We start from the raw sequence: 144,179 nt of genomic DNA, 5'->3' as shown, positions 1-144,179 counted from the left end.
GAGGTTAGAGCATTGATTTGCTGTGTCATGGAGAGGGAGGGGTCCAGGATGATGCCAAGGTTGCGTGCGTCGTTTGCGGGGTGGGTGCTGGGCCTAGGGCGGTGGGCCACCAGGGGTCATCCCATGTGGTTTTGTTGGGCCCAAAGATGATGATCTCGGTTTTGTTTGAGTTGAGCTTGAGGTGGTTAGTGGTCATCCAGTTGGCGGTGTCGAGGAGAGCACTGTGTAGGTTGGTTTTGGTGGTGGTGGGGTTGCGGGTGAGGGAGAGGATGAGTTGGGTGTCATCTGCATAGGAGAGGTCCTCGCGGTCTCCATATTGAGTTCCCCTTATATATCACAATGATCAGTTCTTTGTATCAACTTATTTCTTAAATTTCCTTAAATGTATTTGAACTCAGCCAGTCTTCATACTCAATAATACTATGCTTAATTTCTCACTAATGATACTTCATTACAAATTATTTTGGCACATCTTTAACATCACTCGTAAATCCATCTAAACAAAACAACATAACAATATGGATAGTCATAAAAATATTCAGATTATTTCCATCACAATTACAATGAATACAAATTACTAAAGCTTAGATAAATAGTACACCCTATATATCCTGAATAATAAATAATTTCTAGGGTTCATTGATTCATGCATGATATTACTAATATAGGTGGTCATTCTAACCCTGGCGGTAAAAACCGCCAGGGCGAATGACCGCGGTAGCACCGCCAACAGGCTGGCGGTGCACCGCTGGGCATTCTGACCGCGGCGGTTCAGCCGCGGCCAGAAACGGAAAGTCGGCGGTGTACCGCCGACTTCCCGCTGCCCTTGAGAATCCTCCATGGCGGCGGAGCGCGCTCCGCCGCCATGGGGATTCTGACACCCCCTACCGCCATCCTGTTCCTGGCGGGTCTCCCGCCAGGAACAGGATGGCGGTAGGGGGTGCCGCGGGGCCCCCGTAAGAGGGCCCCAAAAAGAATTTCAGTGTCTGCCTAGCAGACACTGAAATTCGCGACGGGTGCTACTGCACCCGTCGCACTCCAGCAACTCCGCCGGCTCCATTCGGAGCCGGCTTCATCGTTGCTGGGTCTTTCCCGCTGTGCTGGCGGGCGGCCTTTTGGCGGTCACCCGCGAGCACAGCGGGAAAGCCAGAATGGCCGCCGCGGTCTTGTGACCGCGGTGCGGTCATTTGGCGGTAACCGCATGGTGGGCGGCGACCGCCGCCCGCCGCGGTTAGAATCACCGCCATAATCTTATGATTTTAATATCCACAATAAACTATCCATTATAAATTTACATAATTATGAGTGCCCATAACTGCCCAATTCATTTTCTTGTAATCTTAAACTAAATTACCTGAATTTAACTATTTAGCTATTTGGAGACATGACATGCAACCAGTACTAGATAACCTGCATTTATTATCTTCACTCTATAACTCAATATACTTGTCACCTACTTAGTGCTCCTAAACACTAAATATTATTGTAAATGTATGAACATTTCCTCACTACTGTTTAATCCATTAGGTTCTTTGGTATCCAACATAATTATATACCTCGATTCCAATGTTCTTAATTTCCACTCCCTATTTCCACCTCTAATATCTTTGACTATTCCATCAACCACACTATATTTTATTTCATCCACTTTTCCATTATGTATTTCATGAATATGGCATGCAACAGGATACGTATCATCCTTGTTTTGTATGGCTCTCAAATATTGTAAAATCTGTTTATGTACCTGTAATTTGATCATGTGATATATAAGGGGAACCCAATAGGTTGACAAAGGCATAAACGCCGAAACGCGCTCCTTTGCGTGTCAATAAATTATTTTTTAGCAACTGTGGAGTGCCGTACCCTTTTTTTTTTTTTTTTTTTTTTTTTTTTTTTTTTTTTTTTTTTTTGTCCTCATATTCATCCCCCGTGCTTTGGTTAAGTAAAAAAAAGGCAATGACACAACAAACGACAACATGCCACCAAACCTCAGTAGATCATCCCCTCTAATCTACTGATTGTACTTTCTCGTACGGGAGTCATTGATCAAAAGTTATCACTTTCAATCGTAGCCAAAGCAGCACCTCCAGAGAACGAGGGGGAGATCTTAATCATTGGACTTTAAATTATTATTATTTTTTTTTTTTTTTAAAGTATACGAAGTTTATATGACACAAAAAAAAATAATATGTTATTGATACACATTTTCCCAATATAACCAAAAATTATCTTTTCTAGACAAGGGGCCCCATTGTTCCAATGTACAGATTCGATTTACAGCTGTCTGCCAATCCAACACCCGAGGAGGCAGAGGATCAATCCATTTACGACAAATTTCTCGCCTAGCTAGAAGAATTAATATGAACAGCAAATGCTCTTGCTGAACTGACAGTTTCTGATAATTTGTATCCTGGTCCCACACCCCAAACACCACCAATGCTGGATTTACAACTAAGTTTACATTAAAAATTACTTTAAAAATACTCTCTATGTCCCCCCAATAATTCAACAACTTAGTGCAATGCCAAAACATATGAATATCATCCGCCTTATCATCCCCGCACCTTGGACAATTTTTCTGAGATTTCCCAATAGCTGTTAATTTGGCCGGAGTCCAGTAAACCCTATGGAGTGTGAACAAATGATTTTTCTTCAGCCCTGCAGGACTAGTAGTAAGCCACAGTATTGAACAAGACTTTTGCCACAGTGTTTTAACATCTAGAGTTGGGAAAGTTGCTCCCCACTTCGACAAGGGGAGGGAAGCGCTATCATCTGATGATTCTAACAAAGCGTGGTACCACAATGCAACCTCTTTGTTGATAGCTCCCTGATTTAGCTTCCCTTCCCATATACTCCTCCCTATTTCCCCAATTCGACGAGACTTTACCCAACTAGATATTTGAAGATACTTAAATCTAGAAACTGTCCTGCCAGTACCTTCCTGGAATGCGCCCCAGCTTAACACTTCGTCTCCTTCCATCAATTGGCCCCATCTTTCCACCCCACTTGTTCTCAAAGGAGTTGATAGTTTGTCTATGAGGCATTCCGGAGTGCCAGGCGAATCCCAAATGGGAGCTGAGCTACAAAAATAAGGTATCTCTAACGCCCTCCGAAAATGCATCCAAACTTTACATGCATGTCTGGGGAGTTTCAAGCGAACTTTCTTGAAGTAACTGGGGTGTCCAAATTTATATAAAAAGTGATCTGCTCCTTCTTCAAGGTGAGCCGTTAATGCTCCCCAGACTGAATCGTGCTCAGTCCTTTTATTCAATAAAACTCTAATATTTTTTAGGTGAAAAGCCAAATAGTACTTAAAAAGGTCTGGAGACGCAATACCTCCCCATTCCCCTTTTCTACTCAACTTCTTCCAAGCAATCCTAACTCCCTTGGAAGCCCATACAAATGAGGATAACTCCCCTTGTAGTTTTTTAAACCAACTCTTCTCAAACTCTAATGGGATAGTGTTGAACAAAAAAGTAAATTTTGGAAGGATACACATCTTCAAAATATTAGATCTCCCAATTATCGTAAGAGGAAGAGCAACCCACGCTTTTAACAGTTTTTTGGTTTCCCTATATACTATATCAAAGTTCAATTTAGCTACCTCGTTAAAAGCAGCTGTTAACCGAATACCCAAATATCTGATCTCTTGTTTAACTAAAGGGGAAGCGTACATCAAATTCCAACACATTATTTCTGTCTTTTCTGCATTTATGCTGTACCCAGAAAGTCTTCCAAATTGTTCCATCAAAGCAGTGACCTTAGGTAGAGTAGAGCTAACATCACTCGTATATATCATCAAATCATCTGCGTATAAAGCCAGTTTTTTTTCCCATCCCCCAGTTCTAAATGGGATAATCTCCTTAGAAGACCGGAGTAAAGTTGCCAAGGGTTCAATGTATAAATTAAAAAGCAAAGGAGATAGGGGGCATCCCTGTCTCGTACCTCGCCAAATCCTAAATTCTTGTGTTAAATGGCCATTTACCAGAATTCTCGCTAGAGGACATCTATACAGTTCTCCTATTGCCCTGATAAAAGGGATTCCCAAGCCCGCTTTTTCCAGAACCACCTTTAGAAACAACCAATTAACACGGTCAAAGGCCTTGGCCGCATCAAAAGACAAGATCGCCAGAGGCGCCTTCTCGTGAACCGCCAAATCAATTACAGCAAATAACTCGTGAGTTATCTCGTGAAGCTGCCTCCCCTTCATAAAGCCCTTTTGGTCCGAATGGATTAGATTGCCAGCAACTCTCCCCAGTCTCTTGGCTAAAAGTCCTGAATACAGTTTATAGTCTACGTTCAGCAAAGAGATGGGCCTATAGGAGGAACATGATGTGGAATCCTTACCCGGCTTTAGCAATAAGCAAATTGTCGCCTCTCTCCAGGAATTGGGAATTTGGGTCCCTTCTATCAACATAGAGTTGAATAATCTCTAATAAAAAAGGGATAAGTTCCTCCCCCAAAGCCCTATATAATTCGTTAGGGAGACTATCTGGCCCCGCTGCCTTACCTTTTTTTAGTGCCTTTAGACCTTCCGCCAACTCAGCCTCATTTAACTTATCATTCAGTAGGAGCCTCTTTGACTCCTCTAAAACTGGAAGATCTACATTATCTAAGAATTCTCTTACCGGCTCTTCTAAGTTAACCGAACTTTCTGAATATATCTCCTGAAAGAAAGATACGAATGCCCCCTCAATCTCCTCTTGCTCCGTACAGACCTGATTCGCAGGCTCTAATTTGACTGATAAAATGTGCCTTTTGGAAAAGTCTGACTTAACCTTCCACGCTAACAGTTTACTGCAGCCTTCTCCATAATCAAAATGAGCATATTGACTACTTTCCCATTTTAACCTGCAGCGGTTTTCCAAAAAAGCATCTAGATTAGACCGGACCTTTTCCTCTTGACAAGACAGCTCCATTACTAAATCCGTTTTCCCTTCTAACTGCGCATTATACCTTGCAACCTGCAAGGTTTTCAATGACAACTCCATGTTTCCCAACTTTTCCCTCTCTTTCTCGATACTTATAAGCTGCAAGGTTAACTAGCCTCCCTCTTATAAAAGCCTTCACGCATCCCAAACACACCCCAAACTTGCTGTTCCTTGATTCAACTGAAAAAATTCTCTAGTATCTTTTTTTAACACTTCTACTAATGCGTTGTCTAAAAATAGAGCACGATTGATTATGCTCCTAATTGTCCTGTTACTCACCCTAATATCTAAATGTAGTATTACTGCAGAATGGTCTGACAAGTGTGCTGTGTTGTGAGCTACCCTTCTTACCTCCGTACCCTTTTTGAAGAAGAAAGGGAGAGTGTGATATATATATATATATATATATATATATATATATAGAGAGAGAGAGAGAGAGATACACACATATATACATGCATATATATATAAATTTATTTATATACATTACATGTATATGTTATTTAGAGCAATTGCACTAATAAAACCACATTCACACATTTATTACTATAGTGCAAAGGTCAAATTTTAGTACAGCAAATGAACAAAGCACATTATGCATGTAACAATCATTTTACCAAGGCAAACACCCTGCTAATAGTCACTATATCGCTGGTTTTGATTAAGTGTATATATTTTAAATATGTGCACATACAACATGTAGATGTGCAGAGTATAAACTGCTGTTTATTATCATTATTGAGCATGGGAAGTAAATTGTCAACCAATTAGTTGGCTCAATTGATCACTTACATCACCATGCAGTTCCTATCTCATATGACTGGCACCAAGCACCATCAGCCCTACTAGTGCACCCACTGGGAGGTGTGACAATGGTGTACAGATCCTTGTGGAAACAGTAAGTACTGTGAAACATTTAAAGGGACACTACTCGTGCTTTAGTTGATTTTCTTAAGAGTTGCCTGATTGGATGCTGAATGATGTGTTGAGAGAGGTGAATGGCTAGGTGGACAATGGGGAGCCTTTGAAGCAAAATGAAGGAAGGATTAAATAACTTCCAGAAAGGGGATCTTGAGGGCTGGAGCTTCACTAAGTAATGCAAAAGTTGGGACAAGGATGGATGCTCGCCAAGGTATACTGGATGTTGTTGGAAATGGCCCTTTTTGCAGGGTCATCCCCAGTCTTTTTGCATCTTCCTCCTATTTTTTCTGACTTGTTTTTGTTGGCTTTAGGACTCTGGGCACTTTACCACTGCTAACCAGTGCTAACGTGCATATGCTATCGGTGTAAAGTGTACTGTTGGTTGGTTTATTCATGATTGGCAAATTTGATTTGCTGGTAAGTCCCTAGTAAAGTGCACTAGAGGTGGCCAGGGCCTTTAAATCAAATTCTACTAGTGGGCCTGCAGCACTGGTTGTGCCACCCACATTAGTGGCTCAGACCTGCCACTGCAGTGTCTGTGTGTGCAGTTTTAAACTGCCAATTAGACTTGGCAAGTGTACCCACTTGCCAGGCCTAAACCTTCCCTTTTACTACATGTAAGGCACCCCTAAGTTAGGCCCTAGGTAGCCCCATGGGCAGGGTGCACTGTACTTTTGAGTAAATCTTGCAGAATTCATATTTTTATTACTGTATGTTGGATTTTTATCGTATTTGGTCTTATTGTATATAGATAAATATTTGTTATTTTTCTAAAACTGGTGTGGTGTCCGTTTGTAGTGTTTTCACTTATTACTGTGTGTTATGTGCAAATGCTTTACACATTGCTTCTGAGATAAGCCAGACTGCTTGTGCCAAGCTACCAAGGGGGTGAGCAAGGGTTATCGGAGAGGGTATCTCCCTTATCCTGACTAGAGCGAGGGTCCCTATTTGGACAGGGTGCAAACCGACTACCAACTAGAGACCCCATTTCTAACAGAGGTTATAACCACTTGACCTCATGTTCCCAGAATGCCTAACCAGTTCTGGGATCTCCGTTTACAAGCTTTGGTGTGCTACCAGTTTGGTCTGATTAGCTCAAGTGACTGGGGATCTGAAGAGTTCAAACTGGACTAAAATAGTGTATATTTCAACAAGGGAGATGCTCCATACTTCCACTGCGATGTGGGTGTGCGCTAGATTCCCTGCTGTGTGTGGGGGGGAGCAGGACATGATGGATCTAATCTGTGATATGCAACTTCCATGTGGGTTTTGAGTTGCTGAGAGCCCTAAACAAACAAGAAGGTTTGTGGTATTCTTCTGCATTCCTCATTGTAGCTTAAAATGACCGAACCTAAATAAACATTATGCCGCTTTTGACTGCAGATAGCCAAGTCTATGTGTTAGGAGAGCTCTGCTCAGTGCCCTAAACCTTTACACCCAGTTTGTGTCTTCCTAGTTGCATCCTCAGTGCCTTATATAATATCAATTGCAGTGACGTCAAAGAGTTTGAAGGCCATATCTAAGATCTCAGCCCAGCAGGACATCTGGAGCTGGCTTCTGTGGAAGCTCTGTACAACCTTTAAGGATAGATACATACAGGGTTACCCCCAAATGGGGCCACACTACCCTTCATGTGTCCAAGCACATTGCCACATCCATCTCTTACTCTCAGGGTGAAGTGAGCCATAACAGGCTATGTTGATGTACACAAAGAGAGCCAGTAGGAAGTCTTCCACTGGGGTGCAGATGAAACTGAAAATCCATTTAACGTACAACTCCACCTCAGTTGACACCAGTAGTTAACTATCTCATGTCATAGGAATGGTAGTCTCACATGACAAAAGTTACACAACTTTGAGCGTACCTCTTATTGGAGGAAAATCTATCATAAAAATAAGACAGAACAATGTTCCACAATAATGTGGTTTGAATCAATTGGGTACATCAGCCAGTCTCAAAAAGAGACCAAAGTCTGAAGTCCAAAGTGGTGGATTACAAGCAGTGGTACATATACTGTAAAAGCCACAAAAAAACATGAGTTACAAAGTCCTATACGACATAAATAGCAAGCTGGGCAGATAGGATAATGTCAATATAAGTACGCTTACAAGAATTGTGTATGTGTCTATGTAGAGCAGAAGCCCCCTCTTGTGTTTTTTTTTGTAGTTCTCAGAATAAGGGCAAGATGAGTGCTTATCTCTTGTTGACGTCATTGGGTTCAGCCCAGCCTATCTGACTTTAACATATTCGCAACTGTCTTGCGCTAAGTCAGAATCCACCCTTGCTTACACCCTGTGCTCAATGACGATTGAAAACCATTTTCTTCTGTCAACCTCTCAGTGTATTTCTTAAAACTAATGTGTATTATGGCATATATTTCTGCAGAGGTCCACTATTTACATAGGTTTTAAAACTATCCCTCACCTGAAATATTTGTATAGGGGTGTGGGATTTTATATTTGCATATATGTCTATAAAACATATTCCTATTATTCCCCTACATCAGTTTCCACCTTCCCATCTAAAAGGGCGATCACCTTATGCTCACTATTCTATCCCTCAACATTCTTATTGCTTTTCCTAACCAAAAAGGCTCCTCACATTTTAGCTGTCATCTTTTTACAAAATGTTATTATTACCTGAAAAATAAGACATGCCAAGAGCAATATCATTATAAAAAGCAACAAGTCCTTAAACAACCCCGACATCCAGGGGTACCCCCACCCCTTGACCATTTTCTTGTGTAGGTCATGCAATGCTTGAATGGCCTTAGTCAATGTCCCATTGTCCACATCATTGGCCGGCACGTAAGTACAGCAGGCTGACCCAATCTTCTTACATACCCCTCCTTCTGTCGTGTAGGCTCTCATTATCCTAATGAGACTACTGGATTTTGAGCGGCAAGATCGTTCACAGTGTGGGGGACTAAGTCTGACCAACGGTGGAGGACCCTTGTCACTCTAAATCCGGGTTTTGCCCCGGCTAACTAGCAGTGCCTCATCTCTCCCAAATGGGAGAGACAATTGGGCAGCCGAGCGCATGACATCTTAGCACTTCCCAGGGAAGTCGTGGTCACTCAGGTCACAACCGGTTCTCTCATACACAGTACGGTCTCATATATAAATGACAAAGGCAGTTTAAGTTTTAAAGATTGGTGTAATAAAACGACTGCATTTTAGATAGCAAAGCGTGAGCTGCAATAACCAGAACTCCACAACACAGTAGGATTAAAATAGTAACGATGAGAGTGAAGCACAAGAATAATGCTATCATAGTGCCTCTAGATTATTTTCTCTCTAAGTTATATTTGGAGCACAGCATGTGAAGCTCTAAGCCTGCCTTTCAGGTTCCCCCACGAGGACATCAACCCTCATACCTGAGCAAAGGCCTGTAATCTGCATCAGCATCTGCAACGGGGCATTCAGCATCTAGTTGTAGGTTCCTGGCCGGAATCGCCCTCTTGACGTGTACTAGGACTAGGAAGTGTTTTTATAACTAACACGCAGATGTTCTAAGAAAATGTCCCTACATAAGGATGTGTATTTTCTACGAATACTGGAGACTAAACTTCTACCACGTTTACCGGCAATGTACCAGACTGTAGCCTGACTGAAGCACAGGGCGATCAAGAATGCATTATTTGAGAACACAGTGCTGAACTAAGCTAAACAGTGTGATAGAAGAAATTAAAACAAGACCGTAAAACTGGTTATTGTAAAATAACAGTGAGAAGTTGAATGAAATATATCTAGGGCAAAGTGCACAGCGGCCTGGTATGCTAAACTGACGTGCATGAAGCTATATTAAAAATGGCTACACTACACCCTCCCCTTGTCGGTAGAAAGTAGTTTAAGCCTAAGCTAAAATGCCCTAAGCTAAAATATATGTAAAACCCTACTTAATTTTAACAAGTTAAGAGGACACACAAGCATACTATTTGGCAATTTTAAAATGAGCATGCGGCCAAAAGCCGAATTCAAAGGAAAATGACAATTTAGGGCACTTCCAAATCAAGCATCAGTCATGGAAAGCAGGAGATTCTCCACCTCGGCAGATGACAAAACTGGTAAATCCACGCCAAAAACTACCAAGGAGCAGGTGTGTTCCAGAGCCCCAGAGTCAACCAAGGCGGCATCCCGTGCAGTGCCTATGAACGAGTTAATGGTAACTTTCTCCAGGAAGGGTAGCTCGTAATCAGCTTCTCTGAGCAAACGCAGCCGCAGCGCGATTGTCTGGGAATGAACCCTCAACGAGAACATCAACAGATCAGCATCAATCACTGAGGGGCGTTGCTGTGAGAGACAAACTTCCAGTGCATGTTCAAAAGAGCACCAACGGCACCGAAACACGGTCTGCACACAATCCAAAACCGGTCTGAATGACAGAGACCAGTCACACCCCAAATGTTCCAGAAGTGTTGCTCCAAAATGCTGCTTCACGCGTTCACGACACAGCTGCGCTGATGGGAGCACCCTCATTTGTCCTTGTTGCAGCGGGACAGCCATTGCGGAAAAACAACAGCAAAAGCAAAATGCCGGCTAATAAAGCCAAAGGTATCAGAAATCCCCCAAAAATGCTTCCGAAAATTGAATGAATAGCCGAAGGTATTAAACCGAATATGGAGGAAAAGGTGTGAACAAAACCAATACCAACAGCTTTGAAAAAATGTGCTAATCCAGCCGTGCTGGACACATTAAATATACGTCCCACGAGTTCACCAAAAGTCTCTGAAAGTTTGTATTTAACAGGGACTGTATTTCCGCCGATGACCTTGCCACCTGAAGTGCGTAGGTCGTGGGTGCAGATGAAATGCCACATGCTTCTGAAACAACAAAGCCTTCAGTCGATTTAACTTGTCAAATTTCACCTTGGAAGTAGCAATGTGAGGCCAAATATCTGCTACCTCCCTAATTTTAGTGGGGGGAAACAACACGTTCCCGCAGCATGTAACGACCTTAGTGACCGAACTAACGTAAACTGTTCCGGCCCGCATGCCACAACAGTCTTCACTATTGAGGAGGACGTAGCTGCCGTTTGAAAGAACCTGGAACGTGCATTTAATCAAGGGGACCGGAACTCCTTTCAGATAGCAAGCCAGGTTTGCAACTGAGGCATTACACGCCCCATGCAAGGACAGCTGCTTACAAATCATCGAAAGGCTGACTGAAGTCTCACATTCACTGTCTCTAAGAAAGACCTCTTTCATACCATTGAGGCATTTGTATGAGAAGGGAAGCTCCCACACCTCATGGATGTAACAACTTTTCATATCTGCCTACCGGAACATGTTTCAAACAAGAAGTGAATTGCAATGTAGAAATAGGGAGATTAATAACCCGTGTATCAACCACTCTGCTGAGGGAATCTCGGCCACGGTAAAACACAATCTTTCTATCTTTTCAATGTTGAGCATGACGTAAGTCACCTCCTTTTTAGCCATTAGTTGTTGTTGTCGTGTTAAATTAAAGGAAAAAAATATTTCCCTGGCACTGATGTGCTGCCACTGAACGCGACCCGCCTTCAATGTCTGAAGCGTCCAACCCAACTGCATAATGGACCTGGTCTGACTCTGTCCATGATATAAAGAAGACTTATCAGATCGTATAATGTCTATAGCAGAAGAAACAATGTTGTTAATTGTATATATCCGGTCGGACAAGGTGTGAATCCCATTATCCACAACAGCTAATGCCTTTTTCAGATTTTCCTGATCTATCTGCCTTAACCGGGCTGCAGCCTCTTGTTGGGAAAGTTTCCATATTTCATTGTATACCTCATACAAGAAACGCTTCCTACGTGGTATCTTTGGGCCTGACAAAAAATCTTGTAAGTCAGTGTCATTAGACAGGAGACTGAGGTGTGTCTTAACCACATCTAGTGAGGATAATTTTAGCCACTGTTGGCACAATTTTCCTACACTGTATGTTGTAATTATTTCAGCATGTTCTGGTGATATATAGCGAGGGTCTGACCTACTCGTTCAAAAACCCCCCAAAGGAGGTGACAAAACATTGATGCAAAGGAGACCGAATATATAAATTTTGTTTTGGTCAACAACATTTGTTTATCTCTAGTCGGAGTTATCTTAAAATAAAATGACTCAGCATTTTTTTGATGATGCCCAGAAAAATACGCACATTTTTCAAAATAAGTTTTTGAACTCCCTTGCGGGGGAGTTGGACAATGTTCCCATTGTGTATAATCAAATATCGTTTTTGGACTGCTCGCTTTATGTATGAAGTGGTGCCTATAATAGTTATAGCAAAAGATGTCACCATAATTGCCTTTAAACTGGTAAACATCTTTATTTTCATAGACAGTATAATATTGCAATTCTGCCATCATTGAATCAACCGTTTTCACATCCCAGTCATCAGATACAATGCCTGGTATAACGAAATCGTTCATGGATAACTTTAACACATATGGTATTTGAATTATTTCAGTGGGACCATATATATCAAACATTACTTTATCCCACACAATCCCATCTGGAATTGGCACTGCAGAAATGTTCACAAAGGACAAGTCTCTTCGAACCTTATGTGATGAAAAATGTGGTTTCAATACCTCCTCCACCTGTTCAACCGCTGATCTCTCAGGAAGAAAATGACCATGTATTAACAGAAAAAAGGTAATGTCAAACCCAATCAAAACAAAAAAGGCTAGGACAGTCAAGGAAAGCCACACATAGTTCCATGGAAAAATGAAATATGTATCTTTAAGCCAATGTATCAGCTTAGGTGCACCTGACAGGTCAGCAGTCGAAGAGGCAAACGAGTCAGATAGACCGTTGTTGTAGTCGGCAAAATAACCAGAGGCACTTCGTGCAAAAGGCGTTGCCGTAGTCAATGGAGGAGTTGGTGTTTCCTGTGGTGGTACACAGTAGAAAGCACCATCCGTCTCTTTTGTAGTCATAGTGACTTGGTCAAATGTTTCTAAGTTGCTTGTTGTTAGTGGAACCAATGCAAGATCATCATCATCCACCGTCCCCAACCTCGGAGAGTCATCAGTGTTGGTATAGACAACTTGAAGCGGAACTTCTTCTCCAGTAGTGACAGGGATTCAGGAACTACTGGACGTTCCTCTTGGTCGGCTGTGTAGGATCGGCCACATGTTGTAACTTGACATTGTCAATAGAAACAAAGCGGTTTTCTTTGCCACCTGGCAACGGTGGTAAAATAACAGTTCTGGTACCGTGTATCCCCAACAGCAATAATTATAAGGGGATTCCCTGAATTAAATAAGCGTAGCTCAAACAGGGAAATGACCAATGTAGAGAAAAACTACTATGAGAGCTACTGGAATAGCCATGAAGATACAATCGTCTTCACGTACCAACACTATGGTCTAGAATGATGCTAACTATATATAGCTGACCAGTTATGTGTTTATAATACCAGGCTGCTACAATTAGGTACTCAGTTACAAATAAAATGATCCTATTGCATAATTAGTACAAACTTATTTTACAAATATAAATGTTTTATTATTCCATAATGATACAATCATAAAAAATATAAACATTAAATCAAAAAGATAAGAAGAACATACATACAAAGCACCTAAGACAAACATACCACATAAACACTGGATTATATAGATAAGAAAACGTGTCTTATTTACAAGTGAAACACCACATCAAGGAACTAATCCAAATAATAAGATTGAGACAATTTAGAATAATAAAAATATACAAATATAAATTATTCTAATATATTAGTATTGATAATCTAATACATAGCTAAAGAGACAATATGAACATAGTTCTATCCAAGTGGTACCGTAGGGACCGAAGGCCTACGCGCGTTTCGGTATTATAAGGTATAGTGAACAACCTTCCTCAGGGCCGTTCCCAGTGGTACTAGTATATGATACTCGAATCTTTAGCAGCCAAATCTTCTGGTCAGACTGATTATGGGTTTGTAGTGTTCTTTTTGATGATGTAGTCAAGAATATCTGATAAAAAAATATATTTTAATTTATATAGACATTTTGTATGAATTCTCGTGCTAGTTGTGTAGTAGTCACCTCACTAGGCGTGAGTTGTATGTCACAACCAAAAATGGCATATTATCTTGTCAAAAGTATGTGCCCAAAAGAGTAAAGTGGATTTTATATAGTGTAGTTAGTAGAAAAATATAAAAATAAAGTATAGAGCATAAAGTATACACATGTACAACTAATACATGCAGTATTAATTACTGTAATGCATGCCAGGTGCCCCTAAAAGTTCCGATGATTAGTATGTCATTGGTGAATATCTTACATTCATCTATCCATATGTCTTGGTTCCCTTTTGGTGAGAACATGCAGCTTTATATGTGCCAGGTAATAAAAGTGATAAGTTTTAATACAGGCAAACCTTACTTGAAGAGTCTTGTCTAGCGTTTTTATGGGATATTAATTCTTCTGACCATAGCTGCTTCACTGTGGGGCATAATGCTACCTATTATAATACAGAAAGATGGACTAGATAAATACCTGGAGCCACATAATGGATAAATGAATAAATAAATAGATAATAATGGTAGATTGACAATATAGTCAATATATATTATTATTGTAATTTATATAATCTACAATTCACCTAAGAGTTGGCTGATGTCTGTTACTGAATTCGGCTCCGAATGGGCCCCTGTATGTAAATACGAGTCCTCAGAATCTTGCCAATACACCGAACGAATTCGGGAAGTGGAAACTTGGATGCAATAATTTAAGCTGTTGCAAATAACAATAAGCAAAAAGAAAGGAAAAAGGAAGAACTAGATTATTAAACCATTTACTGGTTATAGTTCATACTGAGCTTAATTACAAGAGTGAAATAGATAAAGCGCAAATGCTATAAAGAAAAAAAGAGAAAAAACTACGGACTCGGATAAAGAAATACCGGTCTCTGTGTTTACTCTTCCCGCGTATGCTGACGAAGTCAGCTGTCGCCGATCATGAACGTTTTAACGTGGCCGTGCAGAGATGTTGTCTCTGCTACTGGGCCGCGCGGAGGTAAATAAATAAGCAGACTAATACGGCGGCCATATTGGGAATGTGCTGAGAGTATCAGAACGGTACAAACCGGATGGTAAATATGCTCCGTTCGATGCCTCTCGAACCAAAATTTAGTGTCTATGCAGATGATTTTTGAGGAACCTAATTATATATACACCATTCATTAATCCGAAATATAGATGTAGAATAAAGTCCTATCATAGACTGAATATAAGGACTAGCTCTAAGGGGGTAATTCAAGCCAAAATTGACTCTATTAAATCTATAGGGTATACTCTGAGATGTAGTAAGGTAAGTATTGAAGACTGACAGACTCGCTTTCAGGCAAAATCTCCTTCTATTAGCATGAAACTGGTTATGCTAGAATAGTACCCTGGTCAAAATGGAGATAGGGATGGAAATTATGATGAAGAATAAGCTTAAATACTAGCATTTTCCCATGGAGTAAATTCATTCAATCCCTTTTCACAGCTATTTAATGTAAAAATCCAGAAGACTTCTCTCTTTTACCGAATTTTATGGTCTTCTTTCTGTCCTGGGTTCTTAATCTTTTCTAGGACAGTCCAAGAGAGGTCCTCGATTTTATGTCCATGCTGTGTCCAATGTGTGACCAACGGGGCACTTTCTTTGCTGTTTCGAATGTTGGAAATATGCTCCAAAATTCGGATTTTGACTTCTCTTCCAGTTTCTCCTACATAGAGGAGAGGGCAGGGACATCTAATTACATAGATACAATTGACTGTTTTACAATTGGTCATATCTGATAATTGGAAGTCGGTACGATTCCAGGAAAATATGTTGCCAACAATAGCTCTCGGACAGGCTTTACAGTTGCCACATCTATGATTGCCTGTAATGGGTCGATTACCATATATCGACTTTTGACAGAAGGTCTCGTTCTTAGGTACAATAGCTCTGACTAGTTTGTTCGCAATATTTTGGTTTCTCTTAAAGGATAGGAGAGGGCGCTCTAATGATGCTTGACTAGAATCGCTATTTAGAATGTGCCAGTTGGCAAAAATTATTTTCCTGATTTTATCATTAAGATTGGAGTGTTGAATGACACACGCTATGGAAGAAGTAGATTTTTTGTTTTGTTTCTCAAACATGCTTGCTCTATTGTAGTATTTGGCTCTTTTATATGAATCTCTAATCAGTTTTTTGGGATATCCTCGTAGCAGAAATTTCTGCTGTAGGATATTAGCATGGTATTCATAATCTCCCATGTTAGAGCAGTTTCTACGAACCCGTAGGAATTGGCTAAAGGGTATCCCTTGTTTCTGACTAGTAGGATGAAAACTATCATAATGTAATAGGGTATTCCTAGCTGTCGGTTTTGTAAACAATGACATCTCGAGTTTGAAGTTATTATGGCCAATCCAAATATCCAAGAATTCAACTTTATTTCTACTGGTGTGGATGGTGAACTTGAAGTTGGGATCACATACGTTGATCCACTGACTAAATTCTGTCAAAGCGTCTTCTTCACCTTTCCATATGAAAAAAATGTTGTCTATGAACCGTGACCAGCAGTGAACATTTTCATAAAATGGTGCCATCTCATTATAAATATGGGTTTCCTCAAAGGAGCCAACATAAATGTTGGCCACACTTGGGGCGCAGGCAGCTCCCATACTGACCCCTTTCTTCTGCTGATATATTTGGCCATCGAATTCAAAAAAGTTTTCTTGTAGGACAATATTGAGGCACTGTAAAATGAAGGAAGAATGTTCTGTATTGCCTTCTGTTTCGAAGAGGCGTGCAACTGCTAGCCATGCTTCTTTCTGCGGGATGTTAGTATACAGTGCTTCAATGTCCATAGTTACTAGTAGTTGATTGATCGGATTGAACGGAAGACCTTCTAATTTGGCAATAATGTGGCTAGTGTCACAAATGAATGCTGGAAGTAATGCTACTCGCGGATTTAAAAATTTCTCAACATATTTGGAAAGAGGTTCTGTCAGTGCCCCTACAGTGGAGACAAGAGGTCTCATAGGGGGGTCTGTCTCATTTTTATGTATTTTCGGGACCCCATAGAATACAGGGGTCCTGGTTTTCACTGGGTTGAGGTATTGGAACTTTTGTTGGCAAATACTCCCATTTTCTAAAGCTTCAGTACTTATGTTGGTTATCTCCCTCTTAACTCGTTCATGCCAGTTCTTCCCTGTCTTCTGGTAGTAGTCTGGTTGATTAAGCATAGTTTGAATTTTGGATTTATAGATTTCAGTTTCCAACAAAACTATACCTCCTCCCTTGTCACATGGTTTGACTGTAATAAGTTTGTCTTTTTGTAATCTTTGTAAGGCTTGATGTTCCCCTTGATTCAAATTAAAATATGGCTTTGGAACAAATTTCAACAGTGATTGGATCTTATTCATCACTATATTCTCGAAGATTTTAATTTCAGGTCCTACCATATCAAGGTGGGGAGTAAAAGTAGAAGCAGGTTTCAACCCAGAAAGGTTGGATTCCCTAAAATCTGTTTTACCTTCAAAGTATCTAGAAAGCCTGATTCTCCGAAAGAAGGCATGCAAGTCTGAAAGCAGACCAAATTTATTAATGGGAGTAGTGGGGATAAATGACAACCCTTTCTTCAATAATGACTCAGTGTCTATATCCATAGGTAAAGTGCTTAGATTGAAGACTGGTACTGTCTTTAATCCCGCCCATATTGTTGTCTCCTGGTTTGAAGGGTATGTGGTGGATTGTCCACATTCTGAAACCTGCCCCTCTGATAGTTTCTGTATCTCATTCGAGGTCTCCCTCCTCTGGATAAAAAATGGTTCGAGCGACTTGGGCCTTCATGGGGGCCTACCCTTACATTGTATTGTTCAGACTGGTTAAGAGTTCCTTCTCCCTCAGATTCTGAGGTATCGGAGAAGGTGACGATTTTCTTCGTCGTCCAAAATTGTCGATCTTGTTCTGAGGCGTTTCGTTGTTGATTCGCATAATATCCATCTGATAAATACGGGTATGCTCGTTCTTTAGTGAACCATCTAATGTCCTTTCTTAGTTTGTCTGTTTTTCTCTTAACTAGATATAGGTTAAACGATTCAAGTTCTTGTTCGATGGTCTCTAACTGTTTCCTCGCTTCCTGTACTGAGTCATGTGTTTTAAATTCTTCTTCAAGTGACTGGATTTCTTTCATAAGGGTTTCCATTAATTCTCTAGCGGTCTCTATTATAAGGATCATCCAGTCTCGAGAACAACGATTGGAGATCAGGGACCATTTTTCCAGGAATTGTCTAATCTCTACAAAGAGACCTGGGATGTTTCTCACCCTTAATCCTGCAGGAATAATCCCGGCTCTAAAATATTCTAGTATATAGTCTGCATGTAATTCTGTGCGTTTTGTTTTTTTCTTTAATTCCAATAATTTGAACCACCCTTCTTTGGGTTGGTTCGAGGAAATGGATGTTCCTGGTCCTGATCTAGGTTGTTCCAATAATTTAGCTAGGTCTTCCTCGCTAAATCCAAATGTCTTAATAGACTCCATGATAGGGTCTAACCAAATACCGAGGGAAATTATTTTTCTTTTTTCCCTTTTTAAACTAGTTTTAGCTCAGTCTCTAGATCAAATAAGTAGAAAAAATGTCCAAAACTAAGTGTGTTAGACAGTATATGTGTCATACATGTAATATTCAAGGAAAGATAAAAGGTGAAAATAACCAAGGTGACTACTAGGGCTAGCACGTGAGAAACTAATTATAGATATACATAATGTAGGATATATGATATAGAATAACTACAAAAACAAACAACTAAGAACCAAACCAGTACAGAACAAATAAGAAAAACAAACAAGCCCCAACGACAAAGTGTCGTAACTAAACAGCAATAATTATAAGGGGATTCCCTGAATTAAATAAGCGTAGCTCAAACAGGGAAATGACCAATGTAGAGAAAAACTACTATGAGAGCTACTAGAATAGCCATGAAGATACAATCGTCTTCACGTAGCAACACTATGGTCTAGAATGATGCTAACTATATATAGCTGATCAGTTATGTGTTTATAATACCAGGCTGCTACAATTAGGTACTCAGTTACAAATAAAATGATCCTATTGCATAATTAGTACAAACTTATTTTACAAATATAAATGTTTTATTATTCCATAATGATACAATCATAAAAAATATAAACATTAAATCAAAAAGATAAGAAGAACATACATACAAAGCACCTAAGACAAACATACCACATAAACACTGGATTATATAGATAAGAAAACGTGTCTTATTTACAAGTGAAACACCACATCAAGGAACTAATCCAAATAATGAGATTGAGACAATTTAGAATAATAAAAATATACAAATATAAATTATTCTAATATATTAGTATTGATAATCTAATACATAGCTAAAGAGACAATATGAACATAGTTCTATCCAAGTGGTACCGTAGGGACCAAAGGCCTACGCGCGTTTCGGTATTATAAGGTATAGTGAACAACCTTCCTCAGGGCCGTTCCCAGTGGTACTAGTATATGATACTCGAATCTTTAGCAGCCAAATCTTCTGGTCAGACTGATTATAGGTTTGTAGTGTTCTTTTTTATGATGTAGTCAAGAATATCTGATAAAAAAATATATTTTAATTTATATAGACATTTTGTATGAATTCTCGTGCTAGTTGTGTAGTAGTCACCTCACTAGGCGTGAGTTGTATGTCACAACCAAAAATGGCATATTATCTTGTCAAAAGTGTGTGCCCAAAAGAGTAAAGTGGATTTTATATAGTGTAGTTAGTAGAAAAATATAAAAAGAAAGTATAGAGCATAAAGTATACACATCTACAACTAATACATGTAGTATTAATTACTGTAATGCATGCCAGGTGCCCCTAAAAGTTCCGATGATTAGTATGTCATTGGTGAATATCTTACATTCATCTATCCATATGTCTTGGTTCCCTTTTGGTGAGAACATGCAGCTTTATATGTGCCAGGTAATAAAAGTGATAAGTTTTAATACAGGCAAACCTTACTTGAAGAGTCTTGTCTAGCGTTTTTATGGGATATTAATTCTTCTGACCATAGCTGCTTCACTGTAGGGCATAATGCTACCTATTATAATACAGAAAGATGGACTAGATAAATACCTGGAGCCACATAATGGATAAATGGATAAATAAATAGATAATAATGGTAGATTGACAATATAGTCAATATATATTATTATCGTAATTTATATAATCTACAATTCACCTAAGAGTTGGCTGATGTCTGTTACTGAATTTGGCTCCGAATGGGCCCCTGTATGTAAATACGAGTCCTCAGAATCTTGCCAATACACCGAACGAATTCGGGAAGTGGAAACTTGGATGCAATAATTTAAGCTGTTGCAAATACCAATAAGCAAAAAGAAAGGAAAAAGGAAGAACTAGATTATTAAACCATTTACTGGTTATAGTTCATACTGAGCTTAATTACAAGAGTGAAATAGATAAAGCACAAATGCTATAAAGAAAAAAAGAGAAAAAACTACGGACTCGGATAAAGAAATACCGGTCTCTGTGTTTACTCTTCTCGCGTATGCTGACGAAGTCAGCTGTCGCCGATCATGAATGTTTTAACGTGGCCGTGCAGAGATGTTGTCTCTGCTACTGGGCCGCGCGGAGGTAAATAAATAAGCAGACTAATACGGCGGCCATATTGGGAATGTGCTGAGAGTATCAGAACGGTACAAACCGGATGGTAAATATGCTCCGTTCGATGCCTCTCGAACCAAAATTTAGTGTCTATGCAGATGATTTTTGAGGAACCTAATTATATATACACCATTCATTAATCCGAAATATAGATGTAGAATAAAGTCCTATCATAGACTGAATATAAGGACTAGCTCTAAGGGGGTAATTCAAGCCAAAATTGACTCTACTCGATCTATAGGGTATACTCTGAGATGTAGTAAGGTAAGTATTGAAGACTGACAGACTCGCTTTCAGGCAAAATCTCCTTCTATTAGCATGAAACTGGTTATGCTAGAATAGTACCCTGGTCAAAATGGAGATAGGGATGGAAATTATGATGAAGAATAAGCTTAAATAATAGCATTTTCCCATGGAGTAAATTCATTCAATCCCTTTTCACAGCTATTTAATGTAAAAATCCAGAAGACTTCTCTCTTTTTCCGAATTTTATGGTCTTCTTTCTGTCCTGGGTTCTTAATCTTTTCTAGGACAGTCCAAGAGAGGTCCTCGATTTTATGTCCATGCTGTGTCCAATGTGTGACCAACGGGGCACTTTCTTTGCTGTTTCGAATGTTGGAAATATGCTCGAAAATTCGGATTTTGACTTCTCTTCCAGTTTCTCCTACATAGAGGAGAGGGCAGGGACATCTAATTACATAGATACAATTGACTGTTTTACAATTGGTCATATCTGATAATTGGAAGTCGACACGATTCCAGGAAAATATGTTGCCAACAATAGCTCTCGGACAGGCTTTACAGTTGCCACATCTATGATTGCCTGTAATGGGTTGATTACCATATATCGACTTTTGACAGAAGGTCTCGTTCTTAGGTACAATAGCTCTGACTAGTTTGTTCGCAATATTTTGGTTTCTCCTAAAGGATAGGAGAGGGCGCTCTAATGATGCTTGACTAGAATCGCTATTTAGAATGTGCCAGTTGGCAAAAATTATTTTCCTGATTTTATCATTAAGATTGGAGTGTTGAATGACACACGCTATGGAAGAAGTAGATTTTTTGTTTTGTTTCTCAAACATGCTTGCTCTATTGTAGTATTTGGCTCTTTTATATGAATCTCTAATCAGTTTTTTGGGACATCCTCGTAGCAGAAATTTCTGCTGTAGGATATTAGCATGGTATTCATAATCTCCCATGTTAGAGCAGTTTCTACGAACCCGTAGGAATTGGCTAAAGGGTATCCCTTGTTTCTGACTAGTAGGATGAAAACTATCATAATGTAATAGGGTATTCCTAGCTGTCGGTTTTGTAAACAATGACATCTCGAGTTTGAAGTTATTATGGCCAATCCAAATATCCAAGAATTCAACTTTATTTCTACTGGTGTGGATGGTGAACTTGAGGTTGGGATCACATACGTTGATCCACTGACTAAATTCTGTCAAAGTGTCTTCTTCACCTTTCCATATGAAAAAAATGTCGTCTATGAACCGTGACCAGCAGTGAACATTTTCATAAAATGGTGCCATCTCATTATAAATATGGGTTTCCTCCAAGGAGCCAACATAAATGTTGGCCACACTTGGGGCGCAGGCAGCTCCCATACTGACCCCTTTCTTCTGCTGATATATTTGGCCATCGAATTCAAAAAAGTTTTCTTGTAGGACAATATTGAGGCACTGTAAAATGAAGGAAGAATGTTCTGTATTGCCTTCTGTTTCGAAGAGGCGTGCAACTGCTAGCCATGCTTCTTTCTGTGGGATGTTAGTATACAGTGCTTCAATGTCCATAGTTACTAGTAGTTGATTGATCGGATTGAACGGAAGACCTTCTAATTTGGCAATAATGTGGCTAGTGTCACGAATGAATGCTGGAAGTAATGCTACTCGCGGATTAAAACATTTCTCAACATATTTGGAAAGAGGTTCTGTCAGTGCCCCTACAGTGGAGACAATAGGTCTCATAGGGGGGTCTGTCTCATTTTTATGTATTTTCGGGACCCCATAGAATACAGGGGTCCTGGTTTTCACTGGGTTGAGGTATTGGAACTCTTGTTGGCAAATAATCCCATTTTCTAAAGCTTCAGTACTTATGTTGGTTATCTCCCTCTTAACTCGTTCATGCCAGTTCTTCCCTGTCTTCTGGTAGTAGTCTGGTTGATTAAGCATAGTTTGAATTTTGGATTTATAGATTTCAGTTTCCAACAAAACTATACCTCCTCCCTTGTCACATGGTTTGACTGTAATACGTTTGTCTTTTTGTAATCTTTGTAAGGCTTGATGTTCCCCTTGATTCAAATTAAAATATGGCTTTGGAACAAATTTCAACAGTGATTGGATCTTATTCATCACTATATTCTCGAAGATTTTAATTTCAGGTCCCACCATATCAAGGTGGGGAGTAAAAGTAGAAGCAGGTTTTAACCCAGAAAGGTTGGATTCCCTAAAATCTGTTTTACCTTCAAAGTATCTAGAAAGCCTGATTCTCCGAAAGAAGGCATGCAAGTCTGAAAGCAGACCAAATTTATTAATGGGAGTAGTGGGGATAAATGACAACCCTTTCTTCAATAATGACTCAGTGTCTATATCCATAGGTAAAGTGCTTAGATTGAAGACTGGTACTGTCTTTAATCCCGCCCATATTGTTGTCTCCTGGTTTGAAGGGTATGTGGTGGATTGTCCACATTCTGAAACCTGCCCCTCTGATAGTTTCTGTATCTCATTCGAGGTCTCCCTCCTTTGGATAAAAAATGGTTCGAGCGACTTGGGCCTTCATGGGGGCCTACCCTTACATTGTATTGTTCAGACTGGTTAAGAGTTCCTTCTCCCTCAGATTCTGAGGTATCGGAGAAGGTGACGATTTTCTTCGTCGTCCAAAATTGTCGATCTTGTTCTGAGGCGTTTCGTTGTTGATTCGCATAATATCCATCTGATAAATACGGGTATGCTCGTTCTTTAGTGAACCATCTAATGTCCTTTCTTAGTTTGTCTGTTTTTCTCTTAACTAGATATAGGTTAAGCGATTCAAGTTCTTGTTCGATGGTCTCTAACTGTTTCCTCGCTTCCTGTACTGAGTCATGTGTTTTCAATTCTTCTTCAAGTGACTGGATTTCTTTCATAAGGGTTTCCATTAATTCTCTAGCGGTCTCTATTATAAGGATCATCCAGGCTCGAGAACAACGATTGGAGATCAGGGACCATTTTTCCAGGAATTGTCTAATCTCTACAAAGAGACCTGGGATGTTTCTCACCCTTAATCCTGCAGGAATAATCCCGGCTCTAAGATATTCTAGTATATAGTCTGCATGTCATTCTGTGCGTTTTGTTTTTTTCTTTAATTCCAATAATTTGAACCACCCTTCTTTGGGTTGGTTCGAGGAAATGGATGTTCCTGGTCCTGATCTAGGTTGTTCCAATAATTTAGCTAGGTCTTCCTCGCTAAATCCAAATGTCTTAATAGACTCCATGATAGGGTCTAACCAAATACCGAGGGAAATTATTTTTCTTTTTTCCCTTTTTAAACTAGTTTTAGCTCAGTCTCTAGATCAAATAAGTAGAAAAAATGTCCAAAACTAAGTGTGTTAGACAGTATATGTGTCATACATGTAATATTCAAGGAAAGATAAAAGGTGAAAATAACCAAGGTGACTACTAGGGCTAGCACGTGAGAAACTAATTATAGATATACATAATGTAGGATATATGATATAGAATAACTACAAAAACAAACAACTAAGAACCAAACCAGTACAGAACAAATAAGAAAAACAAACAAGCCCCAACGACAAAGTGTCGTAACTAAACAGCAATAATTATAAGGGGATTCCCTGAATTAAATAAGCGTAGCTCAAACAGGGAAATGACCAATGTAGAGAAAAACTACTATGAGAGCTACTAGAATAGCCATGAAGATACAATCGTCTTCACGTACCAACACTATGGTCTAGAATGATGCTAACTATATATAGCTGACCAGTTATGTGTTTATAATACCAGGCTGCTACAATTAGGTACTCAGTTACAAATAAAATGATCCTATTGCATAATTAGTACAAACTTATTTTACAAATATAAATGTTTTATTATTCCATAATGATACAATCATAAAAAATATAAACATTAAATCAAAAAGATAAGAAGAACATACATACAAAGCACCTAAGACAAACATACCACATAAACACTGGATTATATAGATAAGAAAACGTGTCTTATTTACAAGTGAAACACCACATCAAGGAACTAATCCAAATAATAAGATTGAGACAATTTAGAATAATAAAAATATACAAATATAAATTATTCTAATATATTAGTATTGATAATCTAATACATAGCTAAAGAGACAATATGAACATAGTTCTATCCAAGTGGTACCGTAGGGACCGAAGGCCTACGCGCGTTTCGGTATTATAAGGTATAGTGAACAACCTTCCTCAGGGCCGTTCCCAGTGGTACTAGTATATGATACTCGAATCTTTAGCAGCCAAATCTTCTGGACAGACTGATTATAGGTTTGTAGTGTTCTTTTTTATGATGTAGTCAAGAATATCTGATAAAAAAATATATTTTAATTTATATAGACATTTTGTATGAATTCTCGTGCTAGTTGTGTAGTAGTCACCTCACTAGGCGTGAGTTGTATGTCACAACCAAAAATGGCATATTATCTTGTCAAAAGTATGTGCCCAAAAGAGTAAAGTGGATTTTATATAGTGTAGTTAGTAGAAAAATATAAAAAGAAAGTATAGAGCATAAAGTATACACATGTACAACTAATACATGTAGTATTAATTACTGTAATGCATGCCAGGTGCCCCTAAAAGTTCCGATGATTAGTATGTCATTGGTGAATATCTTACATTCATCTATCCATATGTCTTGGTTCCCTTTTGGTGAGAACATGCAGCTTTATATGTGCCAGGTAATAAAAGTGATAAGTTTTAATACAGGCAAACCTTACTTGAAGAGTCTTGTCTAGCGTTTTTATGGGATATTAATTCTTCTGACCATAGCTGCTTCACTGTAGGGCATAATGCTACCTATTATAATACAGAAAGATGGACTAGATAAATACCTGGAGCCACATAATGGATAAATAAATAGATAATAATGGTAGATTGACAATATAGTCAATATATATTATTATCGTAATTTATATAATCTACAATTCACCTAAGAGTTGGCTGATGTCTGTTACTGAATTCGGCTCCGAATTTTCCCCTGTATGTAAATACGAGTCCTCAGAATCTTGCCAATACACCGAACGAATTCGGGAAATGGAAACTTGGATGCAATAATTTAAGCTGTTGCAAATAACAATAAGCAAAAAGAAAGGAAAAAGGAAGAACTAGATTATTAAACCATTTACTGGTTATAGTTCATACTGAGCTTAATTACAAGAGTGAAATAGATAAAGCGCAAATGCTATAAAGAAAAAAAGAGAAAAAACTACGGACTCGGATAAAGAAATACCGGTCTCTGTGTTTACTCTTCCCACATATGCTGACGAAGTCAGCTGTCGCCGATCATGAACGTTTTAACGTGGCCGTGCAGAGATGTTGTCTCTGCTACTGGGCCGCGCGGAGGTAAATAAATAAGCAGACTGATACGGCGGCCATATTGGGAATGTGCTGAGAGTATCAGAACGGTACAAACCGGATGGTAAATATGCTCCGTTCGATGCCTCTCGAACCAAAATTTAGTGTCTATGCAGATGATTTTTGAGGAACCTAATTATATATACACCATTCATTAATCCGAAATATAGATGTAGAATAAAGTCCTATCATAGACTGAATATAAGGACTAGCTCTAAGGGGGTAATTCAAGCCAAAATTGACTCTACTCGATCTATAGGGTATACTCTGAGATGTAGTAAGGTAAGTATTGAAGACTGACAGACTCGCTTTCAGGCAAAATCTCCTTCTATTAGCATGAAACTGGTTATGCTAGAATAGTACCCTGGTCAAAATGGAGATAGGGATGGAAATTATGATGAAGAATAAGCTTAAATAATAGCATTTTCCCATGGAGTAAATTCATTCAATCCCTTTTCACAGCTATTTAATGTAAAAATCCAGAAGACTTCTCTCTTTTTCCGAATTTTATGGTCTTCTTTCTGTCCTGGGTTCTTAATCTTTTCTAGGACAGTCCAAGAGAGGTCCTCGATTTTATGTCCATGCTGTGTCCAATGTGTGACCAACGGGGCACTTTCTTTGCTGTTTCGAATGTTGGAAATATGCTCCAAAATTCGGATTTTGACTTCTCTTCCAGTTTCTCCTACATATAGGAGAGGGCAGGGACATCTAATTACATAGATACAATTGACTGTTTTACAATTGGTCATATCTGATAATTGGAAGTCGGTACGATTCCAGGAAAATATGTTGCCAACAATAGCTCTCGGACAGGCTTTACAGTTGCCACATCTATGATTGCCTGTAATGGGTCGATTACCATATATCGACTTTTGACAGAAGGTCTCGTTCTTAGGTACAATAGCTCTGACTAGTTTGTTCGCAATATTTTGGTTTCTCCTAAAGGATAGGAGAGGGCGCTGTAATGATGCTTGACTAGAATCGCTATTTAGAATGTGCCAGTTGGCAAAAATTATTTTCCTGATTTTATCATTAAGATTGGAGTGTTGAATGACACATGCTATGGAAGAAGTAGATTTTTTGTTTTGTTTCTCAAACATGCTTGCTCTATTGTAGTATTTGGCTCTTTTATATGAATCTCTAATCAGTTTTTTGGGATATCCTCGTAGCAGAAATTTCTGCTGTAGGATATTAGCATGGTATTCATAATCTCCCATGTTAGAGCAGTTTCTACGAACCCGTAGGAATTGGCTAAAGGGTATCCCTTGTTTCTGACTAGTAGGATGAAAACTATCATAATGTAATAGGGTATTCCTAGCTGTCGGTTTTGTAAACAATGACATCTCGAGTTTGAAGTTATTATGGCCAATCCAAATATCCAAGAATTCAACTTTATTTCTACTGGTGTGGATGGTGAACTTGAAGTTGGGATCACATACGTTGATCCACTGACTAAATTCTGTCAAAGCGTCTTCTTCACCTTTCCATATGAAAAAAATGTCGTCTATGAACCGTGACCAGCAGTGAACATTTTCATAAAATGGTGCTATCTCATTATAAATATGGGTTTCCTCAAAGGAGCCAACATAAATGTTGGCCACACTTGGGGCGCAGGCAGCTCCCATACTGACCCCTTTCTTCTGCTGATATATTTGGCCATCGAATTCAAAAATGTTTTCTTGTAGGACAATATTGAGGCACTGTAAAATGAAGGAAGAATGTTCTGTATTGCCTTCTGTTTCAAAGAGGCGTGCAACTGCTAGCAATGCTTCTTTCTGCGGGATGTTAGTATACAGTGCTTCAATGTCCATAGTTACTAGTAGTTGATTGATCGGATTGAACGGAAGACCTTCTAATTTGGCAATAATGTGGCTAGTGTCACGAATGAATGCTGGAAGTAATGCTACTCGCGGATTTAAACATTTCTCAACATATTTGGAAAGAGGTTCTGTCAGTGCCCCTACAGTGGAGACAATAGGTCTCATAGGGGGGTCTGTCTCATTTTTATGTATTTTCGGGACCCCATAGAATACAGGGGTCCTGGTTTTCACTGGGTTGAGGTATTGGAACTCTTGTTGGCAAATAATCCCATTTTCTAAAGCTTCAGTACTTATGTTGGTTATCTCCCTCTTAACTCGTTCATGCCAGTTCTTCACTGTCTTCTGGTAGTAGTCTGGTTGATTAAGCATAGTTTGAATTTTGGATTTATAGATTTCAGTTTCCAACAAAACTATACCTTCTCCCTTGTCACATGGTTTGACTGTAATACGTTTGTCTTTTTGTAATCTTTGTAAGGCTTGATGTTCCCCTTGATTCAAATTAAAATATGGCTTTGGAACAAATTTCAACAGTGATTGGATCTTATTCATCACTATATTCTCGAAGATTTTAATTTCAGGTCCCACCATATCAAGGTGGGGAGTAAAAGTAGAAGCAGGTTTCAACCCAGAAAGGTTGGATTCCCTAAAATCTGTTTTACCTTCAAAGTATCTAGAAAGCCTGATTCTCCGAAAGAAGGCATGCAAGTCTGAAAGCAGACCAAATTTATTAATGGGAGTAGTGGGGATAAATGACAACCCTTTCTTCAATAATGACTCAGTGTCTATATCCATAGGTAAAGTGCTTAGATTGAAGACTGGTACTGTCTTTCGTCCCGCCCATATTGTTGTATCCTGGTTTGAAGGGTATGTGGTGGATTGTCCACATTCTGAAACCTGCCCCTCTGATAGTTTCTGTATCTCATTCGAGGTCTCCCTCCTCTGGATAAAAAATGGTTCGAGCGACTTGGGCCTTCATGGGGGCCTACCCTTACATTGTATTGTTCAGACTGGTTAAGAGTTCCTTCTCCCTCAGATTCTGAGGTATCGGAGAAGGTGACGATTTTCTTCGTCGTCCAAAATTGTCGATCTTGTTCTGAGGCGTTTCGTTGTTGATTCGCATAATATCCATCTGATAAATACGGGTATGCTCGTTCTTTAGTGAACCATCTAATGTCCTTTCTTAGTTTGTCTGTTTTTCTCTTAACTAGATATAGGTTAAACGATTCAAGTTCTTGTTCGATGGTCTCTAACTGTTTCCTCGCTTCCTGTACTGAGTCATGTGTTTTCAATTCTTCTTCAAGTGACTGGATTTCTTTCATAAGGGTTTCCATTAATTCTCTAGCGGTCTCTATTATAAGGATCATCCAGTCTCGAGAACAACGATTGGAGATCAGGGACCATTTTTCCAGGAATTGTCTAATCTCTACAAAGAGACCTGGGATGTTTCTCACCCTTAATCCTGCAGGAATAATCCCGGCTCTAAAATATTCTAGTATATAGTCTGCATGTAATTCTGTGCGTTTTGTTTTTTTCTTTAATTCCAATAATTTGAACCACCCTTCTTTGGGTTGGTTCGAGGAAATGGATGTTCCTGGTCCTGATCTAGGTTGTTCCAATAATTTAGCTAGGTCTTCCTCGCTAAATCCAAATGTCTTAATAGACTCCATGATAGGGTCTAACCAAATACCGAGGGAAATTATTTTTCTTTTTTCCCTTTTTAAACTAGTTTTAGCTCAGTCTATAGATAAAATAAGTAGAAAAAATGTCCAAAACTAAGTGTGTTAGACAGTATATGTGTCATACATGTAATATTCAAGGAAAGTTAAAAGGTGAAAATAACCAAGGTGACTACTAGGGCTAGCACGTGAGAAACTAATTATAGATATACATAATGTAGGATATATGATATAGAATAACTACAAAAACAAACAACTAAGAACCAAACCAGTACAGAACAAATAAGAAAAACAAACAAGCCCCAACGACAAAGTGTCGTAACTAAACAGCAATAATTATAAGGGGATTCCCTGAATTAAATAAGCGTAGCTCAAACAGGGAAATGACCAATGTAGAGAAAAACTACTATGAGAGCTACTAGAATAGCCATGAAGATACAATCGTCTTCACGTACCAACACTATGGTCTAGAATGATGCTAACTATATATAGCTGACCAGTTATGTGTTTATAATACCAGGCTGCTACAATTAGGTACTCAGTTACAAATAAAATTATCCTATTGCATAATTAGTACAAACTTATTTTACAAATATAAATGTTTTATTATTCCATAATGATACAATCATAAAAAATATAAACATTAAATCAAAAAGATAAGAAGAACATACATACAAAGCACCTAAGACAAACATACCACATAAACACTGGATTATATAGATAAGAAAACGTGTCTTATTTACAAGTGAAACACCACATCAAGGAACTAATCCAAATAATAAGATTGAGACAATTTAGAATAATAAAAATATACAAATATAAATTATTCTAATATATTAGTATTGATAATCTAATACATAGCTAAAGAGACAATATGAACATAGTTCTATCCAAGTGGTACCGTAGGGACCGAAGGCCTACGCGCGTTTCGGTATTATAAGGTATAGTGAACAACCTTCCTCAGGGCCGTTCCCAGAGGTACTAGTATATGATACTCGAATCTTTAGCAGCCAAATCTTCTGGTCAGACTGATTATAGGTTTGTAGTGTTCTTTTTGATGATGTAGTCAAGAATATCTGATAAAAAAATATATTTTAATTTATATAGACATTTTGTATGAATTCTCGTGCTAGTTGTGTAGTAGTCACCTCACTAGGTGTGAGTTGTATGTCACAACCAAAAATGGCATATTATCTTGTCAAAAGTATGTGCCCAAAAGAGTAAAGTGGATTTTATATAGTGTAGTTAGTAGAAAAATATAAAAATAAAGTATAGAGCATAAAGTATACACATGTACAACTAATACATGTAGTATTAATTACTGTAATGCATGCCAGGTGCCCCTAAAAGTTCCGATGATTAGTATGTCATTGGTGAATATCTTACATTCATCTATCCATATGTCTTGGTTCCCTTTTGGTGAGAACATGCAGCTTTATATGTGCCAGGTAATAAAAGTGATAAGTTTTAATACAGGCAAACCTTACTTGAAGAGTCTTGTCTAGCGTTTTTATGGGATATTAATTCTTCTGACCATAGCTGCTTCACTGTAGGGCATAATGCTACCTATTATAATACAGAAAGATGGACTAGATAAATACCTGGAGCCACATAATGGATAAATGGATAAATAAATAGATAATAATGGTAGATTGACAATATAGTCAATATATATTATTATCGTAATTTATATAATCTACAATTCACCTAAGAGTTGGCTGATGTCTGTTACTGAATTTGGCTCCGAATGGGCCCCTGTATGTAAATACGAGTCCTCAGAATCTTGCCAATACACCGAACGAATTCGGGAAGTGGAAACTTGGATGCAATAATTTAAGCTGTTGCAAATAACAATAAGCAAAAAGAAAGGAAAAAGGAAGAACTAGATTATTAAACCATTTACTGGTTATAGTTCATACTGAGCTTAATTACAAGAGTGAAATAGATAAAGCGCAAATGCTATAAAGAAAAAAAGAGAAAAAACTACGGACTCGGATAAAGAAATACCGGTCTCTGTGTTTACTCTTCTCGCGTATGCTGACGAAGTCAGCTGTCGCCGATCATGAATGTTTTAACGTGGCCGTGCAGAGATGTTGTCTCTGCTACTGGGCCGCGCGGAGGTAAATAAATAAGCAGACTAATACGGCGGCCATATTGGGAATGTGCTGAGAGTATCAGAACGGTACAAACCGGATGGTAAATATGCTCCGTTCGATGCCTCTCGAACCAAAATTTAGTGTCTATGCAGATGATTTTTGAGGAACCTAATTATATATACACCATTCATTAATCCGAAATATAGATGTAGAATAAAGTCCTATCATAGACTGAATATAAGGACTAGCTCTAAGGGGGTAATTCAAGCCAAAATTGACTCTACTCGATCTATAGGGTATACTCTGAGATGTAGTAAGGTAAGTATTGAAGACTGACAGACTCGCTTTCAGGCAAAATCTCCTTCTATTAGCATGAAACTGGTTATGCTAGAATAGTACCCTGGTCAAAATGGAGATCGGGATGGAAATTATGATGAAGAATAAGCTTAAATAATAGCATTTTCCCATGGAGTAAATTCATTCAATCCCTTTTCACAGCTATTTAATGTAAAAATCCAGAAGACTTCTCTCTTTTTCCGAATTTTATGGTCTTCTTTCTGTCCTGGGTTCTTAATCTTTTCTAGGACAGTCCAAGAGAGGTCCTCGATTTTATGTCCATGCTGTGTTCAATGTGTGACCAACGGGGCACTTTCTTTGCTGTTTCGAATGTTGGAAATATGCTCGAAAATTCGGATTTTGACTTCTCTTCCAGTTTCTCCTACATAGAGGAGAGGGCAGGGACATCTAATTACATAGATACAATTGACTGTTTTACAATTGGTCATATCTGATAATTGGAAGTCGGTACGATTCCAGGAAAATATGTTGCCAACAATAGCTCTCGGACAGGCTTTACAGTTGCCACATCTATGATTGCCTGTAATGGGTTGATTACCATATATCGACTTTTGACAGAAGGTCTCGTTCTTAGGTACAATAGCTCTGACTAGTTTGTTCGCAATATTTTGGTTTCTCCTAAAGGATAGGAGAGGGCGCTCTAATGATGCTTGACTAGAATCGCTATTTAGAATGTGCCAGTTGGCAAAAATTATTTTCCTGATTTTATCATTAAGATTGGAGTGTTGAATGACACACGCTATGGAAGAAGTAGATTTTTTGTTTTGTTTCTCAAACATGCTTGCTCTATTGTAGTATTTGGCTCTTTTATATGAATCTCTAATCAGTTTTTTGGGATATCCTCGTAGCAGAAATTTCTGCTGTAGGATATTAGCATGGTATTCATAATCTCCCATGTTAGAGCAGTTTCTACGAACCCGTAGGAATTGGCTAAAGGGTATCCCTTGTTTCTGACTAGTAGGATGAAAACTATCATAATGTAATAGGGTATTCCTAGCTGTCGGTTTTGTAAACAATGACATCTCGAGTTTGAAGTTATTATGGCCAATCCAAATATCCAAGAATTCAACTTTATTTCTACTGGTGTGGATGGTGAACTTGAGGTTGGGATCACATACGTTGATCCACTGACTAAATTCTGTCAAAGCGTCTTCTTCACCTTTCCATATGAAAAAAATGTCGTCTATGAACCGTGACCAGCAGTGAACATTTTCATAAAATGGTGCCATCTCATTATAAATATGGGTTTCCTCAAAGGAGCCAACATAAATGTTGGCCACACTTGGGGCGCAGGCAGCTCCCATACTGATCCCTTTCTTCTGCTGATGTATTTGGCCATCGAATTCAAAAAAGTTTTCTTGTAGGACAATATTGAGGCACTGTAAAATGAAGGAAGAATGTTCTGTATTGCCTTCTGTTTCGAAGAGGCGTGCAACTGCTAGCCATGCTTCTTTCTGCGGGATGTTAGTATACAGTGCTTCAATGTCCATAGTTACTAGTAGTTGATTGATCGGATTGAACGGAAGACCTTCTAATTTGGCAATAATGTGGCTAGTGTCACGAATGAATGCTGGAAGTAATGCTACTCGCGGATTAAAAAATTTCTCAACATATTTGGAAAGAGGTTCTGTCAGTGCCCCTACAGTGGAGACAATAGGTCTCATAGGGGGGTCTGTCTCATTTTTATGTATTTTCGGGACCCCATAGAATACAGGGGTCCTGGTTTTCACTGGGTTGAGGTATTGGAACTCTTGTTGGCAAATAATCCAATTTTCTAAAGCTTCAGTACTTATGTTGGTTATCTCCCTCTTAACTCGTTCATGCCAGTTCTTCCCTGTCTTCTGGTAGTAGTCTGGTTGATTAAGCATAGTTTGAATTTTGGATTTATAGATTTCAGTTTCCAACAAAACTATACCTCCTCCCTTGTCACATGGTTTGACTGTAATACGTTTGTCTTTTTGTAATCTTTGTAAGGCTTGATGTTCCCCTTGATTCAAATTAAAATATGGCTTTGGAACAAATTTCAACAGTGATTGGATCTTATTCATCACTATATTCTCGAAGATTTTAATTTCAGGTCCCACCATATCAAGGTGGGGAGTAAAAGTAGAAGCAGGTTTTAACCCAGAAAGGTTGGATTCCCTAAAATCTGTTTTACCTTCAAAGTATCTAGAAAGCCTGATTCTCCGAAAGAAGGCATGCAAGTCTGAAAGCAGACCAAATTTATTAATGGGAGTAGTGGGGATAAATGACAACCCTTTCTTCAATAATGACTCAGTGTCTATATCCATAGGTAAAGTGCTTAGATTGAAGACTGGTACTGTCTTTAATCCCGCCCATATTGTTGTCTCCTGGTTTGAAGGGTATGTGGTGGATTGTCCACATTCTGAAACCTGCCCCTCTGATAGTTTCTGTATCTCATTCGAGGTCTCCCTCCTTTGGATAAAAAATGGTTCGAGCGACTTGGGCCTTCATGGGGGCCTACCCTTACATTGTATTGTTCAGACTGGTTAAGAGTTCCTTCTCCCTCAGATTCTGAGGTATCGGAGAAGGTGACGATTTTCTTCGTCGTCCAAAATTGTCGATCTTGTTCTGAGGCGTTTCGTTGTTGATTCGCATAATATCCATCTGATAAATACGGGTATGCTCGTTCTTTAGTGAACCATCTAATGTCCTTTCTTAGTTTGTCTGTTTTTCTCTTAACTAGATATAGGTTAAACGATTCAAGTTCTTGTTCGATGGTCTCTAACTGTTTCCTCGCTTCCTGTACTGAGTCATGTGTTTTCAATTCTTCTTCAAGTGACTGGATTTCTTTCATAAGGGTTTCCATTAATTCTCTAGCGGTCTCTATTATAAGGATCATCCAGGCTCGAGAACAACGATTGGAGATCAGGGACCATTTTTCCAGGAATTGTCTAATCTCTACAAAGAGACCTGGGATGTTTCTCACCCTTAATCCTGCAGGAATAATCCCGGCTCTAAAATATTCTAGTATATAGTCTGCATGTAATTCTGTGCGTTTTGTTTTTTTCTTTAATTCCAATAATTTGAACCACCCTTCTTTGGGTTGGTTCGAGGAAATGGATGTTCCTGGTCCTGATCTAGGTTGTTCCAATAATTTAGCTAGGTCTTCCTCGCTAAATCCAAATGTCTTAATAGACTCCATGATAGGGTCTAACCAAATACCGAGGGAAATTATTTTTCTTTTTTCCCTTTTTAAACTAGTTTTAGCTCAGTCTCTAGATCAAATAAGTAGAAAAAATGTCCAAAACTAAGTGTGTTAGACAGTATATGTGTCATACATGTAATATTCAAGGAAAGATAAAAGGTGAAAATAACCAAGGTGACTACTAGGGCTAGCACGTGAGAAACTAATTATAGATATACATAATGTAGGATATATGATATAGAATAACTACAAAAACAAACAACTAAGAACCAAACCAGTACAGAACAAATAAGAAAAACAAACAAGCCCCAACGACAAAGTGTCGTAACTAAACAGCAATAATTATAAGGGGATTCCCTGAATTAAATAAGCGTAGCTCAAACAGGGAAATGACCAATGTAGAGAAAAACTACTATGAGAGCTACTAGAATAGCCATGAAGATACAATCGTCTTCACGTACCAACACTATGGTCTAGAATGATGCTAACTATATATAGCTGACCAGTTATGTGTTTATAATACCAGGCTGCTACAATTAGGTACTCAGTTACAAATAAAATGATCCTATTGCATAATTAGTACAAACTTATTTTACAAATATAAATGTTTTATTATTCCATAATGATACAATCATAAAAAATATAAACATTAAATCAAAAAGATAAGAAGAACATACATACAAAGCACCTAAGACAAACATACCACATAAACACTGGATTATATAGATAAGAAAACGTGTCTTATTTACAAGTGAAACACCACATCAAGGAACTAATCCAAATAATAAGATTGAGACAATTTAGAATAATAAAAATATACAAATATAAATTATTCTAATATATTAGTATTGATAATCTAATACATAGCTAAAGAGACAATATGAACATAGTTCTATCCAAGTGGTACCGTAGGGACCGAAGGCCTACGCGCGTTTCGGTATTATAAGGTATAGTGAACAACCTTCCTCAGGGCCGTTCCCAGTGGTACTAGTATATGATACTCGAATCTTTAGCAGCCAAATCTTCTGGTCAGACTGATTATAGGTTTGTAGTGTTCTTTTTTATGATGTAGTCAAGAATATCTGATAAAAAAATATATTTTAATTTATATAGACATTTTGTATGAATTCTCGTGCTAGTTATGTAGTAGTCACCTCACTAGGCGTGAGTTGTATGTCACAACCAAAAATGGCATATTATCTTGTCAAAAGTATGTGCCCAAAAGAGTAAAGTGGATTTTATATAGTGTAGTTAGTAGAAAAATATAAAAAGAAAGTATAGAGCATAAAGTATACACATGTACAACTAATACATGTAGTATTAATTACTGTAATGCATGCCAGGTGCCCCTAAAAGTTCCGATGATTAGTATGTCATTGGTGAATATCTTACATTCATCTATCCATATGTCTTGGTTCCCTTTTGGTGAGAACATGCAGCTTTATATGTGCCAGGTAATAAAAGTGATAAGTTTTAATACAGGCAAACCTTACTTGAAGAGTCTTGTCTAGCGTTTTTATGGGATATTAATTCTTCTGACCATAGCTGCTTCACTGTAGGGCATAATGCTACCTATTATAATACAGAAAGATGGACTAGATAAATACCTGGAGCCACATAATGGATAAATAAATAGATAATAATGGTAGATTGACAATATAGTCAATATATATTATTATCGTAATTTATATAATCTACAATTCACCTAAGAGTTGGCTGATGTCTGTTACTGAATTCGGCTCCGAATGGGCCCCTGTATGTAAATACGAGTCCTCAAAATCTTGCCAATACACCGAACGAATTCGGGAAATGGAAACTTGGATGCAATAATTTAAGCTGTTGCAAATAACAATAAGCAAAAAGAAAGGAAAAAGGAAGAACTAGATTATTAAACCATTTACTGGTTATAGTTCATACTGAGCTTAATTACAAGAGTGAAATAGATAAAGCGCAAATGCTATAAAGAAAAAAAGAGAAAAAACTACGGACTCGGATAAAGAAATACCGGTCTCTGTGTTTACTCTTCCCGCGTATGCTGACGAAGTCAGCTGTCGCCGATCATGAACGTTTTAACGTGGCCGTGCAGAGATGTTGTCTCTGCTACTGGGCCGCGCGGAGGTAAATAAATAAGCAGACTGATACGGCGGCCATATTGGGAATGTGCTGAGAGTATCAGAACGGTACAAACCGGATGGTAAATATGCTCCGTTCGATGCCTCTCGAACCAAAATTTAGTGTCTATGCAGATGATTTTTGAGGAACCTAATTATATATACACCATTCATTAATCCGAAATATAGATGTAGAATAAAGTCCTATCATAGACTGAATATAAGGACTAGCTCTAAGGGGGTAATTCAAGCCAAAATTGACTCTACTCGATCTATAGGGTATACTCTGAGATGTAGTAAGGTAAGTATTGAAGACTGACAGACTCGCTTTCAGGCAAAATCTCCTTCTATTAGCATGAAACTGGTTATGCTAGAATAGTACCCTGGTCAAAATGGAGATAGGGATGGAAATTATGATGAAGAATAAGCTTAAATAATAGCATTTTCCCATGGAGTAAATTCATTCAATCCCTTTTCACAGCTATTTAATGTAAAAATCCAGAAGACTTCTCTCTTTTTCCGAATTTTATGGTCTTCTTTCTGTCCAGGGTTCTTAATCTTTTCTAGGACAGTCCAAGAGAGGTCCTCGATTTTATGTCCATGCTGTGTCCAATGTGTGACCAACGGGGCACTTTCTTTGCTGTTTCGAATGTTGGAAATATGCTCCAAAATTCGGATTTTGACTTCTCTTCCAGTTTCTCCTACATAGAGGAGAGGGCAGGGACATCTAATTACATAGATACAATTGACTGTTTTACAATTGGTCATATCTGATAATTGGAAGTCGGTACGATTCCAGGAAAATATGTTGCCAACAATAGCTCTCGGACAGGCTTTACAGTTGCCACATCTATGATTGCCTGTAATGGGTTGATTACCATATATCGACTTTTGACAGAAGGTCTCATTCTTAGGTACAATAGCTCTGACTAGTTTGTTCGCAATATTTTGGTTTCTCCTAAAGGATAGGAGAGGGCGCTCTAATGATGCTTGACTAGAATCGCTATTTAGAATGTGCCAGTTGGCAAAAATTATTTTCCTGATTTTATCATTAAGATTGGAGTGTTGAATGACACACGCTATGGAAGAAGTAGATTTTTTGTTTTGTTTCTCAAACATGCTTGCTCTATTGTAGTATTTGGCTCTTTTATATGAATCTCTAATCAGTTTTTTGGGATATCCTCGTAGCGGAAATTTCTGCTGTAGGATATTAGCATGGTATTCATAATCTCCCATGTTAGAGCAGTTTCTACGAACCCGTAGGAATTGGCTAAAGGGTATCCCTTGTTTCTGACTAGTAGGATGAAAACTATCATAATGTAATAGGGTATTCCTAGCTGTCGGTTTTGTAAACAATGACATCTCGAGTTTGAGGTTATTATGGCCAATCCAAATATCCAAGAATTCAACTTTATTTCTACTGGTGTGGATGGTGAACTTGAGGTTGGGATCACATACGTTGATCCACTGACTAAATTCTGTCAAAGCGTCTTCTTCACCTTTCCATATGAAAAAAATGTCGTCTATGAACCGTGACCAACAGTGAACATTTTCATAAAATGGTGCCATCTCATTATAAATATGGGTTTCCTCAAAGGAGCCAACATAAATGTTGGCCACACTTGGGGCGCAGGCAGCTCCCATACTGACCCCTTTCTTCTGCTGATATATTTGGCCATCGAATTCAAAAATAAATAAATAAAGCTGCATGTTCTCACCAAAAGGGAACCAAGACATATGGATAGATGAATGTAAGATATTCACCAATGACATACTAATCATCTGAACTTTTAGGGGCACCTGGCATGCATTACAGTAATTAATACTACATGTATTAGTTGTACATGTGTATACTTTATGCTCTATACTTTATTTTTATATTTTTCTACTAACTACACTATATAAAATCCACTTTACTCTTTTGGGCACATACTTTTGACAAGATAATATGCCATTTTTGGTTGTGACATACAACTCACGCCTAGTGAGGTGACTACTACACAACTAGCACGAGAATTCATACAAAATGTCTATATAAATTAAAATATATTTTTTTATCAGATATTCTTGACTACATCATCAAAAAGAACACTACAAACCTATAATCAGTCTGACCAGAAGATTTGGCTGCTAAAGATTCGAGTATCATATACTAGTACCACTGGGAACGGCCCTGAGGAAGGTTGTTCACTATACCTTATAATACCGAAACGCGCGTAGGCCTTCGGTCCCTACGGTACCACTTGTATAGAACTATGTTCATATTGTCTCTTTAGCTATGTATTAGATTATCAATACTAATATATTAGAATAATTTATATTTGTATATTTTTATTATTCTAAATTGTCTCAATCTTATTATTTGGATTAGTTCCTTGATGTGGTGTTTCACTTGTAAATAAGACATGTTTTCTTATCTATATAATCCAGTGTTTATGTGGTATGTTTGTCTTAGGTGCTTTGTATGTATGTTCTTCTTATCTTTTTGATTTAATGTTTATATTTTTTATGATTGTATCATTATGGAATAATAAAACATTTATATTTGTAAAATAAGTTTGTACTAATTATGCAATAGGATCATTTTATTTGTAACTGAGTACCTAATTGTAGCAGCCTGGTATTATAAACACATAACTGGTCAGCTATATATAGTTAGCATCATTCTAGACCATAGTGTTGGTACGTGAAGACGATTGTATCTTCATGGCTATTCTAGTAGCTCTCATAGTAGTTTTTCTCTACCGTGTATCCCCAACACAGGGACTGGTGCTCGATTAGAAGGGCCAAATTTTTTTTACTGCGACCTTTTCACGCACAAGATCCCCCACTCTGGGAATCCAGCCGGTAGGTGTTAATGGCACATCCTTAATTCCTGTGGAGGCAGCACTTTTAGAAGAGTTATTTTCACAGAACTGCTGTAATTCCTGTAAAACAGTGACACGATCATTTATGTCAAAAGGTGTTTCTGCCGCCTCCACACCAGGACCATCAAGATCCGGAACAAACATTTGTGTTCCGAACAGGCACTCATATGAAGTACGACTCCCCAGGGACCTTCTAGGCAGATTATTTAGTGCTCTCTGAACTCCATACATGTGGGTTAGCGAACTACGACCCGTACCTAAGACTCTGGCCGTTAAGGATTGCTTTAAATCGCGGTTTAAACGCTCCACGACAGAATTTCCCTCAGGATGAAATGGAGACGAGTACTGGAGCTGGACCCCCAACGAAGCCATGGTGTCCCTGAATGCCCTTGAGGCAAAAGCAGGGCCTTGGTCCGAATGGAATGCCGTAACTGCATATGTACCGACAAAGATTCTCAAATCTTTAATAACAGTCCGATCATCAGCCGAGCGTTGTGGCCACACCCACACAAATCTGGAACAAGAATCAACAGCGACTAGTATATATTTGTATGCACTATCAGGTGTTAATGGACCGCAATGATCCAAGTACACACATTGTAATGGTTATTTGAGATTAAGAGGGGTGTCTGCGGCGGGCGCTTAGCTGTGGAAACTTTAATTTGTTGACAGATGTCACAACAAAGGACATACTGCTTAGTCTCTTTATAGAGACCAGGCCACCAATAACGGGCCTGCAAGAGTGAAATTGTAGCAGTCACGCCAGCATGTACAGATGCCACCCCCTCATGCACTGCTTTAATCAATTGTGGTCTTACATCTTTATTGGGGATGTCGTGTACGCCTACGCGCGGAATTTTAACTTCAGCGTTCAGCATACTTCCCATCAAGTATTGATATTTATTAGGAAATCCTTTAGGATAAGGCGTACCATCAACCATAGCTTTTATGGCAGCCATAATGTCTGTGTCTGGTTTGGAACTCGAATGAGTCACTGCAGCTACAGTGGCAACTGCCACTGCCGACTTTGCAGCTTCATCAGCCAAAGTATTTCCAGCAACGTGTATCCCAACGCGCTAGTGTCCAAGTGTATGCACAACATGGACTTTGGGTAGCGTCTCTTTCAGGTCTGCTACCTTCCCCCAAAGTAGTCTGTGTTTTATGGTGTTGCCTTTCGAATCTCTGAACCCATTCAAGCGCCAGTAATGCAGGTATTCATTAAAAGACTGGAAGCAATAATATGAATCACAAACAATCAGTGTGAACTGTATCACATCTGTATGCTCTAGTGCTATTAGTAGAGCTTTTAGCTCAGCCTATTGTGCTGTACAATCCCCTAAGGTCTATGTATAGGTATGTTGGGGACAGAATTTCTCCCCCTCCATATAGCCGCTCACGACCGCACATGCAGGAGAATATTGATGTTTGGTTCCAATCGATGGTTGCGCAGAGCCATCGGTGAACATGACTACATTATATTGATCAATAGGCAAGGTGTCAGCGGGAACTGGATATAAAACTTCATATTGTAGAAATTCTTGAGTTTGTAACTTTGGGTCAAAAATTTAGTCTACATCAGTGGCTGTTAAAGACGTAGCCCATTGTATCCATCGTGGATGAAGTGCTTTTGCGTTCGGGACGCTAGCTTTTGTAACAGCCTCAAGGGCCGGAATAGGAGAAATGACAATGATGCGTTTTCCTTGGGCAAGAGGTCTTTCTTTATTACCAGCCATCTGCACAGCAGTGAGAATTTTCTCTGAGGGTGCAAAGCGTTGTTCAGCAGCGGAGTACAAGTGGGATTTGTATGCAATCGGGACTGTCTCACCTTCAGTAAAGGTGACATAAGTAAAACCAATGGCCCCAGCTATCACCCTGATGACCAAATGTGTCTTATTGTCCCGTGTGTGTAAATGTTTTGCTGCTAGCATATCCGCCTGTAACTCTCGAAGAGTATGTACAGTATATGTTCAATTGTCCAGAATTTGCTTGAAAAATCAGGACGTATTAATTCACATAAAGGTTTTATGTGTGTAGCATAATCAGGAATGTATGTTCTGCCAAAATTTAGAAAGCCCAACAATGATTGTATTTTTTTAATCGTATTTGGTGGTTGCAATTGTGCACATTTTTCTAAAAATTGTGGCGCTAGGTTCTTCCCTTCAATTGACAGCTCATATCCCAGGAACAGGACGCTGAGGAAGGCAATTTTTGATTTTTTGAAGTTACATTTGTAGCCGAGTTTGGCAAACCTTACAACAATGAGGGCTTAAATGTTGGAGTAACTCGCCATTCGTGAGATAAATATCGTCCACATATGACAATGCTTCAGGGTCTTTCTCGTGTAAAATAGCAGTCACACGAGCTGCAAACAGTCCTGGGCTGTTCTTATACCCTTGAGGCAAACAACAGAATTTTTCTGGTAGCCTAGTGCACTAAAGCTTGTTAAATCTCTGCTTTCAGGCGCTATATTCTGGCAGAAGAATCCATTTGAGATATCCAAAGTCGTTTTATATTTTTTTCGCACAATGTTGCTCATTAGTGCAGTGCTATGCGAATTTTGTATAGCATATGTACGTGTATGTCCGTTTAAATGTCTGTAGTCTAAGACTATTCTGTATGAATGGTCCGGTTTAGCTACAGGAAATAAGGGATTATTCATCGGTGAGACACAGGGTTCAATCACCCCCTGTTATTCTAATTGCGTAAGTATTTCTCTCACCGGTGCCCTTGCTTCATGTTTTATGGGATACTGCGGTTGTAGCTGAGATTCACCTTTAATGGTAATTAGATGATATGGAGTATCCCTGTCCCACCCTACGTGATTTCTATATAACGCAGGTGCTTGTGCGAGAGCCCATTCTATAGAATAGGACTCAGCGAGTTCCTCTGGAACAAGGGGCGAGAAGGAAGGTTTAATAACCTCCTCCCCAGCTGGGCAGGTGCAGACAAAATCAGGCGGCCAATCTTGTTCGGCCAACAAGAGACACATGGTTCAATCACCCCCTGGTATTCTAATTGCGTAAGTATTTCTCTCACCGGTGCCCTTGCTTCATGTTTTATGGGATACTGCAGTTGTGGCTGAGGTTCACCTTTAATGGGAATTACATGATATGGAGTATCCCTGTCCCACCCTACGTGATTTCTATATAACGCAGGTGCTTGTGCGAGAGCCCATTCTATAGAATAGGACTCAGCGAGTTCCTCTGGAACAAGGGGCGAGAAGGAAGGTTTAATAACCTCCTCCCCAGCTGGGCAGGTGCGGACAAAATCAGGCGGCCAATCTTGTTCGGCCAACAAAATGTCATATATTTTAACTACACAATCCCAGAAGATTGCGTGTATGATGCGTTCAATGTCTCCTTCTAATTGTAGAGCTACTCTATACACCCTATCAGGCTCGGAGACACGCATATCCGCTGTTTCTACTTGTATGAAGTCATCAGTTGCTTTCACCTCCAGATGCTCTAGAAGATTCCGGCGAACTATTGTGACCTCTGCTGCGCTGTCTAGCAGTGCCAGAGCCCAGTTCTTGTTCTTCAAGAGAACCCTCTTCCTGAGTGGCATGTCTAACTGAGACAGCTGCCACTTTTTTCTTTTTAAATTGTTGTTTTTGTTGTACTGGTTTCTCTTCCTTCTTAACAGAAACCTCCGAAGAGCGTTGTGATTCCAGTCTCGGTTTCACGTACTCTGTTCTCCACTCTGATCGCCCACCTCTCTCATTTCTCTTTTCTGATGAGTCCTGAAAGGAACAAGATTGGCGTGTATCAGTATATTGATATCTATCAGGCATTTTTATATGCTCTCCATTTCTGAGATTATACCTATTCTGTGGAGTCTCCGTGCGTGGATATTCTCTTCTTTCTTTTTTAGGCATTTTTTTTTTTCTCCCAGCGTTTCTTATTACCCTCAGGTTGTTGTTTAGTATTGTCTTTATTAATTTTACCCTGAAATTGACGTTTTTGTGGTCTAGCCCCAAGGCTATCTCAACCGATACTGGAATATGATTCCGCTATTATTTTAGGCAGTTCTCGCTCCTGATCTTGTTGCGGAACGTCACGAAGACGCATGCGCACTGCAAGTGCAACTGCTTCCCCTTTAAGGTTACTTAGGATAATTGAAGAAACTGTGGCACAGTTGCCCATCAGTTGCATTCCTAAATCTAGGGCCGGGGCAGCCCCGTATTCATCTTGAATGTGTTCCGTCAGTGTACCGTGTGCCGTTGTATAGAGTGCAGCAAATACCGTGCCCCATATATTACAGTGTTCAACTGTGGGAACCATCCCAAAGGGCAAGCACATAGTTAATATTCTCTGTTTAGCCTGAGGTCCCGTATGGGGAAATACTGCCTCCAGCGTATAAATTTTTTGTGCCAGCCAAAACAGAGTCTCCTCTCGTTTGGCTGGGACTTTACCCATAATAGAGTGTACAGTCACCGGATTTATACCTGGTGTTATTGCATGTGGTTGTGCTGAAGCAGCAAGCACTGGGTTTGTATTTAGTGTCTGCATCACAAATTGTACTAATCGTCTATATATTGCTGTTAATTCAATATATAAGAGTCGAACCTCAGCTACCGCCATATTCGCAACCGCAGGATGAGGTGCATATGTGGCCAATAAAGGCCAGGTAGGATCATCATTACTTAGTGGACCTAACCTTACTGGTAATATTGTATGGGGTAGGGCGCCATCAAGCCAATGATTATGTTCTTGATAAGATAGAGGTATCTCTAAGTATGCGTACGCCCTGTACTGCCCAGGCGCATTCGCAACTGTATATGTATGAAATGTATTTGTGTTCCCATCAACTGCTGGAAATGTGACCCAAGAGTAAAACAGCTCTGTTCTATAGGCTGCGTAAGCATCCACCACAAATGTGACTGGACCTCCCTGTGCTGTAAGTCCATGTCTAGTAAATGTGTCGTAAGTGGTTGTCTCATGTTAAGAGCTATTTGTACAGCCTGGGGATTCGCCATTATAAAAGCACTAAGGGTTCAGAGAAGGCACACCAAGACAGGGTTTTTTTTTCCTTTTAAATTTCAAGCTTGAACAACCACCCGCTGTAAATAGGGTTACCTATACGGTGGAGGTGGAAATCCTCAGTACCACGGACGTCTCCGTATACGGAACTGAGGGGTCATTATATAAAAATGAGACTGAGATATGCCGGTGGACCCGAAAATTAGAGCCTGACCAAACGTTGGCGGCGCCATGTAGCGTAGGCTCTCATTATCCTAATGAGACTACTGGATTTTGAGCGGCAAGATCGTTCACCGTGTGGGGGACTAAGTCTGACCCACAGTGGAGGACCCTTGTCACTCTAAATCCGGGTTTTGCTCCGGCTAACTAGCAGTGCCTCATCTCTCTCAAATGGGAGAGACAATTGGGCAGCCGAGCGCATGACATCTTAGCACTTCCCAGGGAAGTCGTGGTCACTCAGGTCACAACCGGTTCTCTCATACACAGTACGGTCTCATATATAAATGACAAAGGCAGTTTAAGTTTTAAAGATTGGTTTAATAAAACGACTGCATTTTAGTTAGCAAAACGTGAGCTGCAATAACCAGAACTACACAACACAGTAGGATTAAAATAGTAACGATGAGAGTGAAGCACAAGCATAAGGCTATCATAGTGCCTCTAGATTATTTTCTCTCTAAGTTATATTTCGAGCACAGCATATGAAGCTCTAAGCCTGCCTTTCAGGTTCCCCCGGGAGGACATCAACCCTCATACCTGAGCAAAGACCTGTAATCTGCATCAGCATCTGCAACGGGGCATTCAGCATCTAGTTGTAGGTTCCTGGCCGGAATCTCCTTCTTGACGTGTACTAGGACTAGGAAGTGTTTTATAACTAACACACAGATGTTCTAAGAAAATGTCCCTACGTAAGGATGTGTATTTTCTACGAATACTGGACGCTAAACTTCTAATACGTTTACCGGCAATGTACCAGACTGTAGCCTTGACTGAAGCACAGGGCGATCAAGAATGCATTATTTGAGAACACAGTGCTGAACTAAGCTAAACAGTGTGATAGAAGAAATTAAAACAAGACCGTAAAACTGGTTATTGTAAAATAACAGTGTGAAGTTGAATAAAATATATCCAGGGCAAAGTGCACAGCGGCCTAGTATTCTAAACTAACGTGCATGAAGCTATATTAAAAATGGCTACACTACACTTCCATGGCCGTCATTAAGTCCAATACATAGCTGTGCTGCATTACCATAAGTCTAAGAGCTTGGAGTTCTTCCTTGAAAGCATTGAATCAATCCTCAGTTGCATTGATTGTCTTCATTAACTCCCAGCGCGTCTCTTGGAGCCCGCGGGCAGTTGCTTTTGCTTGAACAAATGGTAGAATGCTTCCCAAAAAAGAAATGGTCATCATTGAATAGTCTATATTCCTGTGGGACTTCTTTGAAAACTGTAGTACCATAGTATTCTGCAGTTCTTTTTGTCTGGTGCTGAAGAAGCAAGGTTGTTGGATGGCCCATCGGATGGTCATGTAATTGGGAGATGTTCACACCTTCTGTCACCAAGAAGGGGGTCTATAAAGTCACGAGAGAGCAGAGACCATTCTAGTTTGGGGGTAGTTGCATGTGGAGCCTGGCCCCACACATCCAATAGTGATTATCAGGCTGTAGGTGCTGCCCTGTATATCGGCGTTGTAGGTGGTGATCTTGAAGTTGAGGTTACTCCCCATCCTTACTGTCCAATTTCCTCTAAAACAAAAAGAAAACTGTGTTAATTTTATTGCTATTCTAAGGGTGTAGGGTAATTCCTGTCCATGCATATCTCTGTATGCTTGCATCCCATATTTCTTGACACTGGCCTATTATCTTACGAAATGTAGGTGACTGTTTGTCTTGGTAGCATTCCATAAGGATATTGCTCTACATGTGAACTTAGCTCTAGTGTGCCATTTGTCATGGGCAAATACTGATCCCGTAATGTTAAGACCTGGTCTGCTCACACAGTCAGAGGGTAGAGGGTTAGCTAAATAGTTACTACATGTGGACGATGGGTAAGACCCTCCAATAATGCCTTGGTGTAACCCCTTTTTTCCCATTCTGTGTGAGCCCTCTTTTGCCCTGCCTTCTTCATTCTTGATATCTCTTCTATTATCTCTTGTTTTTCTGTCAGGATTTGTAGTACTTCAGGGGTGGTGTCAAATCTAGTTATATTGACTTGTGCAGTTGCAGGACTAACAAGAGTTGCTTGTAGTTGTGCTTTTATTCTGCATAAAAGAGAGGTGCAGGCGACAGCGTGTAATATTTGGGGTTGCCTCTTTAGAAAGATGCAATCTGTCTAATACAGCAGCATGGGGGATGAGGGAGCATATATAACAGCTGGTGTTGGATGTGGATGTGCCTATACTATGCATGTGCTGATACCACATATTCTGATACTGGTCAGTATCATTATCAACAGTTCTGCGCATGTGTGTAATAGTTGATGTAGGATCAAAAGAATAAAAATGCACTAGGGTTAAGAATCGAAGTATTAGTGCACTGAGAAGGAAAAACAAACAAGAAATACATAACTTAAAAGAAGTATTGTCCATCATCATAGGCTTTATTCCGGTTGCTTCTCCTATTCTCCCCCTTTTTTTCTTGCTCGGTGTCCAAAGACATGGATGGCATGGTCGGGGCTAGGAAGATATGCGTCAGATGGATCCATGGTTTGTGGCCTTGAACTTTCACCTCTGTAATTGTGCTTTCATTTACAGGAAAGGGACCATTAAATCTGCTATCTTTCCACTTGCGTCCAAAATTTGAGATATAGACTAATGTCCCCAATGGCAATGGAGTTTGTTGGTCATCTACAGGAGGTGCATGGGCGCGCTTGTTTGCTGTACGTGTAACCTGGTTAGAAAAGAACATTGCAATATTTGTTAACTCAAACATATATACATTAATTTCAGTTTGTACAACTTCAGGTGAACACTGTCTCCAACTTATGCCTAGTTAATGGCACAAGTGTGCTCATTGTTCTGCCGGTCACAGTTTGATGAGGAGTCAGATGGTGAACTGATCCTGGGGTGTTTCTCAAGGCAAACAGTGCCAGTGGGCGGCAGTATAGCCATGTCTTTTTTAATGTCACACATAGTTTGCTTATTTTATTCCTGAGGAGGCCATTAAGGTGCTCCACAATACCATTGCTTTGGGGATGATAAGCTGAGGACAGTTTGTGCATTATTCCCAACAATGTGGTGAGATGGGAGAATATATTATTGACAAAGTGGGTGCCATTGTCTGATCTGATCCCTTCAGGAACACCCAACCGGGCTATTACCTCACGGATCAGAAAATTAGCAGGAGACTTGGCATCACAGTGGACACAAGGTCCTGCTTCGATCCACCTTGGGAAAGGGCAGACTACAACTATTAGGTACCAATAATTATTACAGTTGTCAATCATATCAATATAGTCAATGTGCAGTTTCTTAAACAGTCCTTGTCGTCGGGTATTGTGGAAGCCATTACCTTAACTGTAGGGCTTGCTGAATACTGCTGCCATACCGTACGGGTATGTATGTACATTGTAATCATCTCATGTAGTTTGGGGACAAACCAATCCTGGTGTATTTTGAGGGACATGTTATCTCTGGCAGTATGTGAAGGAAGATGTAACTGGTTTAGAGCTATCAGTAATAAGGCTTGCTTGGGGCATGACAGGCTTTCCTGTTCATATCTGTCTGTATATTAAATCTGTTCATGTCTGCATGCATCCTCTGGCTTCCCACAACTGGTTCTCGCGTTCTGAGACACTTTCCAGCATCTCTTTAAGGTGTAGGTAAGCTGTCTCAGTACAATGACTTGATGCATCCAAGGGTCCGGTGGTGTCGATGTTTCACTAGCTACCAAAAGTGTGGTATGTGTGTCACTAAGGGAGTGTTTTGTTGCATCTTTGGCTGCCCAATCAGCCATGGGGTTTCTGCGGGATACAAAATCCTGAGCATTAGTGTGGGCTGTGCACTTCACCACTGCAACTGCTAGTGGAAGTGCTGAGGCTTGTATCAAATCCTCCAAGACGGGATGGTGCATGTCGGGACTTCCATCAGCCTTAAAGAAGTTGCGTCTGCTCTACCGCATGATGCTAAAGTGGATTGTTGGGGAAACGTAGGCTGAATCAGAGTATACTGTTATTATTTCTCCTTCTCCTTGTTTGAGGGCCGTCACTAAAGCTACTAAGTCAGCAGCCTGGGCTGAATACTGAGGTGGCAAAGTCATCTGTTCTGTCATCTTGAGTATGTCTGAGAATTATGCTGCATCGCTCTGACGACTGCAGCACCTGTTTGCCTTACTTCTGTATCCTGGTCTATTGTAAAAGACCCATCCACAAAATACAATGCTACCCTGAATGGGGTCTACTATTGCTTGGCTATACTCATCTGGAGTATATGTGGTGCAGTCATGGACATCATCGTCTGTGTCCGAAATAGGATGTGCAAAGAAGGTAGCAGGGTTGACTGAGTGACATTTAACTACCTTCAGGGATGGCTATGATAGTATTCTTTCATAGTAATACTCTCTGTGTGGTCAGTGTCTGCTTTGCTTCCTGAATTATTGCAAACACTGCATAGTCAGTGTACAGTGTCAAAGGTGCACTCATGACAATGGGTCACTTTTCTCAACTGCAAAAGGCTGCTGTAGCTAACGCTTGTTCACAAGGGTAATGGCCTTTCATGACAGAATCAAGTACGCCACTAAAGTATGCAAGTGGCTTGTGGCCTATAGGATACAAATCTTTGGTGAGGACAGCTATCATCACCTGGCCATTACAGTGGCAAAAAAAGAAAAACATTTTATGGTAGTCTGGTGTTCCTAACACTGGTGCATTTGTTGTCTCTGTTTTTAACTTGCTAAATGTTTGTTTCATGTCTTTAGTCCATGTTATCCTGTCTTTCTGTGTTTTAGCCTGTTTGAAAGATGCAAGCTGTGGGGATATTAATGTACTGTAATCAAAAACCCATTGTCTAACATAATTACATAAACCCAGAAAATTCAGCATTCCTTTCACTGGCTCAGGCTCTGTCATCTGTCGAATGGATGCTGCTTTTCTGGGTGCAACTCAGCAGCCAGAGGCTGACAGCAGTTGTCCCATGTATGAACCTCTTCCTGACAGTACTGTAATTTGCCCCTGTCCACCTTGTAACCTCGTTGAGCAAGGGTGCACAACAGGGACACAGGCCCAGATTTATACCTTGTTTGCACTGAATTGGAGTCTTTTTTTTAATGCTAATTCAGCGCAAACTAAATTCTATATTTATATTTTGATGCTAGACTAGTCTAAAGTCAAAATATTGGAGTTAAAGTCATTTTTTGGATGCGTGAACCGACTTTGCATCAATGAGATGCAGGGTGGTCGTTCCCATACAAAAAATGACTCTAAGGCCCTAGAGCCTTATTTATCCTCCTGTGCAAAAATGGTGCACGGGAGGGATGTGGGCCTAAATAATGGCACTAAGCCTGCTTTGTGCCATTATTTAATGCCTGGGTCTGAGCAGGCATTAGGGGACCTGTGGACCCATTTGCATGGTCGAACTCCATGGAAAGAGCCCAAGGTGCCCTCCCCAAGCCCCAGGAACACTGCCACCCACACCAGAGGGACACCACAGGATGGGGGACCCCATCCAAGGTAAGCAGAGGTAAGTATTTACATTTTATTTTTAAGTGCCATTGGGGGCCCTGAAATGGCCTACATGGCACTGGGTGCAATGACCATGCTCAGGGGACCCTTGTCCCCTGTGCTGGCAATTAGGGTGGTGGGCATGACTCCTGTCTTTTTTAAGACAGGAGTCACGTGGTATGGATGGTTTTGCGTCAAGAAATGATGCTAGGCTGGTTAGAGTCATCTTTTTTTAGTCTAACCAGCCTAACTTCATTTTTGGGTGCAAAACCCCCTTCTCCCATACCGCCACCCCAACCCGGCTAATGTCTTTTTTTTAATGCTAGCCCACCCTTTGCACCGGATTTCGCCATTCCATAGATTTGGCGCCTGGCTGGCGTCCTGGAATGGGGCAAGCCAGTGCTATACCTTTTGACTCAAAACTGCGCAAATGCAGTTTTGTGTCAAAAAATATAAATCTGGGCTACAGTGTCATTTTTATCACACTGCTCCTCTGTTGGACTACAGACTAGTAGGTCATCGTCATACTGCAACACTGTGCTGACACATTGAAAAGTGGTGAGGTCATTCTTGACAGTCCTATTAAAGACACTAGGGGACTCACAGTCCCCTTGAGGTCATGGAGAATGGAGGTATTGAGAACTGCAATAGGAAAATGCGGTCAAATAGTGACTATCTGGGTGCAGGGGAATGCTAAAAAAATGCATTCTTTAAGTCTATGGCTGAAAACTATTTAGCATCTTGGGGTACATTGGTGAGGATGACTAAAGGGTCGGGCACTACAGGGAATTATGGTATCACTATGTTATTAAGGGGGCAAAGGTCTTAAGTCTTACGCCACGAGTTGCCCTTAGCCTTCTTGATGGGGTAAATTGGGGTTGTTGAAGGGGGATACACCTGGGTATATGACTCCCTGCTCCACTAGTGCCTGTATAACAGGCACAATGCCTTCCTCAGCTTCTTTGGATAGAGGGTATTGTCTCACTCTTGGAAGTAGGAAGTATTACTCCTTCCTTCAGGATTATTCTAAATGGTACTGCTGTGCAGATGAGGCCAACATCATGGGGTCCTTTTGTCCACAAATTAGAGGGTACCTGCGCAAGGTCATTGTCTTTCATGGGGCTGGGGACATTTCTTGGTATCGCAGGCCTTGCCTCCAGTCTGTTGAGTAGGGGTATACTACCTTGGAAAACAATCTCTGCCTTCTGGGGTCATCTACAAACAACTGGTCATCTGCTGTCTCCCACCTGTATATTGGGATCATGAAAGATGATCCATGCCCACATCGCACCTGTGTGGTCACTTGCCATCAGTCTCTCATAGGTGGGAGACACTTCCAGAGCCTCTATTTCCAGAATGAGGTCTTGGTCTAATGCTTCAGAATAAGGGCCCTGCCGTCGTAAGAGAAAGTTCTTAGGTAATTCAACTAATTTCCCTGTCAATTTTGGTGTGTCTGCTATGATGGTATACACTGCTCTAGTGAAGACTAAAAGGCTGTGAGTCTAGCCCTAACCTGGTCACAGCCGAAAAGGTGTGTGACCATAGTCATGATGCATGTGCGAGATACTCCTGGTGTAGAACATGTCATAGATCCATCCTCTTCAAAGTAAATAGTCATGTTTAAATGTGCCATTAGATCATGTCCTAGCAAGTTAGCTGGAGCATTTGGGAAGAATAAGAGAAAACCTCCCCACTATTTCCATCTTCACAGGTTTAGTGAAAGGTACCCTCATCACAGCCCCAGAGAGCCCCTGTGTGCCCATTGATGAATCTGACATTGGGAGCCCCCTCTCATGGATACAGGACCTAGTGTCCCCAGTGTTGATAAGAAGGGTGTACTCCTTGTCATTTATTGCTACCGTCACTGTGGGTTCCACGTCTGCCCTATAGGTTACCGATAAAACTGGATACATGCGACTACTCCGTGAGCACCTTAATTGGGCATATCCTCCCAGGTAATTTTGCTGGAATGGGATTCCTTACCTGACAGTTACCCCTCCTTGTGAGTTCTGAGGCTGCAAGGTGGTCTGTTGTGGCTCATACTGCATTTGGGGCATGAGTGGCTGTAACTGCTAGGGCGATATCTGTGGTTGAGGCTGCAATTGCATTTGGGGCTGTGGCAGATATATCACCTGCGGACTCATGGCAGGTTGTGCCACAGTACCAGCAGGTGGTGCCATTTGATGGCCATATGTCGCCCTTGTCTGGTTGTTAAGTACATCTTTCTTTTTGAACCTACAATCTTTTATGAAATGTCCCGGAATCTTGCAATAGTGGCAATTCTGTCCACTCTGGAATGTGCTTACTCTATTTCACCAAAACCTTTCACTCCCTCCTCTTCCATTATTCCTGTTATTACTTCTCTAGTCATACTGGTTGGGTGGCATCGGGGTGCCCAGAGAGGACACACCCAGGGACACTGCAGCTAGCTGTGTAGTGGCAGTGCAATTCCTCCCTCTAAATTTCTTAGTCAACTTCTGCTGGACCAATTTAGCTGCTGCTTTTTCTATTTTGTCTTTCTCACTTTTTTCATTTTCCCGTCTCTTCTTACAGGAATGTATTATGTGTTCTTGTATCTTTGCCCATTTCTCTAGTTTACTTGGCTTGAATTTGCTTTGTAGAAAGATGGCCATGTGATCTTTACAATATTTCTTTATCCTGTCCTTATCTCCCGAGAACACCTTAACCATGTTTCCAAAGGATAGCCCATGTCTTTTTAGTGAACTTGATTTTATATACCGTACAGTTGACACTGTAAATGGACTGCTATTTACTTCTTGGGGTATTTCGAAACTTCACATAAACTTTTATTAGGCCATGAAGGTGAATATTGGATATTTTTATCCCTTATTTCTGAGAAATGTAGCTCACACATATATTTTGGGCAGGTACATTTAGGGGTGGGCTGAGTAGGTTTTTGCCTGATGCAAAAAAAAATAATGATGTTATTGTTAATAACTCAGAGCCTTAATTCCACACTGGAAGGTCCCTAATAAATACATATAGTAAGAGGTCTAACACTAAGTATGAGTCTGTTATTATTCCAGGAAACTCACATGACCGTTGCCCACGGTTCCACCAAAATGTTGCTATGACTTCAATATATTCTGTTGCCGGCCACAAGGTGGGTCCAATGTCATACATGAACAATTTAAATAGACTATCTACATAAATGTTTTTTCACCATGCACTATGTTTCATCAGGGAGAGCAGTTACCTGCTTCCAAGATGTTTTTTTAATCCTTGCTTCAGATTATGCTACAAAATATTATTTTATGTCTTGCTGTGCCTCTCTCTCTGTCTATATTAGTTCATGTGGGGGTCTCTGAGGTGTTTGGCCAATTTTCCACTATCTGCCCTTAATAATTATGATATATTATCCTTAGACTGCTTCCCTCACTACTCCTGGGGAATTAGTTCATTCTTACAGAGGTCTCCTACAGGGTGCCTTACTCTTGGAAAAACAACTGCAACAGGTTTTGTAGATTTTAAAATTAACTCCTGTATTCTAAGTATAAGAAAGTCTTGTTGGCAATTACCTGAAAAGTAGTTAATTATATTCCTATTTATAGTTGCTGATTCTTAGTCTGTCTGTAAACCCTCAAGAATTATGTGAACGCCCCAGTCTATACTGTTTGATAATTCATCGAGCCTCCAATATTGAGGCTTTACAGTTCCACACTGGGAATAATGGTTAGAAATTATTATGGGGTTCATGAGGCTACTACACTAATTCATCCATGGAGGACAATGACCTTACATTTGGATGGTTCTTTTTTTAGTTGTCTGGCAGGGGTACTTCTGTTATGTCAATGAAAGTTATATTAAGCCTAGAGGTAATTTACTATTCATACCTTATGCGTTCATAAATTTCTAACATCAACGGTATTAGTATTTGCTGATCTACTAAGGACAGTTTTGTTGGAGAGGGCAACAGCCTGACCATTATAAAAATTGATAATTAATTTGAGGGTCTATTGTAACTGATTGGTGAACTGTTGAGGCATTAACTTAATTCAATCAATTACTTTAAACGTTCCTGTATAATCGTGTAACTTATTACTGATAAGAATAGGAAATCTAATACTTATTCCTAATATTATTATGTGGCCACATTTAGATCTTATACATACATATACAACAATACTAAATTTCATACTAAGGCAACCAAAACACTCCTGTATCAATTCTAAATTGCATATTAGAGCAGACAATGCATTACTGGTCACTTCCCTCTGAATGCATAGAGAGAACAACTTTTCACTATTTTGAAGAACATACACAGATTTCACAGCCCCAAACCCCGTTCTGCCTTGATCACTTTCAACTATGTAGTTGAGTCCATTGTATTTTTTGGTCTTACCAATAGGATCCCTTAATATTGTGTCAATACACAATCTTGCATGCGAACACTAAAATGATATGTTTTTGTAAAGACTGTCAATGTCTTTGCATAAAAAAAAGAATGGACCTCGTACTATTCCCACCTTAAAAACACCAAACACCTGAGCCCTACCTGCCCCTTAGAAATGCAGAGACTTTTACTGAACAATTTTGTCTACCTTTCAAAAGTGCGCATATCGCTTCTTGCAGGACAGGCAGTATTCTGGGCTGGCAGTCGGTGAAGCCAAGCAGAGCTCCTGGCTGGCTCACCAGTATGTTGAAGGAAAACGTATAAATACTGTAAGACAGAACAAATTTTACACAATAATATGGTTTTAATCAATTGATCAAGTGGGAACATCTGCCAGTCTCAAAATGAGCCCAAAGTCTGAAGTTCAAAGTTGTGGATTACAAGCAGTGGTATATATACTGTAAAAGCCACACAAAAAACACGTATTAAAATTCCTATATGACGTAAATAGCAAGCTGTGCATATAGGATATTGTCAGCATGTGTAAGTTCCAAGAATTGTATACGTGTCCATGTTTAGCAGAAGTCCCCTCTTGTGTTTTTTTTTTTTAGTTCTCAGAATAAGGGTGAGATAACCTAGGAGTGTTTATCTCTTGTTTAACATCATTGGGCCCAGCATATCTGACTTTAACATATTCTCAACAGGTTTGCACTAAGGCAGAATCACCCCTGTTTACACCCTGTCTCAATGACGATGAAAAACCATTTTCTTCTGTCAACCTCTCGGTGTGTTTCTTGAAACTAATGTGCACTATGTCCTATATGTTTCTGCAGAGGTTCACTATTTACATAGTTTTTAAAACTATCCCTCATCTGAAATATTTGTATTGAGGTTTGAGATTTTGTTATTTGTATATATATCTATAAAATATATTCTTATTATTTCCCTCTGTCACCTTATTGTCCATCAAAGTCTAGAATGACGTTGGAGAACAAAATACAAAACACGTGGAGCACCAGTTGTGATACTCATAACTTGAGTACTTTGCACAGGACAACTAGAATGATGAAATGAGAAGCAAGTTAGCATATGGCTATAACTCCAGGTACTTTTGACTCTCTGCTTTTCCTCATACCCTGTTCCTAACACTTCCCCTTCGTAACTCAAACCTAACACTCTCTTCCCTCGCCTGCTTCCTCCTTACCTCTATATATCCTGCTCCTGTTGTCTCCTTGCCAACTGTCTTTTGTGGTGTAGGAGGGGGCACTACGACCCTGTGGCCCACTATGCCCAGGCCACTCATCACACTGGACACCATTTCCAGCAGAGAAGAATAACAGGAAGTGGGTTGGGGGAGGACATATACAAAGAGGAAACAAAAACCAGGAGAAAAACGCAAGGAGGAGGCAGAGGTAGGACACAAATGATTTAAGCAGAGCTTACATGCTAACGAAGAGTTCTCCATTTTCATCCTATCTGACTCTATGTGACTCCCAGTGCTTGATTTGAGCCATTAGGGGCACTGTCACTTATTTTCTGCATCAGAAAGACAAGGAAAAACATACAAAGCAGAAAGACAGCAGAATAGAAAGACGGAGAACCGACACAACGGGAGAAAGCAGGAACCTGCAAGAGTGAGGTAAAGGGGTCGGTAGTGTCAAGTAGTGAATCAAAGAGGCATAAGGTGGATTTGGGGCTATGCAGCTTTGGTATTCTGTGCACATACTTGTAATTGGACTGGCCGCTTATTTCTGAGGAGAACTTTGGGCGCAGGCACTTTTTCATTTACAAAGTAAGCAGTGGTGACTCCTTGCGACCAGGCAGTTAGACCTGACAACTGGCAAAATACGGGTGCCGACCTCACAGTCTCCAGTAGGTCTAGAACTCCAACCCTAGCTCCCAGCTGCAAACTGTATCGTGCTTCAGATTCCTGATGTAGCCAGTACGTTGCTGGAGTCCAAGGCACCCCCTAGAATCACACTGCATCTGTAGCTCCACCCACATCTGCATCCACAGTAAATGCCCCACATCCACACTGAGTCCCAGGGCCTGGGGCAAGAAGTGCAGAGCACACTGTCTTTCCTCTGCAGTGCCCATCTCAGATGTAGGAGGTACTACAGATGGAATCTCGCTGTAAGCAGTGGCATGGGCACTAGAAGTAGGGGTGCAGAGGGTGCTGCAGCACTCCCAAAATAACCATGCTGGAGTTCAGAAGGTGACTGTGCAATAAAGATGACTTTACATTTTGTTTTTATCTTGCTATATCTGCTATGCTCAAAGACAAAGGTGAAATGGCAGGCTGTATCTTTTGACCAATTGCTGCTTATTGTAAAGTGAGAGAATTTTGTAAATTCAACTATTTGACAATCTTGCTAATGTGAAAGGATGACGGCATGATGTGTTTTTTTGTAACAGACGGCAAAGTGTAAATGCCTATAAAAGAACTGCAAATATACCTCTAAAATATATAAGCAGTAGGCAAAGCACAAATGAAGCACTTTTTGTACTTCTGAAGGGCTATAGAAATCAAGAGATTTTAATAGGATCGAAACAAATCAAGACACTACACTTGGTGATGCCCAAACAACTATTCGCTGAACGCCGGTTTTCACACATTATCATTTGTGTGCTATATAGTTTTATCAGTGACACTGTTTGCCTTTCCATATTTACTAGCCATTTAAATGGAGAATGTGCTGTCTGTAAATGAGAGTGCGCTAGCACACCACACTCTCCTGTTGAATGTTGTGGCTCATTTGTGATGCTTGTTCTTTGTGTGATGTCTGGATTTTTCATAATCCCTATGACCCCAGTGATGTAACACTGATGGCAGCACTCCCACTCAGACAATTGCTCCAGCACCACTGCTCCACTGGCCATTTTGCGATCGAGTGGGCTTCATCACTTTGCACTGGAGCGGCCATTAGAGAGTCAGGCAAACCCCAGTGTTAGATTCCAAGCGACAGTACTTGAGTCAGAACAGCATGCCACTCTAAGTGAAGTAAAGTCATCACCAAAATCGCAAAGGCAGAGACACAATATCAATATATCCAGTACCCAGAGGGGATCAACTTACAGGAACCACTGGCATTCCTCTGGAGGCACAGGTTGAGGATCTGGTGCATTGGGCCACTAATGCAATTCAAAGCTGTTGAGGATAGCTACACTGACGTCTGAATGTCCACTGAGCTTTTCTAATCTCTCATTCAAAATACTTGGACCAGCATTGAAGACTATTGTAATTTCAATTGTAATTATAATTATATAGCGCTTACTTCCCCTAATGAGGCTTTGAAGCGCCTTTGGCAAGTAGCATGCTACACTGGAACCCAAAGACGGATTAGTGGTGGATTAATAGAGGGAATATACATTTTTATTGGGGTGGTGGACATGTGAGCCTGTTAGTTGGATGAGTAGGATAAAGGATGGATTAAGGGAGGGAAGAGTTTGGAAAGGTTTATTTGAGGGTTGACAGTAGTAAAAGAGGTTTAGGATGAGCCAGAGAGTGGAGGTAGGGGATATTTTGGAAGAGGAGTAGGATGAGTCAGATTGGTGGTTTGTTGAGAATCGGGAAGATTATATATTTTTTTCTTTGCATCGAGAGGAAAATATATAAGTATGTAAATACATGACCACACCTATGAGGTATACATACATAGATTGTAAGATAATATGCCTATGGAAAATAATAATCAGGAGATATAAAATTCTACTAATTAAAGTCCCATATGTACATGAATTGATACATATTTACAAATTCCTGCTTTCCATTTTTGCTGTATTTTAAGACTTATTATTTTATTTATTAAGTGTTTTTTTTAATAATGTTCTTCTACTTTTTATTTTAGATTTGCCCCCCAGTATTTCAGTAGTGAAGCACGTATAGATACAGTTGCTAAATCACATTTACAAATTATGACAGATATGTGTTATTATAGGAAAATAAACCTATAAGCATGCAATCACCCTGTTTTATTGATGTATTGATCTACTTATATATGGATATAATAATAAATGTATGCATATATGCATGTGTGTATACAATATGCTTTATTCATTTTTTTTTTAAATATACTTATTTATTTTTCATTCCTCTAGTGTATTGGTTCTTAACGTGTGGTCCGAGGATCCCTGGGAGACTACGAGTCCTACTTAGGAAGTTCCCAACTGTTTTTGCAAGATTAAATAATATTTAGATAAATAATTAAAATGAATATAGTATAAAATAAATCAAGAAGCAAAATTGAACAGCGCCATGAAATATCATGAAATGATCATCTTTACATCTACCCCCTCCTCTCATGAACACCACCTGGTTAGTACCTGATTGGTGGATATGAAGGCAGAGCAGTGGTTGGCTGTGTTGGATAACTGACAGACATTTGTGGATAGCCATAGCTGCTCTGACCATATCCCATATTAGGTTGGAAGTCCCATATTAGGTTGGAAGTAGCCAGTTGTACTCGACTGGGGCTGACTTGTCTCTATTGGCTTGCTACATCAGGGAGCCTGATTGGTGCAGCGTGAGTCTGATCTTCATGGATTTTTGCAGAAGAGGCTTGGCATCAAAAAATGTCCCACTTGCCTTCTAAAGACCAATTTGGTTGTTTTGTTTGTAGTAAATCATATATTAAAATAAAGAAAGAAAAAAAAATGCCAACTAAATGTGGAGGGTGTATGCTTCAATAAAGAAATAAAAAGTAAAGCTGCACATTGGTCCGCCATCTTGGAACAGTAAAAAATGTATGCTGAGTATGCAGAATGGTGGCATGGTTTTGAAGCTTGTAGACGTGACACCTGGTGTTCTGCACAAGAATGTTGTGATCCAGCAGCAATAGCAGCCGGTACTCTCATTACTCAATTAGCACTAGTCTGCATTTGTATGAGCTTTTGGGGAGGTGAGCATAAAGGAAATATCTCATGAGCTCAGACTTCTCTGGATGCAGAGTAACACAGCGTAAGCAAGCAAAATACTGTTGCTCAGACTGCCTGCCATCCTGAAGACCAGTAATTGTCTACTAGGCAGTGCCAAACATCGGCAAGAAAGCCAGTGACTGAAGGGGCTGACCCAATGCCCATTTGCATGTCTGAATAACTGAAGCTAACTTACCCAAAGCCCATTTTCTCTAAGCAAGATTATTTATTATTATGAGGCCGGACAGGCAGCTAAAACTGGTTAGACCAAAACCACACAGAAATAAAGCACAGGGAGCAGGGGCACAGGGGTCTTTGGCTCACATGCATAAGATGTACAGCACTTGCCAGGAGCATTGCAATCTTCCCTGAAAGTCACTGAACAAGTATAATACATCGGGTCCAGCGAATACAAGCTTCCTTTGAACAGTGTGGTACTGAAGGGCCAATGCAAGCTTCCTTCAGACATGGAACAAGTGTGCTGCTGCAGGCCAGTAAGTGCAAGCTTCCTTCAGACATGGAACAAGTGTGGTACTGCAGGGCGAGTGCAAGCTTCCTTCAGACATGGAACAAGTGGGGTACTGCAGGGCGAGTGCAAGCTTCCTTCAAAGACATAGAACAAGTGTGGTACTAAAGGACCAATGCAAGCTTCCTTCAGACATGGAACAAGTGTGCTGCTGCAGGCCAGTAAGTGCAAGCTTCCTTCAGACATTGAACAAGTGTGCTGCTGCAGGCCAGTAAGTGCAAGCTTCCTTCAGACATGGAACAAGGGTGCTGCTGCAGGCCAGTAAGTGCAAGCTTCCTTCAAAGACATAGAACAAGTGTGGCACTGTGCATCTCTATTAAAAACCTCCCTTTGACACAGCGAACTATCAGGATTTTAGATTTGGCAGAAGTGTAGGGAACAGCACAGGGGTGTATGAGTGCAAACGTGACTCAGAAGCATTGCAAGATTTCCACACACAAACACGTACTGTGGTGGGCAGGAGTACATGTTTCCCCACACCCATCGAATTCATAACTCTCTGGTCAGAAACAATGCAAGCTTCCCTCACATGCGCAGAACATGGACAGCATCTGCAGCAGTAGTCCAAGCCTGCGTGTAAACACACACGACACGGAGCATTTGGCAGCAGTGTAAGTTTCCCTTACACGCAGCAGCAGTACAAGATGGCCATCAGCAGTGCAAGGTAAGAAATCCTCACATATAACAAAGGTATCACATTGTCAGCAGCGTTTAAGATTATTTCAGGCACAGAATATCGAGGTTAAAGTATAGAGGTGGGTGAGCCACTGAAGGCTTAAGCCAGATGGGTGGCTCTGCATTAGCTTGAGTTCCTCTTGAGCCCTCAAGCCTAAAATGTGCTGAACTCTCTATGGGTTCTGCTGCTGCCCAGCGCTCAGAGCTCAGGCCTCAAGAACGAAAGACAAACCCTTAACTGTTGATGTCGGACAGGAACGAGAAAGGGAAAGCAACCTAATGGCTGAAACCAGAAGACCTGGGATCAATCCTAGCTTGGCCACTTGGCCAGATTGTGTGATTCTAAGCAATTATTTTATTTGATCATTTCTGCTATTTTTTGCATTACTGTATATGAGAAACCCTTGAAATAAGTGAGGATGTGTGCTGGTCAAACATCTCTCTTGTGTTTGCCTCAATGGACTATAATGTTGCTCAGTGTATGATAACAACTTAGCCCTTATAAAGGGTGCATGGCACCTAACTTGTCTCTTAGTTCACAATGGTATTGTGATTGGAGGTGGGGAGAGAGGTATGAAATGTTTCTAAGTTCATGTTTAAAAGCCATCACTTTTAGTAAACGTCTCTCAATGCAGTGATATAATCTGATGTGCTAAGATTAATTAGAACATTGGAAGTTGACAGCTCCATTGAAAACAATGGAGTGCTGCGGGCTTTTACTGGCCGGTAAAAGCCCGCAGCGCCAACATTCCAATGGGCTTTGTTCACAGCAGCAGCTGTGAACAAAGCCTCATGGAGCACGAGGGGATTCTAATCCCCTCGGGCTCCGTGAGCAATTTGTTTTTTTAAGAGAACATTCTGCCCTGAGTGGCAGAATGTTCTAATAGCCTTAGAACCCGCCATAGCGGGCTCTACCGGCTATTAAAGGCCCTTTCCCTTGTTAAATGCCCTCGCCTTCGGCTCGGGCATTTAACTCAGGAGCGGGCCTTTAATTTAGCCTTAGAACCTGCCGTAGCGGGCTCTACCGGCTATTAAAGGCCCGCTCCCCGCGTTAAATGCCCGAGCCGAAGGCGAGGGCATTTAACAAGGGAGAGGGACTTTAATAGCCGGTAGAGCCCGCTACGGCGGGTTCTAAGGCTATTAGAACATTCTGCCACTCAGGGCAGAATGTTCTATTAAAAAAAAAAATGTTCACGGAGCCCGAGGGGATTAAAATCCCCTCGGGCTCCGTGAGGCTTTGTTCACAGCTGTTGCTGTGAACAAAGCGAACATTGGAATGTTGGCGCTGCGGGCTTTTACCGGCCAGTAAAAGCCCGCAGCACTCCATTGTTTTCAATGGAGCCCCAAGCATTCCAATGTTCTAATAGCCGGTAGAGCCCGCTACGGCGAGTTCTAAGGCTATAATATCTGATGCATGATTTCATGCTAACTGTTCCCATCACTTAGCTTGTACCGAAGCTCTTATAGCCAAGACAGACCCTCAGCTCGCCCTGTTAATATGTTGGCTAGCCCATTTGTACTTCAGTACTGTGTATATGTTACTTCAGTTCCCCCTCTCTCAGTATCTCTCTCTAGGAAGCAACATCCTGCGTTCAGATATTCTGGACGGTTTCCATGGGTCTCAGAACGATAACTATTCCTACAGGTTTTATTAAGGAAGCATTGTGCATTAGCCACACATTAAGGAGTTGTTTTACAGATACCTGTGCAACTTTTTTAGCATAACTTGAAACAAACAACACTCAAATCCTTCATTTTCCCATTTCCAGTTCTCTGTCCAAAGTAAGTCTTTGCTCTTTTTATATTTGTCATAGATTACCCTCCACCCGTCAGGCTGAGTGCAGTGATTGCTGTGACTGTCTTTTCTTCAGATGCCACCCAGCAGCATGGGCATAACTTCTCCTTTGACCTCTGCTAGCATCAGGTGCCCAGGGCGGAATAGCACACTCTGCATTTACAAAAGAGAGCATGTGCACTGCTCGACCATTCAGTACGTGTGCAATGAGGCCTTTGCGGTGCCCCCAGAGGTGCTTCAGTAGATTCCGCTGCTCGGAGTCTGACTCGTGGAGCTGAGGGAATCAGGCAGATCTAGCAGCGGATCGGAGTCTGACTCGTGCATCTGAGGGAATCAGGCAGATCTAGCGGCGGATCGGAGTCTGACTCGTGCAGCTGAGGGAATCAGGCGGATCTAGCAGCGGGTCGGAGTCTGACTCGTGCAGCTGAGGGAATCAGGCAGATCTAACAGCGGTCGAAGTCTGACTCGTGCAGCTGAAGGAATCAGGCAGATCTAACAGGGGTCGAAGTCTGACTCGTGCAGCTGAGGGAATCAGGCAGATCTAACAGCGGATCGGGGTCTGACTCGTGCAGCTGAGGGATCGGAGTCTGACTTGTGCATCTGAGGGAATCAGGCAGATCTAGCAGCGGATCGGAGTTAGACTCGTGCAACTGAGGGAATCAGGCAGATCTAGCAGCGGATCGGAGTCTGACTTGTGCAGCTGAGGGAATCAGGCAGATCTAGCAGCGGATCGGAGTCTGACTTGTGCAGCTGACGGAATCTAGCAGCAGATCGGAGTCTGACTCGTGCAGCTGAGGGAATCAGGCAGATCTAGCAGCGGATCGGAGTCTGACTCGTGCAGCTGAGGGAATCAGGCAGATCTAGCAGCGGATCGGAGTCTGACTCGTGCAGCTGAGGGAATCAGGCAGATCTAACGGCGGTTCGGAGTCTGACTCGTGCAGCTGAGGGGGGAATCAGGCAGATCTAACGGCGGATCGGAGTCTGACTCGTGCAGCTGAGGGAATCAGGCAGATCTAGCAGCAGATCGGAGTCTGACTCTTGCAGATGAGGGAATCAGGCAGATCTAACAGCAAGCTCCCTGTGCTGTAAGAGCTCATGTGGGCCGTGTAGGCATTGAGGTCATAGGGATCCTATAAACTCCAAGCATCCAACACAGGAAAAAGTGTCCGAAATGCGCCACGCCCTTTCAGCAGGAGAGTGGTAATGGTGTAGCAAGTAGCTGGTGTTGCATTCAAGAGCACAGTGTCGCAAATCTATTACTAAAGCATGGTGTGGTAGCCACTGTCATTTACAGACCGCACATTTCCCATTGAAACGTCCACTAAATCGGCACATACATACAGATGTACTAATAAACGTATACAGCGCACAAACAGCAATATGTGAAAATGTGGTTTCTGTGAATATTTGTCATTTGTGCGTTCACAGTTGTGCATCACCAAGTAAAGTGTCTTGATTTGTTTTAGTCCTATTAAAATATTTGTTTCCATTACACTCCAGACTCAGAAATAAAGCGCTTCATTTGAGCTTTCTTAAATGTTTATTTATTTCGAAATTTTTTTGCTATTTATTTAGAGGTATTCAAATGTTGTTGTCTTTGTAGAAACCAACATCATACAGCTTTTCCTTTCACACAAGCAACATTGTCACATAGTTCATTTTACAAAATCCTCAATCTTTGCCATTTGGGAAAGAAAAGTAAATACCAGGGCTAAAGGGGGGGTGCTGTACATGGGCCCCTTCACACTTCTGGGCCCTGGTGCATTGCACCAGCTGCACCATTTGTAGCTACGCCAAGCTGTCTTCACACCTGCCCAGTGCTTAATTCGTAAAGAAAAACAGCGCTGGTGCCCAAAGCTCTCCTTTAAAACACGCGGCTGCTGCAATTAAATGTGGCGCATGGCATACTGAGGCAGCGTAATGCTGAAGCCGTTTTGGGCCTCTTTAATCCATTTACAGACATTCCCTGCCCCTTCAGCTCACTTTTGCAGCTTTCTCCCTTTGTGACACTTTCTAGTTTTTCTCTCCGTCCATCTGTCCCATATTTGTCTTTTGCTCGCAGTAAATGCTTACTGAGGCGGAAAATAAGTGCCAATGCCCCGCACTGGAGACCACCGGCTCAAATTAAGCACTGCACCTGTCAAACGTGCCGTGTTGGCAAGGTAGTCACTGTGTTAGTAGACTGCCACCGACATTTGCAGTAATCTTAAATCACAGGTTTCAAGGCATGCAAATCTGTCTCAGTCGTCTATCCTTCTGATGTTGGTGAACTCAGCGCCACTATAGGTAATGCTAACTCGTGTGATATACAGTGAATAAAATGGTGTTAAACAAATACTTGTTATCAACATTACGGGTTGCCGTGTTTCTCGATACTGAACTACTCCAATGGTACATTGGCTTCGGTTTTGTCAGATAAGGGAATGAGGCTCGGGGACATAAGTTAATTCGCCCAGGATCACACAGTGTAGCAACCGTCCAAGTGAGGATGTGAGCCAAACCATGTCAGCGGTGTATTAAATGGGTTACCTTTGGCTCTTAACGCACAGAACCCCCCCCCCCCCCCCACCCCCGCTGGGCTGTCCCGGCATAGGCCCCGCCCCCCGCCCCTCAGTTATACTTATACCACAGAAGCCGCCTAGCGCCTCCAGTGCCTCCGCCCTCCTTGAAGCACATCATGATGGCCCGCAGCATCCCAGGACTCCTCCGACCCCTGCTTGTCAGCAGCAGCCCGGGCAGCGCCCAGTGCAGGCGGCCGCTGGCAGCGGTGACCCGGGGGCCCCTCGGCGCCTGTCAGAGGGGCTTGGGCTCCACAGCCCCCCTGCGGGACAGCGCCGCGCGCACCGGGTGAGTTCACTGCAGCGCTACTTTCTGAGCGCCTCTCGCGCGCACCCCTTCCCTCCTGCGCGCTTCCAGGCACTGCTGTTCTCTTCCGCCCTCTCTCTTATTTATTTATTTTCGCCTTCCTCTCCTATCGCTGCTCTCTCTCTTCCTTTCTTCAGTTTTATCTCCTTCCTCCCATTTCATGTTTTCCTTCTCTTTGATCCGTGGTTTCTTCTCTTTGCCCCCTCCTCTCGCATTTTGTCCAGTTTAAACTTTCTCCTGTGATGTTTTTTACACCTCTCGCAGAATCCTTTATTCTTCTATTGTGTTCTCTCTGTTCCTTCTTCCTCATTTCTTGCCTTTCTCTTCTCACGTTTTCCTACAAGTACGCCGTATTTTCACTTTCCTTTTCTTTTCGTCTTCCTGTCCTCTCATCTTCTGTCGTACACTGGTTTCTCTCTGGTTCTTTTCATTCTTTGTCTTCATGTCTTCCACCTTCCTTATTCACTTTCTTTTTTTCTTTCTCTTTTTTCTTTCTCTATTTCTTTCTCGCTTTCTTCTTTCTCGCTCTAATTCTTCTCTGTTTATATTTACTACACAGGACGCATTTAGAAGATTCATTTTATTACCTGTTCCCTAACCACCCATTGGAATTAAAACTGAGTGTAGGGTGTCACTGGAGTACGTAAACCCTTTCCTTCCTGAGCGTTGTTTATATTTAACTTAGTGGTTCAGACAAAAAAGCCAGGGGTCGCGAGCATCCGCGTGGGTGTACTTTGGTCTGGTGCCTCAGTGGAGTCATGCACCTGCTGCAGAGGTTGCACACTCTATTGCATCTTAACCTATCACTGATATGTACAGATGTTTCTGCTTATGGAGTTGCAGTCTCGAAGCCTGATTTTGAGTTGGGTGGTCATTGGAAATCCTTCAATCTCTTTAGGAAGCGCTAAGCTGAGTGAGGGATCCACCGGTGGAATTTCCCGTGCCATGGGGACTGCTTTGTTGGGGAAATCCCACCCCTCAGGCATACATAAATGGTGTTGATACAATCTCTTTCAATTTTCGGGACTCCTTAGTGAATATCGAGGAGAAGTGCCAAGTCCCAGTTAAATCCTGGGAATGTATGGTCATTGGAGCTCCCAGAATACGACAGAGATGCTCAAACTCAACCCCATCTTCAAGCAAACGCACCTATTGGTCAGTTGGCTTCAGGTCCCTGCTTCACAAGACCACTGAATTCAGGAGAGCTCAGAATGCATCACTAGTTCATGCATACGCTGCAAACCTAGATGACGCCGCATCAGCAATCCGTAGATGATGCTCGATGGTTTCGGAGCAAATTTACTAAGTGTTGACGCAATGCGCTGTCCTGCGTTGCATCAAAGGGTGAGAGTAATACAGCTGCATATCTACCAAGACGTGGCCCTGTGCCCCCTCCCCCAGCGCTGGTGCACTTTAGGTGCCACTACATATACCCCTGCATCACAGCGCACGGGTGTGTGCATTCTGTCAAGCATAGGGGACCCTCCCAGGACAAAGACCAAGTTTTAATACTTTTCCCACTTTCTATATCTGCTGAATAGTGCAGCAAACATGCAAAGTTGGAAAAATGAGGAGACTTTTAAAACTGTCTCATGGAGGGGTAATTTGCTGGTGTAAATCTCCCGTCTACAAGAGTTTGTAGATGGGAATTTGCATCAAAACCCGCAAGTGGTTGCATCGGAATGCCCATGTACTGCCAATTGTATGCCTCTTTGCACAAAGTGGCACATAGTCCTACTTTGTGTTACTTTAGCTAACGTTCCAATGCAAATCCTGGTTAGGGTTAAAAAGTAAAACACAAAACAGCACTTTGGTGATGCAAACTTGGTGCAAAATGTTAGTAAATATGGGCTTCAATCTTCATTTTCTTTTTAAATTTCTGTTTTAAAAGTATGTTTGGTCAGCAGGAGCGGGGTTTTGACAGCTGCTCTTTGAAAGGCTCAGCTATCAGTGGGCAGTCCAAATGGTTTCAAGTCATGGGGCCACCTTCACCCAGTCATTGGCTTGTCCGTCAGGAGCAGTTTGAACAATGCAAGTTGATGACCCGTGTTTATAAGTCACAAACACACAATGATTTTGACTAAAAAGCCTGGAACTGAGGGTGGCCCCCATCACAAGGCCAGTTGGCAGTTTTAAGTGCCATGATGACTATTTTTGGTAAATATAATCCCCCTGTTGTAAAACCTTAGAGTTAAGTAAAAGTCAGAATATGCATATTTTCTGCGACTATTCCACCTCACTCAACAGCGTACTCAGGCCAATGGGCTGTGGTTGGCTACTGGACTAGAACCTCCATCCAGTTGTTTCAGATATTTTAATATATGGAGTGATTAGCACACTGTTGATCGTGGTACACGATGTTTTTTAAAATTGTTATTTGTGTTTTTTTTCTTTTTTTCTCCTTAGCGTGCAACACCCTAGCGAAAGCTGGGTGTCGCTGTTTGCCAGTGAGACAATTCCTTATCTTCAGCAAGTGAAAGCTTTTGCGTTTGATCATAATGGACAAATAAATACATTTCACTCATCAAGGTGTTTTGGAAAATTTACTAAATACACGATGAGAGTGGTAACAGTCCAGTAACATAAAAAAGTTTAATCAACAGGAATGAAGCAGAATCATCCCATAAAGAATTGACCTGCGTCCACCACACACCAGAGCAAAGCCCCACACAATCAGACACAGGGTTTCCAAGATATTGTGCAGATGTAAACTCATGGAAAGTGATGTTAAGCGATACAAAGTCTTGCAAGGGTATTTACTTTCCAGTACAAAAATATATTTTGCACTGGATAGTTGTCCAGTGCAAATGAGACCTGATCTACTGAGAAAGGGTTTGTGTCCAAAATGAATGGCACCTTGAAGCAGGCATTACCAAGGAGAAATGTTTTCATTTCTTCAAACATTCCACACATTGCACGTGTCTTGAACTGCACAGCACTAGGCCTTGCGAAATTTAAATTGCACTTGTGTGATTTGCATAATTATACGCCATGTAGTGTAAACAGGAGCCGTTCACTGTAAAATTATTTTACTGCAAGCGTGTAGGAATTACCACAATTGACCAGAACGTGGGCCGATGTTCCTCGTGACACTTGTGTTTTTTTACCTATTTATTTAATGTGAAATGCATTCTCGTGGCAAAAATTGACTCAAGGGCAAATTTTCAGCTAAAATGAAATATAAAATGAAGGTTTTGCATTTCTTGTAAGTACAACTAATTTTGTGTAATTTTCCAAATTTTTCCATTATTACGTGTAAGTAAATTACCCAAATTTCAAACTCCCCTACAGAGCACACATTCAGGACCTGAATACGACATTGGCGGAGGGGATTACTCCATCCAAAATGTGACGGATATCCCACCTGCTGTATTACAAGTTCCATTATATCCTATGGAACGTGTAATATGGAAGACGGGATATCTGTCACATTTGGAACAGAGTTATCCCCACCGCCAAGGTAGTAATCAGGCCCTCAGTGTGTGGAATGTTTCAGAATTTGCTGAGGCATAGGACATAGGATGGAATCATATGGTTTGAGTACAAATCCTCCCCTAGTCTACCCGCACACTCCTGTGCACCATGGTGCAAAGGTTGTGCCTGCGGTTAAGCAGACTTTTTAGTGCACTGGTGCAGTGTATGACAGCAGCAGGGCATTTTAAATAAATATCGCTCTCTGCTGCTCCCCGTGTACAGCTTTGTTTGCTGCACTGCATTACATTAAAACTGTGGAGAAGTGTAGCACAATGGTTAGAGCGGTGGACCCTGATGCAGAGATCTGGTCTGGGACCAGGGTTCAATTCCCACCTCGGTGGGTCTTGGGGTCAATTGCCTTGGACCAGATAATTCTTGCCTCGGTGCCTAATCTAATTGATGGGTGTAACTCTGGGCAATAGCTTGCTTAATCTCCACAATGGCCCTCACAGCGCTTGGATACCTGGCTACACCCTGGGGCTGTCCAGGAGTGGGTGCCTCACAGGGAAAAGCCAGGAGGGGTTCCACATCGGTATGCATACAGCACCTTGAGACCCTAACGGGTGAGTAGTGCGCTATACAAGTGCGAAGTTTTTTACAGTTTTATTAAAACTCACTAATCTGCTTCTCAGAGTCCAGCCTCCTCTAGAGGAGCTGAGTATTAGTTTGCACACACTGCAGAATGCTTGCCACTACATGGGCAAGGATTCTCTGAAACCATGCCAAGCTGTGTGGTCTTTGCATGGCCAGCTCTGTGCCACGGGAGCTACAATCTGACTTTTGATGGGGCAAGCCAGTGCCTTGGCAAAATCATTTTCAGGGCCGCAGGCAGTGCATCAGTAAGGCATTTTCTTTTTCATTACAAATAAGCCTTTTTCAGACAGTTTGAGACCATGTTTTGCATTCTGACTCCCTCTTGGGGCTTTATTTATTGGCACTGTGAGGCAACTGTCTGAACATGGCCTATGATGCACATCAAAGGCTCCCCATCTGACTAGGTTGTGAAGCAGAAATGCTTAGGAATGACCTATATGTATACATAGCCTTTGCATCTCTCATTGGGATTGTTTGCCTCACTGGACATTATTTAACAGAAACTTTCAACAGTTCTTAGCTGTTTCCTTCATATACATCACAAACGCTTCCCTTGGAGAATGCACGGACTCTAAAATCATGTCTACATTTGGAATTAGAGACACCCAAACCTACTCTGATGACACCATGGCCAATCCTCACCTTAAGATTGCACATTTTGTCCATATCCACCAGGTTCCGAGCCATGCAGTTCATACAATGCAGTGCTAGGGCAGGAAGTGCTGGCACACCTTACCTCATGCTACTTGGAGGACCAGGTGTGGCCAGATGTTTTTAGCAACACAAAAGGATGATGGACGGAGTGCTGAACAATGCAAACAGTCACCCCCAGTCACAGATCTGGGCTTAATCCATCTTTCTTTTGCTCACCATGCAAACCCAGTTTGGACCGAGCAATATGCAAATCACTCTTGACCCTGTTCCTCATGGGAACAGTCCAGCCCAAACTGCCAAGCCAGGTCCTCCCTGGACCGGAAACAAGCATCCTGGGACCGGTTTCAGGGTTTCACCCTTCATCAGCCAGGCTAGCTTGAATCCAGTGGCATGGGAAGCACGGGACCCACGTCTGGGCATACCCTTCCAACTCAGGGCAACACAAAAGGATGATGGACGGAGTGCAGAACAATGCAAACACTCGCCCCCTGATGTTACCTGGCGCCCCATTCCTGCCTTTCACCTAGGAAGCATATGTTACAAGTATATCCAGTGGGAACCACTTGTTACTGGGCATCTTGAATTCCCAGCTTGTCCTTGTCTGTAAGGAAATAATTTTGCTTGCCATGGAATGGTGGGTCAACTGGGCACATAAAGGTGTCTGGGGTGGGGATGGGACACTTAACTAAAACTGTATCCAGGTCTATTGAACACATCCCTGACTTATGCAGAGTTTTTATTCTGCTGGTAGAATTTGGCGAAATTTATGATTTTTGCATTTCACAAGGTTTTGCGTAATTTCTTCTGGCATAGTTTTTCTAACCAAAAACAATTTTTGGTGTGCAAATTCTCTCATTAAAAGTTACTTTGAGGGTTTTATTTGTATTTGAATGATTCAAATATAGTGATGAAAAATAATTTTAAATGGATCTTTGCTGCGGGGATCAGGTTTTTGTTTCAGCAAAATCCATAATTGTAAATGTTTTATTTCCTGCATTTAAAGGAAACATAACTTTGCACGCACGCTGCGGAGTAAAACCCCACAAACCGTGAGAAAGAGAAATCACCAAGCACTAGGAAGGATAGCCAAGGTGTTGCGTGTAAGTACAACATGTGTGGGCCAAACACTAGCATAAAGAAATTCAGCGTCAGTACAACTGGTTATTCAGGACACTGAAGCGTTAGAACATGTTTGGGTTTGACTTTGACGAATGCGAATGCGCACGGAGCATTCTGCAGCCGTAGTTGCAAGCTCTCGATGCAATTTCATCCCTCGACCGGATGATCTGCCTCCCGGGCTTTTCCATGGTTACTACGGTATCCATAGCAACAGTGCTGACACGTGGAGATGGTGGAGTTCAAGGCTAGCGCGGCGACAGATAGACCGAGGAGCTGACTCCCAAAAAGGGGAAAGGTGCGTTCTTAAAATGTGCAGCTGCTGAAGGCCACAACGAATAAACACGTTTTTTTTGTATTTCTGATGTGTGGTTTTAAAGTGGGCGAATGGAAGTACTTTTACAAAGGGGAGGCGGTGGCAACTTGACATAGCAGGCAGCTGGACCAGAGACTGGCTACCAAAATCATCCTTGCCAAACATTTGCAAAGTAGCCCCACGGAGCACCCTGAGAGCGGGTGTAGAGACTGAACCCGACGTTTTAGGTCTTAGGGGAGACAGATCCCTTTAAAAAGTGTTTTAGTTTTTTTTTGTAAATGAGCACAAATGGTGCGTTTGACTGCGCAATATGTCAAATATTCTAACTAAAAACACATAGAATGTACATGAAATTTGAAGGGAAAGTAATACAATATAATAGTACTTATATATGTACAAAAACATTTTGTGTCAGGTACTAAAATGGATGCACGTATAGGCAAATATTTGTGCCACAGATGCAGCGCGTAGCCGATACAGTGTGTACATTTCATTAATGCCTTACGCCCAGAGGAACAGCACAGGTGTTAAATTGTCCACCAAGTAAAAGTGCACCAGAACGTTTCGTGGTGCTAAAATGATGCTAAAGATGCCAGCCTGCTACATTTTAAGAATACTGATGCACTTCTCAGGAGACCAGCCGCTCAGGTGTGACCAGTGAAGCTCACCGGTGCTGCTCAGGGTGACATGAACTCTGTGGTACTCTGGGCTACTCAAGGTGCAAGGCTTTTGTACCTGTTACGGTGGAGGTTTCTAATCAAAGAGTCAGCCATCTGGTTATCCATTAGATTACAGGCTCTGTTTTGATGATAATTCTATATTGCTAATGACAGCAGCGTTGTGATTGGTGTGAGCGGCCTGGTTCGGCTATCCCACAGGGAGTGGGACCCTGTGCACTTTCTCCTCCCAGCTGTGCAATACAGCCGGGTGGAGAAATGCAAAGTGCGCATGTCTTTATGGCCGGCCCAACAAGGCCGGTCAAACAGACATGCCCACTTATGGTGCGCATACCCCTCCTCCTCCAGCCCCGTCCCGCCCCACCCTAACCTGGCTCCAGATAAAAATAAAATGATAACATTCCGTTATTGTCATTTTATTTTTCCCTCTCCTGAAAGCAGTGGGCGACGCCCCTCCACTTTAGAGGAGGAGTTGCCGCTGCTTATTCGTAATTCTTGCCAAAGGCCTGCTGGATAAATTGCTCAACTCTCCTTGATTTTAAGACCCTCAAGCCTGTAAATTGATCAGTTTGATACATTTTAGTTCTCTTCAGCGGTAAACGCAAGTTATTAATAGATAGGGTCCCCAGTAATACTGCCAATAAATATATATATCCTTCAGTTTCCACCCCTGAAATCTGTATCCTTGAATGCTTTGGAGAGCCCAATAACAGCAGCGCACATCTGGGCGTTCTCAGCCACTGCCCTTCAATGACCTCCGACCTTGTCTTCAGGACAGTCTGGGGTCCATTAATGTCTGCGCAAAATGATTTATTACTGATGGAAATTCTGCAATGGTTTTTGGTTTTCTACCCATCTACAACTGGAATCAAACATAACATAGGTTTTTGGGGAGGCATTTTTAGCACAAGAATTCAACCAATCAGTGTAACTACCAAATTCAACATTTCTGGAGAAATATTAATTTGTTGCTTAATTGTTGCATACTTAATTGGGTCAAGTCAGAGTATTTAAACTTAACCTCGCATACTGTTGATTCCTTTTTTGAGTTACCAACTTTGTAATCAGATACACCCACAGCTTATGGTATGTTATGTAACAAGTATTTGTAGAGCACACAATTAAGAAAGGTTTCTCTGCACTATAGAATATAACACTACTGTAAGAAATTGGGGCATTAGTTGAGGTGGGTGAGTACATACCTCAAGTAATAACTGCAACCCTTGTCAGGGCGATACATTAAAGTCACTTAATAAACCTGAATTCACACTTCTGGGAGCTATGGCACAGAGCAGATAGCCTTAACTTAGAGGCAAGGTATAAAGTATTTATGAACTACCAAAACAATTGTAAAGTTAAAAAAAACAACACAAGGAAAATCCCATAAATATTATAAAATGACACCTAAATAACAAAAATCTAATAAGGGAAAATTGAGCTATGAATTTTTAAACTTTCAATATAAAAATAGCGCCAAAAAGTGTTAAGCACCAATCACGGTAATCTGGTTTCGCTTGACCGATACTTTGGTGCTAATTAAGGATGACTTTGGAGTACACTTTGACACGAGCCAAGGGTCCAGGGATTTAGGGACAGCACTTGGGGGTCAAAACGCACTCCAGCAGAGGTCAGCAACAGGGTTGAAAGCAGGTCCAGTTGGAACTGGTCAGCTGGGCAAATGCAGAAAAGGCCTCTTTCAGCTTGTTGCTCTCCTGTAGGTTGAATGGGAGGTCGGCCTTATGACCTTTGGAGTCTTTTTCATGGGTCCAAAAGTGTGAGCAGGTCCAGTCTTCTAGGCTCTTCTCAGTCAAATGCAGCAAATCTAATACTTTTCTGTTCTTCCACAAGTCTAAAAAGTGTTATGAGGAGGGTACTGAGGATGCTACATTTATGTCTAGTTCTACTCTTTGGGTGGGAACTCTTAGCCACTCCCTAAGCCAGTGGTTCCCAAACTTTTTCGACCCACGGCTCCCTTGACATATTGGCTGTTGGCTGTGGCTCCCCATTAGGTTCCTTTTATGGGGGGGACGTGGGGGTGATGCAAGACCAGTCTTGAGAGTAGTTCCACTTTTCGCCCTGAAAATGATTGGGATGACGTTGATGAAGGTATTATAGTCACAGTTGTGATGTTATCCTGTCCACTGCGGAGACCCATGCAGTGTCAATGACTGATTGGAGGGACACGGGGATCTCAGATGAAAGAACTATGGGCCGGATGTACGAAGATTTTTGCATGGCGCAAACAGCGAAATTCGCTGTTTGCGCCATGCAAAAAGCACATCGCGATGCTCATTCCCATTTTGCGAGTTGGTAACCTGGTTAGAAGAGGAATTATTACAAAAACAACCTAACCTACAAGAAGCCATTGAAAGTGTGAAGTCCATAGAGCACACAGCTATGTGTTTAAAAGAAATAAAAAACCCTACCACATCTGAATATATCTCTGAAATAACAGATGCAGAACCTGAAACTGCTGTGTGCAAAATAAAGACAAAAAACGATCACCGCCAAAAAAACAAATCAGAAAATAGTAAACTCAAATGTTACCGCTGTGGCAGCAGCAACCATTTAGCTAATTACCCCAGTTGCCAAGCTAGATCTGCCACTTGCAAGAAGTGCAGTAAGAAAGGTCACTTTGCTAGGGTATGCAGCAACATTTATAAGAAATGGAAATAGAGGGGGAGAATAAAACGTCAGAAGAAGGACCCCAAGTTGAAAGGAAGATCATTTTCCAAATAAAAGATGGAAGCTCAAGTAATCAAATTAAATATCCTGAGTGCAATGTGTTCCTTGATGGCAACCCCATAAAAACGTTTGCAGATTCATGCTCCCCATTTACTCTAATCAACCTTTTAGATTTTAAATCTATGACAGATAGTGGAAGTAAAAAATAGCAAACTCCTGATATGCCACCTAGTGGATAGCCTAAAGATCCCATTCCTCTAAATGGATGGTTAAAACCCTCCTCATCTTCAAAGATCGCTCAACAGTAGGTAAGGTGTATGCAGTGGAGGGACGTTCCAACCACATAGGATGGCAACATCAAAAGAAGTTAGGGATCAAACTGGATCCCAATGACCCAGAACAGGTGTTGACTGTAAACCAGTCCATCACAGGTGACAATATTTGCATCAAATTTCCAGGAATTTTTACAGTGAAATTAGGGATACTTAAAGATTTCCAGTTGAAATCTAATGCAGGGCCTGTGGCACACAAGACAAGACCTACACCACACCTGGTGAGGGAATGCTTAAAGGACGAACTTGCAAGATTAAAAGATCTGGACATCATACAAGCCATAGAATGTTCATACTGGGTAGCACCCGTTGTTATAGCTAAGAAAGCCCATGGGGATTTTATCAGGTTATGCCTAAATTTGCGTGATCTGAATAATAACATTTGGATTGAGAGACATTCCTTACCCCGCATTCACAAAATGCTAAGCGTGATGGGAGAAGCAATATGTTTTAGTATCGTGGACCTATCCATGGCTTCCACTATGTTCACTAGCATCATGGCAGCGGTCTTCCAAAAGCAACAGATTTTGGATGGGATTCCTAAGACTCTAGGTTTCCAGGACAACATCCTAATTTATGGTTCCACTCTTGGAGCCTAACAAGTTATCAAGAATGGAACTTTCCAAACTCAATGATGCAGGGCTAACTTTAAAAAAAAAAGAGACAGGTGTCATATTGCGGTTAGTGCAGTGGAAATGCTTGCTAGAAGCCATTAAAAAAAGCTTCTGCTTCAGAAACCAAAGATGAACTCAAGTAATTCTTCACACTTGCTGAATACATGGCGAAATAAGTTTAAAAAAATCTGCAGACTTAACAAGCAACACAATACAAATGGCTGGAGGATCAACAGTCTTCATTTGAGAAGCTCAAAGAAGCAATACTTTCTCCCCTCACTTATGTAATTTTGTACACACTAGGCTTTCACCTCACTTGCTTTCACAAAATCAGACATAAATTACTATATCATCGAAAAAGAAGGACTTGCATGTTTCTGGGATGTGACACATTTAAAATTCTTTTTGTGTGGCCCTCAATTCAGTATACACACTGATCATAAACCACTCACATATATGCTTACCTCCAAAGGATCTTCCAACAGCACCCTGTGCATAGCCAGATGGATTTTAGGCTTAGAGAACTTTTGTTTTAAAGTGGAATATATTCCTGGAAATCAAAACACTGCAGCTGACTTACTATCCAGAGCCTCTTTCAACAAAGAAGAGCAGTATGAAACTCTTGAGTATCCCATACTAGAAATCAATTCCCCTGCCATACCTTCTAAGGAGTGGCAGGAATATACTGCAAGAGACGAATCCTTAAAACAGCTTAAAACATAAATATGACAGGGTTAGCCCGAGTCTTGCAAAGAAGTTAATGAAGAGATTAACATTTTTTGGAAAGTCTCTCTTGAAATCAACCTAAATAGGAACCTAAGAGGGAGAAATAATAAAATAATACATCCTGTAGATTTCAGGAATTAGGTTATAGGTCTTGTACATGAAGGCCGCTTAGGGAGGAGCCTAACTAAATCGAGACATAGGGAATGTTATCGGTTTTCCAACATGAACTCCATGGTTGAGTATAAAATAAAAAGTTGTACCATTTGTGCCAACAGCAATAAATCCAAATGTGTACACAACATTCCCTTGTCCATTCCAGACAAATCATGGGAAAATCTCGCACTGGGTATAATTGGCCCCATAAACCGCAAAGGTGTAGCAAAGTGGTTTGCATTTGTCTTAGTGAGTCACCAATCACATTGGGTAGTCATTAGGATGGTGAATCAGATCACCACTGAAACGCTCATAAATTTCTTAAGAGGCACATTTACAACAGAAGGCATACCATCCACCCTAGTCACAGATAATGGGGTACAATTTACTTAGTCACCTATACACTGACTTTCTAACAAAATTAGCCATCACACATTAGAAAACTGCTTTATGTTGCCCTAGGGCTAATGGCATAGTTAAAAGAGTGAATAAAATGATAAACGAATGCACACAAATTGGCTGTGCCAATCACCTACAGGTAGGAAGTGCAATACAAGACAAGTGATAGGCATTCCACGGTACTCCTAACCAAGTCACTGGGCTATCATCTTTCTCATCCCTTAAGAGAAGGAAACCTAGCACAAAATTATTTCCGAATTGGATAAGGGGAGGGGAGAGAGTGGAGCATAATATATCTGATGTGAGAAGCAAGATTGCTACACACCAAGCAAGATACAAAGACTACTATGATCATAAATAAGGAGCCAAACCACGTCAATGGGATGTGGTTGACTGTGTATATATAAAAAAAAAAAACCTGCCGGAAGAAATAACAGTGACTCCAAGTTTTTGTACCAAGGAGTATCGTTGAAATCAAACATAATGTAGCTGTAGTGGACAATGGCCAGAAATGGAGAATGGACAGGTTATCTAAATACACACCACCTAGTAACATCACAGATGCCATCTCCACGCCCAACTCCACAGATCTGGACACTAACATCTCCATAAGTGGAAGACGAAAAAATCCATCAAATGGCACAAAGACTATTGCATGAGAAAATTATGTTTGATTTATTGCACCTATTATGTTATTGGTGTAACCCTCCTCTGCAAAAGCTATTGGGGGGTATATGTGGTAATATCAAATAATCTTATATACTGTACTCTCATTGTATTAACATAATATGTTCCTGCCCTTGTATCTCATCTTCCCTTTATGATTAGTTGGTGTATTCCCACACTTGGTAGTGCAGCATGCATTAAATCCAAATCCAAATCGATTTATAGACTGCAACTTATCAACCCGCAGGGTATCCAGGCACTGGGTTTTGTGGCTGCGAGTTGGATGGCTATTCCTCAAAAAGCTAAGTTTTAAGTTTCTCCTGAATTTGCTGACGGGGTGCATGGTTCACAGGCGTGTGGGTAGGTCGTTCCAGGTCTTGATGGCGAGGTAAGAGAAGGCGTGACCACCACTGCAGCTGCGCCAAATTCTTAGGATTTGGGCGAGGTTTGTTGATCGGATCTCTCTGACAGGCCGGCGGAAGGAGAGTCTGTGGTTCAGGAGGTTAGGTCAGATGTTGTGGAGGGCTTTGAAGGTGACGGTGAGGACCTTGTAGTTGCATCTGTTGTGCACAGGCAGCCAGCGTAGGTCCTTGAGGTGGGGTGTGATGTGGGCTAATTTGGATGGACACAGGACTAGTCCTGTGGCTGCATTCTGGATGGTCTGGAGTCGGCGGAGGAGTTGGGCGGGGAGTCCGAAGTAGAAGGCATTTCCGAAGTCCAGCTTGCTGGTGATGGTGGTCTGGTTTACTGTATTTCTGGTTACGGCGGGGATACATTTAAAAATCTTGCATAGTACGTGGAGTTGGTGGAAGCAGGATGGTGCCACAGCGTTTATCTGTCGTTTGAAGGCAAGTTTGTTGTCTATGATGAAGCTGAGATTCTGGCTTGTTCAGTTGGGGTCGGGTGTTGTCCAAGAGCTGAGGGCCAATACAAGTCATTCCAGGGTGAGGAGCTGTTTCCAAAGATGATCACTTCTGTTTTTTTGGTATTCAGTTTTAGGCAGTTGTATTTCATCCAGACGGTGATGTGGCTCATGACTTTGATGAAGTTATCTCTAGGGGAGGTGTGGCCTTCGGAAAGGGAGAGAGTGAGTTGAGTGTCGGCATATGAGATAATGTTCAGTCTGTGGGAATGCACAATCTCAGTCAGTGGTGTTACATAGGTGTTGAACAGGGTGGGGCTGAGAGAGGAACCCTTGGGGACTCTGCATATGGTGCTTTTGGGATCTGAAGTAAAAGGTGGGAGGCGGCTCCCTGGGTGCGTCCTGTGAAGAAGGCGTGGATCCATTTGATGGTGTTGCTTCTGATCTCGATGTGGTGGAGCCTGAAGGGCAGGGTGTAGTGTGCAATAGTGTTGAATGCGGCGCAGAGATCAAGTAGGATCAATGCCACCTTCTCTCCCTGTTCTAAGAGGGACCTGATGACATCTATTATGGCAATAAAGGAAGCTGCATTAGGAGATGTCCAATAGCTTTTATTTTTCCTGGTGTTCGGAGAGCTGTTTGTTGATGACTTTTTCCAGGATTTTAGCAGGAAATGGGAGCAACAAGATGGAGCGATAATTTTTGAATTTGCTGCAGTCAGCATTTGGTTTCTTGAGGAGCAGCTTGACTTCTGCTTGTTTCCAGGCTTCGAGGATGGTGGCCATTCTGATAGATGTGTTGAGAATGGGAGTGAGGACATAACTGATTTCCTTCTGGCCAGGGTTGAAGATGTGATGGGGCAAGTGTTGTTGGGAGAGCAGGAGTGAGTCAGTCTCATGAGATCTGCTGTTTCCTGAATGTACAGAGGCTTCCAATCCATGATTTGGTGGCCGTGAGATCCTCCTGATGGAGTAAGTAGATGTTCTATGTTAGTTGGCTGGGGAGGTAAATTACTGTAGATTGCTAAGATTTTGTTGTGAAAGTATGTGGAGAATGAGTCATATAGGGTCTGCGTTGGTTGGGTGGGGATTCCTAAGGCTGCTGGGCAGGAGAACTCTTTGACAATCTTGAAAAGTTCCTCAGGGCGGGTGGCGTGTTCCTTGATGTGGTAGAGAAGGGTGATCTTTTTTGCTTCTTTGATGTAGAGTTGGTATTTGTTCTTTGTAGGCTGAGCGGTCGGTTTGGTCTCCGCTGGCGTGCCACCGTCTTTCTAGCTGCTTGCAGTCTCTTTTGAGTGTGCCAAGTTCGGCGGTGAACAATTTTGCTGGTTTACTTGATCTTTTGGAGATGGAGCTCGTCGTGGGGGCTACTTTATTGGTGCTGTTGTGGAGCCATTCGGATAGGTTGTTGGCATCTTGTTCTAGGCTGTCTGAAAGAGTGGTCCTATTGGAATGTTAGAATTCGAATATTGATGGTGTTAAGGTTCTAGTCTGTCAAGCAGGCGACAGATTGTGAGGTGATGGTGGAGAGAGGAGATGCACAATTAAGAACTGTGGGCCACATGTACGAAGCTTTTTTGTCGCAAACCGTTTACGACGAGAAAAAACTTGTTCCAATGCACAAACCCAACTTTGCAATTCGGTAATCTCATTACCGAATCGCAAAAATGATTTGCGAGTCGCATTTAGGAAGGGGCGTTCCCTTCCTAATTGCGAGTCACAGTGCGATGTATGATTGTTTTGTGACCGTGAACAATCCCATTTAGCACCAGTTTCAAATTGGTGCTAACCCATTCGCAAAAGGGAAGGGGTCCCCTTTGTGAATGCATGGGAAAACATAATTTCACAGCAGGAAGTGGTCCCAGGGACCACTGCCTGCTCTGAAAAAATGAAAAGAAAAGTTTAAATTTTTGTTTTTGAAATGCATTCCGTTTTCCTTTAAGGAAAACGGGATGCATTTCAGAAAAAAAATACTGCTTAATTTAAAAGCAGTCACAGATATGGTGGTCTGCTGTCCCCAGCAGGCCACCATCCCTGTGAGTGCTGCCATTCCCCAATGGGGTCGCAAATTGCGACCTACCTCATGAATATTAATGAGGTAGGTCATTTGCGACTCCATTGGGAATCGCAAACAGTGTAAAGTACACAGTTGTGCACATGGTTTTGCGGCTCGCAAATTGCGAGTCGCAAAACTCTGGGTTCCGGCCCTGTGACATCTATTTTCATCTTTACAACAATATTCAGCTGGTAGGTGGCCGTTGGAGCCCATGCAATGGGCCTCCAGATGCAGCAGACAAGGAAAAGGTGCCTTTCTAAAAGTACCTTTTTATTACAAATGTGACTTCATCATACAAATTAAAAAAGTCTAAGAATGAAATTTGTATTTCATTCTAGCCAGAGATAAAATTAATAAACGTAATATTGTATCCCAAATCCTTCCCATGGAACAGCCAACCCTGCTACAGTATAAATAGTTTTTAAACAGATTTTAAAGAATAATTATGGAAGCACTGATCCCTGTGGAACCTAAACCTTGCAATTCATGCCACATTACATTAACAATGACATCACTATCATCAAGGATGTCATTTATGATGTTGTCTGGGGCAGATGGCAGAAAGTATCAAGTGTTATGAGTCAGCTACATTGTACTCGCCCATCGGAGAGGTGGACAGAGTAAGTAAAGTGAGTTTCACGAAGGGGAATTAATATGGTAGAGGCAGAGCGCTGGCAGCAGGAGGTTTTAAGGCAAAAACAAGAGCGAACGATGGCTGGAGATACAAAATAAGTAAATGCATAGATTTAAGAAAAAAAAAAAAACATGAATGCTGGGGAAAATTGGCTTTAGCTTCTTTGAAAAGTGCTCTCAGGATTCTTCCCTGATAAGTACGTGTTTACACTTTACACCCCATGGAACAGAAGCAAATAAGGAGCGGGGTCAGTCTGCCTAAGTGTAGACTTGAAAGATGGAAGAAAGACTCTGAAATCAGTCTGTGAAAAATGAGTGGAACCATTTCAGAACAAGATCACAAAGGCCTGTGCCCTTGAGTCTAGCACGTCACAACAAGGGACTGATGGTACAGAAGGCTGCAAAAAAGTCTAAAGAATTAGTGCTGCCCTTGCGATGGCCTGCTAACCTCCTAGGATCATCCAGAAATGAGGTAGCCAGTAGCATTGTTCTGTGGTCTGGTCTGAAGCCTGCTTGTAAGTGGTGCAATGTATTGTTCATCTCTGTGATAGCATTGGTTTGACACTTTTTCTAAAGGTTTCCCAAAAATGATGACTGCCATATTGGGCGCAATTGTTTGGATCATCAGTCGAGAGGGAGAGTTTTTTTTTTCCAAGTGAGCAACTGATGGCAGTCTTAATCTCAGAAAGAGCCATGCCTTGGTCTAGTGATCATGTTCAGTAATTAAGATGTAGTATTGTCTAGGTGAGCCTGTTTGCTCCTAATGAGGTTTTCTACTTAGATTTTAGTCACATCTTCTTAATCTTGGCTGAGAAGAAATCTGAGCTATTATTGAATAATACATGAATGTACAATTAAGTTCTACAATGTTGTCCCCATTTGAGTCTCACTAGAAAAAATAACAGATCATCCTCATATTTTAGAAAAATGTTTTATTATCTTGGGGCGCTCTTACTATTTCTGCACAATTTGATGCATAATGATACAAATGACATATGGGAGGGGGCCACACTGTCTAGTTTCCTTCCAAATTCTTACAGTTCACAAGAGGGTGTTTTTAATGAACTCTCTAGCCATGCATGCATACAAAGCTTTTACTGTCTCAGCCATTATGATCCAAAAACAAACTTGCTTAATTCCCTTCATAAATAGATCCAGTTAACACGGTCAGATGTCTGGCTGGACACCTGTTATCAAGGTCTTATCCTGCTATAACTCAGACATATGTGTCCCTGCTAAAAACCCCTTCTACCCATTAGAATTAAGGCCTTATAATCAGTGATTGATGCTAGTAGCTAACAATTTCACAAATATTGTCATGTTATAATCAAGGAGTGAGACAGCTCTGTAGAATCCTTCTGAGGCTTCAATATCACTGATCTAGTCTCATCACCCACAGCATGGGTTTGATATTAGTAGATCAAACGTGCCTCAAAAATTTTCACGAAAGTGTCGTAATGGATTTCTCCAAAATGATGTAAAAATTCATCAGCTGCCCATCTGTCCCGGCCACCTTTCCTCTCTAAAAAGTAAAAGCTTGCACCTCTGCATAAGCTATTTCTGCTTTCAAAGACCACACCCTAAGTGCTCTTTTCACTTCTGCTGTCTATCTGCCAAAGTCTTTTCCCACTGGTGTTTGCTATTTTGTTATATCTGTATGTATTTCTACATATAAACAGGGTCTGAACAAAGTCTAAATCGTGCCTCTCTTAAGCACCTGTGAAGTCCGAGCCTTTCTTTGCCCTCCTTTCCATTTGCATCTAAGTGTGAACCTCAGATAGGAGTAAAAGGAGGCCTGGTGGCCCCTTAGCTTTGACCTTTATCTTTGGCCCAGCTGGAGGTGAAAATAAAAACAAAAGACCCCTTCCTCCCTGCATGTTGCTGCTACCAATGAAAGCAGACAACATGCAGGTGCTGCTAAAAGCTTCCTAGTGTCTGGAAATTACACGGGGACAAGTTCAACGTAGACAAACAGGCAAAGTCGACCTTCACAAACAACAATACAATATCACTGCTCTTCTAAGCATTGCAAACCATCTCTGTCTTTCCTGTCTTTGAAGAGGCACTTCCAGCAGCTTACTTTATTTCCAAACAGCAAGTGCAATAACAGCAGAACAATAAGAAGTCAAAGAAACATTAAACCTACGCTAATGCTTCAGTTTACTTTTTAAACAGACAAAAAGAACACAGTTCCTTTACTTGCACTAGGGGGTACCACACACTGCCTGTATTCAGACCCTACCTCCATGATAAAACACAAAATTACAAATGTTCGCTCTTTCATGGCTATTGTTTACTAACACCACACGTTATCATCCTCCTTGGGGCACACACACCAACTACACACCTCTCTCTTTAGCGGTCATTGTGAGCTACACTTCCAGACTGGACATTTCATTTGTGCAGCAGGTACAGTGACACCATGTCCAACACAAACACAATGAACATAAACCACAACCTCATTTCACTCATCTACGCAGTCTTCTTCTGTACCTAGCCTCACCTCACCCCACCCCACCCCCCCACGTTAGTACAAAGTCCTAACTTGCATTCAAGCAGCAAATCTACTGGCTCCAGTCCAGTAATTTCATTCCTTTGTGCTTTTTTGCACAAATGTGCAAGTTGTAACATTTACCTTCCTGCTAATTGTAAAGAAACAGGCACCACAATCTTAGTGCCACTGTGAGAATCCCTCCTGCACCCACCCACGGGTCTAAACACCTCCACGGTCCTCTCTCTGCCTTTCCAAATTCAAAGCTCCACAATCTGCCTTTAGGTTGTATCAACACTGCCCAACACTGTGTCTACTTACACCTCAACACATGCTTCAACAACAAGTACACTGCAGCCTTCATGCCATTCCACCTCAGACAACCATTAAAAATCAATGCTCTTTCAGGCCCTGTGGTTCACTTACTAAAGCACATAAGCAACACAAACCGGCCTTTCTCTTTTTATTACCTTTGCAGCCCTTCCCTATACAACATTGCTAAGTGTGCAAAAATAACATTACATGTACTATGTGCAGTAACACCTTATGCCAAAAATAAGATCAAAATACAATATTAATACCCCAATCCAATCTACCCCACTGGACTACAGTCTAATACTGCACTCCACTCCAATCTACCCCACTTCAACCAACCCCATTTCATTCTACCCCAGTCCACTCCACTCCACTGCAATCCACCCCAGTCCACTCCACTATAATCCAACCTTTCCCACTCCACTACAATCTATCCCACTCCACCCAGTCTACCTCACTCCACTCCAATCTACCCCACTCTAGTCTGCCCACTCCACTCAATCTGACCCTATCAACCCCACCCCACTCTTCCCCTCTCCAACCAAGTCTACTCCACTCCTCCACGCCAATCTAATCCATTTCAGTCTACTCCACGTCAGTCTACCTGAACCCATCCCAATCCTCCCCAGTTCTCCAATCTGCCCGCTCCATTCCAATCTACTCTACTATATTCCCCTCAATCTACGAAACTCCAGTCTGTTCCACCCCAATCCAATCTACCCCACTCAACTCCAATCTGCCCCACTCCACTCCAGCTTACCCCAGTCACCCCAATCTGCCCAATCCTCCACTCCAATCTACCCCAGTATATCGCACTTCATCTAAACCAATCTACACAAATCTATTCCATTCCAATCTACCCCAGTTCAATCTACCCCGATCCAATCTACAATGCCAATCTACCTAACTCGCCCACTCCGACCTACACCTGTCCAATCTACCCCACTCAAACCTGCTCCACTCTACCCACTGCAAACTACTCTAATCCCCCTTTACCCCAATCCACACCTACTCCACTCTACCCCACTCTAACCGCTCTCCCCTCTACTCCATTTCACTGTACCACATTCCACTCTACCCCAATCTGCCTCATTCCACTTTAACCCATTCTACCTTACACCAATCTACCCCACCCCACTCCTTGCCACTAACTTTTTAGCCATGCTCAACAGCAGTCACACTGATGTATAGCATGGTTAAAACACATTGTCAAAGCCAATAGCTCTCGCATAGGTGAGACCTATTGGCTTTGCCAATGCTTGTACATACCTGATGTCACTGTTAGTTTACATGATATCCAGCACTTATGCTCTTTTATTTTGATATAACTCCCTCTCCTTATTGATTCCCGTTTTTTTTGTTTGCACTCTTTGTTTGCAGTGTACCTAGGCAAAGTGCTCTGTCACCCCAGGACGCTATTCAAAACGTCATAACTAAAACAAATTACCTACTGGTCAGACTGTGAAACTGACGGAAGGTCAGACACCTCATCCTGCATCCCCAGATCCTCAGAGTACAACGATTTAAAGGGCTACACAAATTTTCTTCGCATTACTACTGCTGTCACTAGCCCGTATTCACCACACATCTTTCCCACAGTAGACAGCATAAATTAGCCAGAGCAGACTCCTAGATAAAACAGAAAAACACAGTGAACTTCCTAGGTTTTTTTCCGCGCAGTTTCCCACAAAACAGGTTGCGTCCCTCACCTGAGAGAGAAGCCCACAATTCCCTGGTGGCCTCTGGCACCATTTCGAACACCTCTCTGTGAGTGAATCCCTCACCCTACTGATACACCATACTCAACAAACAAAAAAGGAGGTACATTTTATTCCTACTCAAGCCCTGCAGAAAATGAGGGATCGCTACAAATTAATCTTTGACAGACGTTCCACCAGCTTCCTCAATGTGTTATCAATCCGTCTTATTTTGCCACATTATTGTGCCAAATTTTCGACACTTCGTTTGAACACCCAGGACCCTTTCTTAGATCTTCCATTTTCTGCCCAATGACTATTTTCAAGGTTTTTTCTGATGATTGATGATAATACAGAGGAACTGAATCCTACTACTTGTATCATTTTCTGTTTGTGTTTCACTGAAATATTTTGTCTAACTTCATAAATATGAAAATAGCACTAGTGTTTTCCTATGTTTTCCCTTTTGGAATTTCCCTTAAAGATTCCCAGTGAATCCTCTGTAAGTTGTTCTCTAAGTCTGTAAAGTTCACCATAGATGCTTTCACTCCAAGGGGTGTAAAGTGGAAACGCATACTTATCAAGGAAGGTTCCTGAGAGCACTTTTCAGAGACCTTGCAGCCACTTTTCTCCAACATCCCAACCTTCCTATTTATTTCTCACATCCCCTCATTTACTCATTTTGCAACCCCAGTCACCATTCTTTCTTGGTCTTGTTAGGGTTGACCCTGCGAGTGCCTGCGCTACGGCGTGCGTCTCGTATGAGACGCTGTTCTGTTCAGTAAAGGGCTTGGAGCCCGCCTGTCGCTCACCATTTGTTGGTTTGCGTGGCACTCTTCTTTACAGCCTTGTAATTCGTCAAGGCATGCCAGGCATCATTTCCGTTCCTCTGTGTGGAGCAGGGATCAAGCACTTATTGATTCAACTTAATTAGTGCCCGTCCTCTGCTTCCGACGTGATCAAGGTGCCATTTGCTGTTTTTACCTTCCCTTGCCCCACAAATAGAAGGCTTGTGACTGGCAAAAACGTGCCCAGCAGGACAAACAAAATTGCAAAGTTTTTTTTTTTTTAAAGCTATCTTTATTTTATTTTGTAAAGTCGTCTTTTCTCACTTTCCACCCCTTTTTTGTGTTTCTGCTCGTGGGCTCTGTTGTGAAAAGATGACAATTAAATTGTTCGAAATGTGTGAGACCTATTGCATTGCAAATGCTTGTCTTAAGAGCCTCCCTGTTGACGCTCTCACTGCACTTTCCCTGCTAATTCTCCTTCGTGACCCTCCCTGTAGTTACTGTGCCCACCTCTTTAATGCGCAAGTACAGTGTAGCTGACTAACACTTGATCATTTTATACCACCAGTCCCAGGCAACATCGTAAATGGCATCTTTGATGATAATGATGTCACTCTTGATGTCATTTGTAATGTCAGCTGTGGCGTCTATTGCGAGGTTTAAGTTCAATACCTAAGCCCCTTCAACTCAAGTGTTTCAGGGGATTGTGTATGGATTTTAACAACAGTTTGCCATGTGAGCAAACATCCATCACTTACATTTACCTGAGTTTTTTGGTGAATATCTTCCTTTTGTTAAGTTATACATTGGATCTCGGTAAGGTCTCTGTGCCTGAGATCCCCTTGGACAAGGCCATTGGTTGTGCTGAGTGGGCCTTGCACAAAGGTCATGGACAGACAGATACAATGGACTCTAGGGGCACGATTGGGCCCTCAGTCATGGCATGAGCTTAATTACCCTGGTCTCAGGGCCTGCAGTCCACTCAGCTTCTACGTTTTCGTCTTCTCCTAGAGCTTTCTCCCTTGTTTATTCATATGCCCTTTCTTTTGTTTTCTTGCTTTCCAATCTAAGTTAATTGCTTTTCGAAATGCTCAATTATTTTACTCTTTCATTCCTAATGAAATTATCTATTTTGCACGTCACTTGGCTTTACCCTGCTCCCTGAGATGGACTTATTATCACCCAACCCATAGTAACACCCACCTGTTTTTCCCAAAACTGATTTATGAACTGGAGATTGAGTCTTGACCCAGGATTTGAGTATGTTTCCCACTAGAGAAAAAATATCATTTAAAATCCTAGGTAACTTGTGTACCAATTGTTCTCCTTTTTAGGTCGAGCGCGCAAGCTGTGGCCTGTGTAATCTCTCTGTGGGCTTTAACCATCACTATCACTCGTTCATGGGCTTGTCTTTCAAAAATCCTTTGTTATCATTGGTAAATGCTTTATGTTTGTCCCTCTTTGGGGCAGTTTTGTTACCGTATTGGCAATCGACCCTGTTACATGAATAATTGCATGATTGCCGATACGTTTGACTGCGAACAAACTTCTTTTACCTTTTGCGTCTCTCCTTCGCACTCATGCTCATGGCAGCCGTGGTGCTTTGAATTGCCTCACTTGTGTCAGCTGTTTCACTTTTCATTTTCAATTTATGTGGCAAGAAAAGTCCAGTTAGGAATTTACAAAGCTAATAGCTCTAAATCGAGAGAGACCCATTGCATTGTAAATGCTTGTTCTCTTTAATTTTTTACAATACATTCTATTACGGTTTTAGGTATGTCATACAATTGCATATTAGGACAGTATCACACAGTACATATTCCCACAGTAGCAAGGCTAACATTAGTCTCTACAAAGTCGCGGTTTACACTAAGCAGTATCTTTAGATATATAAGAAAAGCTCTCCTTTATTTCCATCCAGGTTTTTATTCATCAAAAACGGCCAACACGTGTTTCGCCACTAATGTGTTGCTTCATCAGGGCCACTTACAATTCAAACATGATTGTCATCCTGACAGAACAATCCACTTCTACTTGCTCTTTATTTCTTAATCCTCATGATAAATCAACATGAACTCAACAAGACTCAGCAATGTTTTTTTACATTAAGAGATTAGTTGAACCTGAGTCTTGTTTTGTAATCGAAGTCATTGTAGATACACGATTTGTACCCTGTTGGGTGTGTCCTGCAATTCACTGGTGCTGAGACGTGCCCACTTTTCCTCCATGTGGTTCCAATCTACACAGTTTCAAGTTGAACAACCACCTTTCTTCTGGCACAGTTTGGTGGTGGGTTTTTATGCAATATTTTGTATGGAATTTTGAAAGAGAAACACATTTTGGGAACCTCACATAACCTTTGTCCCCACCTGACCAATTTACTAGAAGCGTGGTGAGAAGAGTTTTGACATAGACAAATACTTTTTGCAAAAAATGCGCAGATTCGTCGAATGGGGCCAAATGTTATTCACAATGAAAACGTGTTTCCTTATGAACAAAGAACTCAGCAATAACTGGAGTGCAGCTCTATCATGTCTTACTCCTTTCTTTACAAGTGCCTCCTGAATTGCATTCCCTCTTGTTTTCAGTAGAAAGTCTGATGGAGATTTTGCCCTGTGCCTCTTATTCCATCCAATGATGGCTTACGATACCTTTAAGAAACTTTCCTGGCAGCTGTGGAATCATCCTCTCCTCTGAGAGATGGGAACCAATCAGCTGCAACTGAATTCCTTCTGCTATGTCTCCTGCTCCATTTCACTGTTTAGGACGGGATCCTCTGGCATTGCAAGATAGTTACTTGGGGACACCAGTAGTGCACAGATTACTTACCGGTAATGTAATTATTCTGAGTCCGGACTTCCCTGTTCTGATCATTACATCCCTCCCTCCCGCCTCAGGTGCCTAATTCAAATGATTTTGAAGTTTGGTAGATTACAGGCTGTTTCCAGGTAAGCCAAAACTATATGTACCAGGATTTGGGGGGGGGGGATGTTGTTTGAAGTATATGTTTTATAGAAATTTGAGCTTACGAAAGTATTTGTGGACGCATGAGTGCATCATTTGGTAATAAGAGGAACAGGGAAGGGGACAAAGAGGTAATGCTTCTGCTCTTTACCCTTAAATGGATGCCTTACTGAGTGAGTTACATGTGCCTCTGAAATGTTACGTGGCGCGTTTACTTTCAATCAGCATGTATAACTTAACTTTAAAGAAAGACTTTTGCACCCGAGACACCGATTAGAAGATGCGTAGATGCTGTTACAATTTAGATGTCGAAAGAATTAACCAGAGTCTAAGGAAGTCTGACCAAGTAAACCAGTCATGAGCCACTTAGGGCCACAAGTACAAAGCATTTTTCTAGTCGGAAATGGGACGATTCTGTGACTAGAAAAATGCTTTTTGGGATGTACAAAGCCCAAATTGCGATTCGGTAACTTGTTATTGTCTCACAGACGACTGCCTACTCTTAAAAAAATGACACTGAAACGTTTAATTTTTTGTCTTTTTAAACACACCCCATTTTCCTTTAAGGAAAACAGACTGCATTTAAAAAAAAAAGAAAAAAAGATTGCTCTATTTAAATGCAATTACAGACATGGTGGTCTGCTGACCCCATCAGGTTACCGTCCCTGTGATTTTTTAGATTCCCAGTAGGTCGCAAATTACGACCTACCTCATTAGGATTAATGAGGTAGGTCTATTTGCGACCCACCGGGAATCGCAAAAGAAACTCAATGGAGTTTCTTACATTTGGCATTGTGATTTTCTAATTGTGATTCACATGTAATTGCAGTTAAGAAATCACAATTCCAAATACATGTGGCCCTTAATCCAGTTTGGGGCACGCTCTGAAATCCGTAAAGTTTGTTTGTATTTCTAACTCAGTCTTGTCAAGCTCCATATAACTCTTGGAAATATGGCCTTGCATAGGATAGATAGGCAGATGGTGAGATGTGGCCTTGTTCTGTGCTGTAGTCATAGGAAAACACGTCCTCCCACACACCAGACTGAGAGGAAAAGGCAAGGACACCTTATCCATGCCTTAAGTCCACCAGACGTTTTTTACGGTTACATTTATTTCTTGGTAGCTTTCAAAAATGTTCAGCCGCTTTAGGCAGAGATTGCCTGATGTACAAAATGTTTTTACTGTTGCAAACAGTGATGCTGACTGTCTTCGTCCGTAAAAAAGTATTTTCATATGTATAAACCCCATTTTAGAAAGCTGCAAGATATTACTGACTCTTAAAACGTGTTTGCAGCTCCAAAAGGAATCGCTATTTGGATGGGAGTTGTATCAGTGTTTTGCAATTGAAATCCGGTCTCAAAACCTTCACAAGTCACTGACAATTGTGTTGGGATGGTAAGCCATTTGCAAAGGAGACCTTATTCCAAAGGGACTATTTCCCCTTTGGTGAATTAAAAATAAGTTTGTGGGGAGTAGGCAGTGGTTCAGTTTATCACTGACATCTCCCAAACTTTTTGAAAAAAGGTAACTTTTTTTTATAAACGGCCCTGTTCCCTTTGAGGAAAATGAGCTGCATGAAACAAAAAGTTTACTTGATTTAAATGCGAACACTGACTTCATCAGGCCACCATCCATGTGGTGGAATCCAGTCGGTAAGTCACAATCTGCAATCTACCTCATCAATATTCATGCATTAGGTCAGTTTGTGATCCACTTGGAATGGAAATTTTGCATAACTACTGGTTGCAAAAACCTGTTCCCCATTTTGGGGCCACTGTTTTGTGTACTAGGCTCAAAATTCAGGATTGTGCATGTCCTATGTTCTACCTCTTTTATTCTGCATGATTTAAAATAGAGTAAAAAGATCCCTTGCAAATAATGACTTTCTTGCTTATCAAACAAGGAATTTGCATATGCATACATATCAACATTTTGAATAAAGAATGCAAGTGAAGTCAGGTGTTTAAGAAGATGATCCCTTTATGGTGAATGGAAAATGAACACTTTTTTGGAGAATGACATAGGTTTGAAAAGCAGATTACCCCTTTAAAGTCTATGACTGCATTTTATGTATCGGGTGGGTTCACAGAAGTAAAAAGAAGGCGATACCCACCAAATGCGGGTGACTTGATAGGTATGCGTATTAAGGAAGCATTCTTACCAATATTCTGTGACCAAAAAGAAGGTGGATTTTCAGGTGTAAAAATGGGTAATTAGTACAGTAATGATAGCATCGGAACATTCATCACAAGACCATTTCACCAAGACACATGACGTGAAACCAGATCTTGTTCAGAGGGAATGATCATGTGGCTTCGTACCCAGATGACATCATTCTTGGAAGTAAGTTGCCTTTGCTTTGAGTGCGGTTATCATCTTATGGGAGGGAGAACTTGGCGGTGTGGTGGATGAGGATGTGTGAGAGAAAGATGCAGAGTCCACGGTAGACTGGCAGCTCTGATTAGCTCTACAGGTCCTACTTTTGCGTTGGTAGTTTTATGTTTTCAAACAAAGTTTCCTGTTCTGGCAGCGTCAGGGGATATAATGGACTCGTAATACGGCTGGTGGTAAATCCGTCACTTTTCCGTCACTTTTGGGACGGATTAACACCTCCTCCAAAGTTAGAATAACCCCCAGAGATCTGCCAGTACAGACTGTTACAGCCCTCCTTTATATTTTTGGCTTTATGGGATGTCATGTAAGGAAATTTGCCAACACGCATTGTATTGAAAACATCCTTTCGTCATTATAGGTGGTGCTGATTGGTGCTCAGGGTATAAGACTATTTGCAGGGTTAACTATATTAGAGTCTGCCGATGACCAACATTATATGGCAGATCTCGTTGGTCTTCGCAAGCTTGTCGAGTTACTCTTAAGTGGTTAGTTAAGTGGGGTGGTGTAGCCCCACAGTGGTCAGCAGGGCCTCTCGGCCTCTACTGTAGATAAAGAATGGATCAAGTACGGTTGGTAAATATCATACAGTGACATGAATTATGTCAGATTGAGAAGGGGAGAACTGTCCGAAAGAGTAGCGTTACTCCCCCATCTTGTAATTAAAGAGACGAGGCAGGCCAGACATTGTTTACTTTGTCTGTGAGATGCGGTGGGCACTTTGGTTGGAGTGCTTCATCTCATTAGGGATAACTCATGTCTTCAGTGGTTGAGTTGCAGCTGGTACTTCTAATATTGAGTTACGAAGCGTATCTTATGAAGGGGTAGGTATCATATCCCATCTCTATTTTGAGGTCCTTGTGAAGTTTTCTTGGCCAGAGGTCGTAATACTGGGGACAGCGTCTATCATCTTGGCGTGGTGTGCTGCTCAGGATTGATCCATTGCTCTCTCTTGTACTTTTATTGACTGAAGGGTTTTACTGTTCAAGGTTCTATTCCTGTGTCAGCAGTTGATGTCATTTTCTCAGAAACAGTCATGTTATCATTTATTTTCTGAGCTTTAAATGTTTTTGTATACTTCATATATTGGTTTACAATGAGTTTCAGCACTTGATGCCTTGTCCCACAAAAGTGGAGCATGCTTTGACTTTTTATTGTGCGATCTACGGTGCTAGCCTAGAGTGCAGCGCCCTATTTAGTCTGTACTGCTGAATTTGAATTTCTAGATACACTGGTCCTTTTGTTGGGAGACTCTGTGGATGGTGCAAAGTGCCTTGGACATTGGTTTTCTAGGTACTGGTAGCATGTGGAATGTTTCCAGGACTGTGTTTTTGAGGTGAAGGCAGAGGAATAGTCTTCCTGCAGCATTTTGGATACCTCGTGTTTTACATATTATAAAGCGGGGTACAGGAAGGTAAAGGCTATTGGCATACTTAAGCGTTTTGGGACCCTGAGGGTGAGGTTATAATTTAGACTTTGTTGATGTCTGTGGTATGGGAAGATGTGTCATAATGGTTTCATTGTTGAGAAGATGCTTTTTGTGACTCTGTTGTTATGTGGTATCGGGGATAGATCTGGGTCCATGTTTACCCCTAGGTTTCTCACTAAACTTGACATCGCGGGAGGGTGATCAAGTTCTTTGGCCTTATGTTCGTAGGCTGGTGTTTGTGCTGCTGTCCACAGGTCAAGATTGTCTTTGTGGTGATGGTCTTTGGGTGGTTAATCATCCCCCTTGCATCTAAGGCATGAGGATTATGGCTGTTTATTTCCACTTCCTCTTATGGGCACACAGGAATGATGTATTTCTTACTACCCACTGGGCTTTTGATGGTGCTTCATATTACTGGGTGTGGGTCCACACTATGTAATACCAATACTGATTGCCCTGGAAAAATATGTTATTGAGTATCTGAGGTCCACATTTCAAATACGGTATTGCATCTGGTAGTTCTGAATCTTGTAATAAGGGCCCTAGTGTGAATACACTGACTGGTAGCTGAAAAACCCTCCCATGTAATGACTTTTGAACTTTCCTCTGTAAAAGACAATGAAATAAACACATTTTCTTCTATAAGAAAATGTGTGGGCTCATTTTCGCCCATACCATCATATAGATCTGCAGAATATGCAAACACACAATGTTTGGTTCTGCACTCATGAACAAGTTCAGCCCTCCTGCTTGGTACAGTGGCAGGTAGTTATGGAAAGAATGGACTTCCTATTGGCTGCATGGATTCAAGGTGTATGTTAAGTGCAGTTGAACGATTTAATGAAATCAACCTGCTCCTGTTGCCTGCTCTTATAGACGAGGACCTGCTTCTATGCTATTGTCATTATTGGAACCTGGGGACCCCCACCTAATCATTATTGAAATCCAGGGGACCCCCACTAAGTCATTACTGGAAGCCAGGGGACCCAATCTGTTTAAATGTTTTAATTTTCTAAGCAGTCGCGGACCCCCTGAGGAGACTTGGCAGACCCCCAGGGGTCCCTGGACAACCGGTTGGGAACCACTGACCTAAATCAAAACAGTTACCAATGTAGCTCTGTTATGATCATGACATCTCAGTGCCTGTTGTTCTAGATTCTACCAACAAGGTGTGCTAGCATCTAGAATTCCCTTTTTTAATCTCCTAAAACTCTTACCAGTATTCAACCAATTCACCTTTGGAAGTCAGCTTGCACATTCACATCATGGGGCCCCAAGTTCTCCAGCTGGAGCAAGTGATAAATATGATGGGGGCTTTTCTCTCACAATGGCGAGGGGGCTGGTGGCAGGGGTAGGGCTTCAGCTAGGGGAGCTTCTCCTGCTCCTGCCATGCAGGTGTATGCGTGTGGGCAGAATCTGTGCTCTGTTGTTTGGCTTGGTGTCTCCAGGCCTTGAATTATCAGGTCCAGAATTTACAGAACAGATAATTCAGTGGATTATTTCTTTCTGTTTATGAAATATACATCGATTAATTGTTCCATTCTTTATGTTTCTATCACCCACTGTGACTCGCCAGGACTGCCCCCATGGGGTGAGTTTTTATAACAGGGCTTCTTTGCCCATTTTAAGGGAACCTGGCTACTATGTACAATTTTTGTTCTTCTAATTTACAGCCCCATCACCCAGACTAAGGATGATCATTTATGAATTACAGACTTAAACACATAGGACCGCCAGGGTCGCTGTGGCGTTCAGACATTACAACCACAGTGGTAGCACCGCAGTCGGACTGCCAGCATCGCCACTTTTTATTGACACGACGGTGTGGCGATGCTGGCGGTCCTAATTCGCCAGGGCAGCTCTCCCTTCTCCGCCAGCGGTTTCATGGCGGTAGCACCTCCATGAAACGGCTGGCAGAGATGAGGTTCAGGGGGCCCCAGAGGGGACCCTGCACTGCCCGTGCAGACAGTGAACATTGCAACGGGTGCTGGTGCACCCTACGCACTACAGCATTGCCGCCAGCTCTACTACGGGGGCCGGCGGGGAGGCGGCAGCTCTGGCAGCTACCTACGTGTCGGGACTTTGGTAGACAGGCTTTTCCGTCCATCGAAGTTGTAATGACCCCCATGGTCTTGTAATCGTCCTGATGAGGCCTGACATTTTGTAGGCTGAAACTCACCAACGTTACATTCGAGGAATTCTCACTGAGAGCAATGGCGAGTGAATGGATTCATTTTTACTACAAAAGACAAAGATTCACTTAAAGAGATAAGAAGCCTTCACTCATATGAGCTACTTTGGGTTGGAAAAAGGACCCTTGAGTCAGGTAGAAATACCTTAAAACCGATGACTACAAGGGCTTTTAAACATTCTATTCACTTTAAAAATGTTTTTGTATGTAGAAATTTATATAGGAGCCACAGAATGGCTTGAAATATGTTATAATAAATCACTTGGTAATTTTTTTCAATAAGACACATCATACATTTTCTTGTTCACATTTGGAGGTGCCCTACGAATACAGATACCAATTTCGAATACTACCAATTGATGACAAAGAACTATAAAAGCATCACTGTGCATATGTCCATGTTGTGATGCCTAATGATGCCTTATTCTAGTGTTGCATTTCTGTGTTTATTTATACCCCTCCCCAGGTTTGACACCAAAAGGATACATCTGATTTGCATTCCCTAACTAGCTGCATATTTTTCTGCAGTGCATCTGAGGGTAAAATCACGGTGCATTATATAAACCGGGATGGAGAGCGCCTGACAGCCGCAGCCAAGGAGGGAGAGAGCTTTCTGGACGTGGTCATGAAGCAGAACCTGGACATTGAGGGCTATGGTATGTTGTATCCTGTTTCCTGTGCTTAATTGGTAAATAAAAACGGGCCCTTGCCCAAAGCTCTCTTCTGAAACAGGCTGCTGCAATTAAATGTGTGAGCACAGAATACTGAGGAAGCGTAATCCAAAAGCCATCTCGGGCCTCTTGAATCCATTTACAGCCACTCCCTGCCTCTTCAGCTCACTCTTGCAGCTTTCTGCTTTCTCCCTTTGTGTCACTTTTTCGTTTTTCTGCTGTTCCTCCATCTTTCCCATATGAGTCTTTTGCTTCCAGTAAATGCTTGAGGCAGAAAAATAAGTGCTGCCCTCAAAAATAAGTGCTGGTGCCCTGCACCGGAAACCACCGGCTCAAATTAAGCACTGTCTGTTTCTCTGGTTTACGCTCCTTGTAACCGCAGTCCTGGACAAGTTCTGGACACAATACCAGATCACAGCATCAATGCTCACTTATTTGGTGCCACCTATTGAGTCCGCAATTGTTTATTAGAGCATTAACGTTAGGGATCTATGCCCTGTTCTTTGGATAAGAAATATGTGTCCCTTAGGTTAAGACCAGCTCAGTTGGAAGCTTTCAGAAACCCAAGGTGGGAAAAGCAAAGGGTTGTATAAGATGAGGTTTATAAAATGTGCTCACATTAATAGCAATTTTGGCTTCTTTCAAGCACATATATGTCAGTCCTATTGAGTTGTGACTTACAGTGTCTATTTACATCCCTACCATAGATCTCTGTGTATAGTGGTCCCTCATGGAATACACAATGCTGTTATTGATCATTAAATGCTGCTTTGCTCTGAGATGGAGGTTCTGGACGCCTCATTAACATGACAGAGTGCAGGTTTCTCATGAAACGTGGTTGTCTGGGGTTGCATCAAGTAGAAGCTCTTTACCCCAATCTATGATCGTACGCGAATGACATGTGCCGCCATTATTCCCTTAATTTCAATCCTCTCATACTCATGAAATACTCATATTTGCCATATTTGCTAAAGCCAAGATTTGTTGTGATCACAAGGTTCATATTTTCTCAAGTACAGCTTTTAAAAAACATGTAAGAGTGTTCTTACTCAAATAAGGGCAACCTTACCGAAGAAATGCCATATTTCTGTAAGCTGATCAGTCCAGCTTCTCCAAAGAAGAAACAATGTGGGTTTAACAGATCCAGGACAGCAAACAGTTTCCCTTTTCAGAGAAAATGAAGGCAACTCAGCCACTTAAGAACACTCTCAGACATCTTTCTGTGACATTCACGCCACTTGTTCAAATGTTAGATGGGAGACTCCACTCTTATTACTGCTAACATTGATATAATACTTTTAAGTTGGGAAAGAGTAACACCTGCCATCTTGCATTGCAAACACAGGATTAGAAGAGCAATCTTTACTAGTATCCTGCAGACAGAATTATCACAAACCCATTCGGTCTGGTTTTGATACATCTAGTTCAAGGTTTCCATGAAATTGTCGATAAGTATGGGACCTGAGTTAGTTCTCTGGGTTGCGGGTGTAAAGCTGGCCCAGTGTCCACTTTCTGGTTGACAATATAGACATCTCAGGCAGAAGGTACATGACTGACATTGCCTGGACTGGACGTCTGTCACACCTTGAAAACAATGTGCTGTATATGTCCTTCTTTCAGGTCTGATCTTGGGTTCACAGAGCATCTGAGAGTTTGTGGAACTGATCTTTGCAGAAAGTCTTCTATTTACCAGTATAATGAGTGTCCCTTCCACCTGAGCTGGCCCAACCTGTACATCCCCTCTCGCCGATTCCCTCTTCCTCATTGGTGCAGAATATAAGCAGACGACAGGAGGAGCTGCCCTACTCCTAAGAAGAGTGTAATATGTTTCTTGTTCAAAGCTGCTGATGCCTCCAAACATAATAAGATACTCACCCCTGGAAAACTTCTCTCCACTGTGACCAACTAAGACTCTTCCCTGGATTCTTGGGGACAGTGATTTAAGTCTTGATGTTAGAAAATGTTAGAAGCTCAAGACACAAAATACAATATACCCATGGAAGAGCCTATCATTGTGTTGGGGACTCTTTCTTCATAGTCCCCAGTGTTTACTGTGGCTTTGGGAAATACCCTCCGTACTCTGATTCTGTACTTCTACATAACTAATGAACACAGAGCACATCAAAAAAGAAAGTATACCTAAGTGCTGGCCTTGCACACCTGCATTTGATTGTCCTGCCAATATACCCAACTGTATCTGTCTCCATACCTAGATATAGAATGCATAGGATGCTTTGGGTATGTGCGTGAAAGTACTGCCTTCAAAGTTTGCTAATAGATTCCACAACATGTCAGGCGAGTCCAAGAACGTAGCATCAAAACAGCTGTACCTAGCGAGTGTTTGAAATTACTTTGTAGAGTCCTGTGCTGCCTGGGTCTTTGGTGGTGTCTATGTTGAGACATGTCTGACTCTGTACATTAAGTGCATCTTTTTCTGGCTAAGGCCCTCTGCTTATTCCCTCCTCTGCATTGGATAGCCACTTTAGATTTGTGCCATGTTACAGTGTCTCCAGTGGGCATTTCCACTAATGTCTTTACACCCTGTCCTCCAGTGAGGTGCACCTACCAGCACTGCCCTTCCCAGTGTGCGAGATGGAGACTCTGTCATTCACCTCTTTCCTTTCCTTAATGATTCTCATTACAAAGTCCCCAGTAATCTCGATTCAGCCCTTTCAGAACTTACTTGTAGAATTGGGATAATGAGATCCACTGTAACTCTCCAGATCTGTGGAACTTGAGGAGGATTTGGGTGTAATCCTAGGGACACTGGAGCCAGAATTACTGATTTCCCTGGCATCTCTTCCTAAGATGAACCCTTGGGGCCCCACTTGTGATACCCTGAACGAAGCCGAAGGGAGAGGGGAGGCAAATGTGTCAGGAGAGGGAATGAGGACCTTGTAATGCGGCCCAGACTTGGGAATCCCTTCAAGATGAATTGCCTGAAATAGCTTTTGGGCTTTTGTAGACATCTCATACTCATGTTACCTAACTGGTTTTGTCCCAGCTCACTGGAAGCAGTAGCAGCTCCTGTAACCACAGGAGTGTAATAGCTACATCGAGTTGTGGCTTACAGTTCTGCAGGATTTTTACTCAAACTGTGGCCCAGTAGACTGCAGAACCCACATTACTTATTGTGATAATTTTCTCTATAGATGTAAAATAGTTCCATTTATATAAATGGCACACATTTAATGGAAAACCAATGACATTTGAATCAATGTTAATCAATTTGATTCTTACTCCAGTGGATATTTGATATATCCATATTATAATATGTAAATATTTCAATGGGGCTAACAGTATCATGTCTATTTCAGCCTAAAGTGCTCCTGCAGCCCCTTTTTCTCCTGGGCCTGGCTCCCAAGGCTGCTGTGACGTGCTTTGCAACCTTGTAACTCAGTTCCTCATCTTTACTATCTCCTGAGTATATTAATCCTACCGCTGTTTTACAAATTCAACTGCTATTAGAGTGGGCAGAAGCCAGTTGCTGCGCAATGTGAGATAAGAAATCATGACTCAGACTGTCTGTAACTTGTAGAGTCTAATAACATGCTATGTTTCAAACTTAGCTCTGACAAGCTCTCCTTGACTGTGACAGCCCAAGTCCTGCACACCTACCAGCTAAAGTTAATTTATGAATATCGCCAGACAGCTGCCTTTAAACTTAAGGCTCTTCATTGCTCTATTCTGTCAGGCATGCCATTTGTGCTGTGGGTTTACGTAAAACATGTTATTGAATACATGTTTTCGTATCTCTCTGATTATGAGCACCAACCATCTGATTCTTTTTTGGAGCTGTGAGTATAATAAACATGACAATTAACAATTATTATTTTTTTTTCTCCAATTTTTTGAAGTCAAACTGGAAAGACTTTTGTTCTAATTTTTAATCTTCATTGGTCTTCCACCATACAGTATTACACCTCATCTCATCTCTCAACACATCTCTCAACTCAACTCACCACATCTCTCAACTCATCTCTCAACTCAACTCACCACATCTCCCAACTCATCTCTCAACTCATCTGTATTGAAATTTAATGCAGAAAAGCTAGAGATCCAGGTACATCTGTTTATTCAACACAGTTCTCTACTGAGAACTCAGTGTTTCTCAACTGCATGGTCGAACAGCAAAGCTCATTGAGCCCCCATGCTCAACATTCCATTTGCAAGGAAACCATACCTAACATTAGACACTGTTCAGCAAAAGGAGTAACAACAAATAATACAATGATACATAGGTAAGTAATGGAAACTGGAGAGAAAATGTAGAGAACAAGATCAGAGTCATAGAAATAACATTGAAAGTCAGCAAACATTCAAACACCACCCTTTAGTATTACATATGGGGTTCGGTTGCGAGCTATCAAGTTAACACATCTTCCTTCTGAAGCCTGTTCTGCAGATTTACCTTCCACACTGTCCAATACAACCAGCAATTCCTGAGTCAGAGGGGGAACAAGTGTAGAGTAGACTCATCAAGAGAAACCACCTAATTTGCCTCATATAGCTTTACTGAATACACATCAAAAAGCAAAGGCTCACTCGCAGATGCACACTTGCAACCCTGCACACGTGTTGCACTAGATCATTCTGACTCACTACGCTCTGTAGATTAACATTTACCACTTGCAGAAGCTTTGTCATATCTGGAAGATCCCTTTTTTTAAAATCTTGATTTATGAAACCTGATGCAGCCCCCCAAACACAAAATCAGGCTCTTTAGCTGAAACATTTTTATCTTACCATGTTTTCATTTTCTCCTCTTTAGCAGCAGTGGCATCCATAACACTCTCAATCAATCAATCAATCAGTCGCATTTATAAAGCGCGCTACTCACCCGTAAGGGTCTCAAGGCGCTGTGGGGGGGGGGGTTCAATGCTCGAAGAGCCAGGTCTTGAGCTGCCGTCTGAAGTGAAGGTGGTCTTGTATGGCGCGAAGGTGGCTGGGAAGGGAGTTCCAGGTCTTCGCTGCTAGGTAAGAGAAGGACCTGCCTCCGGCAGTGGCTTTGCGAATGCGTGGTACGGCTGCCAGGGCTTGTCCGGTCGAGCGTAGGGTGCGAGGAGGAGTGTAGAAGGAGATGCGGTGGTTGATGAGTTCTGGTCCGCGGTTGTGCAGGGCTTTGTGTGCGTGGGTGAGGAGTCTGAAGGTTATCCTCTTGTTGACTGGGAGCCAGTGGAGTTTCCTCAGGTGTCCGGAGATGTGGTTGTGGCGGGGTATGTTCAGGATAAGTCGTGCAGCAGCGTTCTGGATTCGTTGTAGTTTCCTCTGTAGCTTGATGGTGATGCCGGCGTACAGAGCGTTCCCATAGTCCAAGCGACTGGTGACGAGGGCGTGGGTGACGGTCTTCCTGGTGTCGGTGGGGATCCAGCGGAAGATCTTGCGGAGCATGCGGAGGGTGTTGAAGCATGCTGAGGTCACCGAGTTGACCTGTCTGGTCATGGAGAGGGAAGAGTCCAGGATGAAACCGAGGTTGCGTGCGTGGTCGGTGGGTTGGGGAGTGCTGCCTAGGGCAGGAGGCCACCAGGAGTCGTCCCAGGCGGTAGGTGTAGGGCCGAGGATGAGGACCTCCGTTTTCTCTGTATTCAGTTTAAGCCGGCTGTCTGTCATCCAGTTCGCTACTTCCTTCATGCCTTCGTGTAGTCTGGTTCTTGCTGAGGTGGGGTCGTTGGTGAGGGATAGGATGAGCTGGGTGTCGTCTGCGTAGGATATGAGGTTGAGTCCGTGTTTGCGTGCGATGTTCGCCAGGGGGGTCATGTAGATGTTGAAGAGGGTGGGGCTGAGGGAGGATCCCTGGGGGACGCCGCAGATGATCTCCGTAGCCGTGGATCTGAAGGGGGGGAGGCGGACTCTCTGAGTTCTTCCGGAGAGGAAGGAGGTGATCCATTCCAGGGCCTTGCCTCTGATGCCGGCGTTGCTTAGGCGACGTATCAGGGTGCGGTGGCAGACCGTGTCGAATGCTGCAGAGAGGTCCAGGAGTATGAGGGCCACGGTTTCTCCTTTGTCGGTCAGGGATCTGATGTCGTCCGTGGCTGCGATGAGGGCGGTCTCGGTGCTGTGGTTAGCTCTGAAGCCGAACTGTGAGGGGTCGAGTGAGTCGTTGGTTTCCAGGGCGGTGGTGAGTTGAGCGTTGACGATTTTCTCGATCACTTTGGCGGGGAACGGTAGGAGCGAGATGGGCCGGAAGTTTTTGAGTTCGGTGGGGTCTGCTGTTGGTTTCTTTAGGAGGGCGTTCAGTTCAGCGTGCTTCCAGTTCTCCGGGAAGGTGGCGGTGGAAAAAGATGTGTTGATGACGTCTCGGAGGTGGGGTGCGATGATGTTGTCGGCTTTGTTGAAGATGTGGTGCGGACAGGGGTCGGATGGTGATCCTGAGTGGATGGAGTTCATGACGCGGGTGGTTTCCTCAGTGGAGGTTGAGTTCCAGGTGTGGATGGTGGTGTTGTCAGTGGCGGGTTCCGGTGGAGGGTTCGAGTTGGTTGTGGTGAAGCTGTTGTAGATGTCGGTGATCTTGTGGTGGAAGAAAGCTGCGAGGGAGTCGCAGAGGTCCTGTGAGGGAGGGATGGAGTTGTTTTCGGCGTCGGGGTTGGAGAGCTCTTTGACGATGCCAAATAGTTCCTTGCTGTTGTGGGCGTTGCTGTCTATTCTGTTCTGGAAGGCTGATTTTCGTGCTGCGCGGAGGAGTTGGTGGTGTTTGCGGGTGGCGTTTTTGAGAGCAGACATGTTTTCGTCGGTCTGGTTGAGGCGCCAAGTCTTCTCGAGGGTGCGGCATTCTTTTTTGGAGTCCTTGAGGTCGGGGGTAAACCAGGAATTTTTCTTGTGGCTGTTTCTGTTTGCTTGGGTCTTCAGGAGGGCCAGGAGGTTGGCGCAGTCTGAGATCCAGCTCGTGAGGTTGTTGGCGGCTTCGTTGGGGTCTGTAGTGCTGGTGGGTGGGTTCTGAGAGAGGGTCGATATGAGTTGTTCCGAGGAGATTCGGTTCCACTGTCTTCTTGGTGGTTGTTGGGCGTGGTGGTGTACGTTGGTTTTCTTGAAGCTCTCAAAAGTTTCCACGACATTCTCCTGCTGCTTTGGACCGAATCCTGCACTAGTTATCTTACTTTTAAACCAATAAGGACACAGTTTTGAGGCCTCCTCTCGCCCTGTAGGCAATTTAAATGGACTGGTGCTGTGAGGTGTTATGTGGTACAATTACAATTTAGATCCCTTAAAGTCTTTCCAGTCTAGTCCAGTCCTGTTCACCCACATTACAATTTCCGTCATGACTCAATTCAATCTTTCCACCTGTTCATTGCACTGTGAAGCATACTTGGAAGTGATGAGATGTTTGATACTGTATGTGGCTAGAAAGTCTATAAACTCCAGGAAAGTAAGCTGTACATCATTATCAGTGACAACAGCACTTGTAGTATCTTTTCCTAGCAAATATTTCTTTGAAAATTCCATAATAGCCAGAGCAGTTGCTCGAGGTACAAATCTGACTTCAGGACACTTTGAATAAAACTCAACCAATGACAATGAATACTGAGAGTCTTTTCCCAGGGAATCTCTGGCCCTCGGACAGGAAAATGGGACCTGACTTGACTTTAAACATCCTCTCTCTACAGGTAGACTGTGGACTTTCTTGTACCCAGTGATCAGCAATTTATCGGTCCCAGCCGACCAAAAATGCACACGTAACAATTTTTTCATAGCAGGCATCCCTGGCTGAATTTCATGAGCTGCCTCAAAAAACTTGTGCCTTAATCCAGTAGGCAGAATAGAACTCCTTCAACACACAGGGAAAATCTTCTTTCTGATGGAGCCAACCAATTCCTACCCACATACATACAGAACTCAGTACCGGATCAAGCTTATCTGTTTCAAACCAAAGTGCTTCAGAAATTCCACAAAAATCACTCACAACGCTTGCCAAAGTAGTTATATAATACTCCTGATTAAATTCTTCCAAACCCTCTATTGGTCGAATGGGCAGTCTGGACAAAAAGTCTGTTGTAACATTCTTTTCCCAGATACAAATTGAACTTCAAAACTGTATTCCTTTAAGCAAGATGTCAGTCTAGCAATCATTGTAACACATTCCAACCTCCCTCTGGTGATAGTATTCCCACTACAGGCTTTAGGTCTGTTTTTTATCAAAAACCTGCTACCCCAAATGTATTTCATAAAATGCTGTGATGCCCATAGACAAACAAGCAACTCCATTTTAATGGCTGCATATTTACATTTGGCAACAGACAATATTCTAGATGCAAAAGCAGCATTCCAAGATTCATTTTATGCCACTTGAGAGAATGTTTATCACCCATACCACACATGCACACATCCACCACGATTATACAATTTTATCCATAATGAAAGCTTTCAGTGGAGGAGCATAACCATGACCTTTCTTATGTAATCCAATGCCTCTTGCTGTACCTCTCTCAATTCAAAATCTGAACTTTTCACACCATGTTCCTCAACTGCACTATTTCTCAGCATAATTACATGCACATTTGCGATAATATTCACACAAGCCAGAAAATGATAGCAACTCTTCTGTATTGTCCAGTGATGGAGCCTTTAAGACTGCTTCAGCAAGTGCCTTTTAGGGACAATGCCATCATCAGAAATGGTGTGATTTGAACAGTCCTTTTTGTCAGAAAACAATTTGCGGTTCTCTTCTTCTAAAGTGAGTCATTTTTCTGAAGTCTAGCACGCACTAATTCAGTAAGTCTTATGTGGTCTGCTTCATTCCTGGAATACCTCAAAATATCAGCTTGGAAGCTCTAAACAGTGGTCTCCATGTTCTAAAACATGTTATGCAAAACACACTAAGGGGGTGATTCTTACCTTGCTCCGCTGCCCGCCAAAGTACCCCCGCCAGAACACCGCACCGCGGTCGTCAGACCGCTGCGGTGATTCTGGGTTTTCCACTGGGCTGGCGGGCGACCGCCAAAAGGCCGCCCGCCAGCCCAGTGGAAAACAACCTTCCCACGAGGACGCCGGCTCTGAATGGAGCCGGCGGAGTGGGAAGGTGCGACGGGTGCAGTTGGACCCGTCGCGAATTTCACTGTCTGCAATGCAGACAGTGAAATTCAAAGTGGGGCCCTCTTACGGGGGCCCCTGCAGTGCCCATGCCATTGGCATGGGCACTGCAGGGGCCACCAGGGGCCCCACGACACCCCATACCGCCATCCTGTTCCTGCCGGCTCTGCAGGATGGCGGTATGGGGTGTCAGAATCCCCATGGCGGCGCAGCGAGCTGCGCCGCCATGGAGGATTCTTTTGGGCAGCGGAAAACCGGCGGGAGACCGCCGGTTTTCCACTTCTGACCGCGGCCAAACCGCCGCGGTCAGAATGCCCTGCGGGGCACCCCCAGCCTGTTGGCGGTGCTCCCGCCAACCCTGGCCCCGGCGGTCCATGACCGCCGGGGTCAAAATGACCCCCTAAAACACTTAAGCTGTTGAGGATAAGTCGAATGGCATTCTCTTGAACTGGAAAAACCTTGCAGCATGAAAAAAAGCTGTGAAGTGGCATGAATATTCATTGAACAAAACTTGGTGTTCAGTCGAGAGGAGGTCTAAGGTGAAAAACACATTTGCACCTTACAGATTAGTGACCAATTTGTTGATGTTTGGTAATGTATGATAATCAATTTAAATAAAGCACTTACTGAATGCAAGCCTACTTACCCCCTTCAACATATGGTCAGATGTTTGTGCCAAAACTATTGGAGATATCCAATCTGAGGATTCAGCTAAGTAAATAATGTTTTCTTCAACCATTCCCTCAATAATTTCACTCAATTAATTTCTCACACTTAAAGGAACTTTTCTAAGTGTTTGCTTCACAGTCTGTACTCCTTTGTTGACTTTGATCCTGTGATTAAATCCCTCTCATTTCCCATGTTCTTGGGTAAAAACCTCTGGAAAATGTTTGCCAACTCATTCTTCATACCCATCTTCTATTACTCTTCTGCTCTTTTCCACGTGGATTCAACAAAATCGCCACTTACCACTGCACTCTCCATCCTAGGACATTTACCCGTCTATGTGCCACATATTCTTTGATGGCTGCAGTGAGGTCTTTGAAGGTAAGCTCAACTCTTACAAAACCAAAGAAATCAAAGGTACATCCATACAATTACTCAGCCACAATATTACCTGGTCCTAGATCCTCTTCAGATAACATCTTTTCAAATGATTCTCAGAAAAAAATCTCTTGTAACAATGGTCCAAGGTGAACCTGAATCCACCTTTGAGGAAATATCTTCCCTAAAACTCCAACCAAAATGGAGGGTGGTTTCTTGATGTATTCCTCAACAAATGATTTTCTTTGTTGGATAGCCAACACTACTCCTGAGCATTCCTGACCTTCCATTTTATTATCATTGGCAGTACTCCTGTCCTGGAAACTACCTATACAGGCTATGCTACCCATACAACTGTTGGAATTTCTTCTACCATCTCTATTTACTCTGAAACAATGCCCTATTTTATTTTAATTCTTACACTCTTTGCCTGTCGCAGGGCACAATTTAAATGAAGACATATGATTATAGTTTACACACCTATGACTGGTTAATTGTTTTTCACTTTTCCTGAGAGTACTCTCTTCCTTGACCACACAATTGTTAACACTACAAATGTCGACACAGTTATAATCCAATTTCCTTTCACTGACAGTTTTCCATCACCTCTCGGACTGTTCAATTGCTTTGGCTGTGGAGGTGGTATACTTCAGACACTGATGCCCCAACATCCATAACTGCTCTTATTTATTTTCTTTTGACATTAACAATTCTTTGGTCTCTGAGTTGGTCTTCTGACCTACCCCACCTCTACTCATCTTATCCTAGCTGGTAATGAGGTGGACAACTACAAAACAGATCAATCAGTTGAACAAAAGGAGAACATCTGACCAATAATGACATTTATGCCATCCCCTGTGCAAGTCTTTGGAGTAATGGTTGTGATGCTAGAACCAATTACTTGCGCACTGGTATCTGGCTCCTGCTGGTGGGCATCAAGTTGCCCACAACAAATGGCTCTCATTTGGAAGTTGCTCTAAGCATGCCAGAACAGCTTCCCGATGGCAACGAGAATTACAGGTGCCAACTTCTGTGGGACACTGGGGTCTGAGCCCCAGTATTATTCCGGCTGAGGGCAAAATGTGAACAAAATGGGATCAGATCCTGGGGAAGGCCAGGCCTCAATGGCACACCTTGAAATGATTGGAATATTTTATGAGTGCCCTTTTAGGGCCTATAGTTTTAATTAATTTATGTGACAACTGTGGATTTGACACTATTTCTTACATCTTTTCTTTGGAGGGAGCGCATGCACCTTCCTAGAAGACATCTGGCTTTGCTTGCTCATTGAAATTAAGGGTAAGCATTACACCCATGCAACTTTCAAAGATCACTAGCCACTAACAGTTGGCAGATGTGGGAGGAAGCAAAAAGGGCCATCTACAAGCAGAGGAAGCAGTGTGGTTATGGAGGAAGCAATTATTAAAATTGGATAAACCCACCCCACTTCACCCCACTTCTGTTCTACCTATATTTGTTTTGAGAAATCATAATTGGGTCATGTGACCTTGGGCCTCACCAATATTTTTTTTAGCCTGGCTCCCATGATGTGAATAAGAGATGGCACCACAGCACATTTCTTTATGCAGTTGGTCATAGTAAGGCAGTGTAGTGAAGAGTGTGACAGTGACAGTATTTACAATACTGTACACCTATTTTGAGCCTTAGATTCACAGTGACTACTAGGATTTCTTTCTATGCCAGGCCCAGCATGAACAGAAGCTCATCAATGCACTTCATGTATGTCTTGCAAGCACGTAAGCACATGAAGATAAATGATGGCACAGACAATGCATGCCTTCTATCATCTAAACTGCATCAGCTCATCTCATGGAAGTGGTTGGTTCTAAAATGTTCCATGTCCAGTCTACACAAAAAAAACATAACAGATAGGAATAGACAGGGTACACACAAAGCAGAACAAGAAGCGATGCCCCACCAGGAAGACGTCTGTGGAGCAGACGTTATGATACAGAAAGGGTAATGATGGTCTCCAATGACAGAGAGATGAGAGGATTTGGTATAGAGCACATAGATCAGCATATGACCACTTTATCTCAAGCGAGTTCTGGTCATCTCATATTGACACACTATGGGCCTGATTAAGAGTTTGACGGATATCCCGTCCGCTGTATTGCGACTCCTATAGGCTATAATGGGATTGTAATACGGCGGACAGGATATTCGTCACCCACTCTGCCAAACTCTAAATAGGGTCCTATATTCTTCTTCCATTATTGTAACAAAACCAAACTTTACTTATGAAAATATTACCCCCACAATCACTGTTGGTGAAATTACCCCTTTGATAAAGAGAGCTTGTTCCTCCCAAGCTGTGGGTCCGTGAGTTACCGACAGACATACTAGAAACTGACCCCATCCTCTAGAGCGCTATGTAATTCAAACTGTTCTCTCAAGTGCTTGCTGTTCGGACTATTCCCAGGTCTTGGAAAGGTTCTATAATTCACCCCTTTTTAAAAAAGGACTGAAGTCTGATCTAAAAAACTATTGTCTAATAGGCTTGTTAGACAGCGAAGGGAAACAATTTGCTAAACTTTTGCTTAATTTTCTCACAGACTTCTTAAAGGGTAATCACTTGGCTTCCAACCAGGCTGTTCCACAGTCGATAACATTGCTGTATTAACCATTCTTGCAAAGAAAGCAAGAGCGAGAAACATTACCTTCTGCACTTGTTTAATTGATTACAGTTCTATCTTCAATAAAATTAGTTGTGGTAGACGTTGGAACAAATTGCTGAACTGGGACATTGATCTAAATCTACTTCACCTCTTGGTAGAACTACACAAGGATATCTGGGCTAGAGTTAAACTGACCTCAACAAACATCCTATCAGTGAAAATGTTACCTCAAACATCCTTAAGCAAGGCTGTATTTTTAGCCCAGTTATTGTTTTTGCTGTATTTCTTTGACCTTCCAAAGTATTGGAAGTAAAGGGCTTCCCTCCAAAACATTATAATTATGGCATCCCCCATCACCCATCTGGCATATGCTGACAATATTGTCTTGCTCTCCTTAACCACAAAAGCCTGAAGCTTCAGCTGTCTAAGCTCAGTGCCTACAACCTAGATAATGAATTTCACACCAACTTTGCAAAAACAAAAGTAAGTAAAGTTGCAACATTTGGGAAAAAAGTAAAACCAAAGTCTAGGGATCTGGGAACCGCTATTGTAGAGCACCAAGACAGCTATGTATACTTGGGAGTAACCATTAATTCTACGCTTTCCTGGCCAGCTCATTTGAAAACCAAGAAGCAAAATTGATTGAAACTGCAAAAAATGTTTTCAAAGCACCACAGAGGAAGAGGAATAAGTCAATCTATGCCAGCACCTACATCAATAATTCCCCTTTTGTTACTGCATGCATCCTTGGTATTTAATCAGAAAATATTAACACAGTTGGAGTTAATTTATATGCAATATATTTGCCACCTTTTGAACCTGCGAACCTCATCCCCTTAAAGTAAAATAAGGCTAGAATTAAACATAAAAACTTTTTAAAGTCTTCATAACATCTCAATAGTGAATTACATATGCAGCTGTGTAATGTCAACAGGCTCACTATCAAAGCATTACTTATGGAGGGCTTGAAACAAAACAGAGATAAAAACGTCACCCTCAACTTTGGATGATATTAATAAAGTAATTAAACATCACAGTCTTTCAGAGTTGGAAACACCATCATCCATGACCCAAACTGAATAGAAGAACCTGGTCAAGTTTAAATTACTGTACCGAGAACTTGAAGTCACTAGTGAATTACATTCACTAAATGATTGTTACCTCAACTTCAAGCAACAATATCTGAATTCCAATCTAGAAGATGTAACAAAAAGAACATTCCAGATATTCAGGCTACTCTAGACCCATTTGGGCTGAGAAATCTTGGAATAACAACTCTTATCTTTTGTATGACTACACATTTGAAACTATTGATCATACCATATACATTTGTCCTGAATTGTTAAATGTGCAAACATTCTATCTTCAAAAATTCTTTGTGAAGTCAAATATCAGGACTATTAAAGAAGCAGATGAATTTTGTTTCAGTAATCCAATTCCCTTATTTTATACCTGTATAAATGAGATTTGTAGACTTGGCTTATTTTTGTCATTGTCATTGTATCTTATGCGTATTTATTGTAATCATGTATGATTAATACAATGACATTTGGGACCCACTCACTGACTCCAGAAAGATATCTTAGTAAGTTATTGCTTAAACCAACTTTTGATGTGATCTGAGGGTGACAGGTTTCCTTCCATGGTTGGTACATTTAGTAATTTTATTTGTTGGTTAAATATTGCTTTCTTAGTAGGAAGATAAATGCAAAAAAGTTGCAGTATCATATCATTGAATAAGATTGAATAATTTAGGACAGTATTGGCAGTATATCAAGAACTAAATGCAACTAAAACCAAACATACATCTATATTTAATACATTATTAATACTTCTGATAATCTACTACCTTGCATCTAAAGAAATACGCATTTGTTTCCTTTATTTATATAAAGAAGGCATCAGAAAGGGAAAAAGACGAAAAGATGGGATTAGAGAGAAGATATAAAAAAAAAAAGAGAAGGCCTATGTATACATAACAAAACAGTTATCCCATTTAACTTGAATAATGAACATTCCAAAATAACAAAATAATATTAATAAATAAAGATAAATACATCTCAGGGAGCTTCAGAATTGGTGCTTACAAAATCAGTTTTCTCTGCAGACCTTGATAGGAATTATGAAAAGGGCTTCCTGAGCATATCTCTTTTCATCTTCATATGTATAGATAATAGGTTTGCAGTGTCCACTCTATGATCACAGCACATCTTATTCCATCATTTAATAAAAAAGATGTTATTAACATGAAAAGATATAGCACTAAGGAGATACACACATATGCCAACTAAATAATTTAATGGGCATATATCATAGGTACCTTCAAGGAAAATGAACAAGGGACCACTTGCTATTTGTGTTGCATTTAGTACTATTTCTTAGCACAAAGTGCATTCTCATGTCCATGTTGGATGTGACTGTGCATTTTGTGCTAAGAAAATAGTGCTAAATGCCAGGAGTAAGTTGGGGTAAAATCCTACCCAAATGCACATTTAAGCTCACTAGTCGTGTCCTCTTGTAGTTAGTGCTATTTCTAAGGATGGGATCAATTTTGTGATAGGAAAATAGCGCTAAATGCAGAATTTCTCTTCTGCGTAATCTCGCAGAATGTTTGGGTAATTCTACTATGCCCATCCCTACTATCAATAATAGCCTTAATTCTTGATGTTTGCTTTTTAACTTTCAGGTAATTAGCTAACATCTTTCCTACTTTCTTAGGTCCCTCGTAATATCATCATTTGTAAGTGGAACCACAGGCATCCTCAATAAATTTGAATACATTTCTTATTAAGTTGTAATTTTGCTTGACTAAGATGAGCTGGCACTTCTTCTCATTTAGAAGAATAACATTTGTGTTCTAATTGTTTTAATAAGGAGCTTTAAGGAAGAAAATTAATGAAGAGCTTTCTTTTTTTCTTGTAGTGGTATAAGTAATAATATGACCCCTTACTATATTAAAGTTGGAGTTATGAGCTATATTACTGTCAAAAAATGAAAAAATAAATCTTTCAAATTCCTCAGTAAACATTTGTCTTGTAATAGTAAATTGTTAAATGTCCACCTATTTGTTAACATTTCCAAATCTTCAATAACTGGAGCATGAGCAGATTATAAGATTGCTCCAGTTTCAGCAGATATCAATGATTGAGCAAAACCATTACTGAGAAATATATAGTCAATCCTGACTTATGAGTGGTGAACAGATGAATAAACCTATTCCCAGAGATCTGGAGTGTGGAGTTGCCAAGCATCTATCAACCCACTAAAAGAGATTTTTTTTTAATATACTGTTTACAGTTTGTTGAGTACATATCTTAAGGTGGCACATCTGTCAATTATGAGGTTGATGAGTTCATTACAATCCCTTTCAACCAATAGATTATCATTGGCATTGGCACAAGACCTCATCAAGACCATATACATTACAGATGGAAAGTGAATAATCATTTTGAATCAAGAAAAATCCATCTTCAATCAATATCAATTTCATGCAAGTAAATGTTCACATTTAAAGATTAATGAAAGGAGATTGCAACACAATTCTTATTTTTCACAGCACATGAAGGGGCAATATACCCTACCCAGTTTTTCTTAAAAAAAGTAAATCTTCATCTCTCAAATGCATTTCTTGTAATAGTGCAATTTGGCATTATATTTGTGAGAAATTAGTGAGTACCCTTAGTCTTTTGATAGGATTTCATACTCTATTACTATTCCAGGAGATAACACACAGACTAATCATTGACCATTACAAGAAAAGATTATGGGCCTGACTCACAAACTGCCTTTTGAGTAAGTTTATAGTTTTTAATAGTTTTGAATATAAAAATATGAATACATATAAATTGATGCTAAACAACCAATGTAACAATAAATACTATTGATTTTTATTAACATTTATTGTTATATTATTTTTGAAATGTACAATAATTTATTTAAAATTTTATAATTAATAATAAATATATGCTGTTTTTATATATTTTTTAACATTCATTTTCTTCTTGAAAATACAAAAAAACAATGATTTTCTCCCATGACATGAGGGTTGTTATAATGTTTTTATTTTTACTTACCGCCCTGTTTTAGATGGTGGTGTGTCAAAGTAAAAATTGTCAATTTGTCCGCCCACTCTAAATAGGTTAGGCGGTCAAATGGCCAAACCTCTGACTTCTCTTACTCCATTGGGCCATTGAAGGAGCATGTCAGTGACGGAGATGGAGTAGCCTCCATCGCTAACATGCTTAAATTATGCCTAAATTTAAACTGAGCGGGTGGAACTTCAGTTTGGCAGAAAGGGCAGAGAGGGCACTCTGTCACTGTTGTGACAGAGTACCCTCCACACCAAAGTTTAAATCAGTCCCTAATGTACTACAAAAATGTAAGTTACTACAAAAGTGCAGTTTTTGAATACTGTAGTAAACTTAGTCAAGAACTACAGTCTTACTCAAAAGTGTAAGTTACCTTTGCCAACCAGGCCCAAAATGTATAACACGTATCAGAACATTGAATTAAGGTGGTATGACCATAAAAATAGGGAAAGCAATTTAAGTGAAAATGAAAAAGAGAAGAGTATGGTAAAGGGAAAGAGTGCACTCATCTGGGAGTCCTCAACATGAGGATGAGTAAAAATATGGTAAAAGGTCAAACTGACCATAATCATTTTTTTGTAGTTACAATGAAATTACACAGTAAAAATGAGTGGTGATGCACTAAACATAATGCTCCACTGTGTCTTTCCTGACCCTGGAATTACTAGATTGAAATGAAATAAGAAATCAAGAAAGACAGCACTATATAATATTTCCTGAACTACAGAAAACATCTGGACACAAAAGGGGGGGTTTAAGGTATCAGTTCTGTGAAGACGGATGACACATAGTGAAAAGACACCAGTAAGATATCCATGAGACTCCACATTACACCAGAGAACTTGTAGATAAAAGAAAAAGCACAAAACAAGATCAATTTTATAAAATAAGACATAATAGCTTATCAAGTGTTATTATTTGAAAAACAAACAGATAAGTTGATATATGATCAACATTTGTAGACTTGACATTATAAATTAGGTTTTGTCAACTTCCATCTCCTTTTTGATGATGGATAAACTCCTGCTACTGCCCGGGGATTCAATGGTACTAGTTTTGTCTTCATATGTAACCTTAAAGAGACATAAATGGATCAACCCTGGTCTAGCATTCATGGATCTCAGCTCCTTCCTTCTATTTGCCATTACTGTGCCTACATTCATGAGAAAAGAAGGACCTATGACCAGACCAGAGCATTTACTTGGGTTGTTTGACTGCCAAAAGGACTTTCATTAGAAAAGTATACAGCAGAAATGAACAAATTAAAGAAGTTATATTAGGGTCTATGTGATGGGCTCTTTGAATATTGAGAGTAGAAATATCTGTCAGGCCAACAGTTTCAGTGATGGAAGATTTCAAGAAAGAGTGCATGTCAGGTTCTTGGGCACTTTTAGGTATTCCATATACTCCTAATTGGGAAATGTTAGAAATGGGGTCTCTAGTTGGCAGTCGGTTTGCACCCTGTCCAAGTAAGGACCCTCACTCTAGTCAGGATAAGGGAGATACCCACTCAGATAACCCCTGCTCACCCCCTCGGTAGCTTGGCACGAGCAGTCAGGCTTATCTCAGAAGCAATGTGTAAAGCATTTGCACATAACACACAGTAATAAGTGAAAACACTACAAAAGCACACCACACCAGTTTTAGAAAAATAGCCAATATTTATCTATATAATACAAGACTAAATACGATAAAAATCCATCATACAGTAAGAAAAATATGAATCCTGCAAGATTTACTCAAAACTGCAGTTCCTTGAAGTCGATAGCTCCACCTGGGGCTATCACGGATTCGTGATCAACAAAACCAACAGTTCAGGCCGGCCGTGGCGTTGCATGCCAGCTATGGTGTCAGGAAGACCCGCAAACAGTACCATGGATTTGCAGGGCGTCGTGATCCTTGCGGTGAGCTCCGGTGTCACTGATGACGCGGTGTCGGTTCCGGAGTCGGTGCAGGAGTCGTCGGGCCCTTGAGGTCACACGTGTTGCAGATCAAACTCCAGGCTAATGAAGTCAGTTGGTCCGGCGTGAATGGCGTCAGGGCTGCGGTGCGAAGCTGGTCGATGCGACGTGCGGTGTTCACAGGTCACGGTGCAGGCAGCGTCATCGCCGTTGCTGAAGCGCTGTCGTCGGTAGGCCCAAGACGGCGGGGCGGGACAGGACGGTGCTTCGTGACCCTCACGAGCTGTGTCCACAGGCCACGGTGCAGGCAGGATGCCTGGTGACGACACAGGAGTCGATGGTGCTGACGACGGTGGACCGGGGCTGCGGTGCGGGATGGGACGGTGCTTTGTGTACCTCACGAGTGGTGTCCATAGGCCCCGGTGCAGGCAGCGGCACCGGTGTCAGCAGGAGTGGCGTCGTCGGGGATCCTCAGGCTGCAGTGTGAGCAAGCGATGCTGAAGTGCGGGGCCCACAGGTCGCGGCGCGAGCAGTGACTCGGTGAAGTCGTCTGATGACTGAGTTGGTGAGACCAGGGTCACGGTGCGAAACGGGGCAATGTGACTCCGTGTAGTATCGGCAGGTCACGGTGCAGGCCAGCGGCGTCGTTGGCGGCGTCACAGTGGTTTCTCCTCTTGAACAGCACAAAACACACAGTTCCCTGTGCTGCAGGTCGAGAAAACTGAAGTCTTTGGTGTCCCTGAGACTTCCAACAGGAGGCAAGCTCTACTCCAAGCCCTTGGAGAATTTTCTCAAGCAGGACTCACAGCAAAGTTCACCCTTTGCACTCTTTTCAGGCAGAAGCAGCAACTGCAGGCCAGTCCAGCAAAGCAGCACAGCAAAGGGACAGTACTCCTTCTTCAGCTCTTCAGCTCTTCTCCTTGCAGAGGTTCCTCTTGATTCCACAAAGATTCTAAAAGTCTGGGGTTTTGGGTCTTCTTCTTATACCCAGTTCTGCCTTTGAAGTTGGCAAACTTCAAAGCAAAGTCTCAAGTGTTTGCAAGATCCTTCCTTGTCCAGGCCAGGCCCCAGACGAACACCAGGGGGTCGGAGACTGTAATGTGTGAGGGCAGGCATAGTCCTTTCAGGTGTGAACGACCACTCCTCCCTCCTCTCTAGCTCAGATTGCTCATCAGGATAATCAGGCTACACCCACCCCCTTTTGTGTCACTGTCTAGAGGAGAGGTGTGAACAGCCCAACTGTAAACCTGACCCAGACAAACAATCCACAACCAGGCAGAGTCACAGAATGGCATAAGCAAGAAAATGCCTACTTTCTAAAAGTGGTATTTTCAAACAGACAATTTAAAAAACAACTTCACTAAAAGATGTATTTTTAAATTGTGAGTTCAGAGACCCTAAACTCCATATTTGTATCTACTCTCAAAGGGAATCTGCGCTTTAAGGATATTTAAAGGCAGCCCCCACGTTAACCTATGAGAGAGATAGGCCTTGCACAGTGAAAACCAAAGTATTTCACTGTTAGGACATATAAAACAGACTCGTATATGTCCTACCTTAAACATACACTGCACCCTGGAGCTACCTAGGGCCTAACTTAGGGGTGCCTTACATGTAGTAAAAGGGAAGGTTGAGGCCTGGCAAGTGGGTACACTTGCCAAGTCGAATTGTCAATTTAAAACTGCACACACAGACACTGCAGTGGCAGGTCTGAGACATGATTACAGAGCTACTAATGTGGGTGGCACAACCAGTGCTGCAGGCCCACTGGTAGCATTTGATTCACAGGCCCTAGGCACCTCTAGGGCACGTTACTAGGGACTTCTTAGTAAATCAAATATGCCAATCATGGATAAACCAATCCACATTATAATGTATATGGGGAGCACTAGCACTTTAGCACTGATTGGCAGTTGTTTTTGCTGGGTTATTGTCTCTGCGCACTTTTCCGAGTCCAAAACCAGGAGGTCAGAAGGCAAAAGGACAGGAGAGACACGCTAAAAAGCTGTCAGGTCTAACAGGAACACATATGGAGGGATCAGCAATAGTTCATTTGCTCCCAGAGGCTGTCTGACATGATTCCCAAAAGGCAGCTGTCCCACAGTTTTAAACTCCCTTTTGCAAAACATATACCACCCCTTTTGAGGTGTCAACATCTGGTCACTGGTTTGTGACTGTAGTTGATTGTGAAACATTGATATATTGAATTGTGATTCTCAGATGGGTAAAGATGTCTCTCAAAAGCTCCTTACAAGTCAGAAACATTACTGTGTGTGGGTGTGCACCTCGGGATCACCTAGAGTGAGATCACTCCCCTGCCCAGGGGATACTGCTCTGGGTGTCTCATAATAACAGCCTTATGCACTACAAAAAGATGTTTTGCAGTAAGAAACCCTCCTTTTATGCAAATCACAGTATTAGAGGCTACAAAACACCTTTGTACATGAGGCTCTAGTATTCATAAAACTGTAAAGATGACCTGGATGAATGAGTGAGCATGTTGCAAGAAGCAGAAATTACATTGTTCCAGTTACTGCCCTAGAAAGAATGTGAAACTAAAATACCAACCTCCATCAATGGGACACTGAAGGAATTAGCTATGGAGCAGGCATATTTTTGTAAGGAAATCCCCATGGGAGAGGCAAGAAGATATCATATAATATTCCTTCATTAAGATGGCAGGATATGGATTATCTGTATTATCTTGCTATTGAGGCACATTTGATGACACCAAGCCTGTAGATGTTCTGGGGGGCAAATTATACATTTGGAGATTCTAGGAAATGTGAAAGTGACAGAAAAATAAAATATCGTCTTTCAATGGGATGTTGACATTTCGTTAGGTGAGGGTTTGGAGGCAAAATAGGTCTAAGTGGGGAGACATGTCTGGTCCAAGTTCAAGCAATGTACCTGACGTTCTGGGGGTCGAAGGCTGGGAGGCATAAGCATTACTGATGGCCTGTTATAGATAGCAGTGGGAAAAGATGGATACAGGGAATGGGACGGGGTAGGTAGCCTTGGACAGGATGGGTAGCTTAGTTTATGGGGCGGGAAAGGTATACTTTTTTCATTCGTTAGTTCAACCTTCAGGTTCACAGTCTATTTTGGCAAAAGATGTTGTGTTTGTGTTCTTTTAATACCTTGCCCCATCTTCAAAATAAAAGTGAACCTTTTGCCAACTGGCGGTGTGCCTCTGAGTTTTGCATCCCAAAGTTATCCTCTGCAGTACTGGTCATGTGGCAAGAATGAGAATTGAGTGGCTACTCCAGAAACCTTTCCAGTCTCTGTGTGTGCCACTGTCCTCACTGTTGTTTTCTGTTGTCAAGTTCCTTTTCCATTAAGAATTTCTCGGCTCTTGCTACCTCTCCCCCCAGGTGCCTGTGAGGGGACCCTGGCCTGTTCAACCTGCCACCTCATATTCGAGCAGAAGATCTATGACCAGTTGGACTCTGTCACAGACGAGGAGATGGACATGCTGGACTTGGCGTACGGACTCACTGACACGTAGGTGGCACCTCTCTAACGGTTTGCAGAAAACCTTCCCTAAACCTTCATGAGAGAGTTTACTTTCATGATGGAATGTGGTTTGTGGAATAACCAGAAGAGAAACAAGTGATGACAAAGCCAATAGCTCTGACTTTTGATTTGTCTCTAGAGACAGTAAGGCAAAGGCATTACTGGAGCAGAATGTAACATATATGTAGTGATCCATGTTGTGATGGATGTTCAACATAGATTGTTAAATATTTTTATTATGAGGAGATCTCCCCATCACTCAGTAACAATAAATGCTCAGATTTGTACCATCATTCAGTGAATCGTAGTGCATGCTCTGATTTGTCATTTAAATATTCTTAGTGCATTTTCATATTTCTTCTTCATTCGTTAATCCATAGTCCATGTTCAGCTTTGCACCAGCACTCAATGACTCTAAATGAATGCTCAGCTTTGTACTATAGCACTTTAATTCTCAATAGAAGTTCAGATTAGCATCATTGTTCATTAATTCCAAATGTTGTTCCAGATAATCTAGAACTGGAGTCAGTAATCCTTGTACACCTACATGCATGCTGAGATTTGCATCATCCCTCTCAAATCTTCACTTAATGTTCAGTTTCTGTAATTACTAATAGTTCCCAGTGTCTTCCCATTCTTCTCTCCTGGGTCTAATTGTCAGCTGCAGTTTCTCCACCTTGTAGAAGGGCAGCTGCAAAAGACATATTTATGCACATTGTCTCCTAAGAAAACCCACCTGTTTGATGATTGCTCCAAGCAGAGGTGTCTTTTGAAATCCTGTCAATTGTGCTCCAGCCACTTGACTCCTTCAGAGTAGGTAGTTGTAGAGTAGTAGTAGTTCAGAGTAGTAGCTGGGACGGAATGTAAGTTCCGCTGATGCTCAGATAAAGATGGAGTCTTCGGTGAAGGGCAAGAGCGGAGGATTCCTGACTATCTATATATTTAAAATGTTTCTCAAGTTGACTGCAGTCCAGCAGAACTGCGCACTGAATACCTTACCCCTGTTTTACCACAATGCATGAGAGAGATCTGGAGATGGGTGAGATGTAATTGGCTCAAACTGATCTCCTAAAAAACAGAGGCGATGCTGGTGAAGAGGCAGGAAAGTGATCTGGGGCTCACCTATTAACTAGTGGAGTTGGGCTGCTGCCTTTTCCATGTGATGACTCTTTAAAGTCCTAGCCGGAAAATAATGGCTTTTCTCTCACTCCATCAGCCGGCTACGTCTGAGGCCTCATTAAATTTTAGTTGACGTGCAAGAGGATGTCCCTGACTTGCATTATCCCTAACTGCAGAATGACTACCATTGTGGGGTCAAGACTATTTTGCATGATTCCTCTCAAAGTGTATGCCATGCTTTTCAAATGCCTAACCTAACCTAGCCTAGGCTAATCTAGCCTAACCTAGCCTAATCTAACCTAGCCTAAACTAGCCTAACCTAACCTAACCTAACCTAACCTAACCTAGTCTAACCTAGCCTAGCCTAGCCTAACCTAGCCTAGCCTAACCTAACCTAGCCTAACCTAACCTAGCCTAACCTAATCTAGCCTAACCTAACCTAACCTACGCTAGTCTAACCCAACCTAACCTAACCTAACCTAGCCTAGCCTAACCTAGCCTAGCCTAACCTAACCTAGCCTAACCTAACCTAACCTAACCTAATCTAGCCTAGCCTAGGATACTCTACCCTAACCTAACCTAGACTAGCCTGCAATTAATATCCCCTATGTTGTTTATATTGTTAATATGCACCTGTACAGCAAACTGCCATTATTATGGCACCACTGCACCTTTAGGTAGCCTTCATAGGACTTGTCAAGTGTTTCCATCATTAACCGAGCTGTATGTTGCCTCATGTTGTTGAAAAACTAAGCATACCCTGATGAGTTACAAACACACGAGCAACAGGCTTCACAGATCGTTATAAATTGTGCATTAAGTAAAATATGATATATCTGGAGTTAAACTGCTCAAGCCCGCATCACCAGGAATGCTACCACCATGCCGCATAATCATCAGACCCTAACATCGGGCATCAGCCTTAGTTCATGGTGCCCAGGCACGCAAGGAGTTTGGAGAGAGAAGACATGGTGCTGATAGGTAGAAGTTGTGCTGATTTAAGAATTGTCGGGCGTGGCTTCGGGCGTCAAGATGGCGGTCGCACTCTGAGAGTGCTCTGGACCCCTTCGTCATCCGCCCGATTTTGCCGCGATCTGCGGGGTTAACGGCACTACCCCATGCACTCCTGTAGACTCCCTTCCCCTTGGGGAGCATGCAGATATGTGAAAAGCGATCCATAACGGTCCCTGTGTCCCTCCCGCACCTCGCCTAACCTAAACAAAATGGCGGCCGGGTTCGAGCCGCCGCGGCGAAACTGAGACCCGGAGCCTCAGTCGAGGTCAATCTGGACCGGAGCCCCCGCAGGGGCTAACAGAAAGAAGTGGAGCGGCGCTCCTGTCACAAACTCCCGGAGGCATCGGAGTGCCGCCGGTAGGTGAGGCGCCTGCTGAGTTGGGCCGCTGTCGTGCCTCCGCCTGGGGCTGGGCGGAGCGGGATCGCAGATGCCGTCGTGAGGGAGACGGGGGCGCGGAGCACGGTGCGGTGTCCCCCGAGGGGAGGATAGCGTGCCCGCTGGCCCGAGATCGGAGCAGACGAACTGGAGGGCAGAGCGCCCGAAGGAGACGGAGGCGTGTGCGACCTCTGGGAGAGTGGTCGGACACGAGACCGCGCTGCGAGTGCTAGACCAGGACCACGGTGCATCATAGGAGGTAAATGCCATAAGCGGAGCGGGGGCTCCCCGACCCGGTAGGAAGAGAAGAGAGGAGAGGAAGGGGCGAGGACCCGGGTCGTCCGGGCAACACCCCTGGGGCATGGAGCGGACAAGCCCTTTCCTCGGACAGCGTGAGGGCTGGAATTGAGCGGCATCCATGCGAGGGGAAGAGGGATCCACTAAATCCCCCACGAGTGCATAAGGCTACGGCACAGGCAAGGAGCTCCCCTAGGATGAATATCAGGATCGGCCCCGCCACAGGGAATTGATGCCCGGGGTGCCGAGGGGAGGCCTCGGAGTGCTAAGAGTTCCCCTGGGTCTTGGGGGACTCGACGGTGCCAGGGGAGAGGACCCTGATCCGGTGGCCCGCAGGATTCAGCACCGCTGCCGGGGCCTCCGCTCTTCGCTCCCTGTGTTGGCCGACTGGAGAGACCGAAAGTTCCCAGCCTGCTGAGCTTCGTATAAAGAATAGTGCTCCCACAGTCGGGTCCGCATCTCCCGGGGCCCCTGTGATTCCGGGGTGGTGCTTCCCGTGGTCCCTGAATGCGGAGAGCTCCATGAACACTGAGACCCTGCCAGAGTAACAAGATGGGAAGAGATAAACCGAACAAACAGCCTCCTGCCTCCCAGCAAAAGATTGACCAGTTCACAGCACCGGCAGGTCCACAGAGAGACGGAGACTCAGCCAGCGGAAGCCCAGCCCCGGATGGGGTGAATGGCATCCTTCTGGCGATTCAATCATCGCAGGCCGCCGTGGAAACCAAGATCGGAGAAGTCCGGGAGGCCATGGGCCTAATTAGGCAGGACCTCAGAAACGCGGTGGGCCGAATCACTGGGGTAGAACACCGGGTCTCCCAGAGCGAAGATGAACTATCCGATCTAAGAACCAAAGTGGCCCAACTCCAAACCCGTACTAACGAACTACACCGCCGTTTGGAAGACGCAGAAAATCGCTCGAGACGCAACAACCTGCGCTTTGTCGGATTTCCAGAGGGCGCAGAAGAGGATAAAGCTCCCGATTTCCTGGAGCAGTGGATCAAGACCTGGATCCCGGACCAATCCCTCTCGCCCTGGTTCGCGATCGAACGTGCTCATAGAGCCCTCGCTCCACGCCCACCGCCAGGCGGCCCCAGGCGCCCGATGATTGCACGCTTCTTTAATTTCAAAGACCGAGATATGATCCTTAAGGCAGCCAGGAGCTCAGATAACCTTCAATGGGAGAATCACAAGATCCTAATATTCCCTGACTACACCCGCGAAGTGCAGATTCGCCGGCGATCTTATGAGCATGTCAAACAAAAGCTAAGAGCAATGCAACTCGCCTACATATTATTATTCCCGGCCAGACTCAAGGTCCTAATGGCCGGAAAGGCCTTCTTCTTCGACTCCCCGGAGGAGGCGTGGGACTGGCTGACTGAGGAGGGCTCTGTGGCCCGGCGGGGTCCCCGCGGCCCAGTGGGTGGCCCCTCCTGTGAGGTGCCCCCCCGTTGGAAGGCCCTCGGAGAAGCAGACGACGAACCAGATCCAAAAAGGGTAGGCAGAAAATCTGGACGCCAACACGAACAGTGGAGCACCCTCGGCCTCCGATGCACGGGAGGGGGGGGCCTCCGGCGGTTCGCCGGGTCTTCGGGACCCAGACCCAGCCCGGGTCATGGACGATACTGACTTGAGCCAATCTCCGGAACTCGGCTGAGACGGGACAAGCAACTTCTGACGGAACGGAGGGACATGGTCGAGACTCTCGCGGCCATTGGAGGTGACACTTCAGAGGTCTCATGACCCCCGCGATATACTTTCTGTGAGACTTACTTAATAGCCGTTAACTGCATTTGATCCGACTAAAAGGAGGGGTCCATCACTCCACTCCACAGCAGTCCAGCTGACTGCTTTGTTACAGTTGGGTAATAGGGCGACAGATGCTTCCGGGGAGGGAGTATGGGGTGGGGGGTGGTTGGGGGGTAAAAAGTTTGACATTGGTTTAGATAGTATTGTGTTATTAAGTTTATTTTGTTATTTAACTATTTCACTGTTGCAACGGACACGGTCATCCCCAGACTTACAGAAGGGCACCCGGCATAACATAGCAAGCACGCATCTCATAATTGGCCCTCATTGACTCAGGTCATCTCATGGAACGTGAATGGCCTACTAGATAAAATCAAGAGGTCCGCGGTATTCAGTTCCCTCCGTAGATACTCCCCCTCCGTGGTCTTATTACAAGAAACCCACCTCCTTGGAACTAGGTGCCCCATGCTCTCACAGGGAGGCTATGATAGAGTCTACCACGCAGGCTTCTCCAGAGGCTCTAGAGGGGTAGCTATCCTGCTCCACCGCTCACTACCTATGGTAATTACGGACACGCACTCTGACCCACAAGGCAGATTCGTGGTGACCACGGGAGTTCTTCACGGATCACCACTAAACTTGGTGAGCGTATACGCCCCTCCGGCGGGGTTTGAAGCTTTTTTAACTTCACTCCGCCAGGTAATTGCGGGGTTACCTCAGGGAGCCACCTTAATAGGGGGGGATTTTAACGCTGTCCTCGATCCAAATCTAGACGTATCAGGTGAGATTACCACGGGCAGATCCAACCGGGCGTCGACTCTTACGGGCTGGGCTGGAAGCCTGGGTCTCAGCGACATATGGAGAATCTGGCACCCTAGGGAACGTCAATACACCCACACATCGGCCGCCCACCCGACACAATCCAGAATTGACCTCGTATTTATGCCCGCCCTTGACGTCACCAGCGTCACGGGCGCAGATATACTACCCCGTGGAGTTTCTGACCACGCACCAGTGAGGGTCCGACTCGGGGGGGCAGATCCCTCCAGACGCCTGGTGTGGCGCCTTAATGCTTGGTATCTACAAGACAACGACTACACCCTTGAGGTTAGGAATCATCTCAGTTACTACTTTGAAACGAATCAGGGATCAGTTCGGTCCCCAGGCACACTATGGGCCGCATGTAAGGCCACTCTTAGAGGACACACTAAACATCTTCTCCGTGTCCGCGAGCGCGCCCGGGACTCACAAGTATCTGCTCTAGAGGCAAAGGCTTTAATACTGGAGCGGCAAGGTGGGATCTCCGATTCAGCCTCCAATTTGAGGCACCTCACCTTGGTGAGAGACGAAATTAAACACCTAGGGGGTGATTCTCACCCTGGCGGGCGGCGGAGGCCACCCGCCAGAGTTCCCCCCCTCCAGAATACCGCACCGCGGTCATTAGACCGCTGCGGGTATTCTGGGTTTTACACTGGGCTGGCGGGCGACCGCCAAAAGGCCGCCCGCCAGCCCAGTGTAAAACAACCTTCCCACGAGGACGCCGGCTCCGAATGGAGCCGGCGGAGTGGGAAGGTGCGACGGGTGCAGTGGCTCCCGTCGCGAATTTCACTGTCTGCAATGCAGACAGTGAAATTCATTGTGGGGCCCTCTTACGGGGGCCCCTGCAGTGCCCATGCCATTGGCATGGGCACTGCAGGGGCCCCCAGGGGCCCCACAACACCCCATACCGCCATCCTGTTCCTGGCGGGCGAACCGCCAGGAACAGGATGGCGGTATGGGGTGTCTGAATCCCCATGCGCCGCCATGGAGGATTCAGAAGGGCAGCGGAAAAACGGCGGGAGACCGCCGGTTTTCCACTTCTGACCGCGGCCGAACCGCCGCGGTCAGAATGCCCTGCGGGGCACCGCCAGCCTGTTGGCGGTGCCCCCGTCATTTTAGCCCTGGCGGTCGACGACCGCCAGGTTTAGAATGACCCCCCTAGTGCTAGAATCAGCAAAGCATATGTGGAGGGCCTCAGCTGCCCGAATATATGGATGGGGAGATAAAAACGGGAAACTCTTGCATTGGCTGGCAACTCACCCTCGAGCTAACAGAGTAATTCCCGAAATTAGGGAAGACTCAGGCTCCCTTTCTAAAACACCAACCGAAATTGCACAAAGCTTTGCCCCCTACTATACTCGCCTTTACGCAAAACACCCTCGACCCATGACCGAGATAGAGTCTCCTCTCTTAAATGACATATCCCTCCCCAGAGTTTCCCTTGAGACAAGGAACAGGCTCAACGAAGCCCTCAATCTAACTGAGATTACTAATGCGATCTCCGGCCTGTCTTCGGGCAAAACTCCAGGGCCAGACGGATTCCCGGCAGAGTTATATAGCAAATGTAGTGACATCCTAAGCCCCTACTTGCTTGAAATGTACAATGATGCCGAAAAACTAGGTCGCTTTCCGGATGGGATTGATCAAGCCACCATTGTGGTAATCCCTAAAACGCAACCCCGTCAATACACTGTTCGGCATATACGCCCATTTCTCTCCTGAATACAGAGATCAAAGTACTGTCCTCAATCCAGGCCGCTAGATTGAGGGAGGCTATTCCCTCGCTGGTACACCCTGACCAATGCGGCTTCATGCCAACCCGTGTCACTAGGCACTGTATTAGAAGGCTGCACCTGGCCCTAGCACACCACGGGACTCTGTCACGTAATCCCTTGGCACTACTCCTACTAGACTTCGAGAAGGCCTTTGACACAGTAGACTGGTCCTACCTTGACCAGGTGCTGCAAAGACATGGACTTGGGGCAAAATTTCGCGGCCTGGTAAAACTGCTTTATTCCAACCCGACGGCCCGAGTACAGGTGAACGGGGTGGTTTCTGACCTGTTTCCTATTGGCCGGGGCACCCGGCAGGGATGCCCCCTATCCCCCCTACTTTTCGCCTTAATGATTGAACCTTTGGCGATACTATTACACGGGGATCCCCTGATTGAGGGTTGGTCTTGGCCCGCCTGCGCTGAGGACCGGGTGGCACTCTATGCGGATGATATCTTGCTATACATCTCCAACCCAGCCACGAGCGGCCCCCGTGTTCTACACATATTGAACCTCTTCGCGGAGGCCTCCGGGCTGACCCTAAATCATAGTAAATCCTTGCTGGTCCCCCTCCACCGCTCTCGAGACTGCGTGGACTGGCAACACACCATTCCAGTGAAAAGAAACAGCTTCAAATATCTAGGAATATACGTCTCACTACTCCCGGAATTAGCCTGGGAACTTAATATTACACCTTCAATCAGGAGAATTAGGACTGACCTCCAACGCTGGAGAACCCTCCCCCTCAATCTCCTAGGTAGAATAGCGCTTTATAAGATGATGGTCCTCCCCAGACTTCTTTATCTTTTACAAAACTTCCCACACCCCATCCCAAAGAGATGGTTTCGGGGGCTGGACACGTTGGCACGCCAGTTCATATGGAGTGGTGGTCGTCCACGGCTGGCACTCGTTACCTGCCAAAGGGACGTTTACGATGGGGGATTGGGCATGTCCAACATTTACTATTACCACCTCGCAATGCACTTACAAGTGATCAATGATTGGATGGGAGGGGGATGGGCGGACCCGGCATACCGATTAGAGCTCCACACACTGAGCTACCCACGGATTTTCGAAGCCCTATATGGGGGCCCGATCTCCCGAGATACTCCTGATGTAACTAAGGTGGTCCTTGCGGGTTGGCGGGCGGCACAAAGGGTATCGGGGTGGTGGGGACGCCTCACTCAACAGACACCGTTGTGGCATGGGAAACAATTACATGAGGTCGCGGGCCTAGAGGGATTCCATAAATGGGACACCATTGGTATATCAACACTAGGCGATATTTGGAACGGGACACATATGCGATCCTTTGAGGAGCTCCAGAAACTTTTCTTGCTAAACAAGACGCAATTTCATAAGTATCTCCAGCTTCGACACGCCCTACAACCACACATACAAGCAGGGGACACCATACCAGAATACAGTCCGATGGAGATAAAGACACTAATGGGGAGTCTTGGCAAAGGAGGTGTCTCCCAGATATACCGCGCCCTGGTCACCAACACTGAAGGGGATTGGGGCGAGGCGCTGATGGCCCCTGCGCCCTAACGATGGCCTCTCGATTCCGACATATACAGACCTACTACCTCCACATAGGATATCTGACACCCACTAAACTTCACAGAGCAGGCCTCCGATCCTCTGCTGAATGCCCTCGATGCCTAGATCCCTCTGCCGATTTTTTTCACATGGTCTGGACTTGTCCGGTCATAGCGACTTATTGGGGGCGGTTCTAAACGATGTCTCGAGTGTCCTACAGGTAGATGTGGAGAAATCACCGTTGTCCTCCCTTCTGGGAATTATGGGAGACACTGGGTTGAGAAGACCGGACAGGACCTTTCTGGGGGTGGCTTGTCTGGTGGCGAAGAGGGATATAGTGGCGAATTGGAAGGCCAGAGGGGCTCCTGCCTTGATTAAGTGGAGGCGTGGAGTGGATTGGTGCGCGACACGGGAAAAATTGGTTTATGAGGCCAGAGGTTGTCCGAATAAATATAATAAGATATGGGGAAGGTGGGAAGCAGCTACAATGGCCTCCCCTATACCACCAAGAACTACCTCGTCACAGAGGATCGAAACAGATCCACCGCCTATCCCACCCTCTCTGAGCAATACATAATCCATCAAGGCCATTCCTGTAGAATTGTGTGCAGCTTGCTTTTTCCTTTCACTTAGTGTTCAAGTACGTGTCGCTGGAACGGGGGATTGACCATGTTTAGTGTGCCTGTTGGTATCATGTTTTAAATGTTTGTATCTTAGTTATTCTACTTGTTTGCAAAATAATAATAAAAACTACTTTATCAAAAAAGAATTGTCAGTATTTGACTCTAATTCTGAATTTGGGAGATACTTCCTTGCACCAACAGGAGACTATGCAAGAATCGGAATTGAGGGGCAAACTTACTAACTCTAAGAATTTGAATTTATTTTTCAGGAGAAAACTTATTTTGTGTTGGAAAGTACCCCTAAAATAATGCAAAGCAGGGCTATGCATTACGTTTTGCTATTTTGCACAAGTGGGGCATACCATTGTTGGTACTTGGACATTCCCATACTTATACTCATGAATGTTGATGCAAAGCCCTATCTACTGGAACGGTAGACCGGGCATTGCACCAGAAATGTACATCTCCTCAAGGCAGGCACAACCTGGGAGAAAGGTTTGCCTTTCTCAAAACTTTTCCAACTTTGCATGTGTTGTGAACTGTACAACACACATACAACCATGGAACATTCTTAAAGCAGATGTAGGAATAGTATTTTGTACTGGAACGCTACTCACCCAGTACACAACCTATGCGTGATTTCACGCACGTACCCTCGCACTTTGGTTGCTGCTCTGTGTTGCGTCAGATGTTAGTAAGTATACCCCAATGAGATTTGCAGTAATGTTTGCAGCCCACTGTCTTCAATGGATAAATGCAGACAGATCAGCCTACCATTAGGATAAAGTCTGCTTCAGTCCTATGAGGCCTCTCAAACCAGTTCTCAGCGTTCATCCACAGCGCTCAGAAATATGTGGCACCAATCAGGGCCGGCTTTAGGGCGGTGCGAGCGCACCGGGTGCTGACCTGGATTGGGAGCTGACCTCAGGGGGGCATAGTGTTGTTTAGCAATAACTTAGAAACTTGAGATTTAAAAGCACCTCCTGAAACGTTCCTTGTGCATCCAGCCTTCAAGAAGCAATTAAAATGTCAAGATACCTCTTGTGATTAATGTTCTTGCTAGGGGAAGAGATTGGAGTTTCGTCTAGGGACAGCTTTGACTCACCATAAAGTAGCGTGGAGGGTTAATGTGCCTGCTGTCAAGAACAGATCTGTATTTTATGTGGATAACTAAGTGGATTAGTACAGTCAGCCTTTACAAGCGCTTCAAAACAAATGAATGTATGTGAAAGGGGGGCTATGGAGAGATGATTGACACATTTGTCAGCGGTAGTGAGGGAATCCGAGGACATGGTAATAGGGTGGGGGGAGCCAAAAAAGATTGTCGCACAGGGCGCCACCTGCGCTAAAGCCGGCCCTGGCACCACTCCACTTCAGCATGTAGAGTAGATTTCTTACCCTGCTTTCCGAAAACTACCATCTTGGACAAATGCTCTGTAATTTATTTTTGGAATTTATGTTCTAGTTAGCCAATAAACTGGAAAGTTACCTCATGTATTATAATGTCCCAATATATCTCCTATTTTTTAGGTCTCGCCTTGGCTGCCAGGTATGTCTGAAGAAGGCCATGGATGGACTGACGGTGAGGGTTCCCACTGATGTGGCCGATGCCAGAAGGGAGGCAGAGATTGGACAGAAGAGCAAGCAGTAACCACAAGCTGCCCCCCATTGGAATTTCCAAGGCTGTGTTGAGGGTCCCTATAAAGTCTGCAGTGGACTAGATGTTCCTTGTTCGTAGACACACGAGGCAGGAGGGTGTTCTGTACTCGGCCAGGCTTTTTAAACTAGAAGAGCAGGAACGTTTGGAAAAAACAAAGCAGGTGTAATTCACTTTGGTCTAGGAAGCTCGAGCTTTGGATGAAAAGCAACGAAAACTTGTGAAATTTAGAGCGGGCATCTTTAATGGATAATGGCGCTCCCAAGATGTCTGGAGGGGTGTGCAAAATTTGCGTAATCTACCTTTATGTAATGATGTAAAGCTCTGGGAAAATTGGGCAAAAATACATGTAATTATGCAAAGTGCGAATCCGTCATTTAGCACTGCATGTTAGCATAAAATGTTCCTTGTGTCAATTTTTGAAGCAAGGACGCATTTTCTGGTAAAAATATAGGGCCTGATTACAACTTTGGAGGAGGTGTTAATCCGTCCCAAAAGTGACGGTAAAGTGACGGATATACCACCAGCCGTATTACGAGTCCATTATATCCTATGGAACTCGTAATATGGCTGGTGGTATATCCGCCAGTTTACCGTCACTTTTGGGACAGATTAACACCTCCTCCAAAGTTGTAATCAGGCCCATAGTGTCAAACAAGTGGCGTGAGCAACGGCCACTCGTGTTCTGGCTTACTGCGTTATTTCTGAGAGCTTGTGGTCAAAGTTTATGCAAACAGTAAATAATTATGCAAGGTGGCATAATGCCGTAATTTGGGGAATTTTGCATAATAAACAATATGCGAAATTCCAGACATTACGCAAAATATGCCCTAAGCGAGTTGTCTGGCTGCCACAAAAAAATCCTGAAACATTTAGTCGTGGGCAGTTTGACTCCGTGCTGTGAACACTTCCACCTAAAAATCTAAAGCTAAATATTGATCCGATGACAAAACCATAATTTTCCCACAACCAATAGTCTGCATGCCAGGTACCTCAAGGGCATTTTATATTAAAGGTTTCTATCATTTCTGCTCGTTCACCTTCTTCCTTGGGGGAGTTTAACAATTGTAATGCCAACCAAGATTGGTTTTGTGTATCATATTGTTCCATTTCAATTTGTGCATAACCTATACAACTTTGTTTCTGTCAATACATATCTCATGAGGTGTGTGAAGAAACACCCTCTGTTTCTGCAGCTCTTCTGCTTTTTGCTTCATATGTGCCTTATATCAGTGGTTGCCAACCTGTGGTCCGGGGACCCCTGGGGGTCTGCGAAGCCTCCTCAGGGGGTCCGCAACTGCTTACAAGATTACATTTTATTAACAGGTTAGGCCCCCAGCTTTCAGTAATGACTCAGAGGGAGGGTCCCCAGATTCCAATAATGATTCAGTGGTGGTCCCGGGGTTCCAGTAATGATAAAGTGGGGGTCCACAGAAGTCAAAAGGTTGGGAACCACTGCCTTCTGATATAAAAACTGGCAAGACCTTCTCTGTACATTCTTAGAGTACCTGGTATCTTTTGGGTTAGATGCATTATTGGAATCTTTTTCTCACTACTATCTCTCGATCTTTCCCTACTCAGACCTTCACCCCACTCTATGCACCTGATTAGACTTGTACCACTTTATGACTCTTTAGTCATCAGGTGTGATTCCTCCCCAGCTCTGTGCGTACCAAGCCTCATATACCTTGCAAATATTTAGCAGACAGAATATGTGGGTGCATGTCTAGAGTAGTGATGGATACCACAAGTCACTTGACCACTACTGTAGAAGTGAAAGCAAATGTTATCCCACATTTTGAATCAGAGGGCAAACCTCTGGGCAACTGGGAGGCAGTGCACAAGGGCCAGTCCAATTCATAACTGTCCTTGAATTTTTTGCAAATATTTTCTATGTTACCAACAGTGACCTTATTGTCTGCCATGTTTTTACAAAATGATATAGTTGCGTTTGTTGCAGAAGCATCCAGTAGGAATTCAGCAAATTGGTTGGTTATTAAAGTCCATTAACAAAGATGTGCCAGAATGGACAAAGTGAGCAAATGTAGAATAGAAAAGAGAATGTATGGCTGGGTGACGGAAACACTAGTTCATCCCTAAAAATTAAAACAAAACAAATTAATTCTTCTTTGCAGACATCACACATTTAATTTCAAAAGGCCTGGTTAGTTGAACTATAAATTGATGGCTTCAACCCATTTCATAGAAATGCAATTACGTTTCTGGGTTTCTGAAACTTCCCTTTGTGATGACACTACTAACTAACCACACAGTTGAAACAACCACAGCTACTCTGCTCACCCTAAAACACTAAAGCTCTTTCTGACACTTGTGGACTTCTGCATGTTGGTCCAAACTCTAGTCATTTCCGTTATTGAGTAAGTGAAACAATCCTATTCAGAGTGACAAAACAGTGCTATCACTGCCTACTGTGATTCCCAGGAGAGCTGGAGTCACAAACCAGCCAAAGATCATTTTGAAGTCAAGACATATAACTGACTGAGGACAGGACCCTATTGCACTGACTGATTTTGCATCTCTTTGGAAGGTAATTCATACATGTTTAAAGCATGTCTGATTTGCAACTGAGTGCATCTTTATTAATAGATCATAGAATATTTACTATAGGTCCTTAGGAAGTTCCTTGTTTTCATGCGGTTGGAATGAAACACGTGTTGGCAAGACGTTTTCTACTTTTGCATGGGCAAGTGCAATAATGACAAAGAAGTCTTTAAGACTGACCATGGACACTCTTATTTCGAGAATTGACTGAAATAATTAATTTGTGGATCATGGTAGTAGTGTGCTGATGGACAATGTAGATCAAATATAAACTGCTATGCATTATCTTCAGAGCCATTCACATCTCAAAGTTTGAATAGCTATGATCCAACAAGCCAAAGTATTTGAACTGTGAAACAAAATAAGGAGCAAAGAGCTCACAAGGCTAGATTTAAAAAATACCTCAGTCTCATAACCCTTCTTAGGAACAGTCACTTCACTTTGATTAGATGTCAAAATGCGCTTCATTTGTATCTAAAAACTTATTTAAACATTCAGGCACATAAGACCAATATCTTTGTTTCTTCTCTTTCCCATACCATTGTAGTTCCCCATCACTCTCTGTGGAGTCATTATCCTGCCTCTTCAGCCAACTATGGACCAGTCCGGATTGCCCCATCTGACCTACCTCTTCTCCGACTCCCTTTTAGAAGTGATTTTATGATACATGTTCTTTGTAAGAGGAGATCATGTTCTTTAATTCAATGCTCACTAAGTACTTGGTAATACACTATAGAAAACTGTAAATAAATACAGTCAGGCAGTTCATAGGGTAGCCTGACCTATACTGTCTCCTCACTGGAAACTGTCTGATGTCCTGGATGACTTGCAGATGCAAAGAGCCAATCCCTGCCACACTCCTTGATCTCAGGGGCTAAGCAATAGCATTGCATCTTTCCTTGACACAAAAATTAAGTTCTCGATCTGGGTTTAACATGAAAATTAGCAGATGTTCTGCCTGCACAAGAGACCCAATCACTTACAGAAACAATCACCCAATAAGTATTGGCCATTACAACCAAATCAATTCCTTACCCAGGTAAAAGGTATGTTTACCCAAACATTTACCCACTATAAATGCTTGGACACAGTAATGCATCTGCTGCCTACTAAGTACATTAAAAGCTGCAGCTCCTCGGGCACCAGTACTAGGAATGTGCCTGATATTACCACAAAGGTGAATGCCAAAGTGTGTCAAAGGAACAACTCATGCACTTCAATGTCTACCGCGTTACTAAGTTGGCACTGAATTCAACCGGTGGATAGGAAGAGAGCACACTCCTTCTCTCTCTCTCCATCCATCCATCTCTTCTTTCTCTTGTTACTTCTTCCTTTTCCAATCCACCCACATGGTTTGTGGAAAATATAAACAGTGCAAACATTTTGATATGTGTATGTCCATGTGCTGCAAGATATCTGACATTTAATAAGGCAGTTCCACACTTTCTTAGCAAGGTTTTGTTAACAATTCTTTTCAGAATTTAAGTTTTTTGGGGATATTCCCAAGCAGAATGTATGGGAATTCTGTGAGATTTGTCAATGGGAATCTGTCCTAAAAATGCATTGGCAGGACACCTGAAATAACATGTTTCCAATTATTGGGTGTTCCACTGCTCCATGTAGTGGAGAAGTGTGGCACAATGGTTAGAGAGGCAGACCCTGATGCAGAAGTCTAGCCTGGGACCAGGGTTCAATTCCCACTTTGGCGGTTCTTGCGCTCAATTTCCCTGGACAGGAGATTTCTCGCCTCGGTGCCTAATCTAATTCATGGGTCTCACTCTGTATCTCTGGGCAATAGCTTGCTTAATCTCCACAACAGCGCTGGGATGCCTGGCTTCACCTTGGTGGTTGTCCAGGAGTGGGCACCTCACAGAGAAAAGCCAGGAGGGGTTCCACAGCGGTATGAGTTCAGTGCCTCGATACCTTAGGGTCAGAGTGCGCTTTACAAGTACGAATTTACATTACATGTAAGGGGGCAAGTGTCAGCTTTAGAATGGTGACATGGCACATCCCACTTCTTGGCGTGGACTGCAGACGTCACCAGCGCTAAATTTACACAAAATTTTGATACAGTTTAACAAATAATGTTGGATATTGTTTTGGTACACCAGACCGTGTAGCCATTATACTCATTAGGTTTATTTCAAGTGTGCTTTCTCCTTTAAAATGAGCTTTCACAGGCATGTATTAGTGGAAAATATAGATGTGCCTACAGTATCTTCATCTAACGTTTTCTCCATGTAATGAATATATGGTGTGATGTACATACATGTATACAGGAAACAAATCAAAGGTAACATATGTTCTAGATTGTTATGGCAACAGAAAAAAGTATATATTAAAACCATATTGTACATATGCCGCAGTCGAGTTACTTTGTCCCTGATGACTATAGATTGATATGAAATAAGATAGTGTAACTACCGATATGTCAAAGATAAAGTAGTTAATTGGTGCACTAAGTACAAGACTGCAATCCAAACAAGAGATATTTGTTACAAATTACATGCAATCAGTAGTCTGGTGCTTAAAGAAAATATCATCTGTGAATGTATAAGTTCTCAATGTTTTCAAGTTTGTGAAGATGGCAACTTTGCCTGCTGGATAAATGCCCCTAAGCAAAATGTTTTATAAGGAAACCTTCATACAAAAGGTACATTTGATTGTTAACCCAGACTTTTCATTATAAAAAATCTTTAAAAATACAAACATATATATATATATATATATATATATATATATATATATATATATATATATATATATATAAAGAAGGGTTTTAGGCAAGTGGTATTCACCTATTGGTCAGTCATTCACATTTTGCTTCTGCCCACCACAGCTTACAGTATGGGACAGTGGCTCAGCCAACGTCCGTCTCTGAATCTCCTCCCTGTAGGTTACGGCATCTTGCCTTGCACCTATTCTGTTTAAATAAAGTTGTGCTTTACGCATACTGCATATGCATACTACCTTTCTGTAGCTGTCAAGTTTCTCAGCCCTGCTAAGATTTCCAGGTCCATGCGTGATGTGTTTTTTCAGTCTAGATTTTTTCCTTTGAATTCAGGGACTTGTAGACCTGTTTTATAATAGATTAAGCAAGACTACAAGTCACAGAATACAAAAAAAAACCTGGACTGGAGCAGCACATCACACATGGACCTGGGAAATTTGGCAGGGGTGTTCCCCACTGCCCACTCTCAAATTTAAGGACTGCAGGCCCTCAGTCTCAGACAGCTTTTACTCATTTATAGCACTGATTTAGAGTGTCTTTCCCTGCGTCACCGTATGATAGAAAATAGTTTACCAACGTGGACACTGGTGACATTCCTTTCAAAGTGAGTGAAGTTTGAGGGTGCATACACCAAGGCGCTGCATGGTATAGGAATAATGTCAGTGGGTGATTCACAGCCCTGCTAAGATTTTCAGGTCCTTGCGTGATGTGCTGCTTCATTCCAGATTTTTTCCTTTGAATTCTGGGACTTGTAGTCTTGTTCATTCCATTATAAAACAGGTCTACAATTCAAAGGAACAATAGTGCACTAAAGGAGCACATCCTGCATGGACCTGGGAAACTTGGCAACTATGGATTCTTGTAACCAAGCATGGAATGCTCTAATCATGGGTTTTTCTTGATTAAATTTACTATTTTCTGATGTGCTAATCCAGTTTTAGCTTATGAAGTCAACAAGGACTACAACTCCCAGAAATCATTATGTTGTTAAGCAGAATCCCAGAAGCAGTACACGTTTGGAATAAAGGGCAGTGCACGACAGGAGGGCAATCCCTGACATCCACTCAGTACAAGGCGTTAGGCTTGCAGTGTGTACCCTTCATAACTCCTTCACTGTCTCAGTGAGTGCCAAGGCCTCTGAACAAACACAAAAAGGCAGATCTGTGCAGCAGCTCAGCTTTCCACGTTTTCCCTACCTTGAATTTGTTTGATCATTCAACTGAAGTCAAGATGCAAGTCTAATTCTTGAGCATTTAATTTTTCTTTGCAGTTTTATAGAGCGCCAACTTGACCTGAAACTATTGGAAAGAGGCATTGATAGGTTAAGTAATATTCCCAAAAGCACATGCCATTGAGCCAACGCTGAGACTTGAACCAGGTTCCTGACTGCAGGAAAGTACCCACTTTCTTTGCATGGTTACCCCCTTTTTCTGCTTGATGTTAGTGTGTTTGACTGTGTTCACTGGAATCCTGCTAACCAGGCCCCCATTTATTATGCTCTCTCTCCCAAACTCTGTATTTCATCCCATAATTGGCACACTGGTGCCCCATTATACGTCCCAAGTATATGGTACCTAGGTACCCAGGGCATTGGTGTTCCAGAAGATCCCTATGGGCTGCAGCATATATATATATTCTGCAGGACTACCATTGCAGCTTGCATGAAAAGGTGCAAACACGCTTTCACTGCCACTTTTCACTGCACCAGGTTATTTATAAGTCACCCCTATGGCAGGCCTTTCAGCCCAGAGGGCAGAGTGCAAAGTACTTGTGTGTGAGGGCACCCCTGCACTAGCAGAGGTGCCCCACAAACTCCAGGCCCATTTTCCCAGACTTCGTGAGTGCTGGGATGACATTTTACACGCGTACTGGACATAGGTCACTACCTATGTCCTGCTACATAATAGTAACTCCGAACATAGGCAGGTTTGGAATCAAACATGTCAGAAATATACCCCAATGCTTTTGCAAGCATTGGCTGTATGATCCCATGCACTCTGCGGGCTCCTTAGAGAACCCCCAGCATTGCCATTACAGCCTTCTGAGAGTTTATGGGCAGCCCAAGCTGTGCCACCTCTCAGACAGGTTTCTGCCCTCCTGTTGCTTGAGCAGCTCAAGCCCAGGAAGGCAGAAGAAAGGATTCTCTTTGGGAGAGGGGTGTTACACCCTCTTCCTTTGGAAATATATGTTACAGGCTTGGGAGGGGTAGCCTCCCCAAGCCACTGGTAATGCTTTCAAGGGCACGTTTGGGGCCCTCCTTGCATAAACCAGTCTACACCCGTTCAGGGACCCCTAACCCCTGCTCTGATGCAAAACTGGACAAAGGAAGGAGTAGTGACCACTCCCATGTCCATCACCACCCCAGAGCTCCCCCAGAGGGTCCCTGGGTTTTGCCATCCTGAATTTCAAGGTTGGCAGGGAACTCTGGGAGCATCTGAGTGGCCAGTGCAGGCATGTGACATCATAGCCCCCTCCTGATAGGTGGTCACTCAGCTAGGTGACCAGTCCCCTTTCAGGCCTATTTAGGGTCTCTCTCTTGGGTGGTTCCTCTGATTCGGTTTGCAAGACTCCAGCAGGATTCCTCTGCAACCTCCACTTTGACTTCTGACCGAAGAAATTCCATCTGGACTCTCCAGGACCCTACAAGGTGCAACAAAGAAGCAAGACGCCTCCTGCAACATTGTGTCTATGGCTCCTTCCAGCAACTGCAACATTTCCACAGTCGTGCATCCTCTGAGCACTGCCCGTCTTCAGTAGGCACCAGAAAGAAGAAGGAATCTCCTTTGGAGTGAAGGAGTCTCTCCCCTGCACCTGCAGGCACCAAACTGCAACAACGACCAGCTGAGTGGATCCCCTCTCCTGCTAAGCTACATGGATCCTGCATCATGGGTGATGGACTGAAGTGGTCCTGACGGTCCTCTCTTCCAGCTGTCCAACTTGGGTGGAGGTAAATCTTTGCCTGCCCACGCAGAACAGTACCCCCATGCACTGCATCCTTTGCAGCTGCCGAGGCTTGTTGGCATCTTTTCCAAGGGATCTTCAGGAATCTTGAAGCTCCTGCCCCCAGCACTCCTTCCTGTGATGCACAGCTTCCTGAGTGGTTCCCCTTTTCGTAGTGCTGCATGGGTTTCTTCTTCGACTTCTGTGTCCCCGTCCTGTGGGACTTCTGTGGGCGGTGCATGTGCTTCTGTGGGCTCTGTGTTGCTAAGGGACCCCTCTGACCCCCCCCCCCCGGGTAGAGTGCACCTGGTCCTTCCTGGTCCTGGGCAGCTCCACTTTCCACTAACCGCACGTTTTACGTGTGTCACGGCTTGTTGGCGGAATCCGAAGACGCAAACCCGACTGCAATCCTCCATCTGGTGTGGGACATCACCTGCATCCTCCAGGAACTCGGTTTAGTCTTCTTGGGTGCAGTGCTGACTCTCCTTTCTCACCGCCGAATCATCTCTTGCACCTTCAGCCTGGTGTGTAGGGGCTCTTGCCCTTCCTGGACTCTGCTGTGCTTGTTGGACTTGGTCCCCTTCTTCCACAGGTCCTCTTGTCCAGGAATCCCCTGTTGGTGTCTTGCAGTCTCTTCTGGGTTTTGCATTCTTCTTCTTTTCTTCCAAGTGGGTGTTCTGGGGAATTTACAGTGATTTATCCCTGCTTTCCTGTTCGCTGGGGTGGGTTGTAGTACTTACCTTTGGGCTTTCCTAGTACTCCCAGCTCCCCTCTACACACTCCACTTACGTAGGTGGGGGACCGACTCTAGCATTCCACTTTGTTAGTATATGGTTTGTGCTCCCCAGGGCTATTTCTATCTATTGTGATTTTCTTTAATTGCACTGTTTTCTAACTGTTTTATGCCTATTTCTGCATACTAGTGTATATCATTTGTGTATTACTTACCTCCTAAGGGAGTATAGTCTCTATGGTATTTTTGGTATTTGTGTCACCAAAATAAAGTACCTTTATTTTTGTAACACTGAGTGTTTTCTTTCATGTGTGCGAGTACTGTGTGACTACAGGGGTATTGCATGAGCTTTGTATGTCTCCTAGATAAGCCTTGGCTGCTCATCTACAACTACCTCTAGAGAGTCTGGCTTCTAGATGCTAACTACACTACACTAATAAGGGATAACTGGACCTGGTATAAGGTGTAAGTACTATAGATACCCACCACACACCAGGTCAGCCTTCTACATTGGTGGTGCAGCGGTGGGATTAGCACTTTCAATTGCCTTATCACTCTGTCACCTGGTGCTTTCCACAGGAAAGACCACTTCTTACCTAGAGGTATACATAGTACCTAGTATAGATATTTAGGCCCATATTTATACTTTTTTAGCGCCGCTATTTGCGTCATTTTTTGACGCAAAAGCGGCGCAAACTTACAAAATATAATTGTATTTTGTAAGGTAATGCCGCTTTTGCGTCAAAATATGACGCAAATGTGGCGCTAAAAAAGTATAAATATGGGCCCTAGTCTCCCAAGTTTAGGTAAGCTAGGGGTTAGGTAGGTTCGGTGCACCCTACACCATCCTAACACACACACACACCATGTCTGCAACTGGACACACCTCTGTGGTCATGGACTCTGCCTATGAGAACCTGACCTTTAAGTAATTGAAGGGGTTGTGTGCAGAGAGGATGCTAGACATGGGAAGGAACCCTAATAAGAGTCTACTCTTAGGGCTTCTCCTCCAGGATGACCAGGATCAAGCTGGTAGCCAGGAGGAGGAGGAGGAAGAAGAAGTAGACCCTAAACCCTCTGAATTAGAACAGGACAATCTGGGGAAGAGTACCTCACAGTGTCTTAAGGTTCCTAGCAGGCCCACCAGAATAGCTAGTAGTAGGAAGGGAAGTCACACTGATAGGGCTTCCTTTACACCCAGAGGGCAGGTAGGTAGAAAGGGTCACTAAGCCTGTGAGTAGATCCACCTCTGCTCACTCTCATGTCACTTCAGTTTCTGAGGGATAACACTGCACAACTCCAGGGGATGACCCTATAGATATAGAACTCAGGAAACTGAGACTGGAGGAGGCCAGGCTGAGGCTGCAGCAGCAACAGCTAGCCTTAGGTAGGGATGCCTTGGCAGTGGAGAGAGAGACAGGGTTGAGGTTAACACCCCATGGTGGCAGCAGTTCAGGTTTCAGAGATTACAGAGTCAGGGAGGACTCCTTGGATTCCAGAAACCTAAAACAAAATTGTTCCCTCATACAAGGTGGGGGATGACATCTACAGTGGTTTGCTGCATCCGAGAGGGCCTGTAAAGTTCAGAGGGTCCCTCAAAGGCAGTGGGCTTCTATTCTCTGGTTGTCCTTCTATGACAAGGGGAGGGATAGACTTCTCACTGTCAGAGAAGAGGATGCAGACAATTACACAATTCTAAAAACTGCACTCTTAGATCATTTTGGTCTCACCACTGAACAATACGGAATTAAGTTCAGGGAGACCAGAAAAGAGGCCTGAGAAGATTGGGTGACTTTGTGGATTGTTCTGTGAAAGCTTTAGAAGGCTGGCTACATCACAGCAAAGTGTCTGACTCTGATGGCTTGTGCAATCTATTATTGAGAGAGCATATTTTGAGTAATTGTGTGCCTGATTTGTTGCACCAGTACTTGGCAGACTCAGATCTGACCTCTCCCCAAGAATTGGGAAAGAAGGGAGACAAATGGGTCAGAACAAGGATGAGCAGAAAAGCTCATGCAGGGGGTGACAAAGGCAAGAAGAAGGAAGATGGTAAGTTTCATGACAAATGTGGGGACAAAGATAAGAAAGAGTCTTCATCAGGCCCACAAAACTCTTCTGAGGGTGGGTCTAAATCCTCTTCCAACAACAATCAGAACAAAAATCCTTGGCGCTATATATATGTAGAAATAAAGGCCACAGGGCAGGAGACACCGCCTGTCCTAAGAAAAGCACCAACCCTCCCACCACAACTGCCCCCACTCCTACAGCTAGTGCCCCCAGCAATAGCAGTAGTGGTGGGAAGACTAATACTACTGATAGTCAATCCAAGGGTGTAGCAGGGCTAACTCTGGGAAGTGTAGTGGGGGCTGGTTTAGTTAGGGAAACCACTGAGGCTATTTTAGTCTCTGATGGTGGCATTGACCTTGCCACCCTTGCTGCTTGTCCCTTTAATATGGATAAGCACAAGCAGCAACCCCTAATCAATGGTGTTCAGACTCAGGCCTATAGGGACACAGGTGCTGGTGTCACCATGGTGACTGAAAAACTGGTGTCCCCTGAGCAACACCTACTTGGTCACCAGTACCAAGTGACTGATGCCCACAACAATACTGTGAGCAACCCCATGGCAGTTGTTAATCTCAGATGGGGGGAGGGGTTACTGGTCCTAAAAAAAGTTGTAGTGTTCCCAGATCTACCTTAGAATGTCTACTAGGGAACAACTTGGAGACTTCAGCTTGGGCATTCTTGGGCATATATTTGCTTTAACCCGGGCTCAGGCCAAGAAGCAAAGAGAACAGGGAAACTTGGATCCTGAAACTATGGACCAAGAGCTTCCCAAAAGCAGGGTTAGAAAGGGTAAGAAATTATCCCCTACCCCTCCCTCCACTGATAATTCCCCCTTCGAGGAGGAGGTATCTACTCCCTGTAGAAAACCTACACCTGAAGAACTTCAAGCTGACACAGCTGAGCTCGTAGGTGCAGGGGAGCCTGCCAGGGAGGAGTTAAGTGTGGCTCAACAGACTTGTCCCACACCTGAGGGTTGGAGACAGCAAGCTGTCAAACAGAAGACAGGGGATGTCAGTGGCACCCACAAGGTGTACTGGGAAGGCATCCTCCTGTATTCAGAACCTAGGGAACCCAAACCTGGTGTCACCAGGAGATTGGTACTACCTCTGCAATACAGAGAGTTTTTGTTAACCTTGGCACATGACATTCCCCTAGCTGGTCCCCTGGGGCAAAGCAAAACTTGGCACAGACGGGTCCCTCACTTTCACTTGCCCCATATGTCAGAAGACGCAAAGGAGTTTTGTCGCTCCAGTGTCACCTGTCAAGCCAGTGGCCCTCTGACCCCCCCCTTTCTGGGTAGAGTGCAACTGGTCCTTCCTGGTCCTTGGCAGCTCCACTTTCCGCTAACTGCAAGTTTTGCATGTGCCAAGGCTTGTAGGCGGAATACGAAGATGCAAACCCAACTGCAATCCTCCATCTGGTGTGGGACATCACCTGCATCCTCCAGGAACTTGACTTAGTCTTCTTGGGTGCAGTGCTGACTCTCCTTTCTCACCGTCGCCTCATCTTTTGCACCTTCAGTGTGGTGTGTAGGGGCTCTTGCCCTTCCTGGACTCTGCTGTGCTTGTTGGACTTGGTCCCCTTCTTTCACAGGTCCTCTTGTCCAGGAATCCACTGTTGGTGTCTTGCAGTCTCTTCTGGGTTTTGCATTATTCGTCTTTTCTTCCAAGTGGGTGTTCTGGAGAATTTACAGTGATTTGCTCCTGCTTTCTTGGTCACTGGGGTGGGTTGTGGTACTTATCTTTGGGCTTTCCTAGTACTCCCAGCTCCCCTCTACACACTCCACTTACCTTGGTGGGAGACCAACTCTCGCATTCCACTTTGTTAGTATATTGTTTGTGCTCCCCAGGGCTATTTCTATCTATTGTGATTTTCACTAATTGCACTGTTTTCTAACTGTCTTTATGCCTATTTCTGCATACTAGTGTATCCAATTTGTGTATTACTTACCTCCTAAGGGAGTATAGCCTCTATGGTATTTTTGGCATTTGTGTCACCAAAATAAAGTACCTTTACTTTTGTAACACTGAGTGTTTTCTTTTTTATGTGTGTGAGTACTGTGTGACTACAGTGGTATTGCATGAGCTTTGCATGTCTCGTAGATAAGCCTTGGCTGCACATCCACAGCTACCTCTAATGAGCCTGGCTCCTAGACACTGACTACACTACACTAGTTAGGGATATCTGGACCTGGTGTAAGGTGTAAGTACTATAGGTACCCACCACACACCAGGCCAGCCTCCTACACCAACTAGATCCTAAATCGGCCAAAACGCCACATCCTCTCTCATCAGGGTCGGATCGGAATCTCAATTCGGCCCGGGCACTCCCAAAAAAGTAGCCCACATTCCCTGATCCTCCCTTCATGGATCACTATTTGGTTAGTGACACTGGACTGGTTTTTAGAGAAATGTTTGTTAAATTAAGCATTTTCAAGCTTATAGAGCCAGTAAAAATTATGAAAACTGGAAGCACAGCAGTTTGGCTTGGCTTGGCTGGCAAGGTGAAATAAAATTGCGTAACGGTCACAATATCTGACCTGGCTAAGGTTGCCATCTAGATGTTTTTTTACTATGTTGACTGGTATTTTATGGTCCTTGCTAATACGAAATGTGTACTACAGCTACAGTAATGATCGGTGACTAATATTTATATTGGACAAAGGCAAAAAAGCCTTGGAAAAATTAATACAGATGTTTTTATATAAAGAGTCTTCTTTAATTGTCATGCTTGGGCGTTTGAAGAATCTAGATGGATATTTTGTGTTTGTGTAGTTTTATACTATGCGAACTGGAGCAATTTACATGTGCACCGGTTATGGGAGATTAGGGCCTGATTACGAGTATGGCGGTCCTAAGAATGCTGTACTGGTGGTGGTGGTCCGACTGCCGCATCCGTGGCTGTCTGACTGCCAGATTATGTTGCTGCCGGTCAGACCACCACAAGACCGCCACCACCACCTGGTTCCTGGATCTCGATTCATTGGCGGTGGGGAAAGCCGTAGTCAAGCATGGCAGTGCCGATGACGGTACCACCAGGCTGATCACAACTTGCCTTTTCACTGGCCTTTTAATGGCAGGGACACCGCCAAGAAAAGG

At 42.6% G+C, this 144,179-nt stretch overlaps 1 protein-coding gene across 1 annotated transcript; it reads left to right on the top strand.

The window, feature by feature from the left end:
- The first annotated feature begins 65,765 nt into the window (after positions 1-65,765).
- On the top strand, positions 65,766-131,077 carry LOC138261456 (adrenodoxin-like). Its single transcript, XM_069210413.1, has 4 exons — positions 65,766-65,956; positions 96,726-96,853; positions 118,939-119,068; positions 129,922-131,077. Exons 1-4 carry the CDS (start codon positions 65,787-65,789, stop codon positions 130,040-130,042), a joined length of 549 nt encoding a protein of 182 aa, XP_069066514.1. The 5' UTR covers positions 65,766-65,786; the 3' UTR covers positions 130,043-131,077.
- Positions 131,078-144,179: the final 13,102 nt, after the last annotated feature.

This window comes from Pleurodeles waltl, chromosome 2_1 (assembly GCF_031143425.1).
Source record: "Pleurodeles waltl isolate 20211129_DDA chromosome 2_1, aPleWal1.hap1.20221129, whole genome shotgun sequence".
Classification (NCBI taxonomy): Eukaryota; Metazoa; Chordata; class Amphibia; order Caudata; family Salamandridae; genus Pleurodeles; species Pleurodeles waltl.
Note: the sequence above shows the minus strand (reverse complement) of the source record. Positions and strands in the feature narration are given on the sequence as shown.

Bases quoted from the DNA above. Each gene is read 5' to 3' on its own strand.
- LOC138261456 (XM_069210413.1), top strand. From the start codon at position 65,787: ATGATGGCCCGCAGCATCCCAGGACTCCTCCGACCCCTGCTTGTCAGC. The intron at 65,957-96,725 runs GTGAGTTCACTG...ATTTTTCTGCAG, and splicing joins GACAGCGCCGCGCGCACCGG to TGCATCTGAGGGTAAAATCA. The intron at 119,069-129,921 runs GTAGGTGGCACC...CCTATTTTTTAG, and splicing joins GCGTACGGACTCACTGACAC to GTCTCGCCTTGGCTGCCAGG.